The 144,179-nt window shown below is 40.7% G+C and overlaps 3 protein-coding genes across 7 annotated transcripts; all 3 read left to right on the top strand.

Moving 5' to 3' along the window:
- Positions 1–51,325: 51,325 nt before the first annotated feature.
- MARK1 (microtubule affinity regulating kinase 1) lies at positions 51,326–108,562 on the top strand. Of its 5 annotated transcripts, none has more exons than XM_058019720.1 (18): positions 51,326–51,469; positions 73,847–74,050; positions 74,604–74,657; positions 80,926–80,974; positions 82,087–82,152; positions 83,119–83,189; positions 84,174–84,230; positions 87,939–88,175; positions 88,265–88,384; positions 92,349–92,448; positions 93,067–93,179; positions 94,417–94,570; positions 95,616–95,809; positions 98,418–98,518; positions 100,610–100,768; positions 101,592–101,843; positions 104,344–104,388; positions 106,469–108,562. In XM_058019720.1, the coding sequence occupies exons 1-18, from the start codon at positions 51,419–51,421 to the stop codon at positions 106,821–106,823; spliced, it is 2,382 nt and encodes a 793-aa protein (XP_057875703.1). In that variant the 5' UTR covers positions 51,326–51,418; the 3' UTR covers positions 106,824–108,562. The 5 variants fall into 5 exon arrangements, with proteins under 5 accessions (XP_057875703.1, XP_057875702.1, XP_057875705.1 ...); XM_058019719.1 differs by having other exon boundaries at positions 101,589–101,843; XM_058019722.1 differs by lacking the exon at positions 104,344–104,388.
- A 2,801-nt stretch (positions 108,563–111,363) lies between these two features.
- On the top strand, positions 111,364–115,449 carry C3H1orf115 (chromosome 3 C1orf115 homolog). Its single transcript, XM_058020682.1, has 2 exons — positions 111,364–111,660; positions 113,909–115,449. The coding sequence occupies exons 1-2, from the start codon at positions 111,364–111,366 to the stop codon at positions 114,026–114,028; spliced, it is 417 nt and encodes a 138-aa protein (XP_057876665.1). The 3' UTR covers positions 114,029–115,449.
- A 9,059-nt stretch (positions 115,450–124,508) lies between these two features.
- Positions 124,509–131,440, top strand: MTARC2 (mitochondrial amidoxime reducing component 2). Its single transcript, XM_058020313.1, has 7 exons — positions 124,509–124,756; positions 124,887–125,060; positions 125,795–125,957; positions 127,365–127,505; positions 128,169–128,230; positions 128,319–128,390; positions 128,904–131,440. The coding sequence occupies exons 1-7, from the start codon at positions 124,509–124,511 to the stop codon at positions 129,031–129,033; spliced, it is 990 nt and encodes a 329-aa protein (XP_057876296.1). The 3' UTR covers positions 129,034–131,440.
- Positions 131,441–144,179: the final 12,739 nt, after the last annotated feature.

Genomic DNA, 144,179 nt, shown 5'->3' with positions numbered 1-144,179 from the left:
AATGAGTTCAGACTGCCATCTGGGGGATTAGGGCTGAGAAGTTCAGCATGAGTAGTGGAACTAATGGGATACCTTCCAGTAGTCAGAGCATTCTTTGCAAAAATCTTATCCACTTAAATTTTTACTTAGTTGTTCAGTTCACAAATTATTTGCAAACCTGACCTCATTTCTGAGCACTCGTTGAATTGTCTGTATGAATAATTTCTGACCTAGGATTTTTCTTCTGCCATCTCTTCAATATGTTTCTGATCTGTGACTAGTTACTTGACATGGCAGTTTTGCTCAGTTTTGATTAGGTGGGTTTTTTTCTCTTGGTTTCTTTTTAAAGAGGAAAGTAAAGTATACTGCATAGTAAAGAGTGGTTAATTAACAAAAATCATGCTATGATAGTTAATATGATCATATAGGTCATATGACCTGTCTGTGATGGTCACCAGAAAAAAAGAGGACCAGTCTCTACCAAATCTCCACCCAGGCATTCATAAGAAATTGGGGAAATGCTTCCCTAAAGTTTGTGTGTACAATATTTGCTTTGTGCAAAACTTTTATGACCAATGTAACAAAAACCATCTGATGTAACAGCTGTTTAGAGAGAGAATTGCCACCCACAAGGGCTTGTAGGGAAATCTACACCAGAGTGCTAAGCAGGAAGGGGGACCAGAGCTGGTGAAGCACAGGGGTGTGCAAGACAGCTGGCCATAGCTGATTTTCTGTGGTCATGATGAAAATGGAATTCTCCATCAACTATCAGCCAAAATGGTGACTCTAGTTAAAGACCTGTAAGAGCTGAATAAAGTTATTTTCTGCAGTAACTTTCACATGAACTAAACAGTACATGAAAATACTTGTGATTGCAGATCCACTCCCCACAGAGGTAAGCAGGCTGTGACACAGTAAGAAGCAGACACTGTACAAATACTTTTATAAGTGCCTTTTCACATTTTTGTCTGAAATAAATGTTCAGCAGTCATTAGACAGGTTTTTTGTACATGCAGGGAGAAATCCCCATTTCATCTGTGCCAGAGAAAGCTGCACAGCCAGGAATTATATTTGTTTTTTGTCCACAGTTTAAGAACTGCACCTCAGCAGGACACCTCAGTGATTTTTTGAGAACCACAAAATTTGTTGTTTGCAAGCCTCGCCGCCCTTTCCAGCTGAGGAAAGTGGTAGAACCTGAAACCTTTTTACAAAACTGCACCTTGTGAACTACTATTCTTTCCTTGGCACATTCAATTTATTATTTCACACATTCAGGAGCAGGAAAAAAAGAGGAGATCACAAGTAAAACTAAGAGAAGCAAATCCTAGAGATAGACACACAAGGTTGTCTGTAATTTGTCTTTCATGTTTCTGCATCAATCTCTAAATTATTTCCTTTTCTTCATGTGGAGGAAAAACCCCATAGAGGGAAACAACTGAATTTCTCACCCTCAGAAGAGGTTTTATTCCTAACAGTTATTCAGATAGCAAGAGGCTTATCCACACATGCAGAGAAAGTTACAAATCTGGAGCTCATAGAAAATCATGAAAGGATTTCATTGAAAGAAAGGAAATATCAAAAATTGAAATTGAAGGGAAGAATTGGGAATTAGATGAAATCTCAAAAATTCATTTCCTTTCTTGAAATGATGGATATTTTAGAAAGGAAAAGGTTTTCCTAGTCCTCTTGGCTCTTTAATCATGGGAGTGATTGTTCATGGCCAGAGCAGAAATGCAATTGGCACCACCTATTATTTTAAATACTGTGGATGCGGTCAGTGAGACTGGACTTGCAAATTGGATTAAGCCTTCAGGCATAAAATTTCTGCTTAAGTGCTTTTTTTATCACCTTCCCACCTAAATGAGGTACTGAATCATTGCAAAATCAGAGTGCCATTTATTAAGGTGTACCTAAAGATCTGTGAATGTGGGTTTTTTCCCCTCAAATGCTAAGCAAATAGTAATTTGTCTTTTAAATCTCCACTTAGAATAATGGAGAATTAATGTCAGTTAAGATATTACTCATCTGTTCATTTCTGCAGGATTTTACTAACTTTTCTTATTTCTATGTATAACTCCAGAGAAGCAGAGAGACCAGTCATGCTCTCATTGTTAGAAGACATAAGGAAAGGGAACATCCATAAATGCCTCTGAGATGATGCACTGCATGCACAAAGCAAGCAGCTGTGTACTGCTGAGCTGGGTGACATGGTTAGGGATCCAGATCTCAGCTATAGCTATGAAAATGGCATGATTTGTGCCTCCTGAGAGGAATAAACAATGTCTAGATAAAGGAGGAGGACAGAGCAGCTGCTAGCTTTAAGCCCTATGTAATTTATTTACCTTCATAGTGCCATGGGCTTGTTAGATTGGCCAGTGTCACAATCACCAAGTGTGCCAGTGGGCTAACACTTAATCCCATTAGCATTAGCTGCTTAGTTTCTAAAACTGGAACTGAAATACTGGATGACAGTCTTGCTCAGCTTCATTATTTTAGCTAGACTTCTCCTTCAGATCTGAAAAACTACACAGCATGAAAAATAAATTCTCAAAAGAAATTAGGTTGGCAGGGAAAGAGTTTCTCTTCACTCTTTCAAACTGTCTGCACAGAACAGCGTGTGTTTACCATGCAGAACCAAGAGTGCAATTAGAGTACTTACATAAATGGCTTTCTAAATTGGCATTTTAAACAAACATTTCAAGGGGATCCTTATGAATACATCTATTATACTAATTTCAAACCATAAAAAAATCTACACCTATTATACTAATTTCAAACCATAAAAAAAATCTAACTCCCTTTTTAAGCTACTGCACTTGTATAGGTTTCAGGAAGAAAACTTTGTTTCCTGTGTTTTTATTTATGGTCTCACCCTTTCAAGAGTCAGAGTATTAGAATCATAAAGTGGAAGCAAATTGAGTGCTTGAGAGAAAAGATGAGAATCATAAAGTGGCAGCTAACACAGCCCCCTCTTCACATGCTCATCTCAGAAATGGTATAAATTCTTTTTATACATTATCCACATGGTTCTAGGGAGAAGACATCCTGAGTTCTGTGGCACAGACATTAGCCTTACTACCTTAGCCTCTCCACTGTTTTTCACAGTTCAGGAAGATAAACATGCCTTTGAATTTTAGTTTGCAGGGTAATTTTTTAACAAATACAACTTCAATTCACTTAGTAGCAGTCAGACTTTGTGTGCAGAAGCCACAGCTACTGAAGGAGAGGATACAAAAAACCAACCCAAAAGACCCTTTGTTCCCTGGAACAGCTGATTTTGGTTTAAAATGTGGTGCTGGGGAGAAGACTCTAAGCTGTGCATCTACTTATCATCCTTCTATGTTCCTGAGGGCTGATTAAAATCAGAGGAGTGAGTGTGACAGGCAAAAGCCATGTACAGGCTGTTGCTAAAGCTGTAGTAAAACAGAAGCACTGCACATTTGTGCAAGTTCAGGGGACAAGAGGGGGTGCAGCTCAGAGCAGGAGCTGGCCCTGTGTTTTCCAGTTCACTACCAAAACCAATTTGTGATTCCTATATTTTGCTGTTAGAGGGCAGCAGATATCCTAAGTTAGGTCTGTGGAGACCATGACCTAGTTCTGCTGGGGCTCTATGGCACCTGCAATGGCCAAGAGATGTTGCCAAGACTCCTTTCAATTTCTGGTTCTGGCTACCTCAGAACGTTCGAGGTTTTTGTTTTTCAGGTTAATATTTTCCGTGTCCTATCTTTCTCAGCTCAGGCTTTTGTCAGAATCTGAACAGTTTTACAATCATCCTTGGGATGGCAATTAGCTGAAAATTTCTCACTCTGCTAATGTCAGCAACAGCCCTACCAAGCATGTCTTCAAATTGTCGCCGCAGGCCCCCAGCTGGGTAATAATCAGCATTGACTCCATGCTTCTCAGAAGGCTGATCAATCACTTTATTCTACTACACTTATTAAGAAACCCATTGCCCTCACAGACAATCATGATACCGGTGGACCCAATTGGTCCTTCAATCTAAACACCATCACCATTGGCCAATTAAGAAACCACCCTCTGGTAAACAAATCTCCATAACACATTCCACATGTGCACAACAACAGGCGCAGCAAGTGAAGATAAGAATTGTTTCTCATTCTTTTCTCTGATCTTCTCACAACCTTTCCCTGGACAATGCCTGGGGAAGTTGTGCATTGCTCTCTGTGGCCAGAGAGCTGCTGCCACATCAAATCACCTCATGTTTCTAACATTTGGAAGTGAGATTTTTAGAAAACTGTAGTGCTGGACTCTAGACCTATTTTAATTTTTAGAAACATACTGTATTCACAGAATCCCTAGGGTTGGAAGGGACTTCTGGAGATCAGCCAGTCCAACCCCCCTGCTGAGGCAGAGGGGCAACTCAGCTGGAGCAGGTGACAGAGGAATGAGTCCAGTTGGGGTCTGAATGTCCTCAGAGAGGGAGACTCCAGGATCTCCTCAGGCAGCCTGCTCCAGCGCTCTGCTACTATCAGTGTAAAGTTCTTCCTCATGCCAAGGTGGAGCTTCTTGTGCTTTAGTTTATGGCCTTATCCTGTCACTGGACATCGCTGAATTCTGTGATAAAATCATGATAAAACTACTTAAGCTTACTGAATATGTGCTTTTAAAGCTTGCAGCTATTCTATTAATACCATGCTTTTACTCTCTTTAGCAGGATACCTCCATGACCTTCTGCTACTTCAGCTCTCATCATACATCTGTTACCTTAGTTGTGGGGGGAAAGCAAAGAAACAATCAAAAATAGCTTAGGTTTCTGGAAGACTTTTAAATTTCAGCTCTTTCAATGGTGCTCATTTAAGAGTTAATTAAAATGTTAATCAAACCTATATGTCTTGACCTAGGATCTTATGACAGCTAAGTCCTGCAGATTCAGTTCTACAGTACAGGAAATTTATCTTCAATTTAATTTTTGTCCATTTGACTACAGTGATTTCCAAAGGAAAACTCTCTGTATGCCTAACTCTGATACCTATAAATATCACTCTAGAAAAAAAGGCATTTAATTGGTTCCTCTGGATTTTTAGTATAAGCAGCAGAAAGTTCAGACCCAAGTCTTCAAAACAAAAACTCTCTGGGGAAGTGTAAGCTCTTCATCTAAAAGTGGCATGCAGAAAAAAGGGAACAGCTTAATTGTTTACTGACTGAACTCAGCAGTCCAAGAAATCTAATAAATGAAGCCAAGAGTCACTGCTCTCATTCCTCAGCAGTGTCATAGGGGCAAATGTGCTTTAAAAAATGATGTGGGGAACAGCACCAAGATCAATCTGGATTTACTTGTTATTATTTTACCTAAATAACCAAACATGAGATACCTGGAAATGCCACAATTAAGATCATAGCCAGGACCTGCAAGTGCATTTCTTCCTATATCTCATGACTGATCCTCTGCCAACCAACTTTTATGTGTGAGGTAAGACAGACTCTACAGAAAACAAATCATCCCAAACACATTCCTGCCATATTCTCCATCTGTCCTGCACATCTCTGGAGAAAGCAGAACATTATTGTATGGGCCATATTGGAATGCATGTAAAGGAGAATGGAAGCTGTGCACAGAGCTTTAATTTTGACTTTTCTGAATTCAGCTGTTTCACTTTTAAAGTACTTGAATTCTACATTATTTTAAAAAGAACATCACCTAGTTGAACCTGCATTGACCCAAAACCTCACAGGTTCTGATTCCTTTTCAATAGACCTCAGAAATGCCCACTGATTTGAGGAGAGGCAGGACCAAGCCTGCATTAAGATAACAGAGTGCGTGAGCTGCTTTGAAGGTGCTTCCCAAAGCTGGTGGGGAAGTCACAGTCCCCGTAGATTCTCCTCTGGTCACAGCAGTACTTTGATGGCAAGACCAGCAGCATCTCCCCTGTCTCTTAGAAAATGGAAGGAGTTTCTGGTATCTCAGCCAAAATCATGCATATAAAAACCAATGTTTATTCCTTTCTGGCTTCTTGTCCTCTAGAAAGTATCACTAAACAGCTTAAGAGAGAGAGAGTGAGAGTTTAAATAAGTCTGAGTTGTATTAAAACCTCAAGGGATTTCTTATTGCACAATAACTTCTTAGTGGTAAACACTCCACATAAAATTGCAGAAAAGTCAAGCTCTAACTTGCTATTTTAATAAATCAACTTTTTTTTTTCTTCCAGACAATGAAGATTAAAGTCCTTTTAGCAGTGCAGAGATTTAAAACTTTAGGTCTCATTAAATTTTGAAAGACGTGCATAAATAAATCTAAGTTGACTGATGAAATAAAATGTCTTGTGTCAGTGTAATTTCTTTAGAAATTCCAATTTGCAGCTAAAGGAGAACATTTCCAATCAGAAGGACTTTTTCTAGACCCCTGTTACTCATTGCTGGATTTATTTAAATAAATAAATTAGCACCTCTTGTGGGATATGGGGCATCTTGCTGATGAAAATTTTATATAAATGGCATATATTGGACTGTTGGACTACTTTTCCTTGTTTTTGTGGAAGAGAAAGAAAATTCAACAATGAACTGATAGAAAACTTTGCTTTATGCAGGCCATGTTTTTAATTTGGATTAAGCAGATGCAAACCTTTGAAAATCTGTGCCCAGCAGCATTAGTTAAGCAAAGAGACTATGGCAAAGGAGTAATCCATTTTAGTACAGGTGGATATTTGATAACCTCATGTGGGCACTTGCAACCCAAGGCCGTAGGGAGTAGTTCCAGCAGTTCAGCTGATCTTGCTGTGCCCCACAGGTTATTCCTACTCAGGGGCTTTCACACAAAAGTGTTGAGGAGAGAGTTTCTGCTGATCTGTATGGCCAGGCCAGTGTAAAAGAACTTAAATAATGTAATGAACTTCTTTATTATTCCATATCTAGCCCTGTAAGTTCAGAATCTTACCTCATCAGATTTTGAGGGTATTTGTGTTGTTTTATTAATGCAAACACTGGCTAGAAATTCAGCATCATCACTAAATATTCAATAGAAATGTGTGTGTTCAAGAGTAATTTCTTTCTCTTCTTTCCTGGTGAGTCTATTTTGAATACAGAATTGTTTCTTCCTGTGATTTTATACTTCGATTGCTATTGCTTTGGAGATATTATTCAAAAGCTTTCTGCTATACCAATAATTAGGGATCTGCCCAAAGAAGAAACCTTCTACAGTTACCACATTTGGAGGTAACTGCTTCTCTTGGAAATCCTGCCCAAACATACCAGCCTGATTAAACATACTGAATATAAACGTTTCCTTACAAATACAGAAAATTAAGAAAGTCAGAGGTTTGCAGGTGCAACGTCCACTCACAAAGCCAATATTTAATAAAATCCTGTCACAAGGGGTGTTACTGAAGTGTAGTCTGCATAGAGGATTGTGCCTTGGGAAAGCTTTCATCTGGACAGTAACTGGGGGCCTTTCTTACAGACTCAGCCTAAGTAAAGGTTATGTTTGGGGTTGAGAGAAAGAGAGAGCCCAGACAGCTGCAGCTGCAGTGGGGCTAGAAAAGAGCACCTAAAGAGAAGCATGGACCATGGAGAGACCTGGGTTGTAAAAGCCTTTTTCCTGGGTAATGACTAGTTGGCATTACCATTGCCATGTGTGGAAGGATAATCCTCAGATTATGGTTATTTTTAGTGGTAGGATTCAGGTTTGGGTTGAGTGTAAGCCTGGAGCTGCAGTTGGAGTAGGTCTGCAAAGGGGCTGCCAAAGGAAAGTATGATCTGTAAAGAGAATGGCCTGGGAGAAGTTTTCTAATGGGGAAAGAAATATGGGGCAAACATTGGCCAGGATGCTGAAATTGTCTGGTCTTCTGTTGAATGAAGATTATGCTCAGGCTCAGTGAATTGTAATCTGGCCCTGCCCTCATTCCTTTTCTGACATTTCTGCAGATGGTTAATAAGACAGCCCATTTAAACTGAATATCATATGGTTAAATATGCCAGTATCCTGAAGAACCAGGCCCCTGTACCAGTTTTATTCTAACCAGTTAAAGGAATTGTTTATTACTTCGCTGAATATCTTATTTTTCTCTTAAGCATTTCTGCCCGACCTGGTAATTTAAGAACTCATTCCTTTTTCCCAGTCTCCTATTTTTCAAGTCCTTTCCTAATCCGCTTCTTTTTTTCCTGATGCACAGGTATTACACCAAGGTCAGTGACAGCAACAACTGAGCTGTATTTTTGGTATGCACATAGTGTTATTAAAGAAATTAGTTCACGACTGCAGAAACAGCTCTGTACTAATAGCAGAAGCAACTTGTTCCATCTGAAAGCAGAAGAGAAAATGTCAATGTGCTGACTGGTTTGTTTTTTGAATTTTGGTTGGTTTGTTTTGGCTTTGTTTAAACTGAAAGAACAGAACAAGAAAGGGGAAGGGGAAGGGGAAGGGGAAGGGGAAGGGAAAGGGAAAGGGAAAGGGAAAGGGAAAGGGAAAGGGAAAGGGAAAGGGAAAGGGAAAGGGAAAGGGAAAGGGAAAGGGAAAGGGAAAGGGAAAGGGAAAGGGAAAGGTTTCTTTGTACCAGTTTCTCTGTGGAGTCTGAGACTGTCCTGGAATCATTCTGCAGAAGGTTCACTAAGACCAGCTTGCAGGTGGGGAATTAACAGTGATGCTTTCTCAAATAAGAGCTTCAACTTGCCATACTGATACAAATACCCTTAGATTTTCATAGTGTATAGAGCTGCATCCAGATGTGAATACCACTGCTGGTACTTACCTTCTGTAAAAATAAAGCTTAAGTGTGAGTAGAGTAGATAGCAACAATTTGTTTTAATGTTTTTTAGCCAGTGGACACACAAACAGAAAGCTTTGGAGACATGTGCAGGTGCCTGTGGACATTTGTAGAACACAGCAGACCTTCAGGAAGCAGAATCATACAAAACAACAGCATGGGTGCTTCATTTTCAGAATGATAGAAATATAAGAATTATATTAAATGAACAGAAAAGAAAGAAACATCCATTGCTTTGTGCCTGATCCTCCTCCAGAGGAAGCCTTACTCCATGCAATCTAAGTTGCCACAGACCTGCTGTTGCAAGCATGGGGGCTGCAGCAGACACAGCGATGATTATTCCCCAGGCAAAACTTTCTGTCAGGTGTTTTAGGCTTGGTTGTGCATCACAGGTAGTACAGAATGAAAGCCTGGAAGATGTAACTGCTCTTGGGGTATGCAGGATCTCTGGTTCAGGAGAAAGAGCTCGTCCTGGCCTGAGGTTGCTCCCTCCAAAGGTGTCCACCTACACCTCTACCACAAAATGTGCTCAAGTAATTTCAGAAAAATGAATGCTGTGAGGATAAAAGAGCAGTTCATCCTGACTTTTAGAAGGCATTTTTATTGTTTGGTTGCCCTGACCTAACTGAATGGAGAAATATAATTTGAGCAGACAGCCAAAATACCCACTAATTGACTTTAACTTCCCCCAGTGTCACCCTTGGAGCCGGCTGTAGCTGGAAATAATTAGTTATAGGAGACTAAAACGAAAACTTTATGGTTTCATTTTGTAACTACTTTTGTCCTACTTGACTACATTTTGGAGCCAAGGGAATGAACCTGTTTGCATTTTGCTGCCAACTCTGGCCTACCAGGAAGAGCCTTCTGTGGCTGCAGATGGGAGGAATGTGATTCAAATGTCAAGTCATTACACCAGATTAAAATGAGAGACACTCAGTTTTACAGACCACCAGCAGAATAAAAGCCTACAGCACACAAATGTAAACCAGTAGATGAAGCACATTCCTTCAACCCAGGGAGCAGAGTGTGAACCCTTGCAAGCAAAGGCTGGAAAACACTTTTCATCTAGAGTCAGAGAAGGAACAGAGACGACAATGCTCTTTTTGCCTCTGTACAAGGCTGTTCCAGGTATTACCCCATAATCCCTCCAGAAATCAAGGACAGTTTTACTTATGATCCTTAGAGGTGACAGGCTGAGATTTTATTTTTACAAATGGAAGATTAAAAGCTTCAATGCAGGCATACTAAGATCACACAGCTGCACTGATTCCCCTTCCCAGGGAGACAGGAGGAGCCCCAACACCACCCACTGCCAGCTCCTACAGAGGAGATTTCCTTTCTCTGTTTCTTTTAGTGGATGAACAAAAGGGAGGAAAGGAAGCCCAGTGCAAATAGATTAACTTAAGGAAACCAGAGAGGTCCTGGCCAAGCAGGGAAGTAAACTTGCACCAGTATTCCATTGAGAACAGTGTCTTCCTTTGGAGTCCAGACCATGTCTTTTGAACTAACTGCAATTTTCTTATCATTTGGGATTTTTAATTGCTCTAAATGTCTAATCCTGCATGTTCTCCACATACTCATGTAGCTCATGTCCCAACTACCTGCAAAGACTGCAAACATATGAGTTTTCTAGAGCTCTCAATGCCTCCCATGCCTCTTAATAATTCAGCTGTTGCCAACAGGCGCTTCAACCACAAGGGAACCTGGAATACAACTGTGCAACCCCCCTAGCTTTGGGGATGTTTTACTGTTTCTGCCACATGAGAGAAAGTCCCTGCTCAAGCAACTCCTGAATGCATGAGAACTTTTTCATTTTGCTAGCCTGTATATGCATTTCTCTTCACGAGGCAAGCTCCTCAGCACAGATATACTGTTTTACACTATCCTGGCTCCAGATCAGGTCACTGTGCAAAGGGAGTGGGCAGCTGGCTCAGCACACTCTGGACTGACAAACACATCTCTACCTTTTTCTAAACATTAATTTTCAGTCCATCTGCCCTTGTTCTGAACCACAAACCTCACCCCTCCTGAAGAGGAGACAGCCCTTATCCTCCTTCCTTCTTACCACCTCTAAAATTGCACTGCCTCCACTCCTAAAGAGGAGGCAAGCCTTGAGTGTTGCTTGTTTATTACCTAAACCACATTGCAATCCCTCCCAAAATCACAGCTTCCCTCTTCCAAAGAGAATTCCCTTTTGACTCTAACATTCTCCACTCCCGGCTTCAAGCCTCCACCTTTCTCTCAGGTGGGTGTAATTTAGGTTTAATACCAGCTTTGTTTGATTTCTCTTGGGTTTAGGTGAGATTTTCTTTGAACTTTGAGTCTCTATTATTCCAAATAAATTAGTAGGCAAGGCATTACTATAAAAAACCCTCCTCCATGAAAAGTAGGTTTTATTTAATTTTCAGTACAAAGATGACAGTTGTGTTGCCTTTCCTCTTCTTTAATTAAGTCTAGAGTCTTCCTGAACTTTATTTAATTATATCATAACAGGACTATAAGATGTGATCTTTTTTTGGTAATTTAGAGTGACCTCTCTTGAAATGAACTTCAATATGTTTTGAAATTCTCTCGTGAAATAAACTTACACAGTCACTTCTATCCAAATCTACTCCATACGGAGAGAAATTCATTGCCTGTTTAATAGAAGTTATGTCTTGGAAACAGAGTTTTCCTCAAACTGGGGAAACTCTTCAGCTCCATGCAGCCTTTCTCAGCCCTGGCAGAAGGGGCTGAAGCAGACAGCTTTGCTTCACCTCTCTTCACTTTTGGAGAAGCACCTTCATTAGCTCTCATATCCTGCACAGAAAACCTCAGGTCTGCTGTCTGCACTTTACCCACAGGATTCTTGTTTTCACAAACTCATGCCAAACCACTGTTTTGCTCTCCAATGCTGCCCATCAAAATAAATCCAGAAGTCCTTCTACAGTGGTGCGCTAGCATCAACAAATTCCTGCAGGAATACTCCTACAGAGGCCCTCCACCACCAACAAACTCCTACAGGAAAAATGGGACAAGAGAATTATCTCATCAGCAAATATCCCCTTGAAGATTACCACAGGAATACTCCATCATCAGCAAGTTCCTACATGGGAACATTTATGATACCACTAAGATTTCCATGAGATACTATCAAGAAATGGTTCTGTAGCACCCAAATACAAGAGTGCCACACTGCTCAGACTGCCAGGAGATGCTGAGAGTCCTCTCCTGTTCTTGGGGAACAGGGTAGGGAGAGCTCAAGCCCCCTTACTGGAGAGGAGAAAGTAACTCTCACCTTCATTACATCACCTCGAGAAGCCACCTGCTAGATCAGGGTGTGAAAACCAAAAGAAAAGCACTTTAAAACAGTTTTTTTCCCAGGTTAAGGAAATGAAACTGGCTGCAGCCTGCCATGGCCAGCCCTGTGAGCCATGCCAATTCCACACTCAGTGAAGGCAGGAGCTGCCCTGTCCCTCAAGGGGTGTCCTGCACAAGTGTGGGCATGCCACACACCGTGGTTACTGATGCTGAAAATTATTTAAGGCGCAGAGGGCTGCAACAGAATAATTTCTGGAGCGAGCTGCTGGTGCTCACAGGGATGTTTCACTTGCCCAGTGGATTAATAGCAGGGGGCAGGATTCAATCTCAGCTGTTAATCCTTTCAATGTCACAGGAAGCAAACCTCTCCATTTTCTATTAAGACTGGTTGTAAGGTTGTGTGGGCCTTTTTCAAATTATACATAATTCCCTCTTTGCAAAGTATCCTGGGACAAGCATTGATCCCAAGAAGAGCCAAGAGGCATCTCTGCCCCACAGGAAAGGTGCATTTCTATTCTCAGAGAAAACATCCTCTTCCCTCAGTGCACAATTGAAGGCTCAGGCAGATGATGGACATGAAACAGCATTACAGAAATTTGTTGTCAAAGCCAATACTATGTTTTTATTGTAATTTATAAAGGTAAATGTCGCTGCTCTGTAGCACTATAAAAAAATTATTTTCAGCAATCCTGCTGAAAAAATCGAGTCTTCATTCATCAGATTTCCTGACAGGCAACAGTGAGAAAAATTTTCTCTTGAAAAACATATTCAAGCACTCAGAGGCATTCAAGCATTTAAAAACATATTCAAGCATTCAGAGGCATTTCTGTCAATGATTAACTACTGAATAATGTACCTTTCTCTAACATTTTTGCAAATAAAACAATTACTTTCTTCTTCACTTAGGTTATCTATCACTATTACATTTTAATTTATAGTTTTAGCTTTTTTTTCTGAGTATGAATTCATTTAACTATCTTGTATAAATTAATAAAGCCACAGTCTGCTCTCTTAGCCCAAAGCAGTTCACTGTTTTGTCCATGGTGAATTTTGATAATTTTTCCATGCACATCAGTGTATTCCATTGCTGTAGTTTGTCGTACTTTATTACTGACAGATTGAAATTCCATTTGACAAATACCAAAACTAAACAACCCACCTATCAACTTACACATTAAGTCAATTTATTGATGTGCATCAAGTTTGACATATTACCTATGATTCACTAAGCCACAGTTAGAAGGACAAATCTGCTATTTATTCTGTAATCCCTTCAGCTGGAGATCAGACATCTGTTTGTTAAGCAATTCTTTACAGAAGCATGGAGAAGCCTTCCTGGCACCCACGTGGTTAAAATATATTCCCAACTAAATTTCCATTTTTATGGTAAAGTAATTTATCAACTTTCTCTGTGACTTAAAATACCTTTCAGTGGTCACTGACTACAAATATGCATCACACATGTCTTATTTCTGAGCTCTGTTTTGCCTGATTTATTATGAAAGGCAAGGAAGGAATTACTGTAGCTACAGGCTTGAATAAAGTACAGCTTTGTTTCCCTTAAACAGCTAGTAAAATGAGAGCTAAACTAAAGAACAACTATATCTGAGATTCAATAGCTATTAACTTTTTTTTGTAAAAAGAAAAGAAAAAGGCTGAGTACATTTACCTTTGGTCAATAGTTGGGTTTATCTCAATTTTTAATTTTTTTTTTTTTTTTTAAGACAAGTGCCAACATTGCTGAGGTGAACCTTGAGAACCTGTGTTTGGTCCCTGCTTGAAAGGCTGTTACAATAAACCATTAGCCTAGACTTAAATGATCAAACCTTCAGATGGCTTTTTAGGTATCTAACCAGTATCTACCAGTGCCACGATGGGAACAGAAGTCACAGTGAGTTCTCAAGCAGGCTCCCTGATCTCCTTGTCCCCAGGCTCTGGGGACAGCATCCTCTGCCCCTCTGGATGTGGTCAGAGAGGGGAGAAGGGCACTGCCAGCAGTAGCTGACTATAAGCTGTTTTAATTCCCTTGGAAACTGCATCCCTGGTGTTTGGAGGAAGAGCACACCAAGGAGTGCATCAACTGACTGTGGGGTCATGGCCAACTGCAGGGACAGTCCCTGAGGTCAGGGGTTAATGTGAGCAGGGAGCTATTATAAAAAAAACTGATCTCCACCATTTCAATTCAAGGCATGATCATGACATTCTGATTAACTAGTAATTACAGAACTGATGAAAGTACTATATCCTTTTGCCTTAGTGGTTTATGGGCTTTGGGGATTTTTTTAATTGGTTGTTTTCTTGTTGGTTTGGGTTTTTTCATTTGTTTGGGGGTTTTTTGTTGGTTCTTAGATTTTGGGTTTTTTTTCCGCTTAAGGTTTCATAAAAATGATTTGCATGAGCTTTAAAATTCAAAACTTAAGCTTTAAAAAGTATGTGGGTACTTATAAAAAAGGCCTTATGCATTAGCATATTTGCAGCAGAGCTATGACCACTACTAAAAAATTGTGGCCAGATCCTCAAGAGGTTTTATGTCTGTGGAGCTACACCCATGTACATTGCTTTTGAGTAGAGACCAAAGAATTCAATGACTTCTGAAATTAATCTGGTAATGATACTGCAACCATATGAAATATAAACAAGCAGCTCCCCTGCCAGGTGCTGTTTAATGTTGGAATGTTTTATCAGTCTCAGCAGAGGCCAAAGAATGAGTGAACTAAAACCTTATTCCTAAGTACCGGCTTGTAAATTCCAGGCTAAGAAGCACTAGAGGAGACAGAGAAACTTCAGCTTGAAAGAAATTATAACATGAGCTTTCAGAGTTCCCTCTCAGTTGGATAAAATCTTATCTGTGAACCAAGCACCTCACAGTGGAACTTAATTCACACACAGACGTGGAGAACACCAGGCAAGTCAGCTGGGTTGTTTTGTTTTTTGAGCCAAGACTAAGAAGCACAATCCAGAAAATTAAAGACTTCCTGGAAATGGCTCTTTCCATTTTTTTTGGCCCGATTTAACTCAGGGATGAAGCTGTGAAGTGTTTTATAAACTTATCTGAGAGCATGATGCAGGTTTCTACACACAATAATGCAGAACATCTTGTATAGCGCTCTACAAACAATGACTTAGATCCTGGTCATGCACCAGCTATGTAAGCAAATGTGGCAGCAGCTCTATTTCAGCAATAGCTGGCACCAAGTTCATCTCAGCTTACAAAGAAAGGAATGTTGGCCAAGCCATCAGAAACAGAATTATTCCCCAGCCTATTTCAAGTCACAGAATCACGGAATAGTTTGGATTGGATGGGACCTTTAAAAGTCATCCTGAAATGAGCAGGCACAGGCTCAAATAGAATAGGTTGCCCAGAGCCCTGTCCAGCCCAACCCTGAATGTGTCCAGGGCATCTACCACCTCTCTGGGCAACTTGTTCCAATGTTTGAGCACTCTCATTACAAAAAAAAAAAAATTCCTCCTCATAGGGAATCTTGATCTCCCCCCCGCCCCAATTTAAAATTCTTACCTCCTGGGCTATGACAACAGGCCCCACTAAAAGTTTGTCCCCAACTTTCTGGAAGCTTCCCTTAGGTACTGGAAGGTGCTCCAAGGTCTCCCCAGGGCCTTCTCTTCTCCAGGCTGAACAACCCCAGCTCTCCTGGCCTGTCTTCACAGGAGAGGTGCTCCAGCCCACTGTACATTTTTTGTAGTTTCCTCTAGAACCACTTCAACAAGTCCATGTCTTAAGATCTTTTTATCAGTGAAGCTGTGTCTGTACTCTTGTTTTATAATGATCAGTCTCTTCAGGTGAGAAAAGCACAAGAGTTAAGAAGTGTCCACAGCAGAAAGGACCACTAGTTTGAATTAATGCTGATGCCACAAGTTGTGCTGGACATTTCGTTGACACAGATCCTTGAAGCTTTTCATTTATTGCCTTTGTATGTTCCCTGACTAAACCTTTCCCCAGCTGGAAGTTTACTTTGAAAATCAGCACTGGCTGGCTGCATGGGGATACACAAACAGGCTGGCATCCCACACGTGGTGGATAACAGGGTTTCTTGTTTTACACTTTTCTGAAAACATCACTCGTGTTGCTTTGCAGTTGTGCATCCTGAGATACTTTCATGGCAAGTCAGCAAAGCTTTTATCCTTCTATGGAAGAACCTTCCAGACTAATGGTGTTTTCCAAGACCCCCTGTTGGTCACAGCAGCCCAGGATAGAGACCTGACAGCACAATGCAATTTTCATGGCAATTCTGATGCTTTTTTGTTTTGAAAGAGAAAAAAAAAATACAAGCAGGAGCTATATAATTTCATCCAATTTTATAAAAACTCAAGAAAATGGCATCTTAGAAAAAAGATTATCTGCCTGCTACGGGTTGCAATGCATTCATTAATGGAGCAATATGGCCTTTATTTTTTTCCATTAATGCATTTCCAAAATGAAATTTGTAGTATTGGGAGGTTTAATGAACCATTTCTGACATTTAGAGTCTATGACTGACAATGCTGCTAAAATTTCCTAAACAAATGTTTAGGAAAAAAGAGAGAATGCTAAAACTTTTAGGTCAGATTATTGGTGAGATTAATGGGCCTACAAACATTTAACGTGACTGCAGATTACACCCTTTAGTATAAAAACCTTTTCATTCATACTCTTATGAACTTGATGGAGTTTGGATTTGGATTCTGAAAAACCACTCTGTATTTTATAATGGAAATCATCCAAATTTGGAGTCTTGAAGTCCAGAGTATTTATGTTCCTATCTGAGCTTGAGGAGCACAGCCTATCATTAATCTGTCATGCTTCTGTGCTCCACAAAATTTGCAAAGTCTCCTTTCCCACAGACAATACCTCCTACAGGCCCTATTTCCAGCTGCTCTCCTGATTTTATGACCAATTGACCCAGGACAACACAGCAGATGTGGGATCTCAGCACCTCAGGACTGAGGTACAGAGAGACCCAGACCACCATTGGGGGGCTCGGGAGTCCTGGAATGTTGCCAGAAGTGTCTGGTGACAGGACTTTGATCCTACACAGGAGATGACACCTGTATGAGGACTGGGAGGATTTCACTGTGGTGAATGGTGAAGGGATAAGTTAATTAAGGAGTAGAACACAGGGTTTAGGATTTCTGTACAGGGGGGTCTAAAGAAGTAAGATGGAGGAATTGGGGTGTGTCCTGTCCTTCTTCTTCTTCTTCTTGGCCTCCATCTTCTGTGGTGATGGTGGCACTTTGGGATTGGTCTTTACTAGAAGTGCACCGGGTAATAAGAATAGAAGGTATTGGGGAAAAATTATAAATATTGTACACATAACTCTGGGTATAAGGATAAGTGACCGCCCCAGGGGCTCGGGAGTGTGCCCATGGCTGACTGCTGTGCAGACCTCTGTCGGGCTGAAAGAAAATCTTTTAGATAAACAATTAATAAACACTGAGACCGAAACAAGATCAGAAGTCTCTCCTCGTCCTTTGAAGCGCCGGGCTGCCCAAGGTCACTCTGGGCCTTTCCAGGCCTCCTAAACAGCCGAGAAACCGACAAGCAGACATAGATTTTTAGTAACCAGCATCCCTCCTTCCATTTTTTTTTCTTTAATGGTGGAGATGAGTGGTTTCAGAGGGAAATAGAATAAGTGGTCCAGTTCCACTTTCACCTCCACTTTGGAATATGGCACTCATCTCTTCCCCTGCTGAAGACAAGTTTTACATGTCTTCACTGTCATAGGGCCTTTCCCCCAAACTCCATGTCATCCACTAAGGTGTATGAGGAAGGCAGAAAGGGTGTGACCTTCTGTTTATAGTCAGCAGTGCTCCCAGGACAGTGCTATTGATGTTACAGAGGGAAGATTAAAACCCAGTGGTCAGTATTCAATGCAAATATTGACTGTATTTTCTATATAGGAAGTTACAATGGTTTGTATTTATGAATAAAACTGTATATGAGAACCTCAGAATGTTTTATTAAGATAAGAACACATTATTTTCTCAAACTGAAAGACAGAAAAGTGAGGACAGAAAATTCAACAAAATCATAAAAAATTGAATAGTGTCCACTGTCACACCTAAATTCTTGGTTTCTGATTGTCTGTCCATTCCTTTCACAATTTACATACATTGCATAGTATCAAATGAGAATTACTTAGTGATTAATATTCCATTTTAAACAACCCAGTCAACAGAAAACTCAGAAACTCCCAAACTAGTAATTCCAGATCTATTTTCAAATACAACCATTGAAATATTTTGCCATAGCTACTTATTACTGATTTATGACTATTTGATAATTTTTCACTAATTAATGCAACTTTTTTTTTTGTTTTAAAAGATCTATTATGTAAATGCAGTATCAGTTAGACTTACTGCAACCAGAAATACTGGTAAGAATACAAATGTTCCTAAAATGGCATTATAAATACATAGTTTCTTTTCCCAGGCATTCTGCAGTGCATGTGTTGCAGGGTGTGAAGTTGGTGTTCCTCCCTTTACCCCTCGGTGGGGATGGCAGAATGCCTTATTTGCTTTCTTATTGTTATTCCAAAAGACAATGGAAACATGGTAGATTGCTACATAAATAAAACTAAATTTCTAATCTTAAGAATTAGATGTTTTCTTAAGTACATTCAAGTTTGGAACATTACTTGGATTACTTGGAGCAGATTCTTAATGGGAGTGAGAAGCTTGGTGTTTGCATAATGTCCTCTGTACCAACTGTCTGGCTTCTTGAAAATGTGGTGGAATATTCATACTCCCCACACTCTGGGAGTGATAGAGTTATTGTAGCCTTCTGACTAGTGTAAATTACAACATGAGATCTGCATTCAAAGCCATTCACAGTGTTCTCACACTGTCTGTCACTGCTGGAATATCTGCTTGGTTCAGGATTCCCTGGCTCTATAGGAGCCTAAGGTGGACTCAGTGAAAATTTAACTCTCAGTGTGATGCTTTGATCATCTCACCAGTCTCTCCACTTCGTCATCCTTCCAATTACCTAACCAAAGCCAATGGGAGGGAGAAAATCTAGGATTTAGCATGCTAAGGAATTTATCATGACACTTGTTACAAAGCTATTGTTATGATACTTCCTAAATAGACAAAATAGTCAGGAACTAATGCTGACACACTTCCTGCCTCATTCTTGGGATGTTTAGAAATATGGGGAAGCCACGTCTCCTTGTCATTTCCATGGGAATGACCAAGCCAGCCACCATCCTGCCTGCCCAGGTCTGTGGCACCAGGCAAGGGAGTGCTGCGAGATGCAGAAGAGACTTTGTGCTTTTGGCTGGATTTTCTGTTGCACTCAAACATGCAAATTGCTTATACCTAAGCAAAACAGGTAAAACCCCTGTACTTACGACTCGTTGCCTGGCTTGATGCTTCCTTGGCTGCTTGTCCTCGTGCAATTGTTTGTGTCCCTGTGAGTTTGCTCATGGACCATTACGTACCACAATGTACCATTCTCAGGGAGCACGCTCTGCGAAAAAGCATGCTGAGAATGAGATTTGGGTTTGAAAGGGAACATTCACAGAACTTTGGGGATGGCTTATTAGACCCAGTTCCTAACTATGTGCAACCACCACTGAGGTTGTATAAATTCTGGAGTGTGTGCTCTAAAGGAATAAGGGTAATACTTCATGCTGCTGGGTATTGTTGTAACACCAGATAATGTGCACCATCACAACACTGACTTAAAACTTGTCTTAGCACAGTGTAATATATGACTTGGAGCAGTCATTGAAAACTCTTTGTGAATTCTGTGGCAAAGGCTAATGTAAATAAAGGAAGATCAAAGTAAACTTTGAAGCAGGCATGGAACCTGACATAGCTTAGCAAGACCTACTGTACTTAGGCATAACCCAACAAACTGGAAATATTTCATTTTCAATTTCCTATCCAAGACAGAAGCCTTTATGGGTTTTTTAAAATCATTATTTTTATTGTCCATTTTGGTTTTCACTGCCATTAAGTACAAGCTGTGCTGGCAACTTCTTTACAAGTTTTCCATAAACATATAGACTATATTTTCTTTTTATAAACACTGTTGAGAGTGCCTTATCATACAGCAGAACAGTGCAGTTTACCAGCTTCTCTACAGAATGCTGTCATTTCTGCCACCAAACCATGGTGCAGCAAAGAGCTGACTGAAGGCCCAAGAGAAGGTGGTGGGATGTAAATGAGTCAGCACACTCATCCCCTTTCATCCCTCCCTATTTCCATCTTTGTGTAGCACCTCTCTTGCAAGCTACAGTACTGCAAGCAGCTCTGCCAAGTCCCATTCTCCAGACCTGTCAGATATTCTCAGAAGGGGCTTATCTCGTGTTTCCAATCATATATGTCAACTCAGGCTCTTGAGGGAAGTAACACCTTTGAATCTGACCCACACAGGTCTTCATAATTCTCAGCGTCCAGTGCTGGAGGCTCCACAGGACAATCTTACTGCCACTATGGCTATTCAATTTGGCTTGGGCTTTTTTCCTGCCTTTCAATCCACAGGGGAAGGTGAATGAGCATCCAGTGCAAGTGCCTACCATCCTTACACACAGTCCCACACCCGAAGGCACATTCCAGCCAGAGGGAATTCTCACCAACCCGTGCAGTGCAGCCGCTCCACCACTGGGCTATAGCAATGAGCTGGAGCGAAGGCAGAGTCAGCGCGGGGAGCTGCTGGAGGCAATTCTGAGCAGGCAACTCCAAACACTAACCCGGGTTTCTCCAGGGCCCTCCTGTATCGCATCCGACAGCGTAATGGGCACCTTTCATTGCTGCATGATAGACAAAATACAAGTGACTTTGATTTATTACTTATCAGGCTGTTAAAAATGACTTCTGATAATTTTCTCCTTTGCGCAGAGTTCTGGCTCCACTCTCCACCTCCTCTGACAGTGTGGAAGTGGCAGAGATGTCCTGCTCTGTCCAGTCCTGCAGTCCTTGAAGGACGTGGTGCTGGGGGAGTGGCACGGCTGCCCTGGACTGAGCAAGATGATAAAAAGCAGTCTGGCAGCCCCTTGCCTCCAGCTCTCCTGTCTGTGCTCCCAGCTGAAAGCAGAAGCCACAAGGTAACAGAAAACTCTTTTATGTTTCCAACACCTCACTCAGCTACAGCCAGCAACACACCTGGAAATGGAGACCCCAATTTGAATAGTTCCTGAGCATAACATGAGCACAACCACCACAAAAAAAAATGCTCTGGGTCTAAGTGATTCCCAGTAGATCAGCTATGGCCTACACACTGACATTTCCAAACAGACCTAGTCCCTTGGGGAGATTAAAGTAAATCCCACAGTATTTCATTCTAGCTATAATCCTAAATAACAACAAATCTGGATCTGCTGTATAATATTAAATAACTCCCCCTTACTTTTTGTCTTCCCTGTGTCAAAGAACATCATAAGCTTTGACAGTCAAGTGCTCAGAAATAAGGAAATACTAGAATGTCAGCTGTTCTGTTCCTACAGAAGAGTGGCCAGCCCCTAACACACTGTACCACTAGCTGGATTAATTGCATTACATGCTCTCTTCTAGAGAAAGAAATACACCCAGCTGAGCAATCTCAGGGCTTGCACTCAAAATGCTGATTGCTGGGTCAGTGCTTTCATTATTAGGAGTTCATGGTGGGAACACAAACCACGAGAGCAGAGAGCTCTCGTGGTTTGTACAGCTCAGCAGAACACATAAACTGTTCAGTTGGAATGTATTTTATTAACATTGAGCATCCACTTCATGCACAGATAGTTCTGACATTGTAGGCATTTAAGTAACAATAAAGCCCCTGTTATCTAGTGTGGGGTGTTTTTTTTTGGTTTTAAAATGTTTTTCAAAGGCATCTCCCTTTGCAATGTGAGGTGTTTCTGTATCATCTCTCTGCCTTAAGGGATGTGGTCTGATTGGAATATCACTGCTCGTAGGAAACCAGGCTCTGGGGATGCAGCTGTGTTGCCAGAAAGTCTGCACACTATAGACAGAGCTTTCGTGCATTGCCAGTAAGCTGTGGCTGTGACTTTGTCCCCAGGGGGTCCCAGGAGGTTTTGAACTGTAGGTGTATCTCTGTGCTGCCAAAAGAATGTGGTTGCGAATGTCCTTTTCTATAGGGATGAAAAGTTGTGGGTTGCTGATATATCAGTATGTGCTATAATAAAGCCTCTGCACAGAAGGTGTATACCTGTTTTCTGCTAGAGGTCTTCAGGCAATTCCAGAGCTGTTTGTCTCCACAGAATTTGGGACATTCGCTGCTCTATTTGCCCTGGCATATCCACATGGTAATAGAGTTGTAGGTGTGATAAAGCATTTGTGCCAAATTACTCACTGTATCAGCATATGCACCATCTCTCTGAGGAGCTCAAGATGATTTGAAATTCCTAATTAAGCTTCCCACACTGGAGACAATGAAGGATTATTGTGCTCATTTTACAGACGTTGTTGCCATGTTCACTGGAAGGCCTGTGCGCTGCCTGCCAGGGGTGCACGTAAAATCCACTGCGCCCACTCTGGGTACCCAATTTGTCCTTTACCGTGACACTGAAATTGATAGCTGTCAAAACTAGCACAAGGAACACACCTTGGAGCTCAGGGCAAAGGGAGCTTAGCTGGCCTGTATACAGCAAACAGAGAAAATACTTAGTGCATTCATTTTCTTGCCTTCAGGAAGAGCAACTTTTGCCTCAAGGACAAACCCCAAGAGACTGCCCAGACTCTCACAGAGCCTGGGCAGTCTCAACACTCCTAAATATCAACTTCAGCTTGACTTTGTAGCACAATATAGCAGTCTGTACTTAGGCATGTCCACAAAGGAAAGAATTATCCAGCAGGATACAGTGTTCAAACATATAGCAATTTTCCCATCTGAATCTTTATATCCGTGCCTGCTGTGTGTTTCCCCTTGAACAGTTAATCATCAATAGGGACGAGTCTAGACAACACTTTCTTTCCCAACTAAAAATAAACAAAAGATTCTGAATCGAGACAGACGTATAACAGACTAAAATTTTCAGAAGATTGCAAGGATTCCACTTATTGTTCAGTCACTACAGTTCTACCTTATTTTATCCTCAGCATGAGAAGAAATACTGATTGTCACATTCAGTAGTGACACAAAGCTGGCTATATTTTTCTCTGAATACTCAAACAATAGATATATATAAATGTGTTCACTCAGGAAAGGCATCTGATCATATATCCAGATGAAAAAACAGGCCCCAAATACTCATCTGGATTCAGGAATAAACTCAGCACCTCAGGCTCATCGCTAATGGAAAGAATGACACACACAGACATGACTTCATGGTCTTAAGGCCGTGAAAATGTACATCCAAAATGTATATTGTAGCAATATACATTTTATCACTTTTGGAAGCTGCTAAAATTGAAAGAGCCAAATGATTGAAGCAGTGTAGACTATCTTCAGGGAAAAGGTGTTTTGTGCCAGTAAGTAAAAGACATTAGCTTTGGCTCATGAATCTGCATTTTCTTTTGGCCATACATTCAAATTTGACTCATGCAGACCCTACAAAAACAAGAGAAGCAGAGGATGTCACTTGCTTCCTTAGATTCAAACCCCACATTTTACAAACTATATTAAAGCTTATAGAAAACAGGGGTTTCTACCTGGCTTTGTTCCCTTGTAATAGAGAAAAATGGCCCTGGAATTGTGTGAATATGGCAAGAAGTTTTTGCAAAAATATTTTGCAATTTGAATGTTTAACTGAACCTGCTCCAGGCACAGCTACTGATCCTGTACCTGCACTGAACTTGACAAGCTGGAGAAGCCCAGGAGGCAAGCTGTGAAGGAAAAGTGAGCAATGGCTTTTGCACCACTCGAAGCTGAGCAGGGCCTCTCCTCAGTTTCCACCACCAAAGGTCGAGATTAACCCTGTGTCCCACTGATTTGCTTTTCTTTGAATGTGTTTCTGCCCATTTTGTATTTCCACTTTGTAAGGACTCCAGTAAAATAATTGCCTGGTCATGGTGTGTGGTAATAATAGTGTTGTAAGGATTTGTCAAAGGTTTGGTTTTTGAAACTGCTCCCCTGACAATTTACATTGCAAAGGTATTTCCAAGAGCTGCCTTCCTCCTGTCAGAGAGCAGAGCAGCACCTCGTGAGCTGTGTGTGAAGGCAGCTTGAGATGGCAGGTGCAAACATCCCAGTGAGCTGTGCACACTCCTGATCTAGCACAGACATGGTTCAGCCCAGTGCAGGGGACCTCCAGCTACTTCAACAAGCTTGGCTATTTCCACCTCCCTGGCCCTAGTTGGGAAAGCTGGCACCGGTCCCAAGGCTATCCCAGCTCTCTCCTGAGGCTGCTGTGGGTGACCTGCTGCTTGGGCTGACAGCCAGGATAACTGGTGAGTGCCAGATTGCAATGCTTTTCCCTCAGGCAACAACCAGTCAACCCAGAGTAAAACAGGTGAGAAGCTTGGGGCTGGGCTGGGGATGATTGGGGTATTGGGTTGGTTTTTTTTTGTTTTTTTGGGGTTTTTTTGACTCATAGAATAGGCTAGAATCTCTAAAAAGGGACAAGGACATGTTATGAAGCAGGAGAGTCTGCAGCTTGTAGGGTATGCCCAGGAAAACCCTATTCCAGGTCACCCAAGGGATGTGGTAAGGAATAATGTGGGAGAGGATGGGGGAGGAAATATCTTGGAGGATCCTGTGTGTCTTTCAGATAGAGAATGCCACCATGTGATGGCCAGAGAAGCTTGGTCTTAGTCCTGCTACCCAGACCTGCTGCCCCATCTGCTCCAGCAGTTTCCAAGCACTGCCAGTGCCACATTGGTTTTCACAGCTGCCTTGGTGGTAGGTGAATCCCTCTCTTAGGAATATTTGCTATCAGCTACAATGTGATGTGCTGCCAATGCCTTTCCTTTCAGCAGGAGTCGGCAAATGGCAAACTTTCAATAATTTCTATTATAGCAACACTGAAGAGAAATTCACAGAAGAAAAATGAGGTATTTTCTGTGCTGATCACTTGCTTCCTGCCAGAGTTCAAAGCTGCCAGATTTTTATTCTCAGCATGAAAACAATTACTGAAAGAATGAGGGTGACACAATTAACAAACATGAAACAATTAATAAACATGAAACAATTACTGAAGCTGTTAGAACTTCTCAAAAGAGGTGGCAGGAATCTTTCACTATGTGAAGTGCCAGTGAAAGGCATCACAGTGCATTGGCTAGCTCTATAAACTGGCAGGTGTATTCAGCCCTGGATTACACAGACTTACAGAAGGTGATAAAGGAAATTCAACCCTAGATAAAACAAAATAAAGATGCAAATCTCTCAAAACCAAACTCGCTTTTGTGAGAAAAACCACCTATCACAACAGTAATCTCAGTCTTCCTCTCCTCCCCCTGTCCCATGGAGGTGTCTGTGGCAAGACCTGGGGAGCTGCTCTGTTTCTGTGACACCCTCTTGCCTACAGATAAAGCTCACGGCTGACAACGCATCAGAATTTTATTTGCAATTTTCCATTGCATCACACCAGGCAACTACAAACACAATACCCAATGTTAGCTGAGCTGGTGTGACATGGGTTTTGTTCTAACTCAAAAGTGTGTCTAAACCTGTACCATCAACACTTTTTGTCGGGTATGAGACATGCAATGATTAATGGAGAGAGACTTCACCGAGCAAAGCAGGGCCATTCCACGCCCTCATCCACGTATTACCAATTCCCACCTATAGAAAACATGTCTGGGCAAGACTCCACTGTATTTGCTAGGTGAGATGTTTTCTCAGGAAAATAATGAGATTATTCATCCAGAGATTCGGGAGCTTGATTTAACCTTCCCTTTGAAGGAGCAGACTCCTTAATGACACAGCGCTCTCCTGGCAATACCACACAGCTGTATTTCCCATGCTGGACTTAGACCTGACTTGGGCATATGGTTTGTGCTAACTGTGTCATAACTCCTAAGAACTGTGTAAATTGGAGTCCTGGGCTTCTTTTATTTTTTTTTTCCTTAAATTGAATAATTAGGCATAATCACTGCTGCAGATGCTTCTTACCAGGGAATAAGCCATATGCTGTGGAAATGCTTCGGTATTACAGTTGTTTTTTATTGGTCTATTTGTTTCACTTTTTCAGTTTTACTGAAGTAGTTCAAGCATTTTCATATGGACAAAAGTTTTAGGATTTGATGGCTAGTTCAATGAAGCTACTATTTCACATTTATAAATTCTGGTTTAGACATTTGTAAACATTTATTTCCTGGATGCCATCAGTTATCTCAGCCCAAACTCTAGCAGGGAGATATTTTTATAGTGAGAATGTAGCTTTTTTCACTATATGTTTTTATTATGACAATTCTCTGTGTGCCCTTGCCCAACTCCTCACTTGGGGGCATTTCTGTGTAAGTGGTTGAAGTCCAAGCACAAAAAGCAGGGCAGTATGCTTTTAGTTGGAATTTTACAGAAACAAGCACATATTTGTTAGGTATTTTCCCCTCCTTAATTGTCTATAATTTGTAATTTTGTTTAGCTTTGTGTTTTTTTTGAGAATTGTTACTAGAGAACAGCAAATAAATAAAATGCACTGTGGTTTGAAGCAGATTGACTGCCAACTAGATTTTTTAAAAAGGCTGTAATAAATCAGTGAGTCATCTGACATTCACAGGAAAAATGTGGGATGTGCAGTAGGAAGGGAAAGTATAGAATGGAAAGGGTTGCTGCCCTGTTCTCCTGCTGTGCCTGTGTTACTGACTGCTGGACATTGGATCCTAACCAGCACAGCCATATCAGAAAGAACCTGCCTCACAAGCACTTCACAGGAACAAGGGCAAGAGTTGAGCTCATGCCTTGCATCGAGGGAATCGCCAGAAAGAAAAGGTCAAGAAAGAAAAAAAAATACAAATTATCTCTGGATATTTTTAAGCATGGGATAGGTTGATAGAGAGCAGAAAACCTTTCAGAAAGCCAAATGAAAGTCATTAGTGTCTGGGACTGTGGGGAGATTGTAGGGCAGGAAGAAAAAATGTATTTTGTATTAATTACACTGTAGACTTTTTCCCTTGGGTTCTCTCCCAGTTGGAGTATTAATGCTTTGTAGTTAATTAGCTCTTCCTTCCTTCAAAACGATTTTGTGATATTAATTAATATAGTATTGTGAACCAATTAATCCTGCCAATTGGCTTGAGGTATTGCACAAGTGGTTAAAAACAAACAGCAACTAAAACACACACATTATTAATTAAAGTTTTTTTTAACTTGAATTGAACTGCTCAGCCCTATAACACAGAGATTCCAGGATCTCTGCATGTAGGAAATTTTAGGCAGACACACTAAAGGCCCTATAGAAATGCAGGTTCCAAGTGTGAGATGCTATCCCAGGTAAAACCGTAAGTCCTAACCCAAGAGGATTTTTCAATTCATACTTAGCTGTGAAGGTGTGAACAGTCTAACAGAAATTTAAAAATTTTTAAAGAATTTGAAAGAACTAAGTGGTGCACTAAAACCCCAGTGGAGCTGGTCCCCATTGTCAGGATTCATTTCAGGGAGAGTTTCACAGAGGTGGGGAGCTGCAGCATGAAGACCAGTTACAGCAGCAATTGCCAAAATACTTTGACATTTTTGAAGCCAAGCTGCAGAGGACATTGTAAATCTCTTTGGAGAAGATGTGAGAGACAGTCAAGGAGGAGGAAGGGTTGCTTTTGAGACGAGCAGTAATTTAATGTCTTGTAAAGGGTCATCAGTGAAATACAGTGAGTACTGAGACTGAGTTTAGACAGCACTTGTTCTGAGCTATACTCATGGTATAACACATTGACACCTCTCATGAGCTGCTATTTCATTCCCCAGAATTCCACATTTCTTTAAAAGAAATAGAGAAAGGTTGGAAAAAAAGTGGATACAAATAAAAATGCATATAGGCAGGGTGGAGATCAGAGCGAAGCTTGGAACTCAGCCACAGGGAGGTCAGAGGAGTTAAATCATCATGAATATCAACATTTTAACTGCTGGTTTGCTTGTGTAGGGGCTGGATGCATGGACTGGGCACACCCTGCAATCACACCCCCAGCTGATGAGGAACAAAAGATCTCCAGCAGCTTTTGACCAGGCGCACACAGTGGCAAAGCTCTCCTTTTTATAACAAAATCCTGGAGAGAGGGGTAGCTAGAGCCATGGCATCAGCACATTTTCATCACACAAAAGAGGTGGGACAGGGTCACAAATCTACCCTCTCACTGCAATTTGTCATCTCGTAGAAATGTGCTTTGGGGTTTTTTTCCTTACTGTAAAGATGAGACCATTCCTTCAAGACCTGCCAAAGTTCCCAGATCAGATGTATTCAATATATGATGCAGAAGCATAATTCTCCCTTCCTAGGTCTTCCTTCCTCCCAGGTGAGCATAAGCCAGGAAAAAATTGTGGGAATTACTTGGATGGGTCAGTTCCAAGTGGAATTTTATTTGGAAGAAAAGCACGACTCACACAGAATACCAGCAGCATTATTTCTTTATTATTAGACAATAAATGATAATGCGTTGCATCCCAGCTTTAACAGAGAAGCTTCACAGTCATATCATAAACAGGAACATTAGGAGTTTTATCATCTTGTTCCAGGTAATCATCTTGTTCCATATAATTATTTAGCTTTTGCTTCTTGGATGAAGCAATCTTTGAAAATCTGCTCATATTTAATTAGGCACATTCCCTACTGACTGCCACAGGCATCTCCTGTGCAGGTGTAGTCTTGAAGCTGTAAATTCATTTTCAGGAGTGATTCCAGGAAGGAGCTGCTCAGGGTGGAATCTGCAGCAGAAACCTTCTTGTGCATTCGAACTTACCATGTAAGAGAAGAAGACAACCTGCTCTGAGGCTCACTTCTGAGCAAGGAACAAACTGAGCAATCAGACTCAGTCAGGGGTAGGTTTTCTTATTATTGTTTTCTGCTTAGTGCTTGGAAACCTTGCTCTTAGCTTCCTTGAAGTTACCTGGAGTTTGGATGTACTCAGAATCATGCAAAAGTAGGTTCTAATTAACTGATCCAAAGGCAGGACATCGAATGGCTGGGATGGGCTTTGTGTTCCCACTGACTGAGGGATAAATATTGTGATTGCGCATGCACATTCCTACCCTGCCCTCAGCCTGTGATCCCAAGCTCCACATGATCCCAAGCTTTAATGCCAATGAAAAGCACTAAAGCTGACAGCAGTGTATGGCCACTCCCAGCACTTCAGTCTGCTTCACGACTGGCTGGGGATTTCTCTTTAGGCAAAAAAATAATGGCAGCTCTGATTGTTGTGGAAAGAAGAAGCTGGGAAAATAAATGAAAGGGGAGAAAAAAATGAGGCTTCAGTATATTCCACAGTAAACCAATCAGTGTCTGAGCACCTCTGTTACTCTACAGGGCACAATCAAAACAGGTTGACTGTGCCATAACCTCGTGACTAGCAACAGCAAATAATGAAAGTTTCTATCCTTCTTTCCTTTGCAAACCACAACTGTGTCGACCTGTCTGGGACACAACAATTGTACAAGCTTAGAACATCTCCACTAGAAAGCAAAAAAAGATATGTGCTGAGATCTACCAGCTTTGAGGATCCAGCAGCCTCCTGCATTCAGTGAAATGAGGGACTGGAGAGAAAAAAGTAATAAAGATACTCTCTTGAGGCTGGACCCCTTGAAGAAGTCCTGATGGCAATGGAAGTGTCCCCACATGGGACACCATCTTGAGGAATTTCCAATTTGTTGCCCTAATACAACTGCACATAGTCTGGAGCACCCATACCTACATTTTAGGAAAAGTTCAGTGTTTAACTCTCCTGCCTGATCTTGACATGATGTCTGACTCAGAGAAAGTAATAACCATCTGCTGAGAAATTGAAATAATTTTTTAAAAGGAAGGCTGGGACTTTCAAAAGAGCGGATGGGGTGTTTGCATCAGACCAGAAACTTCAGAGAAACAAAACAAACAAAAAAATACACTTTTTTACTGCTCAGTGTATCTGTTAAGTTTTTTAAAATAGATCTCTCTAGTCTGATCTTAGAGTTTCACATGATGTTTAGGAAATCAGTTTCTGCCTTCTCTCTCCTGGTGCAGCTTCTATAGGAGCACAAATTTCCCCTGACATTGGCCCATCCGTTTCCCTTTACAGTGTTACACAATGTCCTTTGGGTAGTGGCAAATTCAGCTCTAATCTTTTCATCTCCAGAAGCTGATTTTCTTTAGGTGCTGTAAGAAGAGACTTTGGGGATCCTCTGGAAGGGACAGACTGGTAAGTCCAATTCTGCACTGTGTTCACAGTTAGAACAAATAGCCTGAGGTAAAGGGAATCCTCCTCTGCTTCAGAAGGTTTATTCCCCTGGCCCCAGGCCATAGTAATAAAGAAGTCCTTTGAAATTATTCCCCAGTCCATGATAACCTTTGTAAATCCCACATCAGGAGAGGATTTGGCAGAGTTATAGCTGCTGATGTTGCCATTATTTTTTCTTTGTCCATCATCCAAAGCATATATGCGTTGCAGAAGACACTGAGTTTTGTCTTGAGTGCCTGTGCCTGGACAGGGAAAAGCTAAGGCTCTCTGTCTCCTCTATGCTCTCTTTTCTCCATGCTGCTGTGCTGGGCTCTGGTAAGGTAAAAGCCAGCCTTCATGTGATAGTGTCATAATCATTATTAGTCTTGGATGATATCCCGATGTGACATCAAACTCACTAGAACATACAATAAGTGATTATGAGGATTAAAATGAACTTAAGCTTTTGCTTGCTGTCAATATGTATTGCCTACCTAATAGCATCTGTAACTAAGGAGTCTCTGTCAGTCAGAGCCCATTTTTCATTTTCATGGAAGGAATTTCACAGAGGCAAGTCCATCAGTTTTAGAATAGGTGCTCTTGGTTTGATGAGTACAAAAAAAGAATGAGAATCAATCTCCTACTCTTAGTATTTTAACCTTCTGCTTGGCTACCCACCATCATTCCATATCCCTGCTGTAAAGACATGGATGCTGGTGTGATTTCTGGATATTTTTAAACAGGACCCTACAGAAGAGATTTTTTTGGGGGGAATTGATAGCTCTGTGCCCGCAGTCAGCGCTACTGAGGGCTCATCATGCCCTACTCTGCTTTTTCCATGTGTTGTCTTTGATGGGCACCTGAGAGTCTCCAAGCACTTCCAAAGCCTCAAAGCGGCCTGGTGTGATGGGCCAGCATCCCAGTTCACAGGGGATTACATATTCACTCTGCCAATGTTTAAGCTTCTGGCTTGGCACATAGGAGCCTTAGGCTCCTTATAGAGTCAGTTAAATCCCCTGCCACCTAAATTAGGTATTCTGAATTATCACAAGAGATTAAAAACCTGACTTTCAAGCATGGCTTCTAATTTGGGAATATGCCATTCCTGGTTGCTCTGGGAGCACCTTGACCTTGATTAACACATGGCAAAAACTGCAGGTCCCACTGACTTCTCATTGAGCTAGAGGCATTAAAGGCCAGACCTCCAACCGGACAAGCAAAACCAAACACAACAAAAATCAAAAGCCAGTTTGGAAAGCAAGCTTTATAGCTCTGTGCCAAAGGAGGACTGGAATAACTTTCAGGGGATTGCTTCCCTACATTTTGAGTCCAAACGGAATACCTTAACCACAGTACTATCCTTTACTCTTAATTATAGAAGTTACAGAAAAGTCTAAAAGCTACAGGTCAAGCCAAAGTGTTTCTTTTGGGTTTTTAAAGGAAAATAATTTATGAGAAGGTACTGGCTCTTTCAAGAGGGGAAAAATAATTTACTGGGAGGTGGAGACTATGTTTTACTCATTATCTGCTTTGTTTACTCAGAACACAAGGAAAACAGGGCTCAGAGAATAAAATGCCACATAACTGCAGTCATCAATAGTACTGGACCCATAGGCCATGGGTCTGAGCCCATAGGCTCAGAAATGAGCCCTAACTAAAATGCAGATGAAGCACCATAAAAAGTGAGAAACAAAAGGCTGTTATATGCTCAAACAAAGTTAAGAGAAATGGTCCTTCTTTGTTGTTGTTCTGCTCTGTCTGTGTTACTTGATTCCCAGACTATGCTGCATAAAAGAAAAACAAAACCAGTGGGGAAATCTGAAGCTGCAGCCAGAATTACTCGATAGTGTAGAAACAAAAGTCTTTTCAAAAGACTTCTACAAATCCTCAGTAAGTCCCTATATCTTAGGCAATCCGCAGCTGACTGACTGAATGATAAAAATGCAAACTTTCATATTTGGGGTCAAAGATAAAGACGTCTCCAAATGAGCCTCAAGTTTGCTTGTGAGTCAGGTCCAATTTTCTTAATCTGTGCTTCCCGACCAAGCAGGAAATTACAGAGGTTTCATACAAATCTATGAACAGAAGATTTCACAAGCCCCAAATCAGCAGGTTTCTTCTCTCTATTTTTAAGGGTATCTGTCTTGAAAGAAATACTTTTAGACGAAGTTGTTCTTTCCCTCTCTCTCTTGCCCTCTCTATGATGTTGAACGTCATCCTAAGCAGACTAAACCTCTAAAAAATATTGCCTTTGCTTTCCTTTCACCTCCTATCATCTGGATTGTCAGTTCTAAGTCTTCACTATTTTTGCATGAGCATCTGCTGGCATCCTGTAAGATGTGTGTCAATAAGTCTCAGGAGCTGGTTGAAATCACCAGGAGGTGGTGAAGTGAAGGGAAAGACACTTAGTGCTGGATAGCTTTGGAACAGAGATTTCCTTCTTCCAGCACATTAATCAATTTAAAATGCAAACATCCAAGTGCTTTCTAGGAGAATATATGGATGGAAACACAGAGCTATCATTTCCTGACTCCTTGTAAGCCACCACTGGTGAGTGAATGATGTCATGTCATCAAAGGATGCAGGGTAAACCCAGACACCTTCTTTATGCTGGGGCTACATCTGGGCCTGGATTGGGGCAAAATGTTAGAAAGCACATTTTGGGCATACACAAATCAGAAACTATCTTTTAAAGTTTGGTTTTTGTTTCTATGGCAGGTCATTTTCAGCTGTTATTCCGTGAGCAGCACAGTAACCTGTCCTGCATACTCACCTTTAGGCAAATTTGGACTTTCTGAAGAAAGCTGTGCTTTTTGTGTCTGTCAACACTTGTTGGCGCAACTTTTTAATTAAAAACTGACAAGACCAAGAAGACTGACTGTGCAGTTGTCAGTGATTGATTTACAAGAAGTTTCTTGAAAGATCCCTTTATGAGCAGAGGTTCTTTGTTATTCAAACCAAAGAGGAGCATGCAGGCCATGGACATGTTCTTGGAATCTGAGAAGGCTTTTGTCATGACTGAGTGAGAGTATTCATTTGAAGTTCTTAGGAAATTTGGCACGAGAGGTCCCATTTAAAATCAATCCATTTTTTCAGCCTTGGGGGCACAAAGTGAGACATAGAGGAGAAATCTGACATCATCCAGTTGTCTGACAAATCAGATGACTGGTAGAGTTGTTGTTCTAACAAAACATTGGGATGGGCAAATGATTCACCACACTATCCAGGGAATGATCTGTATGGACTCTCTGGAATGTGAAGTCAGCCAGTGTCATATTTGAAAGACTAATATGTTGCTCACCTCTATCAGTAACTGCTTATATTTGTCTTAATTTCTTAGCTTGCATCCTGCAATGGTGCTAAGGAGCAAAGCTTAATTGTGTAATGATGTCTGAAATCAATTTTTAGACATAAAATGAAAATCAGTAGAATAGCAAGCAGATGTAGCATGCAAGGTTTCTAAGGTTACTGTCAGGAGCAACTTAGCAAAAGAAAGGCACTTAAAACCACATTCTCCATATCTCTGCTTCCTACAGCTCTTGCTGCAGCTTAAGGGCTCAAACACAGGCCATGGTCCCTGCCACGTCATGCCATGCAGTTCTGTGCTGTGTGTTGGCAAGCTGAGCTTAGTGCTGGGACTTGCCAAGGTTCCCGGGCTAGGCTTAGATTAGGAGCCAGAAGGTTCGGGGTCAGCACGTCATATGAGGCTAGTTTTGGGGTCTATGAAGAGCCCAGGCTGGTACATTATGCGTGAACTTGCTACTACTCAAAATTTTAGAGAGGAGTAGATACCTGCACTGTGTGCTTTTTCTGAGAGAGGAAGTTTCACTGGCGCTCATACAGACCTTTGCAGTCTCCCCCAGAAGAAGCCCCAGAATGCAGACACCTTTAGAGAACACTTTCAAGACAAATATGGAATAAGAAACACACCACACTGGCTCCCCTACCAAAGCAAAGCTGTAGAGTTCCAGGTGAATTAATTAGCAAAGGACTAGCTGGACCACCTTATTGCAGGTATTGCAGGGAGAGGCTCTGAATGTTCCACGGTGGTTGTGTTTTTGCAAAGTGCCCAAGGCTGCAGCACAGGCACTGAAGACAACCAAACAAACAGCATAAACCCCTCTGCAAGCTCCTTTGATCCTGTGTATGAATTAGGATTCAGTCAGGAGATTTATGAGAGCAGCCAGTGCTGCACAAACCAGCAGGGCTGAAAATTGCACAAGAACCCAGCACGGAGAGGAATACTGAAGAACTCACTGGGCCACTGTTGTGACAAAGTCCTTTCTCTTGCACAGGACTCTGACAAAGCTCTTTCTGATGCCTGAGGCTGTAATACCCTCCTGTGCAAACAGAACTGGATACAGTGGGACTGCCAACCTCCCAGCAGATGTGCTCTATTTATATGTGACACCACAGCCCCCCACCACCCCCCAGCTAATTTCCTCCTGTCTTGCCATGCTTCAGAGCATCTCATGATTGCTACATGAAGACTGACAGCAAGCAGAAGCAATTTGGATTACACTCTGCTGCCTCACCTAGACTCCAGAGCATGAACTGGAATGGGGCAGTGTTGAGGGAGCAGTTTTGCTTCATTTAGCATGGGGACTGATTTTAAGAAAGTATAACTTGAAACACTTTCCTCTTTTCTAAAATCTGTTTTAGGCTTTCTGATTCCACAACTCCCCTGAAGCAGTAAGTAGTGCACACAGACAGAATGACCAACATGAACTTCAAAAAGAAAAAGGAGCAAGAGAGGGATCTGTTCCAGCAACTTCTGGACCTAATCCAAGAGAAGGCCCTAAAGCATTTCCCGGAGAATCCTCAGAGGACTGAAATGGAGCTCATTGCCCTGGAAAGAGCCCTGACACAGGCATTGCAGGGAGGAATGTCATGAACTTCCTTTGTGATTGGCTCTAATAACTGCACCCCGGAGAAGTGCACTCTGGAGAAGATACACATTCGGGGGTGATTTGGAGGGGCATCCCACAGCACGCAGTGTGCAACCCCACCACCAGAAGATGGGTGAGAACAAAGGCATTACTTTCACTGATCATTCTCAAGCTGTGGTGTGTGCTTTGCAGATCCCTAGCACTTTTCCAGTGGAGGTCCTGATTCGTATCCAGTTACCTTCCAGTCTCCTTGCTTTGTTGCTTACCTGCCTCATTACCGAAAGGTCAGTTCACGAGGGGCTTGCTATTCAGGAAACAATGTGATCCCTCTGGTTTTGCATTTATTTTCTGTTATTGCTTATCACAAAATAAACTTATTCTGATGCCACCCAGCTGCCAATTTCATTGGAGTACCATCTGTTGAAAGCACAATATCCTTCCATGCTGTTAACTCCAAGTGTGAGTAAATGCAAAGATATATTCTTGGTTACAGGACATTCCTTCCCCCCAACTATTTTCTGGTCTCCAAATGGGAGCATAATGCCTCCCTGATCCTGTGTCCCTGACCACACAAGGCAGCCTGCCAGTGTATCCTCTTTGGCTTACACATGTCCAGAGGATCTCTTGACCCCCTGATCCCCACAGGCCTCCAGCATCTTTCTCATACACTCACAAATGTGCAAAAGCCATCAGACACTTAGCATGAAAAACTGACAATGCTAAGAACCATCAGCTTTTACACAGGGCATTGCTACAGACTTCCGCTATTCTGGAGAATATTCACAGCACTCTGCATACCCATAGTTCAGAATTAGACCACTGTTTTCTTCTGTACAATTAACATGATGAAAGGTTTTGGAAAGCAGAGAAGCATCAGGCAAGGTGTTTTTTCCTATTATGGTATGAAGCTCTGAACTGACATATGTCAAAATCCACTCAGAGTAACCATTCTCACTGGTGATGTCCTTGCATGAAGGGCATGAAAGGAATTTCGGTTTGCATAAATTACCTCTGCACCAAAGCAGGAACCTGTGACTCAGGCCATGTGATTTAATTTTGTGTGGTCATCATATTTTTTATGCTATTGTAAGTAAGCAAAGCATTAATGTGTCAGCTGGTGCAGATACCTGAGAAAGCCCATTTGTCGGAAGGGACCTTTTCTAAATTGTTTGAAATGCAGTGCAACTAATAAACCCCTTGGCATTGCTGTGTCCTATTAAGTGATACAGCAGCATGACAAAAATCACAAATGCCTGTGGCACAGCAACCTCCACAGATGAACAGTCATTGCAAAACTGGATCTGGAGAGACGCTCTATGTGTGAACCTGATGCTGATGCAGACAGGAGTGGAACCTCTGGCAACAGAGGCTGGTGGTCCCAGGGTGCTCCCTGATGCACCCACCACTGCACCCAAAGTGCTGCTGCACTGATTAGAGCTGTCTCAGATTAATGCTCTGCTGAAGTACTCACCCAGTTTCCTCATCATCATCAATACCCAAGAAGAAGCAGGGATGTTGATTTCCAAGTGCTCTGTACTTTGTGGTGGCCATCCCAAGGTGTACTGCCAGAGAAACCACCAGGTGCAAAATGAAGGGGCAGAGCATCACAAGAGGGGCTGTCTTCCCAAAATACCACACGACCCTATCAGACAAGGTCATAGCTACATCAACACAGCAGTCAACAAGGAGGGTACCACAAACCAGCATGGCTTGGTGTATTTAATGCCACACAATTTGATGATGTTCTGGAAAACAAAGCAACAAAGGACAATATCTATGTGTGAACTCACAGCTGTCATAGAAAATAATACAATGTTAGTTCTGCAGAGGGGATCTCTCTGCTTTATGTGCTTCCAGAGGGGATTCTGAGCCAGCCAGCAGCTCTCCTGCAAATCCTCCTCCCATCAGAAAGAGCTGTGTGAATGCACAGGCAACATGCATTAGAACACAGCCCATGGAAACAGCTCAGAAGCCATTTGGCTGAGGTCCAGCCTTGAGTCAGCTGAACATCTGCAGGGACGCTGGGCTCCTCACTGCAGGCATTGTCTCTGGGCTGACAGCAGCACAGCTGTGAGAAAGCACACTGAGGAGCCTTGGCAGAACCCTTCACTCAGTGCAAAATATTGGTGTAACATGCTATGTTTGGAGTAACTATAGGAGCTATTATTAAAATCCTATAAATGTGATGATGTTCTCCCAGTGCCGGAGGCTCACAGAGCCATCAGCTTATCAGATATGAATGCAAGAGACCAGATCATACTCAAGAAATTTTTCATGTTTTCCCAGTATAAGCTGCCTTAAAAAAGAAAAAAAAAAGAAAAAAAAAAAAAAAAAAGAAAAAAAAAGAGAGAGAGAAAGAAAATGAAAAGGAAATTCCTGAATAAAGGCAAGAAATTCATACCATATATGGCTAGGAATATTTGAGGAAGATGTCCTGATTATAGAGAAAAAAAAAAGTAGAATATTATAGCTAAACAGATGATTATTGCAAATTTGTTCTGACAAACACTTTTGGCATGTCTTGTCTGATGGTGTCCAGTACTTCTCAGGCACTAAAAAGAACTGATGTAGAGACAATTAAAATAAATGGAATCTGTTTTGTGACCCCATTGGGAACTGGAATTTAAGTGCCAGAGAGCTATCAGCATTTTATGCTTATTTACTTCCTAGGGGTCTTTCTGCCTCTTAGATTTGAAGATCATACCCCTTGGCTGGATCATAGAACTGCAGAAAGGCAGGCAGGGAAACATTTATAAATATGTAGTGAGGGAAATTGATAGATCCAGTAAACTAAAAGCACGACAAGCATGCACATGAATAAATATGATAAAATTACTGTATGGTCTGAACCAGAGCTGTTGTTAGATGTTTTTTTCTGTAGTTGACCTCTAAAAAAGAAGGGATGACAATCTTGCCCCGCTAAAACCAGTGAGATTTGTGCCATTGACTTCAAGACAGCTAGGATTTTACCCCATTTAATGAGCTATGGAAACCAAGCCAAAAGAATCCCAAGTGTTCCTTGAACTCTGATGAACTGGAAATCCAGTTTCAAACTGCACAGCCCGTGTTCAGCTCTGTATGTAACAGATGCAAAGCAGAGGCTGTCATCTTCAGAATTACATCTGCAGCGGAGCTAGTCCCACAGACAATTTTGTGAAAAAAGAAAACCAAACCCCCCAAAAATCTGTTTTTCATGTTGGTCTATCTACTGCAGCTGTGTTCCAGTCAATGTGCCTCTCCAGTCCAGGATTTTTCCTCCTTTCTCTTGAAGTAAAGCATTTGGTGCATGAAAAGCTATTGCTAAAATTTTGCCTGTTAATGTCCCAAACTAAACAGGTGGATTATTACTAACAAAATGGAAAATATTCTTTATGACGCTATTTAGAAGATAACCAGGTTCATTATCACTTTATGGCATATGGTAATTATTTATGGCATATGGGAGTTCCCCATAGAAAATGTTCCCATATCCAAGTCCCTGCTCAACAGAAGAAAGATTCCTCTGTTGGTGATTTGGTAACACAGAACAACTTGAGGTTTAAAGATCACATTTACAATAGGCCATGTGTGGCTTTATCTGCCAGGGTAGTAGCTCATTGTACATGAAGAAAAGGGTGCATTGCCTCATTGGCAATATACAATAAATTATTGACAGAAAGAGTATGTGCCCAGTGGCTGCAAATTCCTTTCTAGAGGGATCCTGGAAGGACCTTAGTTTCTAGAGGCAAATCCCCAAGTGCAATAATGAATAGGCTGTTTTCACTGTCATCTCCCTGTCCTATCATGAATGTGTCCTCTCATGGCCACATTTGTTGGATATTGATCTCAGTGGACTTAGAACTCAAAGAGGGGAGAGTGGCACAGTGACAGTGTCATGAGGAAAGGAGAAAAATATGCTGCAATCAGAAACTAATATTGGATTTGGGGACTTGCCTTGCTCTATTTCCTCTCCCTGCCTCCTGTACGAGAGAGTTTTTATGTCTCCCCTGAGCAGACATTAGCAGCATAGAGAATATCTGCCTCAGAGAATCCGATGTGTGGAAAAATAAGCCAGAGCTGGCCCTGAGGGTTTTTGAGGTGATGTTGTGAGGTGGCTGCCCACTGCACAGACTTGTCCATCTTTCTAAGTGACTAACTGCAGAACTGACAGCACAAGGAACAGTCTGAAATCAGGGATGCATCCTGGATGCATTTCCTGATTGACAATGTTGATAAATGCAGGCAGCCAGGGAGGAGAAGACTTGCAGAAGGCTCCTCACCTGGTTTGCTGAGTGAAGTTAGGAAACCTTGTTATAGTCAGGTAGTCAGGCCTCAACAGCAACATCCTGAAAACCCGAAAAGTAACGTCTCCATTATATACACAATATATTCTAAGACAGCTGTCCACACATTGTTGGCCATTAGGAGCATGAGATTATGAATATCCTTTCCTACATGTACAAGATCAGAGACAGCAACTTCCACCTAAATGCCACTCCTGTAGGTTTATAGCAGCTGGATGTTTCTGTTTAGCCTTTCTCTATATTTTATTAAAATCACTGTGGTAAAAGAGCCCAGTGAAATTTATATTCTGTACTATACAGCTTGAAAAATATTTTGCAAGCAGGAAAATACAAGTGAGATTTTAATGGAAGCAAAAAGCTGTATCCTGGATACAGTATGGTCCATTTACCTGTATCAAGGAGAAATGTCACACTGCAATGTGTGTGTTACCATGAGATAACACATGCCTTCTGGGAATTAGGAAATATTTCACCTTGCTTGAGCCTTCATCAGAGCGGCAGGAATGATCTCATAGTAATAAGTAACCCAAAATGTCTAATTCTTGCAAGAAAATGGTAAAGAGAAAACAAACAATTACTTCATTGTTATGAAAGATCATATTCCTTCCCACTGACAAAAAAGTTAGTGATTGAAGATGCCTTGGAAATGCATCTGAACTATCTATATGCATCTACCTAATGAACCTATGGGTCTGCAGTTTATTATGCATATAGGTATAATATATGTAGGGAAAGACACCATTTTCGGATGTACATAGAATTTGAAAAAGACCTTTATGCCTATACTTAATAAATTCTTCACATATGTTTAACTTTACACCTGTCTAATGTGATGATACTCCTTAATTGGAATTTAGACTTGCTTTGAACATGTGGCACTATTACACCTTTCTAAATGATCTAATGGCTAATGCTACAGGATGAAGATGGAGCTTTTAATACAAGGATTTATGTACAGCTTCATAACTCAGTTTTAGAAACATCTCACTATATTCAATTTTGAAAATAACTGTGTGCATATCTAAAAGTATTATTTTTATAGCAATTAGTTTTCAATAGACTTTTGAAAGAAGCAGCTGCAGTTTAGAGAAGAATACCTTTTGTCCCTAAAATTTATTGTTTTATAGGTATTGAAGCTTCACTTAATTACAGTTAACTGCAAGATTATGACACATTATAAAGCACTTCTCTGTATACTTAACTTTTGAGGTTACTGCAGATTTACACACCTGAAATCTGCCACAGACAGGCAGGCACATGGCTGTTTCTTTATTTTCATCATCTCTGGGCAAAACTCTACCACTCTCAGCCTTGGGTTCTTCAGGAATTTGCCAAAACCTCTGCCCCTCAAAAAAAAGAAAAAAAAAATAAAAAGAAGAAAAGAAAAAGGTAAGGGAGGATGTTAATATTTGACTTTAGGATTAGAAGGGGTTTATGTTAATTATTGATATGTCTCCTGTAATGTATATGACATGTCCCTGGAGACTGATGAGATAGCTACAGAATATTAGTGACCTTTCCCTAGACTAACGTTAAGCAAAATATTAACAACAAAGATTGCATTCCTTTAGCCTTATTATTGAGGAGACATCAAAGAACAAAATTTGTAGCTCCACAAACACGGGCCTCAAGACACATTCCTCATACCAAGGTGAGGTATGAGGCCCTGCTCATTCATTTGCAGAATCTACTGTTCAGTGCTCATTATTATTTGATACATGACCAATACCAACATATTGCAGCCAATGGCTCGTTCATGAACTATGCATTAGGACAACTGCTAAGACCAGCTGCCTGAAGCTTGGCCTGGTTTGCTAGATGGCAATGTTTCTGACCCCTGTCTGTGCAGCTCTCTAACCCATAGGAGGATTTCAGCATGGTTAATTCATGCAGTTTATGAACTAGATGAACACTTCACAAATATTTGCAAAACTTTCTTGCTACCTAGATATGATTGCAAGGGAAATTCTGTTTATCAGCATTGTCAGAAGAAGCAAAACTCCATTTTAATTTAATTTGGAGGACCCAAAAATGTGAGAAAAGGGAGAGAAGCATGAGTTAACTCGTAAAAAATATGGCTCCACATAAAGAAATTAGCCAGGGTAACAGACTACATGTGAGATTACTTTTTGGGGATCTGTACCTACTGTGGACTTTCTGGATAGACTAATTTATTCTTTCCATGCTTCTATAGCCATTGGTATGAAGGGCACAAGATTACCCAAGAATCCCAAGATAGATGGGTAAAAGTGAATTTTGTAGTTATACTGAACAAGTCTGAAGGGACGAAGATTGGTAAGATCTGTGAAATAGAAATGAAGATAGGAAGAGTAATAATTTGGTTTTTTCCCCTCTCCCAAAAACAACAGCTCTCTCCTTTCCACTGAGAAGCAGCAGTCCCACCTTCTCTCCTGCATCTCACAGGCTGCTGGGAATAGAGGGGAAGAAGATTGACATAGTGGTACGGACATGCTGCAGGAAAATCAAGAGCAAGGGTGAAGAGAAGGATGGGATGGGATGGGATGGGATGGGATGGGATGGGATGGGATGGGATGGGATGGGATGGGATGGGATGGGATGGGATGGGATGGGATGGGATGGGATGGGATGGGATAGGCTTGGAGAGCTACTGCTAGGTGGTGGTGCCAGCAGCTGTGCCATCAGGAGGTAGGGCTCAGGTACTCAGGCTAGGGCAGCCCATGCTGGCTGTACCATTCATGAAGACTGCCACCCTCCCAGGGATGCCAGCTGCTGAGACCCTACTTCAAAGCTTTCCAATTGCAGGGGATATGAGGACTGTAATGAGAAAGATGCTCAGGTGCCATGATAAAACAAGTTTTATAATTAACAGAGATAGAAATATCACAGAATCATAGAATGGTTTGGGTTGGAAGGGACTTCAAAGATCATGTCATTCCAACCCCCTACAGTGGGCAGGGACACTTTCCACTAGACCAGGTTGCCCAGGGCCCCATCCAACCTCACCTTGCCAGTACCCCATGAACCTCACAGTCAAGAATTTCTTCCTAATATCTCATCTAAACCTACTCTCTGTCAGTTTGAAGCTATTCCCTCTTGTCCTATCACTACACACTCTTGTGAAAAGTCCTTCTTCAACTTTCTTATAGGCCCCTTTAGGTACTGGAAGGTGCTGTAAGGTGTCCTTCTCTTCTCCAAGCTGAACAACCTCAATTCCCAGCCTTTTTGTCTTGTCAAGGAATTCCTATTTCCATTGGTGGCATTGATTTAGATCTGTCTTAAGTGTCCCAATCTGTATATTTCTGTAGTCATTCATTGGTGGTTTTCTTATTGCTGTCACAATAAATTACTCTACACTGAGTATGTGATTGTTAAATATTAGTTAATTTTGTTGTATCATCTTCCCTAAATTGAACAATATTTTATTAGTTCTGTCTCTTGATATTCCATTCTCACCCTGCTATTTACTATGCTCATTTATTGCTTAATTTGAATTTTAGTCTGCTCTGTCATTTGTCCTCCACATTTCAGCATGCTATGTACTGGTAATAATAATAACCAAGATCCATATTCTGAGCTTATTAATGGAAGAATAAATTTGAAACTTCTGTGTAGGCTTCACCAGAGGTCTAGAGAGCTTACAAGCACCATGATCTTTACACTGAAATTGCACATATATGCATTGTTTTTGGTGCAGATCATATTGTAACATCAAGGCTTTTGTATGAAGCCTTAAATTCATTAACCTCGTGATTTCTCTGAGAGTTCTAAAACAAATGAGTCTTACAAAGAGTGAGTAGCACTTGTAATTAGTAACAAAATTACAACAAGAGTGGAATCTATCACCATGCACTATTTTAATATAATTACTAAGCATTAACATTTGCTTTGGCCCACAAGATGAGTCACTGTCTGCATGAATGATGATGGGGACCAGCTTGTCTGCTGGTACATACTGGGATAGCCCCAGCAGGGTCACCAGAGAGGAGCTGTCTTACAGCCCTGGGGATTGTGGCTCTGGCAGCTCCACCACGAGCCTCACTGGGAGTCAGATCCAGTCTCTAGCACATTTTCTATAGGAGGTAAATAAAATTAATAGCTAACTAGGAATGAAAATGAGGGAAAGAAAAAATACTTGCGCAAATAAGTGGTTCCCTCTCAGTGATTCAAGTTTACTGCACATGCTACATCGAAACAAATCTTTGCAATTATATTTTTCTTGGGGGAAGGGAGGTGGTTTTTTTTTCTGAACTCCTACACCCTGGTTAAAAGCTTAAAGCAGGCTGAGTTGTGCAAGGCTGCATTGAGACTGATTAGACAGGAAAGTGCACTGTGACACTCCCATCCGTGTGAAAGAAGAACGAAGCAGCTCCTAAAGTCCGTCCTTGCTGGAGCTTGATCTTTCTCCCATTTGTTCATGTCAGCAGTCCTGACACAGGAGCAGGAGGTGCATCCAGTTCTTACTCAGCAACAACTGCTATGGAAATCAGAGGGAAGGGTGTGGGCCCAGCTGTTTTTTATCCATCAGGATTTGAACTACTGCAAGTTCTGTTCTAGTAAAAGCTCAATAAAAAGCTGTCCAGAAGATCTTAAGATTTGTTCCAGTGCATTTATATACACTTCTTCAGGGTAAATAGTGGGAATACAGGAGCAGTGCCAAAAGTAAGGCTTGAGACATAAATCTAAACTGAAGAATTTATATACACACACACACACACACACACATACACACACACACATATATATAATTAGTTTTGCAACGGAAATAAACTTTGTCGTTGCCAAAGACAGACTTGCAAACCATACTGGAAAGTGTTCTTTGATCCTAGTGAGGTCTTCTGTCTAATACTTCATTGCAAACACATCGGACCCACACAAAAAATGAATCTGTTCTAAGCAAACCATTAGCTTACTGAACTTGTTGCCAGATATTTTACTTAGATTTTTAGTAGTCCTAAAAGATGCTGGACTTTGGTGTTTCAGCTACATTCCTTAATTCACTTTACATCACTATCAACAACACTGAGTTATGAATATCCCAGAATAAAGTCTGGCATTTTCTTCCATCCCTGTAAGCACTGGCACCATCATAGAGCATTTTTGCTAACTTTAAACTAAGCTGATGAGTTACAGAGGGGAACAACTTTCCATGTAACAGCAGAGGGGCAGATAGGAATGACTGGCCATGATTAACTCCTGACAGATTTGAACAGTGACCTAGATACCAGAAGCAGCCCAGCACCTAACAACATGAAATAGAAACAAAATCCATAACCTTTATTAAATATAGTGTTGCATTTCATCCCACTGCAGAGACATCATTACCATGCTGTGGGCAAAGATGAAAATAGGAAGCCTGATACTATGCATTTATATAATGCATAATAATGCTTAGCAGACATAGAGCACTGTTCATTCTCAAAACACAATAATTTAAACCTCAATAAAACTGAAGTAGAGCAGTGTGTTTCTTCTTTTTACTTTTTTAATCATTATTTTTCCCCTAAAACCTATTGAATAAGTGCATCATATCAAGGAACATCATATCTATGGCTGAATTCTGATCAAATCACTTTGGTGAAACTACTAATTATCTTTGAAGCCAATGGAAAACTTCCAGCAATATAACCAAAATCAGAATCTGGATCCTATTTGTACATGCCATAAAGCTTGGATAGCTTGGTACATCTAAAAATAACCCCTTTGGTTTATTTTTATCTCAATTTGGAAATCAGGTTCACATTGTTTCATACTTCTCTGGCTAACCTAAAAATTAGAATCTGACAACGTGCTTATTTTCTGGTTTGCTGCGTTCTCCTATCTGTTTCCAGACACCCTCCTTTCCCAGCTGGAAAGCAAGATGATGTGGTTTTTCAAGGGGATGGTTCTGGTGGCAGACTAAGGCCCTGTATAGCCAGTTACCCCACCTAAGGAGTGGCCAGGTAATTCAGAGTAAGGTTCCCTTCCCTCTCCCTGCACCTGACTTTGGGGTGCTGCTTTTGTGCAGAGATTGATTCAATTAAAAGTGAACCCCTGTCATTCTCATCTGGTTATTTTACTTCTTTCTTGGGATCTTTAAAGAAGATTTCTAGAATCTGTCCTCTTTTAAATCCATGGCTGAAGCTATTGCAGTCAAAGTTACTGCCAGCTCTGTCTCAGCAGCCGTTACAGGAGGCCCAGATGGCCTTCCTATGCTCCTGATAACCTTGGAGAAGGTGAGGTGGATCTCAGCTTAGCCTTCAGTCCACTGTAAGACATGGTCAGGACAACTCCTGGCAGTCAGCAGCTGTTGACCATTTTGTTCCATATGCAAATTCTGGGAGGGAAAAAATTTACTTTCACTTGTGGAAGTAATGAATTCATTTGAACAGGCCATTGTGGTTGAACTGTTAAGAAGTTCAGGAATGCCTGTGTCAGTTCTTTCCTTCCAACATTTTATTCTATCCTGTCATTTGGGGGGGGTGGAGGAGGAGCTAGGGGAAAAAAGTACCACACAACCCAAATCATTTAAAGCCTCTAAAGTGGTATAGTGACTCAATAAAAAATGAAACCTAGCACACTCAACAAGGTATTTTAACCAAATAAGGTATTACAAAAATAAGTAAAAAAATACTCACACAGAGACATATGCAGACACACTAAATGCTGTATCAGGGGTTTAGCTCAAATATTTTTCTTCTTGGTCGCCTTAAAATGGTCAGAGGAAAGACTTCAGACTGACCCCATGCTCCCTGGGGATTACATAGAGTCTTTGCCACAGAGACCTTCCTTTTACAGAATCATTGGATCAACTCATAACAAATCCTGCAGCTGTCCCTGGATCAAAAGCTGTTCTTCCTTGGATCAGAATATGCAATACTGCTGCAGGATAGCTCTGCACCTTTCTGCATCAAGGAGTTCTTGCTGTGCTACTGTAGAATACATCTTTGGAAAAATTAGATCCTGACAGGGATAGCAGCTCCATTTAGTACAGAGTTTCTGTTTCCACAGAAACCACACCACTGAAGTCTGCAGAGGGCAGATGTGGAGTGAGAACATCTGTGACCACTTAGGTTAATTGCCTTTCCCAACTCTTCCCCCACTTCTGGTCTCTGGTGGCCCTCTGAAGATCAATGGCAGATCACCAGGCGTCTTGTTGCAGGCTTTCTGCCATCCTGCCCCATCTCCTGGGGTTATCCAAAGCTGGGTTTAAAACTGTATCCAGAGGGTCCCTGAGGGCTACTTCTAGTGTGTCTGCTGTCTCCTTTGTCTCTGGTTTTCTCTCTGCTGCTGGACAGACCATTTAGACCCTCTCCTCAGATCTACAGCTTACCAACAGTTCAGGAAGCTTCCCAGCTCAAATGTAGAGATGCATTGTTTTATTTGATAGCTCTGATACAACTATGATAGGAATTATGAAGATTTAAATAGTTATTTTACTCTTTAACATGCTTTCATAACAAATAAATATTTTCAGATAAAAGGAATGCCAAGATATTGCATACTCTTTACAGATACTTCCAACATACTACATGGTTTTCATTATTACTCTCTGATAGTCTTTTCTAAGAATGTTAATGTTTCCCAAAAATGCAAAAAAGATGTTGTCAGTGCCGATGCATGAAAATTATTCAAGCATTACCTCCTCTGCCAAGATACTAATCTAAATTCAAGCTACAAAAAAAAAAAAAAAGGAAAGAAAAACTATGAAACTTTTTTTAAAAGTAAGTTTGAAACCACTACTAAAAGCCACAACAGACAAAAAATGCTGCAGCAAAAGAAAACAAGAGGTGAAATTCAGAGTTGTCATTGCCCCAGGTTCCACTGTGGTTATACCTCAATGCTATGGTGGCTTGCTAGTTTCCTTTTGAAACTCTTCAGATGTGGGAAGAAGTTGGCTGTACGGCTGAAGAGACTGGGGGCATCAAAAGAAAGGTGAGATATGAAAGCTGAAGGAAACAATCAGAACTAGCTATTTTTAGCTATGGTTATTAAGAGACAGGACAGAGATCTTTAACATAGTGGGACCTTCTGGTTTTTTAGGCCATCAGAGACATACCCGGGGACAGAGCAATTGCCTTTACAAGCTTCTTCAGACCACCAGCAACCCACATGTTTAAGAGGTAAATTCTCTTCTCGGGAGTAGATTTTCTGATACCATTTTAGAGGCCCTGGGGATGTGCAAGAAATTTCTGCAACAACAAAGCTGTGCTGTGATTTTATTGTCCTTCTCCCAGATGTCCAGGCTAATCAGTGACAAATGCTGCTTTTATTTACTGCTTTCATATAAAGTTCTTACACGCTTATTCTTAGGGCAGTTCTTTGGAATGGCATTGAAACAATAAAAACTTCAGTTGCCCAGAAAAAGTGAAGACATAAAGTTAACTACTAAATTTCAGTACAACTTACCTTGAGACAAATTCTGGTCTGTTAAATGTATTTAACATTTTGGGGAGGTTTTTTGCACATACATGATAAGAGTATTCCCAAAAGGTATGGCTTGCTATTAACAAAAAAACCCAAAAACAACCTCATTTGTTTGCAGGTTTAAAGTATTAGGACAAATTATAAGTTACTTAACTTTCCACTAAGATTGTAGTTCCTAATGATTCTTACAGCAAAATCAGAATCTTGAATGTAACTATTAACATATTTACAAAGTCCACATATATTCAGAGTACATATCATTTTTTTCCAGTGTCCGTTATGAAAGTTAACAATCTATGGAGCCCTATACCTGTAGTTTGTAATGACCTCAGGATTCCTTAATGCTATTGCATCCTTACTGCATGCAGCTAGAAGTACTTTACTCTTTCAGATTTGCCAGGTCTTTCATTTAGTTTTCCACACTACAGCAGATGTCCTGGTGTAATGAAAGGCAATAAAGAACATGATTTTCCTCTGTTATATTCACATCTCAGTGGTCACCTGTTCCCATGGTATTTCTGAACCTCTCACCCTTTTGCTGTTGAGAACTGAATTTGAAAATTGTGGGAAAAGATTTCATTCAAGCCAATGCCTGAAATCATTACTACAGTAGTGGATGGGATTTGGGTCCAGGTAAGGTGGTGGAATATCCATGTTTTCAGTGCCAAAATTGAAGTCACTCACTAAATATACATCATTCCTGCTGGGCACTAAGCAGGACTCAATGCTACTTGAAGCAGCAATAACTTTTGGCATATTTTAGTTGCAGGTCTCAGACAGTTTGAAGCCTTCTCCTTCTGGGCTATTTTTGTGCTCAGCCTTTCTCCTGCTTTGTCTCTTTAGAGAGTGACTGAGTTATGACAGGACCATCTCTGTGGTCACCGTCTCTTCAGTCATTGTCCCTGCATTTTCCCATCTGGGGGAAACATGAAGCCTAAAGTAATAACACAACAAAATTAAACAGTGCTATTAAATGAATGACTGACCTTGGTAACATGAAAGAAGATGACAACAGTGACAACCATGGGCAAAACAACTGCAAAGCAGATCTTCAGATAACAAGAATTACTACATCATTACACTTTTAATTTCTGATTAAATTTTCCTATGAAATACTGACCAAAGCTTATTCAAATTTTAAGGCAGGAAGTCTCTCTAAGCTTTGCCTTAGTTAGTGGTGCCATTAAACACATTTACAAGACATTGGAGCTTACACTTCTTTCTTCCCTGACCACAGGTGCATACCCAAATCCATACCAGGATGGGTTTGCATCAGTGGGAGTTTTGACCAAGTAAGGATTGCAGAGTCAGTCCCCACACAGAGCCCTAGACATAGTCTTGTTCGTACTTGGGATAAAAGTGAGTGCATTTTGATGAGCTAAGCAACTAAACTGGGTTAATATCCAGTTTGTCAACAAACCTGTTTGGGCATGCTGGCTAGACCATGGCTGCTTACCTCGAATTAACCCAATCTTGGATTATTTTGTTCCCAGTAAAATGAAGGACCCTAAAATTTCCTTTGCAGTTGGTAGTTCCAGCTATGTGAGGAGACAGAGATAGCTAGGAATTCACAGAAGCCCTCGCCAGGGTTTGGGAGGCTTTGGTCCGAGGATGAGCTGGGAACATCTATAATTTCCAGACTGACAAATCATGCATGCTCAGACCAACACAATGCTGAATGTGCAAAGAACGAGTCCAGTTACACTGCTCCTACAACATGGAGCAGTTCTCTGCCTGTACCTGCATCAGCTGTTTTCCCAAATATGTGGAAATCTCCACTGTGGACTGACCAATGCTGAGGAGCTGGGGGTACCTCTTGAATGACACCATAATATAGCCAGAATTAAACATACGCTACTAGTATGTTGACCTATACATAGAGATGCATATATATGTGTTATTTATAAGTCATGTACAACAGTCAGTGCTCTTTCATGAGCAAATAAAGAGCTTCCTGAAGATAGATACACAACTCATGAAGTGCCTTCCCAAGTATTTTCCTAAGGAAGGTTTTCCAGAACAAGGATTGTGTTTACAGAATTTATGATGATGTTTACAGCCTCGGCTACACAAATTTGTCAAAATATTGCAATGGAACTTCAGACCCACTATTTTGCTTCTGGTGCAGGGGAAGTTGGGGGATTTCTTGCTTCTTGCCTTTTTTTTTTTTTTTTTTTTTTTTTTTTTTTTTTTTGCAGATTGTTTTTAGAATTTGGTGAAGGGTTTGGCTGGTTTTCCGGCAAAAGCTGCTGTTGTGTAAACATTTGTAACTTCTCAAAGACAAAAATGCGTGTATGGTTCTAGTTTTAAGCACATGAGGTCATTGGTTAAGTGTTCAAGGACTGTGAGCTGGTCAGACATGAGCGGAAGGATGCACTGCACGGTCTTGTTGATCCCATTTCAGCTTCAAGTAGGTAAAGGAGGCTGGCAGGCTGGCTGAAGTGCACAAATAACAGGGTTTTACAAGCCTCCAGAGAAAGCATGAATTGCAGACTTGAAGCTGTGCTAGAGGCAGAAGGGCTGCCCCACTGCCCTTCCTCATAATGCTGGTTACCAGAGAGAAAGGAGAGCCAAGGAGGAACAGCTGCTAGCAACCCATTAGCCAATATCAGCGGCCCCAGGTCTCGAAGGTCTCTGTCCCACAGTCCACCCGCAGGGTGTCCGGGGCTCCCCAGGCACCGACTCGGCGAGCCGCGTTGCCGTCTCTCGGAGGCCCCTCCATCCTGCCAGGCCGAGGGACACGCCCGGTGCCGCGGCGGGCCCTGGCTCCGAGCACGCCCTCCCCTCGGCGGGGCATCACACCTGCCCCACAGCAGCACAGGCCTCACCGAGTCGGAAGGGACCCACAAGGACCATCGAGTCCCACTCCTGGCTCTGCACACGGCAGTCCTAAGAACCACACCATGTGCCTAAAAGTGATGTCCTAAAGCTTTGTAACGCTCTCAGGCTGGTGCTGTGACCACTTCCCTGGGGAGCTCATTCCAGTGCCCGTTTCCTGATATCCAACATACACCTTCCCTAGCTGAGCTTCAGGCCATTCTCTCGGGTCCTGTCACTGGTCACCACAGAGAAGAGATTAGTCCTGCCTCTTGCTGACTATGAGATCCCACTTCACTTCAGCCCAGGGCGCGCTCCCGCCCGGCCCCCACCCAGGCTGGGCCCGTCACGGATCGGCAGCCACCCCGGCGCTGGAGCCACAGCACCGCCCGCCCGCGCTTGCCGCGCCCGCCCGTACCGCCCGGCGCTTCCTGCGGCGGGGCCGGCGGGGCGGGGGCGGGCAGGGGGAGGAGGCGGAGGAGGGGAGAAGCGGGGATGGGAGCGAGGCGGAGTTGGTACCGCCGCCGGATGCTGTGAGGAGGCGCCGCGGCCCCCCTGCGCTGCTAGTCGCTCACCTGAGCGGGCAGGAGGGCGGGGAAGGAGGAGGAGCCGGCGGCCGAGCTGCGCGGAGCCCGGCGGCGGCGAGGAGGGCGGAGGGGCAGCCAGGCGGTCGGGCGAGGCGATGGCGCCGGGTGCGTAGCGGGCAGGAGGCCCCGCGTCCCGCCGTGTGCGCCCGGCTGCCGGCGGGGGTGGCCGGCGGGCTTTGCCGAGGCCTAGGAGCGGCCTCTCCCCTCGGAGCGCCGGGCGCGGCTCCGCCGCGGCCCGCACGATGTCCACCCGCACGCCGCTGCCCACCGTCAATGAGCGGGACACGGAGAACGTGAGTGTCGCGCCGGGACCTTCTCCCTCTCTGGCTTCCTTCGCCTCTCCCCGGTACCCGGTGGCGGCCCGGCCCTTCGTGCCGCCCAGGCCGAGTGCCCCAGGGGCGGGCGGGCCGCGGCCGTGCCGAGCGCCGGGCCAGCGCCGCCGCCTGCCCGCGCCCCAGGTTCCTCCATGCGGCGCTGCCGGGGCGGGTCCGGCCCGCTGCGCTCCACGTCGCCCCAGCCCGCCCGCGGCGCCGGGCCTCCCGCGGGGACCCCTCCAGCAGCCCCTTCCAGCCCTGCTGGGCCGGGCCGGGCCGGGTTGGGCCGGGCTGCGCTGCCCTTATATGTCCTCGGCTGTCGGCGCACACGGGCTGCTGCGGGCCCCCGCCGGCGAGAGGCCTGTAGCCCCTGCGGGCGGCAGCCGGGGTGCCCCGCCTTAGGGCGGCCCCCACACACGGCACCTCCGCGCCTGCCTTGGGATTGCCACTTGTGGGCTGTCTGACAGCCTGGCCCTTGGCCTTGCCTTTCCTTTTGGGGTTCAGCGGTACTTGCTCTTTGTTCGGTTTGCACCTCCAAGACGGTCCCTGGTGTTGTTGTATTCCTTCCTCTGCTTTGCTTTGTGTTGCCTCTGAGGGGAGGCTGTGGTCGTGTCCTTGGTTCTTCCCGAGTTCATTGTATCTTCCTTTGTGCTCAGTTTAAATATTTTTGCGGTCCTCTCTGCTCCGCCCGGACTCGATGGAGTGGTGTTCTCTGCTGTAGTGGTCTTTCATAGAAAATAATCAGAATTGGCCATGACGGACGGTGTACCTGAGGAATGCTGGACCATGTCTGGTCCAGTCCATCAGTGGTGACTTCATGGGTGGTAGTGTGGGAGTTGTGAAATTTTCCTCATGGGCGAGGGGACCAGTGTTAAAAGCACTATTGTTTGAAATATGTATACTTAATTACCTTTTGGGGGGGTGGCAGAAAGGAGGGGGAAAAGGAGTCATAGGAAGTATAACACATGCAGTCATACCCACCTTCGATTTGTGTGGAAGGTGATTGGTAAGAAACGAAGGAAGATGGCCTAGTGGGGTGAAATGGGTTGAAGAAGGTGTTTGTTTGTAGTGCATCAATCTATTCTATAGATATTTTGGCTAGTAGCGGGAGCTCCTAAGGTTTCTTACAGTACCAGCCCAAGCAGTAGTGCCTCCTGAATAGGTTACTGACTGATACGAAATGAAAAATGAATGTAAGAAGATGATTTGGAAGACAAAGGTAACAGAAAGAGATAATATAGCTAGAGAAGTGAAACCCAAGTGTAGTGAATTATTATAATGAGCTTTTAGTATCAGTCAATCCGTGGAAGTTTAATTGATAGAGCAATATCAGACTTATTACTAGTAAAGCAAATAGATGTGTTTGGTCTCTCCTTACTCTTCATGGACTGATGGGTTCTGTGTTATTCTAAGAACAAAAGCAAGTCCTTGGGATGAAAATTTTGATTTAATTAAATGATAAAGTCCAGGTTTGTGTGATACATGTTACTTCTGAGTCTCTATTTCAAATGTATAAAGGACTATAGATGACAGGAAAGGATAAGAAGTATTTATGCATATATCCAGTAGTACAGTCCATAAGACTTGCAAGATTTACACAAGACAAATGGAAATATTTTCAAATATCATCATCTTTTATGGAATGAAAACTTCAAAGTGTTGGTCATTAATTTAGCAAATATTATGCTACTCGTGAGTGCTCAGTTTTGAAACCTAAGGAATACTAAGTGTTAGGTTTTTATTGTAATTTCGGAGAGTACATTGGGCATCTGAAGCACCTAGGTTTGTACAGAGTATCAAAATACTTAAAGTTGCACATTTGCTTCTGCAAACCTTGGTGTAAGTATGAAACCTTATACTAAGGAGTATAATGTTCTAGCCAGATAAACGCCAAAGATCCGTGCAGGTGTAAGCTCCCCAGTCTGCACAGAGTCACTCCAGTGCTGTCATTAGTGGGCGTCCGCAGGATTTTGGAGCAGAGACCTTGAGCTCTGCCTGTTGGACAGCCAGTGGTGTCTCTTACGTCAGACCTTTGGCTAAAGTGGCAAATGTAGGATGGAGGAGGAGTAGGTGGTCTGTTGCTGACTTCCTGATCAGCAACATTCCTTGATTTAAAATGGATTCTGTGAGGGTGAGGTGAGACTCTTAAATTACTTTTAATGTGCTTCCTTCTGCTGATGAACTCTAATGGACTGGGGAACTGTTTATGCTGGTGGCTCATGATGGACAAAGTCAAGCTAGCAAGCTCTGAGTTACTGAGGTGGTGAGAAGTTGTAACTAAAAGGAGAAGTAATTGGGAAGAGTGAGGAATTAAGGAGCTGGTAAAACATCCATCTTTGTAGTGCATATTTCCAGTTCTCTGGTATGTATATTAGCAAAGCTCTCCTGAACAGCCCATGGTGATCTTCAGGAGAGGCTCTTTTCTTCCACCTGGTGCTCGTGGCCATCTCAAAGTGTTGCTCCATTGTGTGACTCCCAAGGGGCAGACTGGGGTTCTGTGTGCGGGGAGAGCTGATTGATGTTTCTGAGTGCAGCCCTATGTGTGTGTCCAGCTGTGCTCTGCACATGGGGTGAGGTTGTTGCATGAAATCATGGGCAGCTACCCTGCCACCACCACCCCCTCTCTCTTGGCAGCTGCTTTAGGTACTTTGAAAGAGAAAACAAATAAAATTTTAATGTGTGCTTTTCTCAGTGAGTGAGCAAGCATTTGTGTTATCATTTGAAAAAAGAAATTATAATACTGGATATAGCACCTATACATTGCTTGAGGAATTACAGGAGTTCCTGGTAGGATGGCTGAAAAACTTGCTTGTTTCCATAATGCTTTTTGCCTCTTGTCCCAGAGTGCCCTTTGAAAATATTTTAGAAGGGATAAGATCAGGCAGCATATTACTTTATCAAGTCTTATCAGAAAGCTGGAGTGAAAAGAACAGGAACCGGCAGCAAGGGACTGGCAACAGGTGGAGGGAGCCAGGGCCTGGGAAGCATCAGTGTGTATGTAACTGATAGGCCTGCCCTGTGGAGCTTTGCACTCCTTTTCTTTGCCTCTTTTGCTATTCCTGACATCTCCCAGTGCTATGCTTAGTTTCCCTAGCATATGTCCGTAAATACTTTTCACTGGAATTGTTATTTCTCGTTCATGAAAGCTGTGTTTAAGGAAGCAAAGTAGATTATGATTATCAAACACTTATTCTTACTAACAGTTTATTTGGAATCTTAGGGAAAATATTGGGTGGAGGGAGTACTGTATTTTCATGTGTATTACTGGATTTATTTTTTCAAGTGAGGGGTAAGCAGTATGCAAAATAATAATTTTCCCTATGATTTGATTTTGTACATGTAACTATTTACAGCCTCCTCTTGATACATTTTTTGTAGACTGTGGCAGGTAGTGTATCACTGCATTCAAGCAATTGCACTTGGAGTTAGTTTGGGTGAACTGAGATTCCCATCTCTGCTGTTGATGGAAAAAGAGAAGCACAGGAATCAAAAGTTTTGAGCTAGAGTATCTCTTCTGTTTTCATTGAGTTGGTATTAATTGAGGAAAGGGGGCTTTTATAGTTTTCCCTTCGTAATATGTTGCCTTGTATTGTGTCATTTAATTGAGGAACAGTTTTCCTGAATCAAGGCAAAAGAGAGAAAATACAAAGGTAATATGTTCTCTTAGATGTTTTTGGAAAGCTGTTTAAGAAAAGACTCGGAGATTCAACAGTTGGCTCTATACTACTTGCTGTATATTACTTTAAGTTAGTAAGAATGCTGAAAGCAGTTTGCTTTTTCTGTCATAAGGACCTCTTAATCTGACATAAGAATACTTGTTTTCCTTGTATAGTAAGTGTAGTTTAATCTTTTGGAGGTATTACTGCTATGTGTGAAGGTATTGCTGTTTACTTGTGCTGTGGTTTCACCTCTCTAGCTAAGTTTTAAGGTATTATTTTGTTTGGTTTTTTTTCAAATACCTCAAAGTTGTTTAATTCTGCTGGAGCAATCTGGCATGTTTACAGTGGAAGAAGAAATGAATAAGGCAGGACTGCTGGATGATAACTCTGGCCGGAGTCATGGTGCAGTGTGGGAATTGTGGTTTGTTTTACCTAGGCAGTGCTGTGTGAGAATGAGATGTCATGGCAGGGGAAGTTTTAAGAAGGATAAGCCAGTGACATATGACCATGTGATTTGCTTCATTATCATACAAATAATTATAACTTTGACACATTCACACCCGTTTGTGGGTTAGCTACCGGACAGTGACATCTCAGATGCCAGCTCAAGTGGTGTGGTTAAGGATGCCCTTCTGACAGGGGAGCCTACGAGACAGCTGCATTTTAAAGAGGAAAGAAGTTGAAGAGGGCAAGAGATAAGAGGATAGAATGAAATGGTCGAGTTGGGATGATAATGATTATACCATGTTTAATTTTTTTCTGGTGTTTTTTTTTCCTTTCTGGATTTGCTTTTCACAATAAGAACACATGGTTTTGATTTGGACAGAGGGGGCGTGGGAGAAAGTATCTGACAAGAATTCTTTCCTCCAGTGCCTTAAGCAGAAGAATGGCCTAATTTCCAAGCCTTATGGGTTCAAGAGTACAGCTGTATCTTTCTTATCCACAGGAGATGGACTTGAGCAAAGTGAAGAATGCCTGAGTTTTTTCCTTGAGAGTTTATTTTCCTTGATCATAAATACACCATTAGGTTCTATGTTTGTGGAAACGGTAAGAAGGGAGTATGTCCTCCTAATCTTGTTTTGAAGGTTCTTGTGTTTTCTCTTTGCAGATGTTCTCTTGTTGTTGTTATTTTGCTTCACATATGGGCTGAGCTCCTGTGTTGTGGGGGGAAAACATATGCTGAGCTAGAGCCTATGCATGGAGAGAGCAAGGTTTGTTTGGAAGTTAACCTTCTGTGTGGATCAGAGAGAATAATGAGACAGGCAATATGTGTGGTTACTTTCATTTTCTTCATGTAAAGAGGAAAATTTTGGTACAAAGCACTGAAAATGTTCATGATTCAGTGTTCTTTCTAAGCATCGTGAATGAGTATACAGTGTTAAGGTTCAGAGAGAGTTAATGCAGTTTGCTTGTAGTACTTGTTTCATTTCATACTTCATGGGGTTTTGAGGTTCATAGGTAAACATAAAGTTGGATTGTTTGTGGTTGATGTTCTGAAAACTGTACTTACATGGTCAGTGGACTTAAACACTGAACTAGAACAAGGAGAATATGTTCTAGGAAACCTGACCAGTGGGGTCTTTTCCATTGTATATTTCTGATCCTATGGACTTACTGTTTATATTAAGAGAGATTTAAATGGTTTTTTTATATCTGCATTTTAAATGTTTCAATCATCATTTAACACAGGAGATTTTTTCCCCATGATACCTGATTACATTTGCAAACTAATGTTTCTGCTATAAGTGTGTTAAGTTTCTACCGTCACAATTGCTGTTGCTCAGCAGAGCAATGTCCTGCCAGCTTTCAATTGTTATCAGTAGTTTAAACACAGAAAAGATAGTGACTAAATTTTTAAGTGCAGATACTGTGATTTCTCTAAAATTATATTCTCAATTAGTGGTTTGTAGTTGTACTTATAGAGCTTTTCTTGTTCTCAGAATTTAGATAGACCAGACTGTACTATCTAACTGATGCTTGAGAGAACTTTAAACAGTGTTCCAGTACAGCAGATTCATTAAGAAACTATCCAGTAAGGAGATGATTTTACAGTTAATATGGAGCTAAAAAACCATAGTGTGTCTGAAGCCCAAAGACAGGCTTCTTACAGATTGGCCTACTCATGGCTTGAGAGCTTGAGCAAACTTTTCATATATTGCAAATCAGAGAGAAAGCTTTTTATCACTTCTTTTCAGATTATCTTTTAGTAACTTCAGCCTGTCCTTTATTTTAAAATACATGTTTACAGTCTGTGCTGCCCTCCAGGTTAAACATACTACTTATAAGCTGCTGCCGACAGTGACAAGTTTCAAATTCAGCTTATTTATGTTGTGGTCATGACACCATCTATTTTTTTTTGTTGTTGGAAACACAATGCTTGCTTTTTGTGGTCGGGTTTGTTGTTGTGTTTTTTTAATCTTTCTGGAATTTCAGAATAGGCAAAAAATTTTTGTTAGGATTTCACAATTTTTTTCTGGCTCTTAGTTCTTGAATGTTTACTGTGCTCTAGACAGTGGTAAATTAGGAAGAAATGTTTTCCACAGTTGACTGTTTGTGAAAACAGCCATGAAAACAGGAAAGTTTCATCAAAATATTCACATTGTTCAGTGTCATGAATATAATGCATCTCAATCTGAGTTTTAATAAGAAGCTCTTTCTCCACATCAGCTAGCAAGCCTGGTTAATTGTCAGCATTTCTCTGCTTCTTTCACATTGTCAATTAGCTTTTCTTTGGTGTGTTCTCCATGCTCAGTGCTAAACCGAGCTTTAAATTGGGCCAGTTGTATTTCACATAAGAATGAATCATCTTTGTTTTTCTGTGAATAACTTAGTAAAATAGCAAAATCAAAGACTTGTTGAGGTCTCAGGGTCACTTTGAGACTTCATAGCTGTATGTGATGATTCAGCTTAGATTGCTTTGGTGAGCATCCTAGTGAATCTAAGGTTAAAAATTCCAAGATGATAAGATGGCCCTTGTTTTTAAAGTACATTTCCCTGTGACTGTTTCAACTTTTATTTCCTAAGTAGTGACCAATCATGCTGTAGCTATTGCAGGAAAATAGTTGAAGGCAAGAGCATTTGAAACCACACTCTGTGCTTGTCATAATCCTGCTTCTTTTTGATCTGGAATGGCAGTTGAAAAAAAAGTTTGTTTGGTTGGTTTTGGTGGTGGAGTTTGGTTTGTTGAGTTTTTTTGGGTTGTTTTTTTTTTTTTTTAACATAAGCATTTTTTTTTCAGGGATTTCTTTTTTTGTATGCTTTCAAAGAAAACAGCAACTTCTGCTGAGAGACATATATTCACAGCTGTAGGAGGGTGCTTGCACAGTTAAATTCAGCTGGGCTGCAGTTAATCTTAAAAGTAATGAGCCAGACATGCTCATGGAACACTTCCACAGCCTAGTGTCTAATGATTGATCAGTAGTTGTATTTATGTGAAACCCAAAAGCACAGGTTTTTTGGGCATCTCTGTCAAGTGAAAGATCATTGGTATGCTACAATTCTCCATCAGATCAGGACAGCTGATGAACAGTCACTTCTCATTGCTTAAATCCTTGTGGAAAGCAGGCTGTTGCTGGAGTGAATGTGTTTGTGGGTTTTCAAGCTCTTCTGTTTTGCTGTTGCATATGGTTTCAGGAAAAAGTAATTTTCCTTTTTTTATCTTGCTGTTCCTATGCTTGTGGGACACCTTAGGTATAGGCTGTGATGTGAGAATGAGAAGTGGTCTGCACTCCACTTGTTTGGTTGGAAGGCATGTACTGTACCATTAAGATGACTTTTGTAGAGAATCCTTCATGGCTGTTCAAGATTTAAGTGTTCAGTACCAGTGGCTTCTGTCCATTTGTGTGTAAAAGTTAGCAATGTTTTATATAAGTGTGTGCTTGTTACAGAGACCTAAATATAAAATACAGCAACACAATGTGTTGTGAAGATAAGAGTTCTTTTTCTTCACATTTGCCTTCTTCAGAAAGAGGACTGTTACAGTAAGCTTTAGCCAGAGTAATTGTTTATATGTCCAAGATTTATACCCAACCTAAAAGAGCATTGAATGGCCACACACTGATATGTGTATCACAGCCATAATGATTTCTGAGGTAAGAGTTGTTGCACATAATGGAGTTTTACTGAGGTCACAGTGAATCAGGTTTGTGACTTCAGAGCAGCCTCTGCCTTGTTCACTGTGGCCCTACTGAAGTGCTAGGAAGAGGCAGAATAATTATCCTGGTTTTTGTTTAAACACCTCTAGAATTCACAAAAGTAGCAGAGTTTTAATCAAAGTAGAGAATGGTGTCTGAACTTAATGTGTGTTTCAAGTGATCAGTCATAAGGAGTTTTGTCCAACTGAGTTGCAGAATGGTATTTTAAACACGTACAGTTGTGATATGTTGACTAATAAGACAGAACTTTACTTCACCTCTGATGAAAGCACTTGTGTAGAACATCAGTGTTCATGTAGCTGAACATATAGAGTTACTGGATAGCCCATGGCAGTCTTTTGCAAAAGCAGATAATGATAATATTACTGGTGACAAAGTCTAATTGCTTTTGTATTATAAAGTAAAGTAGTGCATGATAACTTTTAAAATCTTAAGCAGGCACAGAATTAGGCAAGGTTGTTAGAGAGAAGTGATATCTTTCATTAGACAGATGTGGCTGAAGAAAATAGATAAGGTTTGGATAGTAGCAGGGCTTGCTGGCAAGGCTCTTGCCTAAGGTGAGACTTGTGGTAAAACCTGTAGTGCCTGTGCTGTGCTTCTGCAGGAGGCCCACACCTCACTCGTGGTGCAGTAAAACACACACCTCCTTGCAAGCAGAGACTCAGCCTTTGTCACTGGGGAAGAGTGCTATGTAAATCTCTCCTGGAGTCCTGCCTTCCCCACTGTTGGTTCTTATCTTTTTCAGCTTAACTCAATGCTCAAGAAGAAAGTAATAGAAAATTAAAGTAAAACATCTTTTACTTGTCTTCAAGCAGCCCTTTTTTTTTCTGAAGGGAGAAGGCCGTTTATTTTTAATCTTAAGATTGTCACATAAATAATTTCTCTTATTTAGTCCCTCAAAAATGTGACCAATTTAATTTTAAACCTGGTGCTCATCTATAACTTGCCATCACATCAGCTTTGTCCTTACACATCCAAAATTTGTCTTTGCAAGATTCGAACTGACTCTGTTGATTAATTTGCTGGCCATTAAATTTAATTTGCTGGCCATTAAATCCCTGCAATTTGCTATAATCTCACACTCTGGCTCCCCCCACCCCCCTTGTTTTCTCCCCCATTTTGCTTACTAACGTGCTTTGTGCTGGAACTTGGCATACTCATTGCCAGCTTCCTTATGCTTCTCACTCTTTCTGGGACCTTTTCCAGTTTTGCTCATTTAATGACATAAGCAAACCCAATACAAAGCTTTATAAAAGCCATGTAGTTGTAGTGCCTGCTTATCCTTCAAGTAATACCCTTCTGTAGGAATCTCAAGGAGCATTTTAATGTGGGAATAATTTGAATTGTAAAGCTAAAGGCAATGAGAACATTTTTTGCTGTTGGTGGACTGGGAAGACCTGTTTCTGTGTTGGGGGCTCTTTCAAATATTAGCAAAAATGATTATTACAACTTGAAATATTCATCAGTTAGACTATATTTTCCTCATTCCACCTTTCCTTCCCTCCACCCTGCTAAAGTTACTGGGCTGGGCTTTCTTCTCTCAGGTAACAGCAGAGAGTAACCAAAGCTTCATAGTGATTACTTACACAGGACATACAATTTTATCATGTTCTCCTAGAGATTCTCTCCCTACACTCAGATACGTGAGGAATTTTTAATGGGTGAGAGTTGAGGAGCTGGAGAAGGGGAGGGTAGGGTGTACTGCAGGCTGTGTAGCAGCAGTGTAAATTACTTGTGCTTAAACAGTAAATATCTGAAATTCCTTTTGAGAGTGCATGCTTGGCTTCAGTCATATGTATCTTTCTACTTAGATGTTTGTCTTCACTTAAAAGAAGTAGAGGCATAGCTCAGAAATTCAGAGAATCTTATGTGTTAAGAGGAGTCTTGTTTTTGCCATGGAAATTACCTTAGTCTATAAAATTCTACATTGAGCTCTTAGAGAGGATATGGTCGTTTTCCACAAATGGATTACATGTGTAATGTATTTACTCATATCTTGTTCCAGATAATATTATTGATTGGAGGTAATAGAATTCTTTAAAGCATTTGGGGTTTTATTTAGTAATTTTTTTCCAACAGTAATCTGATTTTCTTCCCCCTGCTATTGTAGTAGGGACAGTCTACTGGTTAAAAAAAATCAAAGAATGTCTTTACTTGTTGGAGGACTAAAATAGTATTTTTTCTTCAAGATCAGACTCCCAAAGGAATAGCATTTTTAATCATTCAATGCAATGAAATGGATATGGAAAATATTAATAATACTGTTCTGAGTAGTCTTTAGCAGACATATGTATGGGTAATAGCTTTTCAAACTTGTTTTTCTTCATTTGATATTAAACGAAAAAGACTGGCTGCTTTTTAGACTTCTTTCTTCCAGTGATAGTCATAAGATGCACATGAACAAAGAAAATTTATGAAAGCCTTTTACAGTGTAACTCTTGCTCCATCTGCTGCAGAGTCCAGTGAAATCTTATCCTCAAACCTGGTATGAGCAATGAGGGTTGAGCTAATATAGATGCTAGAATTAGTCAGTGGAAGACATTATTGTTATCAGAGAATGTATGCCTCCAGCAGTGTTTGTAGTCAGGCTAAGGGAAATCTAATCCCACAGCCTATGCAAAGTAGACTGATAAAATTGCATTTAAGGGTCCTTTTCAGGAAAGATATTTGTGCTCATCCAGTGATTGAAGTATGCTGAGGTATAGCGCTCATATAAAAGTCAAGTTCAGTGTTTCCTAAATAGTACAATTGCTGCTGCTATTATTACTGTTGTTATTATTAGTTTTTTGTGTGACCTTTTGCAAAACTTTGTATTTTGGTATTGTGTACAAACCTTTTCTTTGTTACTCATTAAATTAATTTCCTAGTGGTGTGTAACATTAAGTTTCCCTAGAATTATTTTCAAGTGAGAGGCGTCAAGCCTTCTGGAGTGATGTAGAACAGACAAAGTGGACTCTTGTATCCATCTGTTTGTTTTCATTACATTCAGGAAATAATTTCTAACCTGAAGAAGCTGAATTAAATACAGCACTTGAGTGTTGGATTGGAATTACAATCAAGTGAAGTGTTAATGGTGCATCAGCCATTTTCCTAATATTGTCTTGATTTAATTGAAGATTAAACTCAGCAAGTCATGGACAGAGGAACAGAAGAAAGCAGACTGAGGACTGTCAAGTTTATGGCCTGGGGTTATACACACACACACACATATATGTTGGAATTAAGTATACCTCCAGATGTCTTCCTGCTGTTTCTCCAAAACTATACCTGATTTCAAGTCACCTGTTGTGTCATAGGATGGCAATAGAAAATGAAAAGAGAAAAATATTGTTGAAAAGAGAAAAATATTATCTTAACACAATAGTTGTCATCCCCAGAGGCTAGGAGCATTCTAGTTGGTTTGGTAAATTTAAAGAAAAAATAGAGTTCCCAGCGAGCCTGTGATAATTCAGGGATTGCAGTGCTCCATAAAGGGATATGTGATCATCTTTTCTCCCATGCTGTGGCTTTCCTCATCTTCTAAGAGGCGAGGAGCATTCTGGCAGTGTGGGTGGGAAAAGGATCTTTGGCACATTGATGGTGGAAGAGAGAACAAAACATTGCTGGTGGCTCATCCTAAGACCTGAAAAAATTCAGTTGTGTCCATTTCAAATCTGCTTAGAGATGATTTTCCTTTAAGGTTTGGGGACAAATTCCCAGTTTCCACTAGGGAGGTCTGTATAATCCCTGCCACCTGTGACATTGCCCTCAGGTCCCCATGACTTCCTCTGCTTTTATGACTTTCCCTTCCATGGGACTGAATCAAATTAGTTCCTGTTTTAATATGAGACAGCATCTGATTTGGTGAGGCACTTCAGCTGGGAATTCCTAGGCGTGCTGCTCTTGTATTATTCAAACTGGTTTGATGTCCACCTCAGGACAGAATTGAGAGCTGCCCCTGCTAATGGTGGGCTTGGAGGCTGCTGTTGCTGCTCCTGGTAATTTGATGTCTCACCATTTAGATGAAGGAGTCTGAAAGGCCCAGTTTTTACAGCCTGCAGGCTGCGCTCCTGTGTAAAGCCCATAGCTGGGGATCTGGGGTTCCTCACCCACAGATTGTCAAGGACTCTAGAGAAGGTCATACATCTTTTTTCTTACTGTTGGATTGGCTGCTTATTTTAATGACTCTATTCATTTTGAAGACATACTAGATTTGTTCAAACCTCTAATCACAGATTATCTGACTTGTTTTATTAAGATTTACCTATATATGTGTGTGCATTATTTCTTCCACATTTTCCTACCTTGTTATTTTAGTGGTCTGGGTAAATGCAGTATCTGCTGGTTTTAGTATTTTCTTTGCATCCTGTGATTTTTTTTTTCTTTTACTTCCTTAGCCAAATTATGTTACATGGTCTGTTAAATTTGTTTTGTTCATTCCTTTTCTTGTGCTTGGTTTTTAGATCTCAGTTACACTCACGTGTGATTTCTGTCCATGGTTTGAATTCAGCACATTGACATCTATGTGCTGTATGTGTGTGCTTCTCAGTATTCATTAGCTACTGTATCACTGCGTCTTTCAGTGTAAAACAGCTAAAGAAGTGTGTTCTTTTTTTCTAGTTCTTTTACATACTTTGCAAAATCTTTGAGGAATATTGCTGCTGTTTGCTTTTCTCCATATATCAATTTAGCTTCCTAGTTGCATGTATTTCTGGAATGCTACATTGCAGTTTGTGATCATGAATAATTGAAGCCCAAAGGTTAAAACAGGGTGGTTGCACGACTTTAGGAACAAGGGGCACTGTGGATATTGTCATCTGAGCTCTGTGAGAAATACACTCTTTGATCATAAGACAGGTCCAAGGGCCAGATGCTGTTTGGACAGCTTAAAGTTAAGCATAAATCTGTGCAAGGCTGTAAATATATTTGCTAAATTGAAATGTGGTATAGCATTATCTAGATAAAGGTAAATAATTACTACCACTCAACTGAGAACATTTTATTTGATCTGTTAATTAACACTTGAATGAAAAAGAGAGAGCACTCAGCAAAAGACACTCTTCATTTTGCTGTTTGTTTTGAGTTCACCATGTCTGAGCCAGTTGACTTGGATACATTGTCTTGTCTTAATCTTGCTCTGCTGTAAAACATAGTTGGTCTTCTGAAAGCATAAACTAAGTTGAATGGTGTCCTTATAACTTTATCTGTATCTCCCACCATCAGGTCATGCTCTGCTAGCCTGTTCTCAGGAGACAAAACTCTTGTAACTGAATGCTGCTTGAGTGCAGGCTTGCTGTGCAGGTGCTTCCTCCTCTTAGGAAGGTGTTCTGGTTTTCCTGTGAGAAGGTATGTGTTACTCCTCAGAGTCAGCCTTGTGTTTATGAAAAAAAAAGTCTGCAGAATGCTGGGTCTGATGAGATTCTGGCTTATATATGAAACTATGTCTCCTTGATAGATGAGGTCCATTGGATCCTCTGCAGCTCAGTCTTCTGAGGCAAGACTTGTTACTGACACCAGAAGTCCTTGGCTGCAGGGTGGTGGACCAGCACATATTATCAAGCCTTGGAGATGGAGCAACTAAACTGGTCTGCTCTAGTGCAAGAAGCCATGAAAGTGCTCTTCAGTCAGGAATGATTCCCTGCCTTCCCTTGAAGGCTCTGTGGAAGGGCTTGAGATAAGCCTTGTTAATCCGCTGTAGATCCATGCTTTCTGTTCCCCTCTTCTGTCTAGGCAACAAGTTGATCTTGAGAATTACTTCTGTTTACATTTATTTTGAATGTACGGTATTGTGTGAAGGGAATTGTTAAGATCCCTGAAAGGACAATGTCAAGAGAAAATGGGAAAATCATGCTGAACATTGGGTAATGGCATTTGAAACAGAGCTTGATGTGATCCTCAAACATTCCACGTAGAAGCCCCCATTGCCAGCTCCATGCTGCTAGCAGCCCTGCTCCCAAACCTTGGAGGCTGCGGCATTATAGGAGTCACAGGCCTGGTAAACCCAACATCAAACAATCTCCACCAGCCTTTCATTACTTCAGCCCTGTGAGGAGCACTGATAACCAGCGCTGTCTGCCTACACCAAATCATCCTGCACTGCCTGGGATGGTTTCTTTTCTAGGACATGTGTGCATCAATTAGTGTGTACTGCTATCAGGTTGGATATTTTAATTGGGCATCTCTTCACTTTTGAGAAGCTGGCTTTACTTCAGAAAGTTAGTAAGACCTTGAGGTAAGATAGTCTTCAAAATGAGATGATGATCTGTCTTGATGAATTTGTCATTGGATCTACTGGATGAATCCAGTAGTGGGTATATGAAGACTTTAGAAATAGTGTCCAGCTTGCTGGAGGAGGAACTTTTTTGTGTAGTAAAATGCTGGGATGCTGCTTTGCCACTCATGTCATCCCTAAAGGGGAGCTTCTTGAGCTTACATTGTGTGCTTTTCTGAGGGTAAACGACAGCAGTAAGCAAGCCTTGTTTATGGGATTGTTTTTGTTGGTTTGAGGCTTTTTGTGTTTTGGGGGATTTTTGTTGTGCTGATTTTGGCTCTTTTCTGAGTCCTTGTGTGTTTTAACTTCGTTGTAGAATTGGAATAAGTATGTCCTAGCTAAAGTTTCACTACTGGTGTCAATTTGCCTTTGGATTATCAAGAAAAGTAGTGTGATCAATTTTCTTTTCCATGTTCCTGTCCTGATAGCACAGTTCCACAACGGTTTAACATAGAGCCGATGTGATCCTGTCTTCCCAGTGCTGGGTGGTGCCTTTTGTCCTTGTGCCTGTGCTGCTGCTGGGGCGGTGTCAGGGCGTGCCTGTGCTCAGCTGGAGGTGACCCTGGCAACAGAATTGCGAGGGTTTCTCTGTCTCGGCTGCCTGTTCTGTCCTGTGTCCCGCTGCCCCAGCAGTAGTGAGGTTGTAGGTGCGTGTGTGGGCATGGCAGCAGTGTTGGATCAGGTTCAGCAGCCATCGTGCCACATGGGGACTCATCCAGAGTTGTTGTAGGTATGCAGTGGATAAGGGAAAAATGCCCATTTCATAAACTTTGAGAGGAAGAATGAGTTGCAGTTCAGAGCTTGGTCCCAATTAGCTGTTGTATCCTTTCCTTCTGTAGGAAAACCTTAGCTGACCCAGAAGAGCGCTTGTTTGATCCTGAGTGTCAGACATGCTTCACACTCTAATCTGGTCTCTCTTTTGTGAGTAAACCTTGCCTCCTGCTGCTGTTTTCCTCGTCTGGAGGCAAGCCTCAGGTTTCAGGATTGCAGTCTCTAGACTGTAGAAACAGCCCTTTCTTCTCAGTTTTGAAGCTGGATATTAAAGCATTTTCTGCTTCTTGAGCCCTGCAAATGTTTGAGGAGCTCCAAGTGCTTGACATGATCCTGAACTGTAGGTTGTTTCATGTCTCGCTTCTTTTGCCTTTCATCAGGGCGATTGAAAAATGACCTGGCTGCATCATTTCTAAGTGCAGTGAAAACTCCTGCCAGTTTCCTTTGCCGGAAGTTTCGCTTTCTGGGTGTGTTCCTGTTCTTGTTTGGTTGGGTCAATTAACAACCAGCATTTGCACTTAGTTTTCGTTTCACAGGGGATTTTTCAGTAAACTGTGGGTGCTGTGGCATTCAGAATCAGTAGCGCCCTGCAGCTGCCTGTGCCTCCAAGTGCTGGCAGGATGTCCTGGGGGAGATGGGAATACTCACTGGGAACTCTCTGCTGGCAGGTTTGAAGATCTCATGAAATAAGTCAAAAAAGACTGGCATGATGAACTGTTCACCTCCTGAGGAAAGGGTAATGGCTGGCAAGAAATGTTGAAAGAACTCTTGTCTGTGAAGGACTGTGTTTAGATGTGTCCAGAAGGATGCAGGAATAGTTTTGTTCCTTCCTTCCTGTAAGTGCTTTCCTTCAAAAAACCAGTTCTGTGTTAGATTTCATGGGTGAGGGACATTTAACATTTTATTTTAACAAGATAGGAAATGTTTTATTCTCTTGCTTGATAGGGCACATAGTAATTTTTAGTACTGTACCAAATAACAAAAATGAGTAAACAAGAGGATTTTACAAAAACTTTAGAGTTTTCCTCCCCCTCATGTTGGTTCCACCTGTGGTTTTGCTGCAGCAGCTTTTAGCTGGCTTGTCTCAGTTTTCATGGGGCTACAGGGAGGGTTTCATTTTGTCCTGGCAATTAATGGAGATGATATGGGCTGGCTGTCCTGAATTAGCCCTGGAAAATCTTGTTTGTGTGTTTGGGATGAGTCAGGAAGGAAAGTGCCAGGTTGAAATAGCTGTGCCAATTCTGAGTGAAATAGAACAAAGGCAGGAAGGTCCTGTTCTGCTGCACCTGCATGCCTGGCCAGGCTGAGGGCTTCAGGCCTAGGGAGAGAAGGAAACATGTGAGCTGAGTTCAGGTTACAAGACCTGATTTCATGCTATGGAAGTATTTGTTTTTCTGAAATGCTTTCATCTTGGGGATGCCCAGCACATTTCTAAGGGTTTTTATCTATCAAATAAAAAGGATCTGTAAATTCATGTGATAATGAATTCCACCCTTCTATATGATGTTCCTGCAGCGTTTTTTAAAAAAAGGGAATGAGCATACTGTATCATGCACAAGATTAATACAGGTTGGTGTAACCACATGAAAATGAGAATTATTCCAAAGATCCTTTAGTATGAACTTCTGAAACTCCTATTAGCTGTGTCTAGTTCTGCGCTGGTAGATCATGGGATGTTTTCTTTCCTAGATTCCTTCAAGTATGGAGCTGTAAACATTGCATCCTTTGTAGCTTGAGGTGAAAAAACCAATTCTGTCTCAAAGTTGGCAAACTTATCTCTGTATGTCTCACATAGATTCACATATGTTGAGCACTTAAAAGACAAACAACAAAACGCCCAAAAAAACCACCAACAAAACTTCCATGGGGTTTAGTTACCATAGTATCAAGCACAGATTAAGATTTACTCAATGCTCAGCATAAATTCACCTGTCACCTGTGCACATGTCTGCTTTTGGGAAGGGAACACTATTTGTCTATTGGCTTTGGGGGATTTTATTTCACCTTGTGGTAGAAATGTTTTCCTGCTACCATTGAAGTTGGTTTTGTGAGATACACAATAGTAGAACTGGGAAGAAAAAGGAAGAGATGCGAAAATAAAATGAGGAAGTTATTTTGTTTATTTTGTCTCTTGGTGCTGTATAGTTTGGAGTTATTAAAGTTTTATACAATGTTTTTCAGAGTTGCAGCATCAATTAATGAAATGTTTGTGTATGATTGACTCAGGCCAGCTTTCTATAATTTTTTTTATCTTATAGCTGATAGGCTCAAGAAGATCATGCCTGGCATTTTAATGTATTTATATAAGTGATCTAAAGAGACAGATGTACATGCACATGTTTGATTGTTTTCTTCTTGCACTTTTGGAAAGTGTGCAGGAGCAGGCACAGGAGATGGGCGCATTTTGCATTTTATCACCGTTTTGTCTGATTCTTTTGTCTGCCATACTGATCTTGGTATCTGATATACAAACTGTAACTACTTCTTTCCTCACTCTGCCATTGTTGCTTTGGTTTTTCTGAGCTTAGTCCTGCATATTATCCCCCTCTTTCAGTGGGGAAGGTTGGTTGCTTTGCATTTTGGTTATTTTTTTTTTTAATAGGAGAGCTTTTATCATGCATTCACAATCTAGTATGCATTTAATTGCTGTTAAGAAACTTTAAAAATCATGTGTACATACATTCAATCTTTCAAATTGGCCGTTCCAAAGCACTTCTCCACATGTCTGAGGAGAAAAATTAGATAGTGCTCTATTAGAGCAGACGTGCTTTAGGAATTGTAGTATGGTGTGATAGATATGTGTGGCAGGAGTAAGGTGTGGTTTTGTGCAGATGTGAGGCTTACCTGGAAGGGGAGGGAATCTCCATCTTCTTCTGCCCCATCAGGTACTATAATTGTGTGCAGTTTGCATCATACCTGTACCACCTGCTTGCTCTTGATACATGATGCAGAACAAGCTCATCTGAACATCCTGATGGTTTCTACTTTGGTTCACCAAGAGCTTTCAAAAAATTGGACTCTTTCAGTTCAGTTTGATGCTTCAGCAGAAATCTTTTTTGAGGTGGCTTGCTATAAGCTCCTACGTCCTAAGGACTAGTGACAGAGGGCAACATGACAGCAGCTGGACATCCAGGACAGTATTTCACATCTTTGTTCCTTTTCCTTTCCTGGCATTGTATTTTAAGAAAAATTTAATTTTAATGTGTTTGTTTCTGGAGACTTTGTTTAATACTGACATAAACTGAATATATCAGGAGTCCTGTTATGTTGTACTAGTAAAGGAATGTTTTCCCCTACAATATACATATATTAAGAGCAAAACTGTTGCAGATCAGAGCTATTTAGAAGACTATCTTCTCAACCCTTCAGATACTCTCTGTCTGGGCTAGTTATTTGGAAAAATTTGCATATTTGAAAAATATGACAGCTGTTAAAAATGCTCGTGTGTATGGCACATGCTTGGAAATGTTAGGAGTAATGAATATAAAAATTGGCTGCAAGATACTCATGTCCCGGACAGGAGAGAAAAACTGAGTGAGAAAAGTGTGATAATTTGACTTTTGTATGTAGAACTGTATGTGAGACTTTGCTTGCATGGGCTAGTTCTACCAAGGAATTTGCTTTGTGATAAATCAAGATGGGGAAAATTCAGGACTGAGAGGCTTGTTTAATCAAGTGAGGTGTGTTTGTAGGCAGATGGATGTGTGGAAATTACCCTCTTACTATGAAGGACTATAGAGGCCTTCAGTGTTTTTGATTGAGAAAGACTTTGTGAATTGGTGACTGGAATGGTTTGGGGGAATTTTTAAGACCAAGTTGTGGGAGCACTTAATATAGGTGATGTTGTAAGTTTGATTACAGTGTATAATCCCCAAGAATACCACTCCAGTGGCTAGTAAGTGGCTAAAGGATGCTGAATATGTAAAGTAGTGAAACCTACACATTGTACCTACTTGGTAGGGTTAGTTCTTCTGCACTTTCTTAATGATGATGTGGCCATCGGGTCATCTTGCTTTGGCAAAGTTACCATGGGTAAACAAAGAAAATTACAGCTTTGAGAAGCAATGGGTCAGATTAACTCTCTTGTGGTCTTACTGCCCTTGGCTTTCTGTGAGGACCCTGGCTGAATATGCCAGAAGCAGACCTAGTATGGAGCAGTAAGTGTTAATCGAGCTCTCTTCAGTTGCAATTTAAAATTGAATGTTAGAAATACTTTTTTGGGATTCCTGAAAAGGTGCATTTTGTTTTGCATGAGTTTTCTTGTTTTAAAGTACCTGACTAATGTGCAAAATACCTAAATACTCTAATAAACTGTTTCAGCTCTAAGCTTGTTACTACCTCACCCTATTTATTTTTGTTTAAAATTGCATTTTATTTTAAGAAACATCTAATTTTGTGTTTATTTCTAGAGACTTGATTTTACACTACCATAAATTATGAATATATTGAGTCATGTTTATGGTGTACTAGTAAGGCAGTGTTTCCCACTACATTTTATATACATACATATATATATATGTGTGTGTGTGTATATATATATATAGAATCAGGGTATCTAGTGAAGTAACAGAATCTCTAATTGAAATCCTGTGTGGAAAATGCAGCTTGTTGACTGGAATTGTTTTTGGATGACAGTGAACTTGCAAGGAGAGTATTGGTTTTTACAGTCCCCTTGTTTCCAGCACCTGAAAAATTTCTCAGAATTCAGAAATTGGTCTACTGAAATGGCTTTTTAAATAGGCACATAGTAGCTGATCCATAATGAATGAATGTATTGTAACGGACCAGAAGAATCTGAAAACTATGTAGCCTACCCTTCTAGACAGTGTGGATGTTGCATACTTCTGTGAAATGCAGCTTTAGTATATTTTGGAAATAATCTCTGAGATACTGTTACTTGACCTTGATTTTAATTTTTTTTGGCGTCTTAATCTTTTGTTTCAATTTCACTGAATGTTGATTTCTAGAAGTTAAGTTTCTACTTTAAATTCCTCTTTACCTTCCAACAATAGTGAGCTGTTGCTGTGCAGAAAAGAGGCCTGTTACAATAATGATTTGTATTCTTGAATTTCATTTAGTGCTGTTCAAATTCAGAAATTGTATATATTTAGTTATGTGTGGCTCACAAACCAGGAAATTTGACCTTTATGCATGATTTCTGTCATCCTTGGGCATAGCTGGAGAGAATGGTTGGTTGACTCTGAAGAGAATCTGTTTGAGAAGGAATAATTAGGAACCATCCAGAGTGGCTTAGTTTTCTGTCACAAAAAGACCAAAATCCAGAATCATCATGACCATGAACCTTGTTACTCTTTTTTCCTCTTCAGGTTTGGTACTCTTATACTGTCATTTTGGTTAAATAATGCTTTCCCTGTTCAGTCTGCATTGAAATGATCTATTCTGTGAAGGCATCTTCTTGTTTGCCTGTGGCTTTGGTTAAGTCTATCCAACTGTTTCTTGAAGAGATCCCTTCAGGTATCTGCTGGGAGTAGTCTAATCCTGTGAAGCATATGAATGGCAATTGATGTTAGCGTTGCTAATGCTTCTGGTAGGCATTGTATTTCCTGTAGTGAAGATCTAATTTGGTGAGTAAAGAGGCTTAAAGACTTCTAAAACTTGTTTGTGTAGCACAGTGCTGTAGCCCGGGCTGGGATTCTGAGTACAGCTGAAGTATTTGTCGTTAGCACCACACACATACTGATTTTGCAGGGTGTATTTTTAGGGGAGACTTTTTTAGGGCTGTGGTTTATCACATGTGGGGCTGGTGTCCAGTGCTGAAAGAATGTTTCAAAGCCTTTTTTGCCTGGACCTGCCCTTCTGATCTTCTTCTTCAAAATGCACAAAAAGTACTTTAATGATGTGCTTCTAAAGAATAAATACTATTATTAGTGTGTTATTTCACAGCTGAATGAATTTGTCTGATATACAGAATCTAAACATGCCTGGCTTGCTTGGTTCTCCAGTAATTTGGAAAACAGTTTAGCAGTGGGAGTACAGTAGTATTTTGCAGAAGGACTCATGCGAAGAAAAGACAAACAAAATTATATTTAGGGCTGTTCTCTTGGCTATAGTGAATAATTAATAATGCTGGAGGTGATGTAAGCAGGGTTGTGCTACATTTGGGAAGAACATTCTGGTTGTGGTATTCTCCTTGTTTTTTCCGGTTGCGTTGCAGCTGTTTGCTACTTTTCCCATTTCCACTGCTGCTTATGTCCTGAAATAATCTTGCCTGGTTCAGTGGGACTGCCTGTCACCCTGAGTGTTTACAGGAGGGGATTGACTAATGCAGACTGAAGCTGGAAGTACTTCTTTAAATTCTGGTTGTAAATGAAAATAATTCCTTAAGGAATGATGGATGAGATCAGCACAGCCCAGCAGTAGGTTGGGTATTGGGAGAAGCAGTAAAACTTCAGCTACCCTCAGACTACTTTCAGCTTAAGGTCCTGGATCTAGGAACAGGCTTGTTAGTGCTCTGTACAAAGATGCCCACTTTTTAATTGAGGCAATCAGTGATGGGAAAATATTCAGGTAATATTCAGGTGTCTGTTGATGCTTTATGCTTAGCTGGGAGTAATCATGCCTTTCTGCTACAGAACTAAAAAACTGCTCTAGGAAGACATTCTTTCTACCTCCAGTATTTACCAGCTTTCAAAGTCTGTAACTTAAAAAATTAGAAGCTAAATTTTACCTGTTAAACATTTTTACCCATCTGCTACTCTTAGAAAGTATTTGAAATACTGAAACACTTAGCACTCCTTTGACATTTTTCATTACTTTGGTTTCTCCTTGGAGCAATTCCAAGCCCCATCTGTAACTTGCTCCTTATATACTTGGAAGTTAGAGTACAGAAGCAGATTTCAGTGACTAACATTTAATGTGGGATGATGTGTTGGCATGCATTAAAAATAACTTCCTTTTAGTTCTTCAGACTTTTGAGGTTTAAAATATTTTATGCAATCTCACGGAGTTTTAAAAAATGGTTATTTTTAAATAAAGATGTAGATAGTTTGATACTTGAACAAGAACTTAAAAAGATGCAAACATGTTTGGGGAATGAAGTTTACTTGAAAAAAAAAGTAATTTCATTTGACTGAAGAAAGTTAACAAAAAAAGAGTGAAACCTTGTTTCCAAATATGCCGAGGTACGAATATATTTTGCATAGTGTATTTTTGAAAGACTAAATTTGATTATAATTAGACAGATTTATCTGCAACATAGAGCTATACTGTGTGGTTTGGCATGTTTAAAGAGTCTTCAATGGATTGTAGATTACTGCCTAGGTATATCTAGTTTTGCTTTTAGAGCTGGTAAAATCTTTCTGCAGACTTTTTTATGAGACATGTATTGAACTCTGCCCAAAGGCAGCATTTTCTCCTTAGACTGCCATCCAGAGTTATCAATTATATTGTAGAAGTTAAATAAATTACTCCCCTTTACATCTTTTTATACTTGTGGTCTATTCTGTTTCAATTGTCTAAAATTCAAGTAGCTAAATTCCCAACTATTTTGTCTGCCTTGCAGCACACCTCTGTGGATGGATACACTGAACCACACATTCAGCCTATCAAGTCAAGTAGCAGACAAAACATCCCCCGATGCAGGAACTCCATAACATCCACAAATGAGGAGCATCCTCACATTGGAAATTATCGCTTACTGAAAACAATAGGAAAAGGAAATTTTGCCAAAGTGAAGCTGGCAAGGCATGTGCTTACTGGGAGAGAGGTAAGCCTTGAAAAAGACCGACAGTCTGATTTGTTTTCTTTGGCTATCTTTATAATAAGTGTTTCTTCTAGAGGATGTTTCAGCATATAGAAGTTACCTGACATGCCTGAGTTACCACCTACCCACCCACCCCCTTTTTAAAATGTACCTTCTTGGTGGAAGGATCAAAATGTTTGTTCTGCATCAAACGGTATTTTGGGGCTGGGAAGGTGTCTGTTCATCCCCAAGCATTTCTAAAACTGAAGGCAGATTTCATTGATATTAGTGATCTGTTAATAGGTAAATCTGATGTTTAGAGGGCCTGGACAAGGTAATGTTGTTCAGTCCAAATACAGACAGATGTATAAAACTAATTCCTTGGTGGCAAAGTTCCAAGCTCCTGCTGGTAAATCTTAATAGGTTTGATAATTTTGCTTGATGAAATGTGTAGAAGTGGACACACATGCATGTTTTAGAGGTGCATCTATGCTCTTGTTCACAGAGGTGCAGCATGTTTTTGTTCAAAACTTCTTCTAAGTTTAGTAATACATAGCTGTTTGGTTTTTTTCCCCAGGTTGCTGTGAAAATAATAGATAAAACCCAGCTAAATCCTACTAGCCTGCAAAAGGTAAGAATAGACCATAACATCTGAAATTCTGTAAACAGTTGAGCCATGATCCTTTATTTACTTGACAGAAATATTTGATCCCCTTATCTTGCTAAACAACATTTTTGTGTGTGACCTTGGGAGAGCGTAGTCTCTCTGCTATAATGTGCACATTCATTTGTCTGGGGGCAGTGGCTCCATGTGGTGCCTATCTGAGCTTTGTTGTTTTGCTCTTCCTTCCTCCTCTAGCTTTCCTCTTTGCCAACAGTAACATTTCTTTCCAATTAGGTATACAAACTGTTTGTCTACATGCTAAACCAAGATTTAATGCTGTAAAGGGGGGTATTCTTGGATTTTTTCTTTAATGTACTAATTGGTTTTTTTGTGGACTTAAGAGTACCAACTTCTGTTGCTTTAATGGGCTTTTCTATGTTTGTCTTCATAGTCTTTCAACTTTAATGAAATATTTGCTGAACTCAGGGGACCTGTGGCAATTACTTTTTGTGCACAGAATTGACAAAATGAGTGAATATAATCAAAACAGTGTTGTTTATGCCTGTAGATAGAAATTCAGAAGTCTTTCACAGTCATTGTGATCAAGGTTTTATCAAAACCCTGGGGATTCTAGTTTGCTTTGGATTTTTACTACTTAACTCTGTGTATGTTTTGTTGTGGCTAAAGCACAGAAATGTTGTATTGTCCTACTGGAGGATGCCCATTATAAAATTTTGGGGTATTTTTTGTTTACAAATACTAGACTGCTGTTTGTTGCTGTAGAAATGGGAGAAGGCCAGGGCTTATTGCTGTTCTTTTATCTCTGGCTGCTGCTACAATTTATTTTATTGTGTAACTTTGGTTATGGGGAGTTGTAAACAGTTTTCCTTTAATTTCTTTCTTTCTTTTGTCTCTTTTATACTTTATTTGCTTTAATGTCTCCTTTGTAGTACTTGAGTGTGAGTTCCTCTGGATTTTTTTTAAATTCAACCTGCTGTGCAGTCCATGCAGAGGCTTTGCTATTAAGTCCTATATCCTTTATTAAACAAATCTCTTTGTTAATATTTGAGCTATAGAAGAGAGACCCACAGGGGCAGTGTGTGACAGAGCACATTGTGGAAATCCTGTGCTGCTCACATAGCTTATTTCCTAGCTAGCTTGCTGTTCACACTTTAGGGCTGGGTTTGTTTCATAGTTGAGCAATGAGAAGCTAAAATATGTTAAAACTTTCTGGAAAACTAAGTGAGAAAAACTCAGCTTTGGGAGAATAGTTTTAATGTTAAGTTGTATTTCATACAAAAATACTCAATAATAATTCAATAATCTATTCCAAGTATAAATAAGACTTCCATAGCATACAAAAGATGCTGTCATGCTGCACAGATAGTACATAAAGTACTCATGCAACAGGACATAGGTGCTGTTATTTGGTTTTTTTTAGTGGGAAGCTGGCAACAAGACAAACAGTGTTAGGTACTCTTAGAAGCTGCTTGTAGTAGAACTAAGGATAGACATTTAAATTTAGTGATCTAACTGGAATTTCACTCTTCAGTAACTTGTAAATATGTTGATGCATCTTCTGCTCACACTGAAAAACTGGGTTATTTGTTGGGATCATGTTTTCATTTGTAAAATACTGATTATGGTTTTCAGAAAAAATAATTTTTGTTTTGAAGTGTTATATGTCTTTGGCTGTGACTGAGTGAATGAATACTGGTTGCCCGAAAAAGTAAACTTAAACACAATTTTTCACAGTCACTGAAGCAATTGTAAATACAAGGCAAATAAGGATGAGAGGGTGGTTCATTAGCATGGTTAAGATAATTTCTGTTAGTGTTTTAGTGGGTCATTTGTGGATTGTTAGTCAAATAATAAAATTTCTTGTTCTGTTCTATGAAATCAGTCACTCTTTTCTTTCTTTCTGCGCTGAGCCATTACATTTTGTTTGTCATTCTCTTTGTACAATTTAGTATGTCTGCAATGTGAAGTTTTATAATTTTGTCATCAGGCTTCTGCTGTACAAAGAGCTGAGTGGTTGGTTTTTTTCTTCAGGAGGCAGTGCTGGGAGTGGGAAGGAGTGATAGTAGTATTGTGTTGATAGGAACATACTTATCTAATGAAGGTCTGTAGAGGATACTGGAGTATGTTACTGGCACAAAAATACCACTCCTGAGTTTGAACCCATCTAAATTCTCATGATTGAGAGGATGGTCTCTAGAACGTCAAAGCTGATAAGTTTTGCATTTCAGCAAAACTTTCAGATCTTCAATCACCACTGATTATTATTAATCAAACAAGACAAATTTCTGGTTATTTTGGGTGTAGGGTCATTTACAAAACCATCCCCTTTCCATTCACCAAAGTCTGAAGGATACAGGGTGCAAGTCAGGTTTGCTACAGTACTTGCTACTGACCTAATTAAGTGAAATGAGTCATCATGTCTTCACATGCACCATTCTGTTTTGTAAAGAGAAATATTTGAGCACATACTTCACTTGCTGGAAGTGTTATACAAGCTGGGTCTGTAGTTAGTCACAGGTGTAAAAGCAAAGAGTGTTTCGTTTCTTCCTAGCTGCTCACCAGTGATTTCATGCCCTGTTGTATGCGCAGGGTATTCACGACAGAGTTATTTTAGTTTGTGTCATGGCCCAACATTTGATGGCTTGAGTTAGCTGACGTTGTGAATTTTTAATTTTGCTTTCTTGTCCATGCAATGTGATAGCTTATGTTAATGTCTTAATTTACACTGTATTTCTTGCTCCAGGACCTCTATGTTTTTAAACAGAAATCCTATGTTGAATTAAGGGTCCTGCCTTTCTACTTTGTTTTCAGTTTGTTCAGTATATGCTTACCACAGTACTTAGTGAGCATCTGTTTAGAGCAGAGCTGGCTTTATTGACTTGCGATCTTGATAGTAACTTACTGTACTGACTTAGCTCTTTCCACTGTCACTGTTGTAATTTGTTTCCATATGTAAGTATTTGGGTTTTGTCATAACACAAGTTTGTATCAAAATAGCTGGTCTGTTTTTCATGTCTGCTACATTGAAAATTTTGTCTTCTACTGGCTTCACCAGGGGTGTTTCTGAAACGGCATTCTGTTGCTCTTCTGCAAACTGCTAGTAGAGCAGAAGGTGCCCTTTTTTTTCCATTAATAGGTTTAATTAGGAAATGGTTATTTCAGATATAACCCTTCTAGGGGTCAGCAAGCTTTTATTCTTTAAACATGTTTGGAGCCTCTAATTTAAGTTCCTTCTGTTGCTGAGAAAAGCAGAACAGAAGTAATGTGGAAGATTTGGAACAATTTCAATGTGTTACCTATTGAGAGTCGCGCTCCTTTTGCCACATCCTTTCTCAGTAACAGTTTAGAAAGTTGAGAAGCTTTCAAGCATGTTTCTCAAAGAAGGCAGAGCCTTGGTTAACTGAATATTTTCAGTTTGTAGTAACTTTACAAAGTAAATCTTGAACATAGGTATCAATCTGACAGCAAGTAGAAATGTTTTTAATGGTGTGGCAGGTCTTTGCTTTCTGCAGTTTGTGGCTTGAAAAATTAAGCTGGAAATATGGGAAACAATTTTTCAAGTGTTGTTGCTTTTTCCTAACTATAAATTTTAGAAACCGAGTACAGTGCTGGCTATGTCTTTTTATAAGTGAAGCTTTTGAGGCTGAAGCACCTTTCCAACAAGGAGATGCTTGTTCAAGAGCTTTTTTTGAATGGTAGCGTTTTTTAAGAATGAAGAGTGGTCCTATGAATATGTTGTGCGGTGATGAGAGATGAGTCAGGGAGATAAGTCACTTACACCTTCTGAGAGAGGAGGACACTGCTGCTCAGGAAAATACAGGTGTGTCTGAATTCTGAAAAAGCTATTTTTCATCAGTAAAATAGATCATAATCCTGCAGCAGATTGCCTTGTCTTCAGAGAAGAAACATCACTGTTCTGTCCCGATTTTTGCAAGTTTAACCAACTTGGCTTTGTAGGAAATAATTGTGCTCTTTTTGCTTAAATACCTCTATATGCCAAGAGGTATATCCTGAGCGTTATTGAGGGGTGTAGTGGCTATTGTTCAGAGATGTTTGTATTTGTAAATACATGGTTATTGGCATTGTAGGTGTTAATGACCAGTGTGCTTCTGCATGGGGAAAGTGTGGGGGAGGAGATTAATGTCAAAGTAATGCTTCATGGAATGCAGAGTTGCAATATAAAATCATGTCCTTGAATACTGTTAAGGCTTTTATTCAGAAATATTTGTGGAACAAAATTTCTTTTCGCTGTAAAATCAATTTGAATCTTGAACCAATTAGAGTCTTAAACCAATTAGTAAACTTCTAAATCCTCTGAGAATATTGAATAAAATAATGCGTGTCATTTTTTTTTCAATTCCCATGTACTTTACATTCAATATAAAAATGTGAAGGTTGAAATTATTTTCCATAGAAGTCTCGTTTTAATCCAGTTTATGAAGGCTCGCTGCTGTACCTCTTTTACCAGCATTAAATTATGATATATACCTCATAGACCAGTCTTAAGTTATGAAATGTCTTTCCAGTCTTTAGGAGAGAAACTGATTTTCCACATCCCTGCTTAGAAGCTCTACTGATGCTGTACCATCCCTTGGATTAGATTTGTTAGCTTCTGACTAGTTTATTTTGATTTAGCTGAGAAATTTATTCTTGTGCGACAAGTTCCAGTACTTAAAAAAACAACAAATTCACAGTGAACATCCTGGTGTGGTGTTTTTCCTTAACAATGGCTGATTTTATGAGGAAAACAAATTTGCTGAAGTTAATTCTGGTGCATGATATTACATACCCTTGTTTTATGTTTTGGATGTAAGCAAACCATGTCTGTTCATATTTGCTCAGAGAAATGCTTTTGTAGTCTTTGCTTCCCTCTGAAATTGTCTTAATGGCTGTTATAAGGCAAATGCATAGTAACTAGCGTGAAATACTCGAATAATGCAAGTATACATCTGTAATGTTATTACTTGTGCTGTAGCAAAAGTACATGATCAAAAGCTGAGAGTCAATAGGATGTTGCTCTGTAGTCTTAACTTGTAGAATAAATGCAGAATTTTAGAAACATAAAATACGCTGAAGTGCTACTCTTTAGGGAGCTGTTCAGTCTCTGCCTTGCATCACTGAACCCTTTTGCAGTGGTTGCATCTGATCAAATGGGACTCATTTTGAAAATGGAGAGAGTGAGATGTCTCTGCAGCATGAGAGAAGCAAAACAGCAGCAACACACTTAATGTGTTGAGCCCAGTTTCTCTCTAAGGAGGACTATAAAATGTTTCCAAAATGTCTAAGCATTACACTGAAGAGTGAGCATTTCTTAATTTATTTCAGCATCCTGAGTTAGCCCAATAAGGGACCAAAGAGTGTGCAGCACATTAAATAGGGGCTATGCTGTTGAATTAAACAGTGCAAACCTATCAGTACTGCCAACTTCAAGTACATGGCACCAAACTACATAGGCATTTTTTATTTCTTTTATTTGCCTTCTTTCTTTTGAACTCCTTGGTTAATCTTGATGCACCTCTAATTAATAAAGCCATGAATGGTAGAAATTTAAGACCAATAACCTCTTGTTTCTGTTTTAAAAAAATGGTTTGAAGTGTATAAACTAAGGGCTTTAAGTTTGTCCAGTTGTTTATAATTATGTGTTTCAGTGTCATACAGCAGACTTTCAGCAATGATAAATCTTCAGGACTTGCGGGGGGGGAGAGAGGGGGCATCACTGCTGCTTGTGACCAGTGTAAAATTTGGTAGTTGTGAGGAAAGCAAACTTGCCTGCTTCACCTCTGTGGATCAGCAGGACTTGGAGGATGTCAGAATTCCTGGTAGCTTATTCCATGTGAACATCTGTATGTGACTTCTATCTAGAGCTGCACCTTGTACTTGCACCTATGGTTTCGATGTGTTCAGGGTAGTTGGCTGAGCTTGCCAGTCGCCAAAGAAATCAGAGAAAGAGAGTGTGACTACTTGTGTGAATAATCTGTGGGGTTTGGTCAATGTGGAACTTCAGAAAGAGCTGTGCAACTTAGTGTGTCTTTTTGCATAATGCTTAAAAATTAGCTTTGCTTTGATATGTAGATATTTGAGGTCGTTATATTTATTTTAATGCATAAGATGTAGATTATATTTTCTGGAGTTCACTGCACTATATTTGTCTGTGTTTTATGTTAATGCTACTTTCTATGGCCTTTTCTGACTTCTTGCCATTTAAAATTGCATATCTTGTGTAATTTTTCCCTAATAAGCACATTCTAAGGAAATTGTCCTGCTTCCTTGACAGTTGTTTCGAGAAGTACGAATAATGAAGATTCTGAATCATCCCAATATTGGTAGGAGCCCTGCATTTCTGCTGCCTTTTTTTCTATTATACTTGTTTACATTTTACTCTATTTGGCTGTATTTGAATGTACTTCTGTTAAACTTTTTCTGGAGCTAATACGGACAGTAAGCATCTAGTAAATGCTTCATTGTCTCCCTTCTTTTATTGACTCTGCTTGCATCAAGAATTTTGCTCAGAGAGGTAAACTGCTCAGTCCAGGAAAGCCTTACACAGAGTAGATGTGAGCTCTCCAATCTATCAAGTACCCCAATTCCCCTCTTCTATTGAAATTATTATTGAGACCCAAAAGCATGAGTTTCTTAGGTGAGAGTAGCAGAACTCCATTAGTTCAGTCTAGGAAAGACTCCTGCTGACTGATATTTCCAGAAAATTAGAATTACCAAGTATGTAATTTTCCCTTTCTGCTTTAGTTCTTTCACCTACCCCACAGCTTCAGGGCCCTACTTTGTGATGACAATTCTTCTGGCTGAGGAGGGCTGGACAGTCTTGTTCCAGAGACAGTTAATGGTCTTGAATTGGCCAGAGGGCTTGTTGCATACAAGGTATGGATGAGGTGTACAAGTTATTACATGCTAGGCACTCCCTTCTCATCCCTTAAATTGTTTGTTGCTTTTCAGCATTCATAGCTTCTGCCGTTTTTTCTTTTCTTGGGGGTGGTGGTGGGGGTGTGTTTGTTTTAAATGAGTGGTTATATTGCAATCTGAGGAAAGTCAAACTTAACATTTCTGGTATCCACTTGGTTTTTAGTTGGTCAGAATTTTGGATTTCTGAGTGTGAGCAGTTTGTTAGCAAAACAGGGGAGGTTTGTATGATCTTAAATGAAGTCTGTGTCAAGTGAAACTAATTTCAGCATGAACTCGTTTGTACGCATAAACTTCTGAGAAAATTGTGAATTAATATGCTTTATTATCAACTGTGATTTAGAAATTAATTTTTGGTCTTTTTCCCTCTCAAAAGAATGCTTACCTAAAGGATATAAAGTTTCTGTATGATTTAGTGTTATCACTGGCCATAAATTATACTCATTCCATGAGTATAATTATTTGTTTGTGCTGTGCTTTTACTCCTGGCTGCAATCTCTCTCATTCATTTTTCTTGCAGTAAAATTATTTGAAGTTATTGAGACTGAAAAGACGTTGTATTTGGTAATGGAATATGCCAGTGGGGGTAAGTAGATTCTGAAATGTGCGTTAAGGATAAACTGAAATGCAAGTTGCATGCCTAGAAACGCTTTAAGGATTTAATGGGTTATTTCAATCTGGCCTTCAAAGCAGTCCCAGCAGAGCTCTCAGGGCAGGATTTCTTGATTCTGTTAAGCAACCTCTTAGGTTTGTGCTCAAGGGTAGTTCTCATTCTGAGGCTCTTGCTGCAGTATCAGGAGATAATCTGGCACAGATTCTGGCAAAAACTCTCCACTCGTATTTATCAGCTATATTTAGGCAAGCACTGGTGCCTCATTTTATCTTGCAAATGTGTGCCAGAGCTCTTGAAGAGGCAGATCCGGGGATGGGAATCAGTAACACAGGAAGGGGAACCAGCAGGCTCAGAGTGAGAGGGGTAATGAGTGCCTGCTTGAGAAGCTGCTTAGCATCTGAATGGGAAATGTTTGAATGTAGGAAGAGAATCCAGCACAGTGCCAGTGACCAGCTAAGAAAGGCTGCTGTGAGACAGTGCAAAGATGAGGATCTGAAAGGCATTTGAGCAGCTTTATTAGTAAAAGAATGAGAGGGAATAAACAGAAATCATATAAATAGCATTAAGTGATGCCACTAGAGATGTTCAAAACAAATCTGGTGCATAAGTTGCCTAATTCCCAATGTGTCTTACTCATGATGTGACTGTTTTTCATGATTGATTGTTTGTTTCACAGTGATTAAGTAAATTTATGTTAAAAATTGAAGAAGTCCTAGTATGAAGGGTTCCTTCTTACTACTTAGTTTTTACTTCTTAGTTATTATTTGTCTGAATGAAATCCAATACAAAAAGTCAGAATGATTTTTTCTTGGTTGCGTCTATTTGCTTTCCCCTCAAGAAGGGGAGCACCATGGAGTGTGTGTTATTTTCAAGCATGTTTTGATTATGTGTGATAGTAAAAAAAAATTAATACTGATGTTTTGTCCTTGTCATGCTCAGGAGAAGTGTTTGACTACCTAGTTGCACATGGAAGAATGAAAGAGAAAGAGGCTCGTTCAAAATTCAGGCAGGTATGAAATTAGTGTGTCCATTCTTTTTTGTTGTTTCTTTTTATGTTGCTTTCAGATAGACATGAGTGTGAGCAAACTTCTTTTACTTAACAAAAAATTTTTTTATAATGTTTATTAAAGCTGCAGTGGAAAAAAATCCCAGAAGAGAAAAATATCTGCCTCTTATATACTGTCTAAAGATAGTAAAATTGTTTTACATTTTCTTTTAGTCAGTTTTCCTAAGAGTCACTTTTTTTTTGTGACTCATTTGAGGTTTAAATCCTTTTCTGAATATTTTAGAATTTTACAGCTGTTCTATCTAGAGATGTTGATACGATGACAGGTACTGCTGTGTAATGTGACTGTTTCGTATGAAGGCTATTCTGTAATAGGCTTTTATATTCTTATTACAGACTTTCTCATCTTAATCCTTTTCTTACTCTGGTTTTAGTGATTGTTTTGGAAAAGCTTTAATCAGATAAATATATCAAGTTTGGTGTTTTTCAGAATTAAGTTACATAATTAACATTTAAAGAAACTGCTCTTAACTTTCTATTTCTGACTTGGGTTTTGTTGTATATGTGAAAGACATGAAAATGTCAAATGAATTGTTCTGCTAGGGATGAATTGCAAAGATACACAGTTGATATTTTAGAAGATAAATTCTGAGCTGATGTATCTGGCTACTGTCTTGAAGGGTGGATTAATTTCCTTTCAATAGTTATTGCCATTGGGTGATTTGCATTTTAAAAATATTGTTCTCCAGTTATCTTGAATAGTATGTATAAAACTTTTTAGTATGAAAATGAGCTGCTTATAGGGACTTTCTGGTTTTACTATCTAAGCCTTAATGAAAGAAACTTAGATGATTATTTTTTAAGATAAACACTTTATTCATTTCTTACGTTCTAATGAATCATATCAGGAAGCAAAATTACTAAATTATATGCAAAAACGTAAGTGAAGTTGAAATAAAATATTTCACTGATCATCTTGGTGTTTCAGATTGTATCTGCTGTACAGTATTGTCATCAAAAATGCATAGTTCATCGTGATCTTAAGGTAGGTTGTTACTTCTTTTATTTTTGCTGCCTATTATACAGACTTAATTTCATTCTATGTATTAGTCCTTGCCACTGCCTATGAATGCCTCAAACATGTGAATGAAGGAACTCTATCACTTGTATTTCATTCTCAATTTCCTGAAGCGCAAAAATAATGTAGCTTGCCTCTTGGAACAGGGAAGAGACAAGAATAGAACATGTGTTACTTTCATTCCAGTTTTGGCTTTAAGAAAAAGACATACTCTCCAGAGAATTATACCTGCTGTGATGCTGGTATCTACACAGTGAAGCTGCAGAAGATCAATTGATACCAGCCATCACTACTTATTTAAAATATTTCCAGTTAAGTTGTATTGCAAGGATATATAAAACACTCTTTCCTCAGTGATTTATAAGAAATACATTAAGTTCTTAATCTCTTTGAGCTTCTGGTGTGTATTCTAGTGTTTAATTTGGACAGGAAAATCAATTAAAGGTAAACAGAAATTAGTTGTGGGGGGTTTTTTTATATATGTTTTTATTTATGTATCTGTGTAAGCCACCAGATCATATGAAGAGTTAAGCAAATTCAGGTACAACCTAAGCCTTGCCTGAAGTTGTCTTCATGTCAAGTTTAGGTATCATGAGACTTGGACATCATCCTCACCCACTTAAAAGCTGTTTTGTGCTATTGCTTTGATGTCTTTGAAAATTTACAAAGAAAACACTGGTGTTGATTCTTTCTTACTAATGTATCTGGATACTTGTGAAAAGCTGAGGTTGAAAAATTCCTAAGGGTTTTTCTTCACCAGTATCTTTTGTCTTATTTTATAATGCACTGCAGCACACTTTCAACCTCATTTCTACAAATCTGTTCCCTGATACCTGCAAATCTCCCAGCTCCTGCATGTGCACATGAGGATGGATAACAAATACATCCATTTCTGCTGAGTTGTCCCTGCCCCAGGAGTGTTGGCATCTGATGGTGGGGGTGCCTGCCCAGCACTCTGAAGTCGGAGTGCAAGGAAGAAAAAAAGAATTGGATCTTGCCGAAATCTTGATTAAAAAAAATTCCTCTGTATCTTGCCTGATGGTTTGGAGCCTGTCAATGTTTTGTCAAGCTCCCTGGAGATTACTGCAGCCACTTCCATTGAGCTTTGCAGAAGGGACCTCTTGGGCAGCCAGGACAAGCCCTTCCCTAGTTCTCTAGGTTGGCTGGGAGTAGGGAGCCAGCCATTTCCTTGTGCTTATCTAGCTCTGGCTCCCTCAGCCCAGCTGTGTGACTGAATCTTGCCTCATTAACCCCTGCAGTTACTCAGCATCCCATGTCTTGCTCTTTCTCCCAGAGCCCCTTAGAGCCTCCACCTCTCTTCCATTTCTTAGTTCCATAGCACACACAGCTCACAGGCCGTGCTCTCAAGCCTATGCTAAACAGCTTTACAGTATTCACACAGGAACTACCTGCAACAAGGAGTCTGCTGCTGATCTCTTTCCTATTTGCAAGGCAGCCAGGCAGGCTCCAAAATAACTTTTATTATATTTTTTTCTCTGTCTTCTCTTGGCTGGACTTACGCTAGACTCATTTGAAAAGTTCAGAGTAAAGTGTGATTGAGAGCCAGTCAGCCTAGCTGATGAAAAATATATTTTCCAGAGGAAAAAAGGCTAAATGTGTGGCTTTGAGGTGTTTCTGCTTCATCTCTTCTTTCCAAGTGATATGACATCTCTGTCTCATTTAAAACTCTTCTCATGGAGCTGCGGAGAAGTAAAAGCAACTTTAAAGTGGTGTCTGCCTTCTCATCTGCTTCTGTTGACTCTCTAGGATATTAGCACGTTGAGCAATTGATATTGCAGCACAACAAGACAGAGATCTTGCACCACTTTGGATATTTTTGATAAGACTTTTTGGTTTTAATAACTGGGTAAACTCTATTATTTACAAGTTTTTTCAGACTAAACTGGAGAGATGTGGAAGAAAATGTGTGAGTTTGTCCAGGCTATTCTGGTTGAAAAATTGTCTCCTTTTTACTTTGTAATTATAAACAATTTGTTTTGAGAGGGCTGTAACCAATTCCAGTTTTGCTCATTCTATGATGTACAGAACTTACCTTTTCAGGTCCTAGTTTTTGCTCTGAACATGTAATCAAAAAGAGCATCGTCTTTCTATTTGGCATATTAAAAAGATCTTTTGGTGTTTTTGTTTGAAGTAAGGAACCTGTAAGCGTGGGGCACTTGGGTAGCAGAGTACTGTTGAACTAGGAGGACAATTGTAATCACAGAGCAGCTGCACTGACAGTACTGTTTTCACCACAAGGAAAATGAAGTCTTTGTGAAGTAGCGTAGAAAGCTGTCAGCTCTGGAAAACAGCTCTGTGAGTCTGTCTGCTGGAACCAGCTGGGATTACATGTCATGAATTGGAAAAATAAAATATTTTCCAGGATAGAGTTTGTAAAAATGGGCTGTATTTTACTCCTGATAAAGGCTAAATTCTGTTGTGCAGCTATTGGCTTGATATACTGGTAGTTAATAGTCTGCTGTTCTGTTCACAGAGTGTAAGTGAAATTATTAGAAATAAGCTCAAACAAACCCAGACAAAATCATGTTTACCCTTTAAATCAAATCCGCTGACAATTAGATTGCTGCTTCTCTGATTGTGAGCCAAAACATTTTTGTATTTTCTGGGCTCAGTTCTGAGCACAGCATCTGATGAGAGATGTCTCTTTGCTGTGTAGCTATTGTTTGGCAATAAGGTGAACCCTCTAGTCTTGTTAACATCTGGCCTCCTGTTGAAAAAGTATGATTTGTGCTCTGCTTGGTGCTGTCTTGTGTTGCTGGCACACAGATCAGGAGCTGACACCCACTTAGATAAATAAACATTACCCGGTTCTGCTGCACTCCTTGCACAGCAGTCTTGCATTTTGAAATCAGTATATTCCCCCAATAATGTATTAGTATTTCTGTAACTTCACCCTTTTAGTCTTTTTACCTACCTGTGATGCTAAATATAAGATACTGTTTACTAACTCTGCAGGTACCTGTACACTTGCATCTATGTATGTATGGTGCATTGCATTCACGATTGCTGCACAGGCATTAATCTTAGATGTATGGAATATGTTCTGTGTGAAAAGAATTAAATACTTGAGTCCTGACACCCTGGTGTGGCTGTTGCTGAAGCAAGCACTAATAATAAGAGGGAGAGGATTTTTTTGTACAGAATGCTAAAGTACAGCGTGTAGCTTGAAGTGTTTCATCTTACAAGCAGAAGGTATCTTTTTCTCAAGTCTTAAATTCCTTCTAACATTTACTCTGCCATAATGGTAGATGATGTCTAGGACTCGGTTTACTCTCCTTGGCATCAGAAATTGGCATGAACCTGTCAAAAGCTTCAGCTGCTATTCTGAGATGTCTAGATACTTCACTGTAAAGCTGAACTAAGTTATTTCTTCCAGAAAATAAAATGTTCATAGTTGATTGACCAGCTGACCTTTAATTTTGTTTAGCTGCTTTTAATAGTTATATTTTCTTGAGTAAACATTCCTGATTTTCAGTCTTTGTAACATGTATGGGGCATTAGTTTCTTTTATTCTGCAAGAAAGAGGCAGATGGTGAACTGTTTTAGAAAAAACATTTTTGTATTTATTGATAAATTATATATTGCACTATATATATATATATTTACTTAATCTGATATAAAAATTGTCCTCTTCCTCTTTTATTTTCCTCTTAGGCAGAAAACCTTCTACTTGATTCAGATATGAACATTAAAATTGCAGACTTTGGGTTTAGTAACGAGTTCACAGTTGGTAATAAACTGGACACGTTTTGTGGCAGCCCGCCTTACGCCGCTCCTGAACTTTTCCAAGGAAAGAAATACGATGGCCCTGAAGTGGATGTGTGGAGCCTTGGGGTGATTTTGTACACACTAGTGAGCGGATCACTGCCATTTGATGGTCAGAATCTAAAGGTACAGTTACAGTATGAATGCTTGGCTTGTGCTGGCTTTAAATTTTCTGTGTCATTAGGAGCTCATCTTTAAAAACTCTGATTTTACAGGAACTGAGGGAGCGCGTGCTGAGGGGGAAGTACCGCATTCCATTCTATATGTCCACAGACTGTGAAAATCTACTGAAGAAGCTACTAGTACTGAATCCAATAAAACGAGGCAGCTTGGAAGTAAGTAATTTTGTCTTGGAAAAAGGGGACTCAAATTAAGAATAAAATACATACAGCAGTTGCTTGAGAATTCTTAATTTTTCAGGAGAGAGACTTTTTTCTTGTTTTAAGGGCCCAAAAGTCTTGTTAAAACAAAAGAGGCAATGTTCCAGAAACAGTGCAGCTTGAAAATAGAAAGTGTTAATCAATGAAAACCTAACCTTAATTGCAGCTGATTAACAACTTAAATAAGAGCATTTCAAAGTGCGAACTGTTCCCACTTGTTTCAGTCAGATAATGGAGCTAGTTCAAAATCTGTGGAAAGCAGGACAAGATTGTAAATATCTTCCATAAATATATATATATATATATATAAAAACAAGACTAGCAACCAGCAGCAGGCAATACCATTAGCTTTTTCATGACTTCTTAAAAAGGATAGGTGGAAGAAGAATTAATTATGGAAAAGAGTGTGGAGTTTGTTTTAGTGCTGTAATACATGTAAACACTACAAATTCTGTGAATGGTAAGCTAATGATGGCTAGTTATTTCTGTTTGAGCCTTTCTTCTCCCTCTTCTGGTAGTTTTCTTTCTGAGTAGCTGGAAATTTTATATATACAATAATTCCTGCTGTGTCCCTCGGGTAAAATCTGTTTTGAGGATTCCTAATGAGTTATGATTGTAGTAAATTAGGTTTTCTTTTCATGTGATTCGGAAAAGATCTGTGCACAAATTGTAAGTTGTGTAAAAGCTTCCGTGTTTTTTAAGGGGCTGTTTTGTTCAAGATTGATGTCTTGGATAATACTTGATGCATGGGTGATATTTAACAAATAATAGGTGTAGAGTTCACTTCAAAAGCTGTCTGGTTCTATTGTATGAATTCTTAACCAGAGAGGGATTTTTAAAATAACATCCACTTACCATAGAGATGAAAGTAGAGCAGAAGATAAATAGAATACTTTTAAAATAGTATTGGCATGAGTTAATCACTAGTGACTTTTGTTTCATCTTTCTACACTTGTGCAGCAATGGATGTGTTCCAGAGAATAAATCCCATTTAAGCAGCTTTTTGTTTGTAGTGGCATGACTTACACTTCCTGGCATGGAGGCTACCTGTGCAAGGAAGAATGCACTCACTGAGCTCTGTCTGCATGCAACTCATTCTGAGCTGATGCTGGTTTATGGCTTTTTATAAATAGTTTTAAGTTGAATAAAATCTCTATTGAAGAGACTAGTGAATGATGGCGTCTGCTTTACTGATATGTGCTCATTATGTTCTGTGATTACTATCTAAAGAACATAATGGTAAGAGTGTAGTCACTTCAAAGATCACAGTTTACATATGTCATATTTAGGTTTTAGGGAAATAGTTTTTTCTTTTATTGGATTTTCCTCTGGATTTTCAGCAGTTTCTCTTCAAATCTATTTTCACTTTCATTCTAGGTATTGTAGTGTTACCCAGTTTTTGTAAAATTCCTTCCTGGCCCTGGAGAAAGGTGTTGGATAGCAGCCTCACTGAAGGGATAAGGCAGTCAGATTGAGTGGAATAGAGAAAGTAAATGTTATGAGTCCCAAAATACTGATATCAGGCATTGATCAGTATGCTAACCTGAGGGGTAGAGAGGCATTACAACCTTTTTTTGTCAAAGGAATATTCCTGAAATCACATTTGCTGAATTAAAAATTGTGGCATGTGGTTTGGAAAGAAATTTCTGTCTGAACACTTCTAAAAATACATGTTTAGAAAGAAAGTATAAATGCTTTGGAAGCTTCTACAAGTGGAAAAATAATGTCATCTTAGGTGGGGGGGATTTTTTTTGTGCTTTGCCTTCTGAATGTTTGCTCAGTCCGAGCCGTACAGCTTCTCAATTCCTATGCATGATTTTAGCAGACCATCCAAAAGGATGTTTGTCAGTGACATCAGCATCAAAGCTGAGATCCACAGAGGACCAGCACCATATGGGTTAGGTATAGCACTTGTCCTCTGGTAAGGACCAGGCAAATCTTTATTAAAATGCTTCCTCTTGACTTTTTCATGGTTGCAGCTGAGAAGAAACATTTTCAAAACAAGAGAATGTTGTTATAAACCAGTAAATCTTCCCAGGAAGAGATGGGAAAAATATACTGTCAGAAAGTACTTCTTAACTGTCAGATTTTCAACAAATTCCTCTTTCCCTCTGCCCCAGTCATGAATTCTTTTGCATAGTGTTGCTCTGAAATTTCTCCAGAGCAGATTTATGCTTACAGAGTATAATAAAGCAAAATAATTTTGACACAGACGGGACTTGAGCCCGACCAGATTTTTATTAGGCAGTTTTCCTGAAAATTGAGAGAAAACTCATCAATAATATCTAATTGGTTGAAATTTAGTTTGGATTGATGTTCAAGAAGTACAGTTTGAGTCAGATTTCTAAATACCCTCACCAAGGCTGCTCATTAATCAGCTGACTGAAAGCCCAGCAGAACTTACACAAATGTAGTATTGATCCTGGAATTGGATTGTTTGTGTCGCTTCAAAATGCTTAATTGTAAGAGCCTGTTGAAGAGTTGTACAATAACTCAGTGTGCCTCTGAGATCATGTATTTAAAAGGCAGAAGCCAGCAGAAATGGTAGATGGAAACAGAAAGCAGATTACGTTGAACTCTAGATCCACCTACTGAGGAGACATGAAAAACTGTTAGTGGGAATTTCCAGGCTTGCTGGTTCATTCAAGAAGGATAAAGAAAAGGGAGGTAGAATTTGAGCAGTGGTTTCTATTATCCACTTCATCGTGCTTAAACTTCAGATTTAACAGTATCTTTACAAAATTATGATTGCAGAGAGTGCATAGTACGCTTTGGGGAGTCTCTTCTGTTCCTGCAAGACTACAAATACATAACCCAAGTCTGTTGTCAAGTAGACTTATGCTCTGTATGTTAGAAATACAGTATAGCAGTATGTGTTCACCATCCCTCCCTCTTTATTCCCTCAAAAGCCAAAAAATCAGTTCCATTATAGAAAAAATCTTTAGGTGTTATTGTCAGCAAAATGTTAATTGGCACAAAGTTCTGTATTGTTCTTGTAAGGGTACAAATTACAGGGTCTGTAATTTGACAGCAGCACTACATACGAAGAATTTGGTTATATCAATGGAAAATTGAGTCTTCGGCTCTTTGTGAGAAATAACTTAATTTAGTGTTTGTGAGGCAGATTTGGAGCCTGTGGGAAACTTGACTTGCTGGCATTTGTTTTGTTCTTGTGTCCATGTAGTGAGCAGTATTAGCATCTGCCCCTGAAGAGACACGCGTGCCAGTTGCTGTAGGAGGAAAAATTATTTTAGCTGTTTGAAGATGAATATGCTCTTAAAGGAGAAATAGTGATGGTTAGGGATTCTGGGCAATCAATCTTGAAGGCCTACAAACAGATCCAGGCCACAACAGAATGAAATTTTCCAAAGAAGGCAGGAGAAACTTTTGAAGTAAATAACTGCATGTTATAGAGTTAAGAGGCATTTGTCCCTCCAGCCAAACATATTTAGGTCAAGTGCAGTGAACAGATCCATAGGAAAAAATGACCAGTTGGCATTGTGATCTTGAAACTAATGACTGTAGGAAGCATCAGCACTTTCCTGAATTATACCTTAGTTTTTAAACACTTCCTTTGCTATTATTCAAAGGAGCTCTTTATCATGATAGAGCTGGTATTGCATTAGCATCTTAGGATGTTAACCAAGAAGAGCACATGGAAGCAAAGGAACAAAATGAAGGATTCTGTTAGTCAGGGTGATTGTGTAGGGAATGGTAAATAGGAGGAATGAATTTATGGGAGCATAAGGATGTGAAAGATAAAAGAAAAATAAGACATGAGGAGAAAAGGTATGAGGGAAAGAGCAAGCAGCATTCAGATTATTGTGAACTTTAAATTGCTTTTCATCAGATTAGCTAGCACAAGTGTAATGGGGTATGGTAAAGAGCATGTTGGCCTAAAGCTCTTTTATTTTCTTAGCAAATCATGAAGGATCGGTGGATGAATGTTGGCCATGAAGAAGAAGAACTAAAGCCATATACTGAGCCTGAACCAGATTTCAATGACACCAAAAGAATAGGTAAGACTTTCAGAAGAAGGGTGTTACATTTGGTGCACACAGGCAGTTTTATCTTGGAAGGCAAACTAAGCTCTTACGAACTTGACCTACAATCTCATCGTACAAGTAAAATGCATTCTTTTTATTTAAATGAGAAATTCCATTACAATGCCTCCTTATGACTACTTTTGTGACTTCACTGAGCTGATATGAATCTTGAAATTTAGTTTGAAGCACAGCAAAAGACAAATAAGACTACAGAATTTAATGGACTGAAAGAGGCAGATTTTCTTATGGAGGCAACACTTCTTGCCCACCATGGTTAGAGAAAGTAACTGTTTTGGCCCAGTAGCTATTCATAGTTTCTCTTTGCCAGTGCTTTATTTGTTGTTGAATAACATTGAATGTTTTATAAATTAGTTCAGAGTTGTATAATGTAGTTGGGAGTTTTCAAGACAAAAATAAGAAGGAGAGGAGTTAGTAGCATTTTCTATTTTTGCACAGCAAGAAAACCTCACTGGGTTGATTTGAATCTTAGTTACTTGTAAATTTAAGGCTGTTTTTCTGTTTTCACTGTTCTTAAGTTGTCAGTAAACCCAAACACATTTTGCTGATATATCTGGCTCTTTTTACTTTTAGACATTATGGTCACAATGGGCTTTTCAAGAGAAGAAATCCATGAATCGTTAGTAAACCAAAAGTATGATGAAGTCATGGCCACTTACCTGCTTCTAGGTAGAAAACCACCTGAAGTAAGTGCTGTTTACATTTTCTGGTTTGGCCTTTATATGTTGCTGGGTTGAATGCTGGTTTTTTTTTTTAATTATTTTGTAACTTTTTTTTTATTGTGATTGATAACTTATGAATGTCTTTCCCTTTTCATATCCTCTTGTATATCTTGGTAGTTCCGATATGAAGAAATAAATTAAATCCTCCAGTATGTTCATGTTTGCTTGTAAATGTGTTGAATTGTTTTTTTAGAAACCTGGCTGTTAATCTGAAGTGTCATGACTTTTAATTGCTGAGTTTTCTTCTTGTCGTGTATGTTTTCAGTTAAAATCTGAAATAGTTAATAGCAATTATTTTTCTGGCTACCCAGATGTGACATCCTTTATTTCTCAGAAATATGCTCATCCTTTCTCACTCATATACTGTTTTATAATATATTGAATTATTCAGTAAGTTATTGCATTGTAGTAGTTAATAGATTTGTGGCAGAAAATCTTGTGATTGTTTTGGAACTGGAATGATCTGTACATCTTTTAGACCACATGGATTTTTCAAGAAATCAAAGACCGAGGCTTTCTTTTTGAAGGAATTTTTTCCCCTGCTGCTTTGTTGGCCTTCCTTCAATTCCAAGAAAGTGTGGATCTGATATGTGCATCCTTGAGTGCATTTTCTCACATTTCTGAGCCAGAATTCCCTTCTGATGGCAGAGCATGGAGGGAATTGGTCTAAAATAATTTTGGCTCAAATTGCTTGGAAGAGGGTATTTGTCTTTTCCTCTGCATTTACATAGAACTTAGGCTTCTTAAAGATGAACAAATCAGTGGCTGAGATACAGACTTTATAAAGATGTTTTGAAAGCCATAGGATCCTTTAGTCAGTACTTGCTTTTTTAGTCCTTCTGACTCAGTCCAGTGCATTTTAAAATTGTTCTGGAGCTATGAATGCTCTTAGGATTAAAAATAAAATTTAAAAAGTCAGGGAAAACTACTCTATGGCTTTGGTTTTAAAATAGCACCGTTTTTGTTTCTGTCATGATCCTTCTAATTTTGTTTTGAGCATTCATTAACTATGTAGGTTTAGCTGTGTGTTTTTAAAGCACATTAAACAGAGATGAAATGATAAACTTGAAGAATATTCAATTCTGGATACAATGTTAAAGTTTTAAAGTGCCTTTGATTGGAACTTTTTGCTTTATAATGCTATAGAAGTACCAGTAGTGTTGAATTTTGTTTATGCTTTGAAAACCTGTTTTCCTTGTAGTTTGAAGCAGGTGATTCCTTGTCCAGCAGCAACTTGGGTCAGAGGTCTCGCCCCAGCAGTGACCTCAACAACAGCTCGGTGCAGTCCCCCGCTCACCTGAAGGTCCAGCGGAGCATCTCCACCAACCAGAAACAGCGTCGCTTCAGCGACCACGGTGCGGATGGCGTTCCAACAAGTGAATTACAGACACAGCTCAGTGGGAATGGGCAGGGTTTGTAAGCCTGGCAGGGCCCAACTCTGTGCATTTGTTGTGCAGCTGATTGGGATGTGTGTCTGTATGAAGGTTTCCGCGGTAAATCTGGATCCGCGCACCTCACAGATTTAATTCTTTGGACTTGTTACTTGGTTGACTCACTAAATGAGACACTGAGGGTGTTTTGTGCTTAGGAACTAATGGCAATTATTGCTCTGGATAACCCCAAGGGCAGCACACCAATTATTTTATCATTACATTTGGCTATGAGGCTGAATTGTTTGCTTCCAAGCAACAACAAATTTATTAAGTATTCAGGGAACATTTTCCGGTGAAAATTATTCTATCAAAAGAGAATACTTATTTGAAACATTAAATGAAAGATTATTTTTTTCCTTAGTTGTCAAATTGCTATAAACATTTCTAAAATGTTTTGCCCTTTTCTCTGCCTAATTTACATTACTGTTTCCTGCATTTTGTTAGCTTTTATGATTTTATTTCAAAGGAATGTAAAAGTCTGCTGATGGAGGTGTTTTCCCAAAACATTTTAAAGAATGATGAGGGGAAAATAAGTGTTATTTTTCAAGTATAGACATGCTTGTAAACAAAGTAGGCCTAGGGTTTTCAGGGGAAAATAATATTTCATAGTATTTCGAAGAAAAGGTATACAGAAAAAAGTACTAAAAAATTTGAAAAATATATTTTAATTCCTTTTTTCATAATCCTGTAAAAATGGCATGGATTTAAAATTACAATTTAAATGCTCTTCTAGGTTTTACATATTGATGTGAAATAGGAAGTAATTCTGAACTGCAAATTGGAATTGAAGAGAGAGTAGGTAAAAAGAGCACAGCTCTATTTAGTAGGTTGGTCTGTGTGCTGAGTTTGCCGTCTGAGTTGTTCAAATGCTTTTTTTGGACTCAGGGAATTATATTTAGGCTACTTTGGCCAAGAAAAATGCAGTGATTATTTTTAGGTATTTATTAATTCTATTTTTATTTGGCAGTTGGCCCCTCAATTCCTCCTGCTGTGTCATACACAAAAAGGTCTCAGGCAAACAGTGTGGAAAGTGAGCAGAAAGAGGACTGGGACAAGGATGTCTCACGCAAACACGGCAGCACTACAGTAGGATCCAAAGGAGAGATGGCTGCAAGTCCACTTGTGGGTCCAGAAAGAAAGAAGTCAAGTGCAGTTACCAGTGTGAGTTGGGTGTGCTTTTGGCTTGTTATATTTATTTTTCCCTATTTAAACAAAATGTGCAGCACAAGATTACTATAGACATAATGGGTACTGAATAAGCCACTAAGTCTATTTCTGGTAACTTTTACTGGCAGACAGAAATAGGCTACAGTAGACGCCTTTTAAAATAAACCTTTCCCTTCCCCCTCAACTTTACTTTTTCTAACACTAACATAACAGTAAACATGAGAATGTCTGCACTTGGGCAAACTTCAGTTTCTGTCAATAAAAATCCTGGATATTTAAGGAAAGAGCATGAGAATGGAGCCAATATGGGGTACTCTTTTTCTGGTTTCTAATGTTTGTCTGTCTACAGAGGAAGTCAAGGGACTTCTGATTCAGGGATTTCATCTGATTAATCCTACATAATACCTCTCTTGAACTTTCTCTGTAAATTTGGTTGTTCTCTAAAACCACCTAATTTTGAGCTTCAGAAATGGAGCGAGATGAGTTGGAACAACCCACTTGTTCCCTGGTGCATGTGCCTGCTAATGTGATTTACAACCTGGTTGTTGTATTAAGGAACTGAACTAAGAAATGAATCATTTCTTAATGCTTCTGTTACAATATTCTCAGTTCTGTAAACTGCTATCTTATTACTGCCTCAAACACCTTTGTTACAAATTGGAGAGTCTGTCTCTTCTACTGTGAAAGCATCTACTTTGCCTTTTGGTAATTCATGTGCAGTAGGATTGATGTTTAGGGTTCACAGTGAAAAAATTTAAACACTGCATGGTGTTTAAACAGCTACTTAGGAGCAGGAGTTCATGTGAGGAGAAAAAAATATGCATGAATCATGATTTAAGATTCAAGTATACTTTGTGCTGTTAAGGAGACATGGTCTATTAAATACAAAAACTCTTGCCATCTTTTAGTACACTTGACTGGCAGCAGGAATTCTCATTGTCCTTTGGGATTTGGTGTGCTTCCATCTTGGATATTCTGGAAAGATGATGTGCATTTCTATTAGGATTTTCTGAAAGCAAAAGAAATGCTGAAGTTCATTTAACTCCTAATGTTCTGCAGGCTGTGTCTGCTATACATCTGCACATGCTTTAATTTTTTTTTATTTTATTTTAAATAGGGTTGTTGTCTCCCCACCCCTGCAAAAATCTTTGAAATTATGGTTGTGTGGATTGCATGCAGGAACTTTGAGTCTTCTAAGATTAGATTTCATATCTGAGCTTTTCCAAAATGTCATGCCCCAAAGCTGATTAGAGTCATGTGTGGTACAAGCTGATATGTCACAAGCATTTCTCTGCTTAGTGAGAACTAATTAAATGGAGTATCTTTGCTGTGAAGAATGAGAAATTGATTTACTTGCTAATGGCAACTTCAATATTTGTGCATTTTTAGCTCTGTTACTATACTGGGGACTTTGAAAGGCTTTGTGATGGGCATGATTAGGGAATATTGGTGTCTGATATTACAACAGTAGTTCAAGGTTGAACAGCTTACGCAGATAGTGAGTACTTTGTTTAAAACTCAAACATATAAAGTGGAAAAAAAGCTAATTTAATGTGGATAGTTTAAACATACTTTTGTGTAACTTTGAGGGTAACGTGATGTTACCTTCAGAAAGGCAGAATTTCTTGAAAACATATTTATGACCATCAGTCATATTTGTGTGACTCAGGGGAGTTGACTTTCAGAAACAGTTATTGCAGTTGTTAATCTTCCTTACATTTGGCTGTAAAACAGTTTATTAAGTGATCTTTGTGGGTTCATATTAATGCTGAAAAACTGCAGGTGAGAGAGACCTAAACATAGTAAATCTTGCAGAGTTTGTGATGTCCTACAGTACCTGAGTCTGGGGTATTTGAAATCATTTGCCAGCAGGTATCAGAATGTAATGTTGGCACAGCACAACCTCCCCCACCCCAAATTCAGTATGTAGTGTATTGAAAATGAGAATTGTATGTCATGTACTAAAGCTAAGCCTTCAGTAGCTAACCTGTGCTTGGTCGGGATGGAAGAGTATGTTTGTGCTTATTTTAGGAAGTCTGTCCAAATTGAAATTAGCAACAGAAAGAAATACCATCAGTATTTTTGCAACAAGAAGTGTTTGTCATGTTATTTGCATCATAATTTCTGGGTTGACTGATATAGATTGATAGTATTTTCATTTTCCTCTTGAAAGCTCTTTTGATGGGGGCAACAAACCAGAGTGGTTGTTGGAAAATTATGCTGTGCAGGAAAACCTTTCAGTCAGCCATAGGTGTGTTCTCTAGGATCCCAGTTTATTTGATCCCAGGGACAAACAATACAGGAATACAGTATGTGGGAATTGCATAATAATACTTAGTGTGTGTCAGCAAAATTACACTTCCTTGTGTTCTGTCAGTGTATTCTCAGTGGTGAAGTAATGAGATGGTGAATGAGCTATTGGAAAAAACAACTGATGATATAAGTGATTTGTGTTGACAGATTGACTTAGTACATTTGAATGCATTAACAATATACATAAGTAGCTGAAACATTGTTTTGATTTGCTTCTTCCAATGCTTAGATTTTTGTCCAATATATATACAGTAGAAAGTATTTAACTTTAATCTTAATCCTCTTCTAGAATAATGTGTTTTCTGGCAGTGGAATGACAAGGAGGAACACTTATGTTTGTGAACGTTCTTCAGATCGCTATTCTGCAATACAGAATGGGAAGGACAACAGGTATTGTTCACCTTTTCTTGTTTATTAGTTTGGGTACAAGAACTGAATCACAATGTGAAATACATAAAGTCCAAGTGAATGTTTTTATCTTCCACTGCTGCTTCTTTGATTGCAATGAATTTTTAAGCTAAATGTGTCAGTCAGCCTTTGCTTCTTTTTATGGACACATTAATTACTGAGGGTTGTCTTCCAACACAGGAGGAAGTAATTGTGCTAACAACTAATTGCTCAGTGGGCAGTTGTGCTGTGGAGAGCTTCAGATGGATCACTCTGACAGTGTAGCCTGATCCTTTTTAATTTCTCCCCTAACCACTCAAAAAGCTGAAGTGGTTAAAATTTGTCGATTGCTTTCAATAGAAGTTTTTGGCCTAAATAGTATTTTCATAGTGATGGTAACCAGTTTGTGTCTGTTTGTGGGATGACTATGAAGCTGAGTTTTGTTGAGTAGTATTGTGTTTAACACTGCCAGTTAGTCTTTTTTTGAAAATCTTTTGTTCATCCTTAGTGTTATTTAACCCTTGTACTTGACTGAAAAATAAAATACTGGCTTTAATGGAGTGTAATAACAACTGGATTTTTAAAATTGAGACTCAAATAACAGCTCTTACTCTGATGCTTTTCAAGCTATTCTAATAAAACAGTTACTGTAAAATGAATAAAAAACTCATAGCATGAAGTAGCGTAATCTAGTAAACTAGTTTTCTTTTGTTTTCCATTATAATATTTGAATTTTTTAATGATGCATAAAATTTTGGAAATAAGAAGTACAGGGTTGTTCATTTACAGTAAAATTGTGAGCTGTGGAACATGTGAAAGACAACTATTTAATCAACACTTCAAATTAGTTTTCTGCTTTTTAATGTACTTCCTTAAGGCATTTTAATTTGAAATTATTGGACGGGTGCTTTCAAAAGTGTTTTCCCAAACACTTTTGGTTTTTTGTATATAGTTTCAAGTATTTGAACAAAGGTAGTAAAAATCCTTCTCTGGAAAAAAAACCAAACAGATAACAGATATTTCTTAGATAGACCATTATAATATGTATTACAATACTTTTCTGATCTGACAAAGATATTTTTCTTTCAAGAGAAGGGACTTTTCCCAAAGTTTTTCATTTTACAGTTGATTTTTTTATATAGTATTGAAAGATCCCTAATCCTTGTTCCTTTCATGCGTGCAGTGAATATTGTGCTCAGTTCTTGGAGCATATTCTGAAAAATTAGGAAGAATTTTCTTTTGAGTGATATTATTTGCCCTTCCTACAAGATGTTATTTTGCAGTTGAATTTGGATTTGGTGCAGCTGAATGTCTTGTGTCATCGAATTATTCATCTGAAGTCTGTACCTCTTTGCTATTGATATTTAGCTGTGGGACTCCAGTTGCTAATACATTATTAATGCAATTTCACTTATGCTTGTAGAGGCAAAGCTGTGTTTTGCCTTAATTCGTTTGACTTTTGTTTTAAAAATTAATGGCACAATACTTTCGCCACTACTTTCATCTTTCTTGCCACTTAAGGAAGGAAAAATGAAAGTACTGATAGAAGGAACTGTACACTGAAAGGGTTGACCCAGCCCAGCAGCGTCTGGAGGACGCTGTCCAGAGGTAGACAATTTGGTCCTTTAAAAACCAGTCACTTCCAAGTGATAATGTGACAGCAGTTCCAGTTGTTTCATGTTTTAGATGTTTGTTTTAACTACAAGTAAGAGTATTCACAAAAGGAAAATCTGTTTAATCAATCTTTGTCAATTTCTTTTTCAGTATTTTTTAATTATGTCCTGGTATTCATTGCAGTCTTTCTTCATTACTTTGAATAATGTGTGTGTAAGCTTTAATTGTGGGAGCAAAGAAAAGGCCTAACTTAATGTATATGGAGAATTCATTTATGGATTAACATAATTTTTTTGAGTTTTGTATTCTTTACTTTAGCTGACTCAGGCAGCCTGGTTACCCAGTCTTCTGTTTAATTAAGCAGTACTGCTGAGTTCTAAAAGAATAAATTAGTTCTTTTCTCTCTTTTTTGTAAGGGGTTTTACACTAACCTTTCTTTTCCCATTTGTCCATCCCTGCTGCCTTGCTACCATGGAAAAGCCTGACAGAAATGTCTGCAAGCAGCACATCCTCTGCAGGCTCTGCAGTGGCCTCTGTCTCTACACGCCCTCGGCATCAAAAGTCTATGTCCGCCTCTGGTCACCCTATCAAAGTCACACTGCCAACCATCAAAGATGGTACTGAAGCTTACCGACCAAGGTAACAGATTGGTGGGCATTTCTTTTTTGCTGTGCACTTCAGAAGTGCTCTTGTTCAGTTTGTGACAGACATCAAAGTGTTTGTAATCCAGTCAAAACTGCCACATTGTGTTCTGGTTTTAAACAGGAGCTTGCTCGAGTATTGTGGGTATTACATGATGGTTTAAACCTGATGTTGTGCATGGCACAGGTTTGTATACAGTTAAAGAAATTCCTTGACTGCCTCCCTCCAGAGACTTCTGAAAAACTTAACTAGTTAAAAATTTGACTACTTTAGATGGGATTATACAATACAGGCCACCATAAATTGAAATGAAATACTGGAATGTAGACCTTTCTGATTTGTAGATTGCTAAACTCGTTGTTGTCTAAAAGCACCATGGTATAGTTGTTCTTTCTATTAACTGCCTGAATAGTTTTAGACACTTATTTCTGTCAGGTTATGATTTAAGAAATACCATGAAGTTTTTTGGGAGTGCATTAAGGGTATTAATGAACACATTTTTCCAGAAGAATGCTGGGGGCACCTTCAGATCTTGCTACACACTTTTTAAACTTTTTTCCTTTTGTCTTATTATCTGTGTATACTTTTTTTAAGTATATATACACAGTATATCTCAGCTCTCATACCTGAGATAGAAATAAGAGCTATTTTCATTGTAAAATCAAACCAAGGATGAATCCTAAGAGCAAATGAGTAGCACATTCAGTTATTTAAAAGAATCAAGAGCAGGATTTCTTTCCCGTCTTTGTGAAACAGTTGTCATGTAGGAGGGCTTTTAGCCTGGTCTTTCTCGTTATTTATGCTTCTGTTTTCCCAGCAGTGCAACTCAGAGAGTGCCTGCTGCCTCCCCATCTGCTCATAGCATCAGCACCAGCACTCCAGACCGGAGCCGCTTTCCGCGGGGCAGCTCCAGCCGCAGCACGTTCCACGGGGAGCAGCTGCGGGAGCGGCGCAACGCCACCTACAACGGCCCGCCTGCCTCGCCCTCCCACGAGACCGGCGCCTTCGCGCACGCCAGGAGAGGGACGTCCACGGGCATCATCAGCAAGATCACCTCCAAGTTCGTTCGCAGGTTAGTACCTCGAGTTTCAGGAGAAAAAAGAATCACAAAAGCCCAGCCTGTAAGCAGGACTTTAATACAAAGTCTTTGACAATTTCCAGTTTAACTCTGAAATAAATATAAATTTAGTTAGAGTGCTGCTTTGTTTGTGTGTTCCTTCCAGAATCTGCCTTGTTTCACTTCTGTGTATATATTGTAACCATTGTTTGACCAGCTCTTCTTCTTTACCTTAAAGGAACAAGAGAAGGCTGGTTAAAAGGGGCTTTTACCCCTGTTTCACAGCTGTGATACAATTAAAGTAAAATCAAAATCATTTAAATATTAAAAAGAGTGACTTCAAAATAAGTCATTATTTTACTTTTTTACTTTTAATTTTACTTTATTTATATTTTTAATTGGATGCAGTTTGTTGCAAGGATGATATTTACAATCACTTAATTGCTGTGCATAAAAGGAGTAGGTGTTCACAAGTTATTTCAGGTAATTCTAAAATCTGTGAACAAATGAGAAGTTAGAAGCAGGCAGAAATCTGGAGGTGCAGAAACAATAGTATTTCAGTGTCATACAGCCTGTTTTATTATGTCAGCAGCTTCTTCAAATTCAGTAAGTTCAGTTTCTGAAAGAAGAAAACCCACACATCCTAGATCTGCATTCATTCCTGTGATGATGCGATCAGTAATAATCCTGTGAGGAGAGGTGCTGGGAAAGGTTTACAAATACATTGTTCAAGATCAAATGACTGTTGACTTAGCAATCAAGAGCTTTCCCAAAAGGGGACGTAATTTTCATTTTGCCTCTTTCTACCAGTGATTTATCTATGAATTTCACCTGGTGAGCTGATAGTGCATCAGTGTGTGTCTAAGTAATACCTCCTGTGAAGACCTAAAAAGAAAAAAAGTGTATGAATTATTTTCTTTTTCCAGAAACCTGAACATACAGGATCGTGATCTTCCATTATTGGTATCTCCAGCACTTATATAGTTGTAAGGAGAGAATTGTTCTCTGATTTTAAAGAGCAAAAAATTATTACAGTGAAGCTAGTCAACTGTTGTCAATGTAGATGTCTCAATAGGAAGAAAGGTATTTTCTGTTGAGTAACTAATCAACTTCAAAAGTACAGACTGCTTTTTTGTGTTGTAGCTCCTTGTTTTTTGCAAGGAATGGTATCTTGACTTTGTTTTTAAGAGTTAGATCAAAGAAATAATGTTTACATTGTCTTAAAATAGTAAAATTATATTTTAAGTGATGTGTTTAGAATTAAGATACCCTAAATTTATGTATTTTAAATTTATTTTTGTTATAGAAGATTTTAGACAATTTCCTAGAGTGCTTTTATAATGTTAAAAATATATTTTGTCATGGCCTTGCAGGATGTCTGTTTGTTTTGTTACTGGTGATGGTAGGGGTGTTTTTGTTGTTTTTTTTTAATTTTTTATTTTTAATTTGGGTTGTTTAAGACTTAGTGGCTGGGATTACCTGGGTGGAGGTCCAGGGGGTTATTTTTTTGCTGTTCTTGGAGTTGAATCACATAACTTCTGTATTGTTCAGGAAATAATGGTTTAAAACATATTTTTACTAGAACGTGTCATGAAAAACTTTTTTTACTAACTTTTGACAAGGGTAAATGCCTATTCTGGTAAGTATATAAAATAAATGCCTGATGAGAATGCTTAGTAAATAGGGTATTGAAGTATTTTGAATCAATGGTTTATGTCAAATGATACTTCCTTGATCTTAGTTACTAAAGTATTAGTGTTTTGAAAGTATTACATTAATCAGGTAATTGAAATTAGGAGCTAAATATTGGTACAGCAGCACTAGGAACATACTTACGTGGCTTACACAATCTGGGAATTTATTTCAAGTTGCTTCACACTAAAAAGATGTAATATAAAACAGTTCCTTGCAAAGCACAGCTCTAATGCAAAAAGTTAAAGATAACATTTAATCCCAAATTCTTCGGTCATCTCATTGAAGTCAGTGTAACAGCTGATTTGCCTAAAGTTAAGCAGATGTTGAAGTAACCTTCCTGAACTGGGCTTCAAACGTTTGGTCTCTCAAACTCTTAGGCACATCTTATTAATTGCTTGAGTGTGCTTAAGCGTGGGCTTGTCTCAAAGTGCTTTCAGGGATACAAAAGGCCTGACCCGCAAGGGTGCAGAGTGGAGCCCCCTGGACCACCTTGACCAACTGCTCCTCGGTGCTTGCTGGAGTTACATGTGGCCATTGCTCTGTCTGCTGTAGGTTCAGAACAACATGTTAATTTTGACATCAATTGGGGAAAAAAAATTAAACAATTACATGTCAGAGCCAGAAAAAAACCTAAGGTGTCATAAAGGGAAACTAAAATTACAGCTGTGGAAAAAATTCTTTTAAATAGTATTAGGCTTAACATTATTATACTGATTCTTTGTTTTCGTCAGTAGCTATTTAACATTGTTCTAGGTGTAGGTTTTCTTAACTTTTATTTTTCACCTTTATCATTGAATCTCAACCTTAACTTTGTTTTGAGGGATCCAAGTGAAGGCGAAGCCAGTGGCAGAACTGACACCTCAAGGTGAGGAGTCACTATTAATACTTTGCTCCTAGGTCTTTCAAATCAAGTGATTTCTTAAAGCCTTTTAAATCAGGATGTAAAAGAGAATAGTGCTTAAGTATTCTGTATTTCAAAAATGTTTTCTCTTTGGGGGGAGGGGGTCTTGTTGAGGTCCTTTTTATCCCTCATTTCTGCTTTCTTGCGAAGTATTTAATACAAAAATTTACGTAAGCGTATTCCTTTGAACAGTAAAACCCCCCTGTAGGAGTTAACCAATCCTTTAGGCACTTAAAATCATGATTTGACTTACAAATATTTAATGTGTTTACTTTTGGTTTCAGTGGACAGTATAAATACTTTGTGTGCCTGTGTGTATATATGCATCTATTAAATTTTTATTATAGTTACATACTGTGCTCATTACTAAAGCTGCTGCTTGCCATAAGTAAACACCTTATTAGTCCCTGAGAAATGAACGTTGCTTGCTCTAAGAGATAAAGCAAGTGACATTCAGACAGAAGGGTTGGTGACTGCCAAATATTGAATTTCTGTGGCAACCACTGTACACAAATGTATAGATGCTTTGTTAACAATAAAACATTCTTCATATGCTCATTTTCCAGTATATCTGCTATTTTGCCATGTTTCTGCTTTTGGTGTGCTTAAGCACAGTACATACCTCTTTATTTTTCTGCTTTGTAATGAACAGGCATTGTAGTTTGCATTCATTCTAAACTGGTCACATGCAGAAAGTATTGATTTCGTTTTCAAAACAGAAAGCCTCTATTAAAAATAAATAGTACTTTCTTACCCAGATACACTGTATATAATGCACAATGCATTTATCTAAGTTAGCCCTTTTCAATTCAGAGTGTCTTAGCTGTCAAATTCTTGGTTATGGAAAGGGAAAAGAGACTGAGTGTTCAAATTAAGTGTAAAGTTGCTTTCAGCTCTTGCTTTCATTCTCTAGCTTTCTCTGCTTTTTGTCATCCTACAGTGTCTGTTTTGGGCTAAAAAGTCATTTGAGATCTTATCCCTGCTCTATCTCTTAATATCAGTGTGGTTCTCTGGGGGTCACACAAAGTTGAATTAAAAATGCTTATTTTGACTCCTCTCTGAATAATGATGACAGTGTATAGACTTGAAATGAGAGCAGCACCTTTCCCCAGTGATGGATGGGGAGGCCTCAGCATCAGGAGCACCCTGGGGCAAGAGCAGATAACAGCTGACTGTGGAATTACTTTAAAATAATTAGTGCTGGTTCTCAAAATGTTTTCTGCAGTGGAACAAGTAATCTATTTGATAAGGTAGCATCAGACTAAGAGCATTAATTGGAAATTGCTCCCTTGCAATTTTGTCCTTTATCAAATAAAATAGTTTGTCTGTATTTGTAAAATACACATTGCTGTTTCTTACTCGTAAAAGCTGCTGGCCATGTTCTCAAATGGTGACCAACAGGCTGTTCACAACCAAATTACAGTCCAAAATCTGCCTCATCAGTTAAAATAAAACATGTTATTATAAGGTCTTTTGACACAGAGAGAGGTCAAAAATCTAAACAAATGCAAAAGAGTTTGGGGGCGGGGGGGGGGAGGCAGAATAGAAGGGAGGGAATTAACTAAAGACTTGTGAATTGCAGGGTGGGATTTCTTCCTCTGCTGCTTTTACCGTATGATTTCTGCTTCAGGATTGTGTCCCTCAACTTCAGTTTCGTTGGTGTATGGCATGCTCCAGATCATTAAATCAGCAGAACTTCAGTCATGCTTTTACATAGATTCCACTTTCTTTGGAGCAGTATGGAGTAACGTGTGTCTGCTGCAGTTCCCATTGCATATGTTGTCATCAGAACATTGTAGAGCAGGGGTTTCCAAACTTGCTTTGCTGCGTGCCACTACAGTGGCACAGTGCTGTGCTGAGCACATGCACACAACATGTGGGGCAGGGCTGTTCCAGCAGTGTTCATCCACTCTCTGAATTAGCCTTCCCTGACTCGTGGCATCTCAATGGCAGTTTAGAAACCCCTGTTCAAGAACTGTATTTCTCTTCTCTCTCTCAGCTACACTGCTCTGGTTTTGACTTTGCTCTGTGTCACTTGTTCCAGGAGTGTTTCTGGGGAGCCTAAGGACAGAGAGAAGGAGGATAGCAAAGATTCGAAGCCACGCTCCTTGCGCTTCACGTGGAGTATGAAGACCACAAGTTCTATGGACCCGAACGATATGATGAGAGAGATTCGGAAAGTGTTAGATGCCAATAACTGTGATTATGAACAAAAAGAGAGGTTTTTGCTCTTCTGTGTCCATGGTGATGCACGACAAGACAGCCTTGTTCAGTGGGAGATGGAAGTCTGCAAACTGCCACGATTGTCGCTCAATGGAGTTCGCTTCAAAAGAATATCTGGGACTTCTATTGCATTTAAGAACATTGCATCCAAGATAGCAAACGAGCTTAAGCTGTAAAGAGAACCTAAATTCTTTGGGATCAGGGAAGATTCATACATGATCTACACTTTGAATGTACTGGTTTCGCCTAATGTGATTGGCCTGTGAAACTCCCCATGTAGAAATTGCCCTTATTGCAATAAGGTTATACATAGTTATTCAGAATTGTAAAGTTAAATCCAGTATGACCTATATTAAATAACTGTAGCAAAGAAGTTATGTTCACATGTACAGGTAAGTATATAGAGCATTCTGTTCATTTTATGTTCATAGAGTTGTATAATAAAAAGATGACTGCTTAAATTCAGATCTTGTATAGTTGTCTAGATTTCTGCACAGAAATGTATGTTTGATGCTTTGAGTTGGAAAAGTTCTTCCCTATCATTTACATTTTTGGTGGGTTTTATAAGTCTTACCTCTACCATGCGTTTTTTAAAAAACTTGTGTCCTGAGTCAAATGCACAAACTAGTTTTCACAACTGTAGCATGACCATTTTTAATTATTTAAAAATAGTTCATGAGTTGAACCAAAAGTCAATGAGTAATTGGCTTTTGTTCTACATGAGACTGTTCCTGCTTATCTTTGGCTCTTATCTTTGTTATTGGATAGTGTTTAGTTGAAGAAAAGAGACAAATATGTTTACAGTGTTGGCACTTACAGTTTAGAAACTTTGTTCTGCCTTTGGCCAGCTTGGAGCTGTGGGAGAACAGAAACCAGGCATAAGTGATTTCTGTCTGCAAATTCCAGTGCTTATTCCCATGGCCCATTAACAAATGTAGCACCAAAATAAAGTACCGGAATAATTTCATTTTAATATCTTGGTATAAAGTATCACTTATTTGCTGCCTTGAGAATAATACAAATTCCATTTTATGGAACTCTATTAAGATTGGGACTGTTTAATAGCACAAGATAATCTGAAGTGTTGACCAACTGTGTAAGTTAGTAACACCACCTCAGGAATTAGCTTGGCTTTTGGAACATGTGCCCCCAAAGAATACATGCAATTCCACATAATATTTTACAGCTAAACATACATTGTTTATAATGATAAATTGTTGATTTATGCTTTTGTGGTTGTACAGTTTGTTCCCATGTAACCTGTTTGTGTTTAATATTTTACCAGATTTCTTGTATTTATTCCACATCATTATGCCTGTAATGTGCAGCTTTGTAATTAGGCACTTGCCTACAGAAAAGAAAAAAAAACAGCCCCACATTTTTTTTCCTTCATAATTAATGATTATAAACTATGTAAAACCACTAGTACTGGTACATTTTAATACTTGTTCTTTTGTACTGAATTAACCATAGAGGTTGGTTGTGCAATGTTATTTAATGTCGTAATTACTGTAATATCAACATATGGGCCCCATCTGCACACTCTTGTGAAGAATAGAAAGTTCATTAAGAAATCGTCACTTTAAAAAATAAAAATTAAAAAAAAAAGCTGTGGTAAACTCTGTAACCCTAAGTTAGAAAGCTGTAAGTGTAGTAAATGTGCCATTCTCTAATGGCTTCTTGACCAAGATGGACTTTACATACTGTACTGTGATGTAGCTTTCCTATGTAACAGTTATGTTCGGAAATGGACGTGTATTGTTGCCTTAGAAAAAGGGTGGTGTTTGGAAAGAAAGAACTGTAGCCCCTTTTCTTTTTTTTTCATCTGATGTTCATTGAACCAAATCTGATGCAAGTCATCTTGATTCACTGGTGCACTCTATTAAAACTTACTTGAACAGTTCTCATACTAAAATACTTGTTGTTTGCCCTTTATAAAAGCAAAGTCATTACTGCAGGTAGCAAAACAGTTTCAAGGTGCAGAAGCTCCATCTTCAGCATGGTGTGAATTCTGAATTAGCATTGCACAGATTCAGTGGTCCTGCACTGTTCAGAAACTATTGATGCTTTAGCATTGCTGAGAAATGGATGTCCGGGAGCTTTTACAGGAATTCACCAAAAATTGATCTGGGGAGGAGGAGGTTGTGTGTCTACTCAATTTACCCATAAAGGTCTATAAATGTTTGATTATTCTTAAAAATACACAACTGGAATGTAACCGTGATGCTAATCTAAGGTCACATGTGAACTTGGTCATGAAACAAAACCCTTTGCCTTTTCAGAAGGTTCAGTGGAAAAAAATATAGGTCATGCTGTGAGACAGTAGATTAAGTACTTAGGAGAGCTTCCCGCTTTACAGGCGCTGTTTTTCCATGACTAATTTTGCCCTAGATTGCCACTGGTTTTCTCTGCTCCGTGTAACCAGAGATGTAGCAATGTTCCATAAAAGACACATAGCTTTTCCAGAGGACAGAGCTGACAAATTTTAATTCAGCTTTCCCATGAAACATGGCGCTGCCAATTTAATGTTTATATTTCAAAGCAGCTTGCAAATGATGTTCTGTCCAGTGGCTGCCAGCAGTGTGAAAGTGCCCTGATTCCTAAACACTGTGCCCTCTTTTTGCCTTGCTGGAAGACAAGCTGTGACCCACCTCATGCTCTCCATAGCAAATACACCTGGGACTTCCTCAAGGACACAGTCTGAGTGTAAAAGGTGTAGGTCCACGTAAGTGCAGCATTTGGCTTTCCAAATCTGCTGCCCCAGCAGGAGTAAGACAGGAAGATCAAAGAAAGCAGTTCTGAGAAAGGTCTCATGTTTTATTGGCAAGCAGCGTCTTCTTAGTCTGGGATCAGTGAGGTGGTGCCTACCCAACCTCAGTGTCTGGTTCTGGGCTCCCTCAACAGCTGCCTTATGCTGGACCTGTTTACTATCAGTTACTCCTTAGGTAAGAGTGGAATAAGCTGCATTTCAGATCCAAATGTTCCCAACTTCCATGTGGGAGGGGACTGGTGTGGCATTTTATCAGCACAGCTTTAACTTTAGAAATACAAAAGTTTTTAAATGCCACATCAAACTTCCCAGCTTGAGGCAAGGATACGGGTGCCTCAAATCTCCAGGGACCTCATGAATTCAATTGTAATTTGTTGGCAGCATCTCTGGGAGTTATTTGGGATGGGTGGAGGGTGAGCAGTGAGGTTACTACATGGTTCAGCTAGTCAGGGTTGGGAGGTTTTTTGCATTTCTTGCTTTGAGGTATATCAACATTTCCAAAACTAGTGCATTTCTTTTCACACAGTCCAGTTTAAAAATATTAAACTGTATATAAATCAGTGAAAATACAATAAACAGTCATTCCTGGTCCACTGAATGAATGGCATTGCTGGGAACCAAGTGGGGTTATTATGCCATATGGTAGTGGATGATGCTAAAACTCTATGAACTGTTTAGACATGAGGTTTTGGTATCTGGTGTCATACACCTGAGGGTACCTTCGACCTGTTCATCTCAGAACATGTTATGATTCCCCTGCCACCGTGCAAATGGAGATACTAAATCTCAGCTGAGAGATGTATTCTGTGAGGCTTTTGATAGTTGAGTTCTGGAAAGGGAAGCAAGCTTGCAAGATACAAACCAAGACCGTGGGGGAAAGGTCTGCCTCTCTTGGGAAGATAGGGAAAAATTATCTACCTCAGAGCTTGTCATTTATTGGGATAGAGCTCTTCTCCTGTAGTGACAGTCCTGAGACTTAGCTCACACCTTCCACCCTTCAGGGACACGCCCACCCTGTTCTTTACATAGCTCTTTCTGGAGCTGTGAAGGCGGTGAATCACCATCCTTGGGGCAGGTAAGAATGTGAAGTGCAGGATTTACTTTCTGAATGTTACACACACGTCTTGGGGAGATGCGGATTCAAGGCTTTGTTTCTTAGACTTTTCTTACTAAAGAGGAAAGGTTTAGTCTGTCCCCTTGTTGCATCTGCCTGTCCAAACTTTCATATGCATATCAAATCTTGATAAATACACCAACTGGTTTAATAAATTGTATCTATCCTCCCTGTAAAATTTTGTGTTTCTTGATGTGCCCTAGCAGAGGAACACCGCTTAGCAGAGGCAGCTGTTACACTGCAGCACCCCAGCCGCGGAGGTGGGGCTATCACAGCCTCCCCCAGCATCTGGGCAAAGGCACTGAGAAACTTCATCACTTTCGCCTTGCCCAGGGGCATTCGAACGCAGCCCAGGACGCAGAAGAGGCTGTTCATCCGTGGCTTTAGTAGGAACACCTATAACTGAGGGATGTCCAAGAAGCTTGGCCTTTTTCTCTGACGAGGGAAGAGCGTTACCTGCCGTGGGCCGGGGCCGTGCGTGCGGTGCCACGGCAGGATCTTCCGAGGGTCTCGCCGGCCCTCGCAGAGCCGCGGCCGAAGCAGCTCGGGGGCTGTGCCGCCCCGACAGCGCTCGCCTGTCCCCGCTGAGCTGACGAACTCCAGTCGCGGGCTCAGCAGCGGCTCCCGGCTCCCCGCACCGGAGCGGCGGAAGGGCCGGGGTCCGCAGCCGGGGCTCCGCCAGCCCACGCCCGCCTGCCCCGGGCCGGGGCGCCTCTTCCCGCGGCCGGCCCGCCCCGGGGAGAGGGCAGCGGCCGCCTCCGGCCACACCTGTGGCGCAGCGGCGGAGGAAGCGGCCGAAGTCGGCGCAGACGGGTCGGCGCCCGAAGGCACCATGACGGTGGGTGCGCGGCTGGGCGCCAAGGTGAGGGGCAGATTCTCCCGCCGCGGGGCCGGCGACGACCAGGTGTCCATCCTGTCCGGCGAGGAGGAGGAGGCGGCGGCGGGGGCCGGGAACAGCGCGGGGGCCCCGCGGCCGGCAGCGCTGCAGCAGGAGGAGGAGGAGGAGGAGGAGGGCGCCGGTTGCAGGAAGGTGCGCTTCGCCGTCCTGCCCGGCCCCTACGAGCCGCTGCGCCCGCCGCGGGCTCCCGGCAAGCGGCCCTACGGGAAGCGCCTGAAGAAGTACGGAAAGGTGAGGACACAGCGCGCCCTGGACGGGGACCCTCGGCACGGGGACCCCGGCACGGGGCCTGCGGTACCGGCAGTTCCACGGGGCTCTCGGAATGCCCCTTGTCCCGCAGGCGGTTCGGAGCCAGCGCCTGCTCTGGACCTGCTCGGGAAGGAGCTGGGGCGGGGGGGCGGACGCCGACCGTCGCCTGGATCAAAGAGCACAAAATCTGTCTGTTCGAAGTGAAAATGACACTAAGCTGATCCATGTGACGGGGACGGGTGCTGTCTCGCTTGGTTCTGCGTTCCTCGGCGTCATAATTTTAAAACTATTTCTTAAAACTTCCAGTTAATTGGCCTGCATTTTTTGCCTTCTACTGAAGTGCCCGAAAGAAATGGTCAAAAGCCCTGCAGGACATTCCTTGGCCAAGGTGACCCTTTGAAATCACTGCTGTGATTTACAGGGGAAAAAAAAGCAGTTTGTTCTTCATCTGTAACAACAATTTTGGATCAAAATTGTTCTTTTGCTTTCCTGTGTGGGAAATCACAAGTCCTACAGTCTGGTGGTTTGGTTTTTCTCCCACCGGATGATGGGTGCCTTTGGTTACAAAACTGCCATGTGGAAGAATTCTATTGTTTTCTCTTGTTCATGTCGCTTAAGTACACCTCAGGTATGTCTTGGATGTTCGTAGCAAAAAATAGTTTCTGTGTTATCAGGAGAAACCTGTCTGTTGTCAGGAATCCTTTCCTGCTGCTGACATTACAGATGTCAGCATGAGATATGATTTTCTACTGCATTCTATTAAAAACCCCATTATTTTTGGTAAAGATATGCTTGCTATGTCTGACATGTAGAAAATGCTATTAAGCCTGGCAAAGTTACATTTGAAATTCAGTTTACAGATGTCAACATTGTCAGGAACTGCCTCTCAAATCCTACTGTTTCATAAAGAAATTACCAGAATATTTTTCTTTCATGAATAATTTGATTGAGTTTCCAGCGCTGTGTTTTCCAGGTCCCATGCAGTAGGAAGCTGTCTCAAGCCTGTAGGCCTGATCTGTACAGTGCAGTCTTGTGAGAATGGTTGCAGCAGGTCATGACTTTGCTGGTGGCGCTGTTGCTGTTGGCTTTTAATGGTGTTTAGAGCACAGGCCAGTTCTTGGGCACTGTGTTGATCAGATGACATTCCCACAGGGAAGGGTTGCCAGTTTGGCTCTGGCACAAAGAACAACCCAACAAAGAACAGGTGAGGTCTGGGTGAGTGAAGGGCAGGAAGGGGGAAAGAAGACTCCAGCGTGACATAGTGAGGCAGGGGCAGATGTGGGAAGGGAAGGCCCTGCATCTCCTCCTCCAGCCTCAGGATCTGCCCCCAGGCTCCAGCCACCTTTTTATTTTGGCATCTTAACTCATTTTGAGTAAGACTCCATGGGAGTAAAACCAGCAAAGTTTAACCTGTTTTTGCATCATGACAGCTGAAGGTTTTTATGTGCTAGAACCTCTGTAATCCAGCTTTAAGAAATCATAAGAATATAATAGATATTGACTGGATTTCACTGATTTAAAAATACTTACTCAGATTTGGTTTTTTCCATGTTATAAGAGGTCATTTTAATCTAGTCCTACGCAACCATAAGGAGTTACTAACAATTAATTCTGATCTTCCTCCAAATCTGACTACATTGTATTAATTCCCCAGCTGAGAGCAGCCACGTGAGCAAAAACTATCAAAAATGAAATTAAAATTAGATTAAGGTTTTCAGTTAAATAATCCATGGCAAGTTTATCTCTAGTGCAGTATGTAGGTGACTTCCTGAATGTGTACTGATGTGGACCAAAACTTTCTTATTTTGACAAAAAGCAGTGACATTTCCTTAAAAATATTCTCAGTGATTACTGCCCTCTTGTTTACCTCCAGTAATAAGGCACATTATGAACTTCTAGGATTGCTAACATAGTTAGAACATGTAATGTGGGAATTATGTACTTCTAGAAACTAGGGTGAATTTAAACTAATTTTATTCTTGAACAGAATCACATGTAAAAGCCTGGCTTCCTGTGGAGGCTGCATCCGTTCAGTTTAACTATACCCTGTGGGTGTGTAGGCCTATGTAAAAATAGATGGTAAAATGTTTTTCCACCCTTCAACCCTTGTTAGCTATGGGAGGATTTCATTTTCTGGGGCTGTGACACTGGCTGTTGGAATGATTTTATGTGAAGGTATTTTCTTTCACCTTGTCTTTTTTTTATCCCTTTTTCTCATCTCTCTCCCCAGAATGTCGGGAAGGTTCTGCAGAAGGGTTGTCACTACTTGGTGGTTGGCCTGCAAGGATTAGCAGCAGCCTATTCTGCTCCCTTTGGAGTGTCAGCACACGTGGCATCCTTCGTCCGCTAGCGCAGCTCCCTGTGCCCCACGGGAGAGGACACAAGGCCATTGCTGCCTTCTCAGGATTAAATTTGAGACTTGGATCTGAAAAACCTCTTGGACCAACACCCCTGAGCCCCTGCACCAGGCCCTTCCCAAGACTGAGTGCTCTTCTCTGAAAAAAATTCTGGTGCTCTGTAAAATCAGATCAAGTCAAAGAAGTATAAGGATGAGAAAATAATCTTTGAATAATTGAACTGAAGTTTGTTTTCAGGCTTGAGTTGGTTTTCCAGAGCTTCCTGCTGTGTGGAAGGGAGCCAAGGATGGATGGAAAAGCAAGTAGATGAGGGAGAGAGAAATGAAGGACAACAGAGGATGGCAGAGCTGCTGGAGAGGTGGAGATGAGTTTGAATAGTGAGAGAAATTGTCAGAGCAGTGGAGGGAACAGATAGCAGAGAATTAGGAAAAGATAGTCTTTGGTTTTCTGAGATTCTGAGTTTGTTGTGGTTTTTCACCTGAGAGGGTTAAGATTATGAGTGTACTTAAAAATATACTTGGACATAAATGGAATGTGGCCTGAGACACGGAGACCTTTGCTGCACCATGGTTGTGCATTTCAAACCCTGGACATAACAAGCCTTTAAATAATCATGAGAAAGATGTAAAACTACAGAAAGAAAACAAGGTGTGTATTTGTGATTTTGGGGCATTAAAGGCTCACTGTGATTAACATTTTAAACTTTTCCTCTGCTACTATGAAATCTGCATGTATTTTTTTACTGGGAGTGGAGTTTATATGTGATATACTTGATTCTGGAAGCTGAGCATTTTACACCTAATTCTGTGGTGTTCACCAGGGCAAAAACAAATGTTTGCCAGCTGCATCTGAGAAAAAAAATATACATACAGCATTTGGTATAAGAATGGACAGGTGTGATGTATGAGAATGGGGCCAAATAACCTGCCAGCTCCATCATAATTTCTGCACCTGGAAGCTGTAAGCAGAGGATGTCAATACCAGATAGCTCAGCTCAGTGCTGCAGATGCAGCAGCTTCCATGTCACACCTCCAGGGACATAAACTATACATTGATGACACAGGAACAAGGTGGTTTATGTGCCTTAAAAATTTTGTGGTTGTTTTTTTTTGGTTTTTGGTTTTTTCTGTCAGTCTTTTGTGGTGGTCGTAACTGACTGCCCTGCTAGCACTTTCTCTGTCTATTATGTATCTTTCTAGTTTTGATGGTGTTTTTGTAATCAAGGAGTTGACTTAACTGGAAAAAAATGCTGTTCACTTGCTTTCTTTGCCTTTTCAGAACAAAGGAGTTTGTATGTCTTGGCAAACCACACTGTATTTCTTTTAAATGTAGCAAATGAATCAGATGGAGGGGGGAGGGGGCGGGGTGTTATGCTCTTTTCTAACTGGACTGTAAATAAAAGCCATGAGATCCATGTCTGCTTTTACCTACACTCCTAAGTAAGCTCACAAAAGAGGAGTTTCTCAGCAGCAACCCAGCCAGCGAGGGGAAGCTGCAGTGTAAACTTCCCCACGTTGCTTTGCCTGTGGCCTCAGGGCCCTGGTAGGACATGATTGTAGCCCAGACCGTGTGGAAATGCTCAGGAACAGCAAGGTGTGGAGATGAGGCTGCAGAGGATCTAAGGCTGCAGAAGCTGGGGTAGGAACAGCCACAAGAGGATTTTGCTCATTGATTTCATACCTTCAGTTGTTTCTCTTGAGCTTTTTTGTGGGAACAGACTGTAGGAATCACATATCCTCTGAACAGAGAGACATACCTGTGCCAGGATTTTCCTGGGAAGCTGTGAGAAGCTGTGGGAAACTTAGAGAAAAGAATTAAAACAATTATTATCTCTCTTTCTGTAACCATTGTTTATAGATACAATTCTCCAGAGTGTGCTATTCATAATTCGCCAATGGTGTGAGAGGTTTTTACTTTGAGACCAATCAAGTCTCACCTTAGCAAGCCACATTACAAAAGGACCTGCTACTTTCATTAAGCTGGCCTTCAGCCTTCTGATTCCCCTTCTGAAGGATGGAGTCCTTCATTCCGTCTCTGCCTCGACAGCGTCAGACAGACCTGTCCCTCTTGTCTGCCCCACCAGCATGCCATAGGGCTGTTATACTGCAATAAGAACAAGGCTGTCCTAACACCCACATGCCACACCAGCCTGCAGAGTTTAAGATTAACTTTACATTTTGTTACACCCCTCCATGTTTTACAGTGCTCTTACAGCATAAATCATTAGACCTTTTTTCAAACTACTTAAGCCATGTAGGAAGAGATTTGTGTCTCCATTTTTCTGTGTGGAGTGAGTGTCCCATCTATTTGTCTCTTTGCCCCCTGACTAGTAAGGCTGCTCCCTCATTGCAACACACAGAGTCCAGCCCGTTCAGACTTTCCACAAAGGTAAACATGAACCTTAGCTCCTGAACTGCTCAGCACAGTGGACTTTTGCCTGCTGACATCCAGTCTCTGCTCACCTGGTGGAACTTTAAGGGAATAACCTGGTTGCTATCCATACAGAACCTGAATGACATGTCCATGGTTCTTCTGTGTGAGCCTGAGAAAAGAAAAGCCTCAGGCATATTGGTGAGTCAGCTTTGGCTGGCCAATGTTTCTAAAATAGACCAAAAACTAAGAAAGAGGACAAAGAAAGGAAAATAAGTGAGTAACCTGTGCTGCTGCAATAAACCAGCTAATGATTCACTTTCCTCCCTCGAACTGATGGTTCTCATTGAGGTTACCAATCAGTGCTCTTTATCAGTTCTCCTTGAGCAGTAATTCACTCCTCAGCTCCTGAAGGGAATTTGTGAGGCCAAGCCTTGGCCTCAGGGTTTGCTACTCTCTTCATTAGGCCAGCTCACGAAGCAGTGTCTAGAAAATCTGAATCCAGAGGGTGAGGTTCATTTTTCAGCTGGGTGGATGGCAGAGGCTGTACTGCCTGTCAGTCATGGCAGCATCTCTGTTGGGCCAGGTTTGGCTTGGCTATGGTGCAAACCGGTGGAACAGGGCAGGTCCTGCAGCTCTGTGGCTGAATGTTGTCTCAGTGACATGAGAGATGAGGAAATGTTTCTTGGCCCCCTCAACATCAACTGGCAGGTCAGCTGCTCGGCCAGCAAAATAGGCTGCCTCCACCTGAAGTAGAGCTGCCATGCTGAAAGTCTGCATGTGAGATGAAGGAGAGCAAGACGATGGTGATGGGGAGGAGGCTGGGATTGGTGAGGAACCTGGGTTCCCAGCCCTGGCAGGTGCCAAGCCATGAGGGCAGCGTGGGACTGAATCTTGGCTTTGTCACAGGGGTTGTGTATTCTTGGCAAAGTGGTCCTTGGAGAAGCCACCCCAGCAGGGACAGCTTTCAACCCACAGATGCACACAGGCTCTCTTATTAAAGCAGGCTTGTCTGCAGCTGAACTCCTGGTGCCTCTGAGGAACAAAATAGATGTTTGACTTGCTCATAAACAATGTGAGATGTGGTGGATACCATGGTGAGTACATGGGGAAGATTTGATTTGATGTTTGAGCTGGACAAAATATGTTCCTCCCTTCAGCCCCTTGCATGAAACCTCTACCCATGGCTTCATTTGCCAGGTTTGTCTCCAGTGGTGTGCTGCTGTCCTATCTGGTTCTCTTCAGATTCCCTTTCACTGTGCTTTATGAAAAATGGCAGGATAAATAGGTTTGGGAAGGTGAATACATGCAAGAGTGGCAAGAAATACGTAGTGAACTTGTCCATGCTTTTCTCAGCAACAAACTCCACTAACCAGACAGCCTGGCAAGTCACTTTTACTTTAAATTCCTGCCTATTCCTGGTGAGTGCCCAATGAGTCACAGGAGCAGAAAAAAAGCATATTTCTGCTGGTTTTGCCAGAGTATTTAATTACTCCTCTGGCTTACTGTAGGCTCTGAGGAAATAGCAGAGGACTCAGGGCTATTGTCCTTTGTCCTGTAACATTTGCAGCAAGGAAGCACTCTTGCACAGCATGCTGTGGAAGTGCAGTGACTGAGGAGAGCATTACAGCACTTTGAGATCTTTGCCCCTCCCAGGTCAAGGATCACTTCAGGGATTAATGTCCTTTCTGATCTCTGCCTGTCTGTAAGACCGGGAAAGGGGAAGGTTTTGTTTTGGGGTGCAGTAAAACCAATTGTCTCTCTTTCTCTATCCTAAGTGCCTTGTTAGTTGAACACTAGCCTCTTCTGAGACAAAACTGATCCTAAAATATGCACAAAGTTGCTGCAGTTACCTGTACAGAGTGTGCTTTGGAAATCCTTGTTTCTTCAAGGAAAAGTAGAGACCCTGAAGAACTTGTAGATTAATGGAGATAATTAAATTAAGAGAAGATAAAGGAATAAAATCCTTCCCTTTTTTCTCCTTTTAGAAAGCAGTATTAGGGTGCCAGGCCTGTTTTGGGGTGAAGTCTAGACCGGGCTCAGAGAGGGCAGTGCACTTTTCTGAATCCTGCAACGTGCACGAAGAGAGATGCAGAGCTCTGGACTTGTTCACCTGGAGGAGGGAAGACTTAGGAGAAACTTGACAACAGCTTTTCAATACATAAGAAAGGGTTTCCAACATGATGGAGCCAGGCTCCTTACTGAAGTCTGCAGCCAGACAGCAAGAGGTCATGGTCATAAATCCAAACTGTGCAGTTGTCAGCCAGAAACAAGTCAGGGAAAGCAGTAATATGATCATTAACCATGAGAAGAGGTTACTTCAGGAGCCTGAAGTCTGTCTGTGGAGTGTCTCAAGACACGACTGTACAAAGTGGGAAGCAACCCAGTGCGAATGCAGCATTCACCCAGCTGTGAGCGGGATGCTGGAGGAGAGACCTCCTGGGCTTCTTCCAGTCTGGATGAGGTTGTGAGTGGGATTCTGCCATGGTTACCAAAAAGCTTTTAATTTACCTACTGTATGGAAATGTCTGAGCTCCTCACCCTCGCTAGAAGCACTGACGCGAGGAATAAAGCTTTGCTCCTGGTAACAAGAAGCGGCTGGCGAGGGTGGCAGCGCTGCCTGAGGAGCAGCTCAGCTTCCACCACTACTTCCCCTTCCCTGTGTTCTGCTGGCTGAAAGCCTGTTGTCCTTTACTGCCATCTCCTGGGAAAAAACCCACGGATTTCCAGCCTCGTCAGCCTGGCCCGTTGTTCTGCCTCAGGGATTTCCTGCCTTTCCCTAGGCTGGCCTCCCTGTTTGTCCAGAGCCATCCTCAGGATGTGGGGTCTCAGCAGTGTAACCTCCACCTCTGTACACCAGTGTTTCTTACCCAGTGGAATCCTGAGCCTTCTCTGTCCAAGTGTTTCAAATGTAAAGCCATAGGAACATTGTTCTTGTCTCGGGGTTTTTTTTCCCTTCAACACTTAAAAATGTATTGTACTTTGCCCCGAAGTTCTTGCTGCTTCTCAAAAAGATTCCTTAAGGAAGATTCACTGAAGGCGAGGGAATGAGCCACAGCCACTTATTGTTTCTAAATCTCATCTTTTTCTGAGATGAGGAATTTTGAAGTGCAGGTTGGCAGACTGGAATGAGACATCCCCCTCCCCCCAGGAGTGCCTTGGACCCCAGCTCCAGCAAACCACAAGTAGTTGCCTCCTCATGCTTTCTGTATTCCTGTTTCTGCTTCCTGTAAAGGACTCCTTGCTCCTTCCTTTCCTGGGACACTGAACTAGCATCAGATTGTTTTTTCAGCTGTGCCTGAATTAGGGTGGGGACTTTCCTGTCCTTGGTGAATCCCATCCTGCCCCGTGATGGCTGATAAACCAGAGCTGCAGAAGTGTTAATGTTTGTGCTGCAGAACAAATACCTTGCTCCCCTCAAATTCTCTCCTTTGGTCCTTACCTGTGCTCCCAGGTGACACACAGCTCTACCCTGACTCCTCAGACACCTGTAGCTGCTGATGGATGTTATATTCAGATGGAAAATAGCATTTACAGAACACTGGGAGAACTCATAATGTCAACAGCCTCTGTTAATACTGGGCCAAACATTTGCCAGGAAAAACTATCTCTGTGCTGTCCTGATGCATTTAGAGAGACTGTAGTTTGGCTTTTGACTGGAAGAAAAAGAGAATTTTCAATTCATCTTCCTATATGTCTGGAGTTACAGCTGATAGCTACCAAAGTAGCTGATCAACCCACCCAGGTTTTAGGTATAAATAATTCTCCGCAGAGGAAAACCTCATCAAAATGAGAGATCCTTTTATTTCTTTGCTCTGGCTCCATTAAAAGGCATCTATTTTTAATGACTCTACTTATAACTCTACCATCACCAATTACTCACCTGAGATTTTTCCACACATGAATTTCAATGAGCTCATTTCTAGTGCATGATTCACTGAACTTTGATATCCTGCAAGATTTTAAGAGGAAACAGCAATGCTTTTATCCTCCCCTCCTCTCTGTGAAGGTATTTTTGAAATTATTGTCTGTTCTAAGTTTGGAAAAAGGATATAAAGGATATAATTTGTGTGTGTGTGAGTATAATGTGATTTTTATCATATCGTGTTGAAATCAGCATACTTTGAGACATTATCCCCTCATCCCTGCCTTTTGCTGATTTATCAGAGAGTCACTGAAAAAACAATTGCCATAGCCCTGATGTGTGCATTTAATTCCTTTACTGAGACAAGCCCAGGCTACATTTAGCTCTATCCTAACACAATGACATCTAATTGAGGCCAGTATTTTGCTGTCTTTGTCACTGTTTTTTCCATAAGGTCCATCAAAACCTCTCCCCTCAATGTGGTAATATATACCTTTTGCAAAGTACAGCACTGTGTACATAATGAAGACCTAGAAGATCCACAGCTGCTGGTCTTTTTTGTAGTGGAAACAAATAAAATTGTTCCACTCTTTCTTCACCATTTATCTTAGTCCTCTGATTGAGCTGCTGCTACAAGAGTGTCTAGGTTTGTCTCTAGAATTATCTCGAATTGCCCACTACATCTGAAGGCATATATGCCTTTTACATTCTCCATAAAATTTTTTCTACCTGAATATTTGTCCTCTGCTACTGAGTTAACACCATGCTTTTTAAAGATATGTCAGCATCATCACTTTCATGACTGAGGGAGCCCAGCCCCAGTTTGCTGCAAGATTGACACTGTGAATTTTTCATATGATCAGACACATTTTAAGGAAACCTGAAACAAGATCCTGGTGCAGAGAATTTCAACACAACTGTCCTGAACTTCGATGATGTTATCAGCGATTGAAAACATGGTCATTTGCTTTTAAGGGCAGGAATACTGTGCCTGCTCTGGCTACAACAAACACAGCTCTGTCACACAAGAGGCTCTGTTTGGATTGCAACAAAACCAGTACCTATTTTGTCTGAGTGGCTCTATTCACACTGCTTAACAGGGCAAGGAGCTGACGGCTCCTAGGTAAGAACCAGTGTGCCTGGGATGGAGGATGAAACAAACCTGCTGGCCAGACTGTTTGGAGATACCTGGTGCATGAGGGAAGAGGGCTTTCCTCAAAGCCTGCAGACTCAGACCTGAAACATTTAGCCACAATTAGCTGTCCACAGCTATTTCTGATTTTATGATCTGTGTTTCAAAGCAGAAGAGAGATTATACAGATGCTGCTGCCTTCTGTTATTTCCTTAAGCTCCTTCTCACCATACTCTTCAAAAAGAGTTAGGGCTGAATGTAACAGAAGGGCTGGTCTAAATAAAATCTCTCTGAGCTCCTTAGGTCAGTAGATCTAGGGAATGAAAGCTTAAAGTCCTTCTTGGATTTTGAAATATTTTTTTCTCTAAATTAACACCGGAATGTTAGCCAAAGTGAGTTATTTCTGAATTCAGTTAACAAGTCCTTTGAACTAAAAGAACTGCTTATTTACATTGCTGTACTGCCCATAATGTGCAGCTAGGAAAGAGCTGTAGCTTCTCACAACCATCAAGGTCTGTACTTCTCCAAATTCTCATGCTGGTAGAGTATATACATGCTTCACACCTATTTTCTCTGGCACCCAGATGAAGCAAGCAAGCAATAAATCACCCATTTTTTTCAGAAAAAATTCTCTCAAAATTCTGCTAAATTCTCTTATTTTGATGCCTCACACACAGAAGTTCAGAGAGCAAAATCATTCTGCACTTTGTAGTTTGCGCAGTGGAGAATACTGTGCTCAAGAAACCACAGGAGTTAGTTCTTAATTTTTGCCTTAAGCTTGTGAAAATAAGCATTAATGTTTGTCAGGAGTGGCCAGCATAAATAGTAGTTTGTTTGTTTTTTTCATTTATTTCATGTGATGCATTGCTTTCCTAGTTAAATTCTAAAACCAGTTTTTGTTTTTCTCTCTTTAGTATTTTGTTAGTATGTTTTGGTTCCTGCTTGCAAGCACTGCTTATCAGACATTAGACAGTTGCTGCAGTTTTGTTGAACATTTGCTAACACATAAGATGCCTGGTTCCCCTTATAGCATTTTTCTGCTCATGTGGGTGCAGATGCAGATTAAAGACCTCTGTGTGAATTCAATTAAATTCAACAAAATATAGACTTCGTGTTAAGTCAGAAGATTAATGGTTACCAAAGAGTGCAAGGGCTCTCAGCCCGCTCAGCAGGGTTGGTTCCCCTCTTGTGTCTGTGGAGGAGTCAGAAAAGCAATCACAAGTAATTATTTTTGACTCAGTGGGTCAATGATTTGAAGATGGTGGGGCAGGTCTGGTTTTACCAGACCAAGCAGTTTAACACCTATGATTTACCTGGAGCAATGTGGGGATCCCAGGCATGTGGAGGACAGGGTGTCCCAGTAAAGTAGCATAAGATGGGCTTTCAAGTGACATGGAAGGTGAGCAGTCAGCAGGCTTTCTCTGCACATCCTCCACACAATCCAACAGCAGCACAAGGCTCTGCTGATCAATACTTAATTTCCAGAACTGAGCTTGTTCAGGGGGCAAACTCAAAATAAACACAAGTTCTGTTTATCTTTAATGTTTTGGTGTACTTGTAGAAGGAGAAAGGTCCCAAAACACATGACTGGAATCAGGGCATGGTTTGAACAGCAAAGTGGTGAACAACAGGGCAAAGGCTCTCTTGTCTTTTTGTCGTTGTCCCTCCTTCTTGTCTTTTCACAAAGCTAATGTGACCAGGGACCTTTATCCCAACATTAATAAGAAACATGTGAATAACAAGGTGCAACTACCCAAAATGGCTGGGAGACCACAAAAGTAATTCAGAGCATCCTGATGAGGAATGTACACATTCCTTCTGTACCACCCCTACTCAGGTGGACTGCTGGTGTCCCAGCGCTGCTGCCTGCCCAGCACCCCTCATCTGAAAGAAGCAGGCAAAGTCATCTGCAACAAAACCAGAGAAGGTTTAATTCCCTTCTCTGTGCTCAGGCAGCTGTCTGTCTCTTTGCACTATTTGTGTCATGATTTCCTGCCCACAGTCATATCCTGGTCCTTTTAATAAAGGACTCCTCTGTCGACTCCCTTCTTGCCCATGAGGAAAATCAGATTTCGGGGGGTCACACCAATAGGGAGAGATCTGCTGTCACTGACTTTGCTTCTGACATCCATCACATTGTCTTCATCCACCAGCAGGTTTTCACAAATCCCAACATACTTCTTACAATCTGTGGTGATTCCCACTCACAGGAACATTTTCTGATCCTGGTCATGATCAAGTGATTCTTGAGGTCAGTGTGAGGAACTCTCCTGGCTTGATTGCTCACACGTACCCATTATCAAAAAGGTTCATAACAGCCTCACCTTCAACATCCCTCTCCACCAGGATGCTGCTGATGGCATATTTCCATTGTGGCTGGGCTGTCTGGATCTCCCCAGAAATGCCCAACACTGAGCTTCCCCATCTTCTGTATTCTGGGACGTTGCTCTCAGCAGACTTATCATAAAAAACTCAGTTTGTGAGTTTGGCCATCAGATCCCAAAGCTCTTGCTTTGCCTGTGAGAACAGACCTGCGGCAACAGTGCCATTTGTTGCCCCAGCCCGTATTTGATGTCATATTTGCCTTGCAGCTGGGTATCCCACAAAGCAACTTCCCTGAGACCCTGCCAACGAGCAGCAAGCTCTCGGAAGGCTCTCAGGAGTTTGGTACCAGGCAGCTGCGGCGTGCAGATGTCCCAAGGCGGCCGCATAGCACTGGACACCCCATTTGCTGCCCTCCACGCCTTCATCCACCTGTTCCCCTCTTCCCCGAGACAAAGCCAACGCGAATTTGATGCACTTGTGCATTCCCACACAGACCACGCTTCCTGTAGCGCTGCTTTCACTAAAAGCCCGCGCATCAGACGGACACATCATTCCCCGGTACTTTGCCAAGCCGGACGCTCAGCCGTGTATTTTCCCGCTGCACCGCCCCCTTTCACGCACCGAAGGTCGCGGCTCCGCGCTGCGCCCGGCCTGCAGCAGCGCCGGGGCGGGTGGCAGGCCCCGAAGGCCGGCCGGGGCGGCGTGAGGGGCGGTGTGAGGGGGCCGGGCTGTGCCGCTCCCGCCCACGGCCGCTCCGGGCGCGCAGCGGGGCCCAGTCGCCATGAGCGGCCTGTGGAGCGCGGCGGGCCCGGCGCGGCAGGGCTGGCTCTGGGGGGCGGCGGCGCTGCTGACCCTGGGCGCCCTGCTCGGGGCCTGGCGCTGGGCCGGCCCGCGCCGCCGCCGCCGCCTGCAGCGGGTCGGGACGGTGCTCCGGCTCTTCGTGTACCCGGTGAAGTCGTGCCGGGGGGTGTCGGTGCGGCGGGCGCAGGTGACGCCGATGGGGCTGCGCAGCGGAGAGATGCGGGACAGGTAGGCCGGCCGGGGCCTGGAGCCTCGCGTGGCTCCGCGGCTGTCGGGTGTTTGTTTCCCTGAGGGCCTGGGAAGGAGCACCTGCCCGGCATTCACGCTGTTGGGCGCCTTTGTGCCCCGTCCCCCGCAGGTTCTGGCTCGTGATCAGGGAGGACGGGCACATGGTGACAGCTCGCCAGGAGCCGCGCCTCGTCCTTATCTCTGCCACCTGTGAAAACGGGCACTTGGTCTTGGAGGCCGGGGACATGGAGAAGATAAGCGTGCCTGTAAAGCTCTCCAAGAAAAATCCCGTCCACAACTGCAGGTACTGAAGGAGGATTTTTCTTTCCCCCTTCCCTCTCTCTCAGTGCTGTCTTTTGCATGTGCTTTTCTTTTCAGGTTTTTGCTAGGAAAATATTCCTTGCATAAACTTGTTTGTATTCTACTGGCAGTGGCTTTTTGACCCCCATGGACTTTGTTTCCAGTAGAAATCTTTAACCTCCTTTAAGATACTGAGCTATTTTGTATGTGAAGTCTGAGCTGAAGAGTCTCACTCATCTCTGGCTAAAGTTTGACAGCACTAAAATCTGAAGGAAGGTTTCCTTAACAGTTAGGAACACTTAATTAATAACATATGTGTACATATCAGTTGTGGTAAGTAATCGCATAATTTCAAACTGTCGTTCATTTTCTGAAATTAGTTACCTCTCAGTTATTTCTCAGTAGAAATCATTTGGTGCAGCAGTCTCATGCAAATGCAAGTGCAGGCCCCTTTTCCCTCAAAGTAGGGGGAGCAGGTAGGTTACTGTCACTGATGGGGCAGTCAGCTCTGGGCACATTTACACTGTTTCAGAGCTCACTCTTTCACCAGCTGGTATTGTCTGGTCATGTGCATGTTCTTTAGCTTTCAAAACACAGTGGCCACAAGGAGGTTGCCCTTTGGGAATTATTCATTTTCTTTATATTGCACTATTAAAACATGGTTTTTACCTTTGAATAAGAAGCTTCACTGAACCATGATGTTTCCAGCTAACTTGCTGATGTGTTGTGACTCTCCAGGGTGTTTGGACAGGATATCCAAGGCAGAGACTGTGGTGATGAAGTTGCTCAATGGCTCACCACCTTCCTGAACTCCGAGCCCTGTCGACTGGTGCACTTTGAGCCCTCCATGGTGCCAAGAAAGTCAAAAGACACAATAGCTCTTTTCCGAAACACAGATGAGGTAAATAAACACTCTTTCTCAGAAGTATGTCCTTTTAACCATTTCCACCCACCCACCAGAAACTGCCCATTTTATCTTTGGTGATTGAACCCAGTTTAGCAAGGTGTGTAGTTGTGTAATAAAACCATGTGAGTGTTCTTTTCAGTAGAGGTGACTTCCTTAATTTTTACTTCAAATTGGTTTTAAACTATTGACCATTCACAGCTAAAGAGTCTGAAACTGATACTTGAAGAGGAACTATTACATTGCAGAATACAATACCCTTTTGTGTCTCAGTGAATAGAAAAAAGTTACATCTTTAATGATGTTTTGATGGTGCAATCTGTGTTGCATAGAAAGATTACGCTCCCTATCTCTTGTTAAGTCTGGGAGTATACTGATACAAGTTGTGTTACTTTGTATTTTGTTCAAAGGCATGATGTTTAAACAGGCTGGTTACAGTTGTGGCCCTATGAATTAAAATTAAAAGGAAGTTTCAGAGGTTTTGCCTCTTTCTGTGGAAGAGGCTTGAAGGTATGTTATTAAAGAAATGTCATGGAAAGGTATGAAAAGGAGATGCTGTGCTCAGACATCCTTATATCATTTTAGCCACTGCTGCCCTTCTTTTTTTCTTGACAATTCTCTCAGGTGAAGATACTTTGAATTGTATCAAATGTAAGGTTTTTAAACAAATTAAACTTGTGAGTACCTTGCTTTAGCGATGTTATTATTTGTAGGGCATGCTTGTTGCTGCTCAAAGAGAGGAAGGTATATTCAATTATAGACCTCTGTAGATATGCATTTGTTATGTAAGGGCACTGAGACCAATACAGACACAATGTTTCAGCAATAGAGACGTCAGATTAGGAGGGCTGATGTTCCGTAATCATAGCAAGAAAGAAAAGGCAGAATTTTTGGATAGGTATTTCGATGCTCACCATCTTGTGGTTGAAAGGCACTTACAAAAATGAAGCAAGACTAATGTAAGAGAAAGGCAGGAGAGTTATATACTAAAATTGTTACCAAAATGTCTTTTTTTTTAATGCCCCCACCTCTGTGGAACTCCACTTCTTGGAGATTTAGAGGTTTTTAAATACTGTTCATTTACCTTATTTGCTTATATGGCCCTCCCACTGCCCAGGCATCCTAGACTGATTAATGGACAGCTGTAATTGAGTATGGGCTGTTCTGGATGTAGAACTCCCTCTGGTGTTGTGATAAGGCAGTTTGAGCACACAAAAATTGCCATGGTGACTGAAATAGGGAAGAGCCTGTTGTTTTCCTTGTTAACCTACTTTCAGGAAAATCAAAACTTGAACAGAGCAGCCTAAAAGGCCACTGGTTCCAATATCTGTCTTTTGCTGTGCACTGACTTTCCTCCCATACTCTTACAGCAACCTTAGGATTTGGTGGTGTTTGTTTCTGTAGGTCGCGTATCCTGACTGCAGTCCAGTCTTGATCATCTCCGAAGCTTCGATGGATGATCTAAATACCAGGCTGGAAAAGAAAGCTAAGATACAGAACTTCAGGCCAAATATTTTTGTAACAGACTGCAGTGCTTTTGAGGAGGTAAAATAACTGTCTTAAATGTCTTTTTGAAGGCTTGCTTTTGTTTCTTTGTAACTCAGTTGCTTTGTGTGCCAACAAGGGTGAGGAAAGCTCATATGTGATTTTTACAACTGAGTTCCAGAGAGATAAAGCTTCAGCTCACATCAGTGAATGTGAAACATTTTGGAGGTCACAGATCTATGAATGATTATTTCTCAAAATGAAAAAGCTCCTAAAGCCGGAATAGATTTTTATCTCCCAGGAGGATTTGCAATAGAAAGCTTGTGTAGATGATAAGCAAAAACTTACTTCCCCTAAAAATTTCCTTTCTGCAAAACTGTAGATTTACCAGAGGCCACAGACCAGATTATCACCCATACAGCAAGAACAGCAAGAACAAATTGCTTTAGGCTCGGTGCTTCAGACAAGCGTATGTTGGAGAACAGGATTCATTACTTGTGTGTCTCCCTTTTCAGATAGAATCATTAGTGTGTCCTGAATTGGATAAATGCAATGACAGTAGGGTTTTCTTTATAGTACTGTAGTGTAACTATACATATTTTGAAGGTGCTAGTAAAGGTGTCATCTGGAATGGTGCACCTTTTTGTGAATGACTATGCCACTTCTGGAAAAGTAATTGCATGTGCTTGTGTCTAATATGTGCCTAATGTTTACTTCCCTCAGGACACCTGGGAGGATATTCTTATTGGTGATGTGGAAATGAAAGGGACCGTGTGTTGTGGCAGGTAAACATTGGAGACTTTTATTTTACATAGGAACAAAGAGGTTTATGATAAGAAACCCTGACTGCTTTGGCACTGTTTGTCATTGCAGGTGTATTTTAACAACTGTTAATCCAGACACTGGAGTCATTGACAGGAAGGAGCCCTTGGAAACATTGAAAAGGTTATAAAAATACCACTGTTTCTTGGACTGTGGGAGAGGATTTAGGCTAGACCCTCACAAATGTGAGACTAGTGTTTTAAAGGTGGTTTGAAGTGTGTGTGGGACATAATAATGCAGTGTGAAGGTCTGTGTATATTGGCTTCCAGTCTACTTCTTGCAATTCTGTGTGGTAAGAAAATTCAGGATGTTCCCTTCTTTCTTGCAAACTCCATATTCCCTATCTCTGTTATATCTGCTACAGTGAAAGCTTGGGGTAGCAGGTATTTAAGGTATCTAAAGATCTAACTTTGCTTCTTTGACTTTTCTTTATAAAAATATTTTTGTATATATTAAACATGAAGGTGTGAATACAGTCAGGCTTTTTCTCCTCCATATGACCTGCCTGAGTCTTTTTAGCCTAAAATGATGAGCAAGGCAAGGCATCATTATTTGCATGTCCTCTCTTTCATCACGGATATTTTGATGTGTAGTTTTTGTTAGCACTTATTCTAAAGAAGGGCTTTCTCTTTGCAGTTACCGCTTATGTGACCCATCTGAGAAACACATTTACAAAACCAGCCCTCTCTTTGGGAAATACTTTGCTGTTGACAAAACTGGAACAATTCAAATTGGAGACCCTGTGTACAAGATGGTCTGGGAATGAAGGAGTCTTTGATCAGAAGATGCTTTTTCACTTTGATATGCAGATTTTTTTTTTCCATGTACACAGTGGCCAGCATAACTTTTTCTTCTTCCTTGCAATATTTTTTGTGCTTTTTAAGGTGCAGGAGGTTCTTTGACACTGTGAAGTGCCAGTCATTTCAGATCACGTAATCTTCTGGCATACCTGTAGTAACCACATCTTTAGATCTTTAGTTTTCCTGGAGGCTGTGGTAGAAGAAACTGATCCATAACAGGCTTCACAGCACTACTGCATATCACACCTCCTAAAATTTTGTGTCAACCATAATATTGGAATCCAAATTTGTGTGCAAGAGTTTGCATCACATGTTAGATACATTTAGTGCCTATGAAGAACCACAAAAACAGTCATGCCAAGCACAAACTGTATTTGTCTTTACAGATAGAGCTGCCTTTACAAGTGATCATGGAGTGCAGATGGCAGGGCTCTGCTTCCCTCATTTGGTCCTAATCATCTTGCCCTATGTCCAGAGGTAGTTTTTAGCAGTGTTTCTTTCCTTGCAGTTGTTTCCTGAAGATTGCTGCTGTCTCTTGAGATTGGAGCAATATCAGAAAGATTGTGAGCTGACTAAATAGTCAGGTGTAGAGGTGGAGGTGCCAGGTAATGATGTGTAAGGCTGTGGGCTTGTTTAGTTTGTGACCTCGGCTTGACAGTTTGAACTGTCAATTTTTTATCCTGTGAGCAATACAGTGACACTGAGGCTGTAGAGTAGTGATGCATTTGCTAACATAACAGTAGAATTTCCAGTTTGACTAAAAGAACTGGATGTTCACTGTGTCAGAGACTTCATGGGCATTGGAGGGGAAGAAAAGCCTAAGGGAATGATCTGATGTTGAGCCTGCCCTGTTCAAGCTGCTGTCCAGGCCAATGCTGTAGGGCTCATGCACAGCTCCTCTCTGGCTCAGTGAATCCCTTTATGTAGACAGTTAGGCTGCTGAGCAGACGTTTGGGAAGCTGCAGTTTGAGCATGTTAACATCCTTACTGGTTCTGCATTTAAATCTCTGGTTGTCCTCCAGTCCAGCTCCAATACAACCAAAATGTCAGCTGTTTGTAGGAAGCTGACAATTATATTTTCTGCTGCATAAAACAAATAAGGGAGAAAACTAGTTGGATTACATCAATGTTATCTTTAAATTGTAACATTCTTTAAATGTTACATGATTTTTTTTTTAAAGTAGCCTCCAGGCCAAAAGCCAGCCATCTTTCAAATGCTTGTCTGCTTGTTTCTTGTTTATGGATTACTAAATTTGAAAAGTGTTGCTCTAGCCTAAAAGAAGAAGCAAATTAATTGTGAAGAAGGACTAATATGATCCTATCTGATGTTTAGATTCTTCATTTTCTGTTGTAAGTATGAAAAGGGAATTTCAGTGCATGTTCACAACTCAGACCTGTAAAATGAAGAGCCATTGAGCTTTGAGAAAGTGCAGGTGGATGTATGTGGTAAGGCTGAAGCAGTCATGTTGAGGATGTAGTTTTCTATTATTTGTGAACTCAGAGTTGTTCTGAATGCCATTTTGTTGGCAGGGGTGCTCTGTAAGTATTAAGTTTTCCTGGGACAGACAAGTGCCCAGTTTAAAGTGCATGTTGCATATTTGTGTATTGTTATGCCTGATGCAGCAGCCAGTGGGAAGAAATGAAAGAAAAATCTTTTAAAAAGAAAAAGAATTCCGAGGTTCACTCTTAAAAAGCACATGTTGGAAGTTCTTAGTGTTAGAAGCTGAAAGCTTGTGGAATTCCTAATGGTATCATTAAGCACAGGCAGCATGCTGGCCTGCCAAAGCAATTAGTTAAGAGTGTGTCTCTTCGTTAAGTCACAGAAGCAGAAGGAAAAAGAGCTGAATTTTTTTTTGCTTCTGGCCAAACATATTTTTTCCACTGTTGTTCTAGTGGCACATCTTTTACATAACACAAATCATGGTGTAGATCCCATTGCCCCTCGTTAGGCTGCTGTTGATTGGGCTGATTTGGAAATGGGGCTGTCTTTGGAAGAAGAAACTGCCATCTGCATCACTGTTTGGGAGAGGCCATAGATCTAAACTCCTGATTTACTCCTGTTAAGCCTCTTAGCAGAATATGGCTGGAATCCTAAAACTGGTCTGCATGGGGGGGGTGACACTCAAATCAATTATATGGCCATTTTGTAAGGCTGAGAGCATGAGTTAGAACATTGCACTGTAAATATCCTCGTATGGCTGTTGATTTGCTGTAACTGTAGGAATTGTGTTTGATTTTCTTTAAGTAATTTAGAAAATTGACTGAAAATGTGTCAATCATGAGCCACTGTTTTTTAAATTGTGTACTTAATTGTTAATTTTTTAACTCTAGAAGAAGAAAACAAAAGTATAAACTTCTAATGAATTCAGCTTTCTTAAGGCGTAACATTTGTTTGTGAATATTTTTTGTTTTCTGCTTCAGCATTTAATTTTGGCTATTGTTAGCAGGATCTCATAGTTAATACTGACAATTGTCTTTTTTAATCCTACCTCTGAATTCAGAAATATGTGCAGTTAACCAGAGGATATGTGTAAGAGAGCAGAACCATTAGATATAAATAGTCATCATCTCAGTTTTGCATCCCTTATGATCCTAGATAAGTGTGCTGGTTTTGCATTAATTGATATTTGGTAAGGAGGGAAGAAAAAAAAGAAGATGTTTATAGACTTGACTTTTTTTTTCTAGGGACGTATTAAAATAGGGGAAAATGTTTAAAAGTATGAGAGTTTACTCAAGTCAATCCATGTCATATCTCAGAGTGTAATACCAAAAACTTTTTATTACAGCATTTATTGTACCAATAGTTCTTGCAGAGGACTATGTACAAGAATGACAGTTGTTAAAAGCAGAAATTTCTAGGTTGCTTAAGATCTGTGGTGGGTACATTTTCATTCAAGAAAACCTGAGAAAGATCTGCTTCTGCTTTCTGAGGAGAAAAACAGCCTTCCAAAGGCATCACTCTGCTGCTCTGTAAGAAGACAAGAGATTTACAAATCTTGCCTCTACAAATGGCAAAAATTTCAAAAAGGGCTGCCACAGGGTGTTCATTTCTGGTCTATCCTAGCACCTTAAATTGCCTTTTTGTCTTTTAAGATCCATCAGAAATTCCCTGTGCTAGGTAGATGCAGGGCTGAGGACTACACATACAAAGTCTTTTTTTGGGGCAGAAGATTCTAAAAAGTGATGCAGGCATAAAGCCTACATGTGTATCAGCCTTCAGCTGGAAGAGAAATATTATATTTTACATAATCTTCATTGCGTTAATGTTAACAATCTCAACTTAGAATGTCACTGTTACTAGTAATTCTTTGCATTTTAACTGAAGAAATTGGTAAATTCGGTAAGGGTTTCACACACTGGGCATTTTCTGTAAGAAATCTGCTTACTCATCATGACCAGAGAACAGGAATGGTTGGATGGGGAAAGGAAATAAGCAAGGCTTAGATGTGTAGAGGGTGTATGTTAGGGCTGGGGCTGCTCAAGGTGGGACTGTCAACAAAGGCAAGGTGCTGGGTGCTTCCATGTTCTCCAGGTGTTTGTGTGCAGATGGACTGAGAATGAGCCCTGGTTGTGGAATAGCATCAATACCCAGTATTCAACAATCACCTGGCCTGAGGAATGCCATTCTCCCCAGAGGGCCACAGCTCATCACATCGGCTTCTGGAAATCACAGAGAGGGTCAGGCTGGAAGGGAGCACAGTGAGTCATCGGGTCACCCCAGAGCACAGGGCACAGGATTGTGTCCAGATGGTTCATGAATATCCTCAGGGAAGGAGACTTCACAGCCTCACTGGGCAATCTGTTGCAGTGCATGGTCACCTGCACACTAAAGAAGTTCTTCATATTCAGGGGGAACTTCTGTGCATCAGTTGCTGCCTATTGCCTCTTGTCCTATTGCTTGGCACCACCAAGAAGAGCCTGGATCCTTCTTCTTGATACCCACTTTTGGGTACTTATAGACACTGAAAAAATCAAACCACAAGTAATTGTAGCCTGAGCTAAACATCAGGTAGAGACATGGAGCAGCTGGTGGTACATCACAGTCAAGAGTTTGGGTGGGAACCTCTCATTTTTGCCCTTTGTCCTTTGATTGTTATGTGTGAGACACCTAGGCTGGTTGAAATTCCTCTGTCCTCCAGGAGCAGTATTGTAGAGAATTGTATCTTCTCTAGGGCACAAAATTGTTCTGACAGCTTATCACTGCTTGTTTAACAGCTGAGTGTTCTCACTTTCTGTATTCACTAGATAATAAGCACAGTGAAACAATTATTGTGCTTCACTGATGTGCTAACCCTCACAGCCTCTTTACTGTTGAGTTCCAAAAACCAGCTTCATTCACTGTTAATTGAGGCTTGTCTTCAAGAAATTATGTAGGATGACAATTCCTCAGTCATAGCAGCCACAATTACTTATAGTAAGTCATGGACAGTTATTTTTAGCAGACCTACCTAAATCCCTTTGACATAAGTTAAAAGTGGCAGCTAAATCTGTCAATTTTTTCAAGATTTCACACATAGACATGTGAGACTAAAAAAAATTAAAACAGATGGGTAAGAATGCAGTCTTCTCTGTCTGCAGAAAGCAAAGAAATAGACATTAAGTTTAGACTTGGAAAATACTTGCTTGATTTCTTCACATAGCATGGGCCACTGGGTCAACTTCCTGATTCCTTTGAAAACTTGATATTTTTGGTAAAAGATCAAAAGTCGCAGTGATAGTTGGACTGCAAGAATATTGTGGTAGAGATAAAGAGTACCAGCAATGTCCTGGATTCTTTCAAACGTAGAGACGTCACTCCCTGAAAGCTCCGTTGCACTGTGTTTACAGTTGTGCAGTTTGGTGGTCCCTATTCACTCTCCATTTCTTGAATTTATTTAACATAAAGCAGAATATTGTCTTTGTTGTTACCTCAAGGAACAGGTAACATGAAGTTTAATTTCCTGCAGTTGTCCCTTATTTCTGTTTAATACAGCCATCCAATGATAGTTTTCCACATCCTGGGCTGTGTAACTTTTAGCAGAATTAAATCTCCCAATTCATGTTCCTGTGCTCAGAAATGTGAGTCACAAACATCCTAATTAGGGGGTGCAGGTTACTGTGTAATTAATCCTTGAAGAGAACCAGCAAGACAATTGGATCCATCACTCTAAACTTAGTTGCAAAAAGTCTGCAAAAATAAATCGATGTTTTTTATGGAATTCTGAAAGTATCTTCTCAGCTCTGGAAGTGGTTTTAAGGAAAGGTTGAGTTTACTTGACATGGAAAGGCACACACTGGAGTCCTTCAAAAGCCGATTAAAATAAGAGGAGCTCTTGGGCACTGGATCTGAAGGAGCAGAAGGTCTGAGCTGCACCTTGCTTGCAGACAACCCAGTGTATTGCTGCTCTCTAGTTGAAGAAACTGTGCTGAGCTGTGCTACTGCAACACCTGTCCAAGTGGTCAGCTGGGGTCTCCATCAGAGAGACTCTTCGTCTTAAGCAGAGTGGCACTGTTGGCTGTGCACTCTTAGAGGACCTGTTCTGGGAGCAACTGTGCTCCAGGAAGCTGCTGGGCCTTATCAGCACCTGGGAGGATGCTGAGAGCAGATAAAATTTAAACAGCTTGCTGGGAGTTCTGTTGCACTGCTGATAACCTGGCTGAGTTTATCACCTGGGCTCAGGTTGGTCTTGTGGAATCTCTCTTGGAAAGTAGCGACAGGAGTGCTGGCATCAGTGATGTGCAGCCATGAAGGGGTAAGTGACATACATACTTATTTGAAGATTGCCAAGAGCAAAATCTATCTGATTTCTTTAGTTTGAACATGCAGCTGGAGCTGAGGGAAGTCGGGCAGTGCAGCGGACAATGGAAAGATGCTAAAATTAAAAAAAAAATAGTGTGCTTTTCCCTTTTTTAAATCTGTACAAAACACAGAATGATTTGGGTTAGAAGGGACTTAAAAGATGATCTAGTTCCAACCCCCTTCCATGGGCAGGGACACCTTCCACTAGACCAGGTTACTCAAATCCACATCCAACCTGGTCTTGAACACTTCCCGGCATGGGACATCCACAGCTCTGAGCATCCTGTGCCAGTGCCTCACCACCTTCAGAGTAAGTATTGTACTTACCAGCTGTAGAGAAGCTGGAGCTATGGACAGCATGGCTAGGTAGTCTCCTTGCATGGGAAGCAGAAGAGATTAGCTCCTGCACCTATGGAGTTTCGGGTGTGTCTGAAGCCTTAGTTAACTTTGCCTGACCACAAAAGTCACTGCATTTAAGGCTTTTTTTTTAAATCTTCTTTTCAAAAGAAAATTATCACCTTATTTGCACAGATATGTTAAAATATTAATTTAATTTAAAACAAACACAAAAATACTCCCTCCCCCCCATAAAGAACCTCCAAACCCTGAAAGTAAAAATTCTATCTTTTTTCTGCTGTTTTTTATGAAAAAGATTCCTGATAACACAGCTTCAACCAGTGGAGAAGTCACATTGCTGATCAAAAAGGGAGTTCTTCATTTAATGCATATAGTCATTATGAAGTCCTCTGCCAGCATCTCTTTAGTAAAAATGCATTTTCCTAAAAAGCCCTGTCAGGTTTAGCATCCTTACAAGAACCTTGGAACACCAATGCTTGTCTTGTGTTCTGCTGACCTTCCATCAACCCTAAAATAGCTGTTCCTACTCCACTGAACTTTCTATGTACAGAAAGACATTTGAAGAAAATAAACTATATTTAAAGCTATTAGTCAGTATCACAGATAGTTCCTGCCCTCCCCCATCCCCCTGGGATTGTTTGCCCTTTTAAATGGAGTATGTTTGGATAGAGTACGTGTGCCTTGCATGCCTGTTCTGAAGGGGCCTCCCACAGATGCTATTTAACATATCCTCTGTTAATTAAAGGGGAGGCCAGTGTATTTTATCTGTTCATCTAGGTGGAGCTGTCAAAGTGGATTTGGAGCTGGATTTAAAGACCATTTAAAATTTGTAAATTTGGTGGATATATGCCTGCAGGTGAGTCTGAAAGCAACCACACTTTTACCAACTTCATTTATCCCTTTTAAAAAATAAAATTTGATTGTCCATTATTTAAAATAGACTTCATATAATGCTTTTGGCTTTATTTAGGGTTTATATTTATTTGTGGAAAGTCAATGTTCAGACTGCATGTTCTCCCAAAAACTGCAAAATCTTGAAATTCACCACAAAAAAAACATGCAACCCAAATGTGGTTTTGAAAAAAGCAATCCAATTCCTTCTGTCTTCTCTCACTTTTTTATTGGGTAATTCAATATGGATGTTTTTCTTTCCATCTTAAACCCATGAAGTAGTCAGCAGTTTGTGGAGTATGTATCTATGTGTATATATGCATGCATATTTATTTATTGTTGAATGTCTAAGAAATCAACCTTGGTTTCAAAATGGTTGGTTTTCATTTATACTCAAATACTTTGTTTTGTCACATTCCCCAAGGTTGCCCCAAACGAATGTCTGAAGTCATCTCAGAGTTAGCAACATAATCAATTCTAACCAGTTTGTTTCCATTCCTGATTGCTTACTTTTTCCCATGAGAAAATCTTTTTGGGATAGCATGTTTAACTTGTGGAAGGGAATGGAAGTTCCATTCCTGCAAAATATGAAGGTTCCCTGACTTGCTATTCTTGTTTCATACTCACCACAACCTATTATAGATGCTTGCATGGATTTTTCTGTTTTCTTTCCTGGCAGGTTTCCACTATAAAAATGGAGGCATTACTTTTGGTACATCCTCTGGACTAAAAGTCTCCTGGCATCAGTGAAATAAAGTCGGAAGGTACACAGTGTCCCAGCTCTAGATGAAGTTGTGATAATTGGCTTTTGAAGATTTAAAAGTTGATTGATTTGTTGTTGGGGTTTTGGGGGTTTTTTTTGTCTTTTTTCTTTCCATTATTTTTCTTGGCTTAGTTTTCTTACTCCTTTCCTCATCTGTGTTTAATGACTGGTTAATGACCTGGTGTAAGGCACCTTAAAGGAAGTTTCTTCTAAGTGTTCAGCCTCAGTGCTTCCTGTTCCACTTTTAATCCCTCAGTGTCATACATGTCTTAGTGCCTTTGTGCATCTCTTAGTGCCTTTGAGTGCTCAGTCTCCTTTTCTGCAAGTTGAGCATCTTTCCTAGACCTTTCAGTGACTCTTAGTCCAATTGACCCTGTGGCCATTCAGGGTGTAGTGCAGCCAGATGGGAAGGGGATATTGGGTTTTCACTGGGACTCTGCTCACCTTAATGTGTGGTGAGGTCAGGGAAAGGAAAGGGAGAACAACTATCAAAATTCCATTAAAATGGAAAATAGTTTGGGCTTTTTGTTTGCCAAAGCCCAGTGAAAAATGGGTTCCTACTAGATAAGGGCAAGTTCTACTGGGAGCATAGAAACCTCATGGTTCCTCCTGGAGTTCTGTTTTACCCCAGTATGTCAGGCAGGTTTTTGGAGAGTGTATGGTCATAAATGGGGTCCCTTCTTGAAAATGCCAACCCCTGGTGCCTGGTGGTCTGTACTGTATCAAAGGGCTGTGCACCTTGGAGGTGTCCCAATGGCACTTGGGGGGATACTGTGCACAGAGGTGACAAGCTGACCCAGCAGCCTCCCACTGCTCCAATGTGTGCACATCTCTACACCCTGGTAAAAGAGGCCTCCACATGCTGGATGGTGCCACGTGGCGTACCCAGTGGAACTGGAGAGCAGCTTTGTGTGTGCCAATGACCAGCTGCAGCCTGCTTTAGCTTTTGCTGTGACCCTTCTGTTGAGGGCTGGCTGCTGGCCTTCTCTGGAAAATAATGTTACTTATTTTGGTTTTGAAGCTCCTGTAAATCTGTCACCGTCTTTTGCACTGTACTGGGACATGTGGGGTTTTCCAGTTAGTTGTGCCTGTACTGTCACAGAAACTTTGGATTAATGCATCACCTGCATGCAAAATATCTACCTTTTGAAGATGATATACTGAGAAATAAAGAAAGATGCAAAATCAATTTGAGATATAGGATGCCCCAGGCTGATTTGGTTAGAGTGAATTTATTTATGTCTAATCCCATTGGTTTTAGAAGTTCTGCGTTCAGTCTTCACCCCATAAGGAAATTAAAAGTCTTGGCACTCATCAGAGCCAAGAAATAAGTAACTGACCAAGATTCTCTCTTCAGACCTGTCCCAAGTGAAATTTTGTGCCTAATTTTGTTTTGTTTGTCTCATTTGCATATGTGACTGGAACCAGTCCCTGCTGGTTGTATGGCTGAATAGCAGGGAGCCTTACACAAATTGCATGGAATAAGCTCATGTCAGGCAGGGGCACAAGGGTGACATGAAGGTTTGACATACATCAGCTTCTTGAAAACACTGTGTATGCTGTCAGTCACTAAGAAGGAATAACTATGCTAAACAAAACCTTTCAAGCTGTTCTTCTCTGCTTTAAGATGCTCTGGCAAATTCTGCAACAGGGTCTGAACAAGTTGTCACCTGGAAAAGAAATCTCTGGGAAGCTTTTGAGGTGGCATTGTGGTTTAGGAATGATACTCCTCAATTCAATGCCCTCATCCCAAACCACACACTGCTGTCTCTCCCCATTTTCCCTTTAGTTTTGGCCAAAATTAGGTATTTTTAACAACATTATTTTAACGTCCTTTTGATGGATCAGAACAAATGGAAGAAAGCACTCTTCATGTATTACAAAAATGTACAAGAGGTACATTTCCACTACCTTTTGGAAGAGCACTGGGGATATCCCTCATCTGAGCACTGGACTGCTATGATTCAGCCCAAGGAACCTGCTTCACATTGATGCTCAACACTGCTGCACCAGCTCTGTGCAAAGGAGGTGACACCCGTGGGTGGTGGAGGGCACCAAGAATCTCCAAACCCTCTTTCACAAGTTTGTGAAAACATGATTGAATATTGCTTCTGCAGCCAACAGGAGCAGGAAACCACTTCTGAATTAGAGCCAGAAGTCACTTATAAAATACTTCTTTGGCCACCTGGTGCAGGGCTTGCAGCACCTCAGGTATGTTAATTCACCTGGTTCCTTACAAACCCCAAGGGAGATGGATAATCATCCTCTCTTTCTTGGAGAAAGCAGAGTGAAACATGAGAGGTAAAATGCTTTGATAATGACAGTCAGACCCTGGCAGCATTTTGCAGTTAGAAAGTGCTGGCTCCTGGAGGGCTGCCAGCCATTTCTCAGAGACAGGCAGAGCCTGTGTGTGCTGTGCAGGGCATGTGCAGTGAGCTGGCAGCATCCAGGAGCCTTTGGTGTGCCAGCAGGCAGGCTGCACATTAGCTGGGTCTGGAAGCCCGCGGTGGTGCAGGCCAAGGAACTTTGAACCAGCTAGCATAATGAATCCATAATGGAGGTAACACATGAATTCTGCTTGAGGGCTATCTCTGCTTGCTGCTCCACTGTGCTGTGAGGAGCTTGGGTTGGTGCTTACAGGGGTGATTATTTGTCTTGTCCTTTGCTTTTTGGGTACAGAGCCTTTAGTTCCTCTTCCCTTGCAGTACAGGGGGTAGTTGTCTCCCTTTCTGAAGCAAAGCCTGGTGATAACCATGTGTTACCACAACAGATAGTCAGTGTTGATCCACAGTCGCAGTGGTGGCAAAACTGCATTTCATTCCTATGAGGGGAAGGGCAAAAGGCTCACTGAGGATTTAATGTTGCCCCCTGGAACAGAAACCAGAATGGCTTCTCTGCAGGGCATCCTGTCTCGCTAGCTTTACTGCTGCCCAAACAGTCTGCCCTCATAAACAGATGGGATTTAAGAGTCATGAATGTATGGTAGCCCTCAGTTTGTGTATAGCTGAGCAGCTGGCTTGTCCAGGTTAGGCATTAGGAAAACCTTTCTGGGTGATAAAGGGAGAATGATAAAATCATTTATGTTTGAAAAAAATCTCTGAGATTGAGTCCAACCTGTGACCAAACACCACCTTGTCAAGTAGACTATGGTATCAAGCGCCACATCCAGTTATTTCTTGAATGTCTCTAGGGACAGTGACTCCACCACTTCCCTGGATAATTCATTCCAGTGTTTAACAACCCTTTCTGTGAAGAAGTCCTTCCTAATGTCCAACCTGAACCTCCCCTGGCACAGCTTGAGGCCATTTCCTCGTGTCTTGTCACTTATTACCTGGGAGAAGAGACCAGCCCCCACTTGGCTACAACCTCCTTTCAGGAAGTTGTAGAGAGCAATGAGGTCACCCCTGACCCTCCTTCTCAAGAGAAAGAGAAGGTGGACAAGGCTGTGCAGACATCAGGAGAGGCTTTGCTGATGAAGATTTTTAGGAACAAGTTGGACAAACCTTGTGTAATAGAGTAGTGATTTCTGCCTTAGAGCAGGGATTTAAATTGAATGGTTAATCTCAGTCTTTTCCACCCCCTTGTTGTGTTTTGGTGGTGGATTTTTGGTTGGTTGAGGTTTTTTTGGGTATGGGTTTTGGGGTTTTTTTTGTTTTGTTTTGTTTGGTTTTTTTTTTTGGTTTTTTTTTTTTTTGTATTGCTATTTTACTTTGTAAATTCTTTCTAGAAGTGTAAGTACAGAAAAGTGTTCTGATCATTTTAGCCCTTAGGTTCAGGCACTTGCATAATAGATATGGTATTTTAAATAATTTACAAGAAATGTTAATTCCTGCCTGTTGTGCAGTAGATAACTTTGGATAGAAAAAAATAGGCAGGCTAAAGAAATTTAGATTGTTTTTGAATTCTCCCTGCACCTTCTGGGAAAAACAACAACAAAAAAGTAAACAAAATCTAGATTGTATGCAATCTGTGGGCACATTGACAAGCTGAATTGGCCTCACATGTCCAGTGAGGACAATTCTCTTCAGTTATTATTTATACTTGTCAAAGCTCACAGTGCAATATGGTGTATTTTTACCCTCAATTTCCACTGAAAAGTGCTTTTAGGGTGGCTTATTTTGTCCTTTTTTTGATTACTGACATGTTCCACATTTCAGTAGCTCTTGTTTGAATACACATAGCCTTAATCACTGGCTTTTTAAAATTTATCTCCTTTAAACTGTGAAAGTTAAGGGTTTGTAAGCCCTAAAAATCCATGTATCCAGTATCTCCAAAGCCTAGAGCTGAAACTGAAAAATCATTTCTCCTGAGTAAGGTGAGTAGGATTTGACTTGAGATCTCAGTGTGCTACAGATGATCTTTGTCTTTTCCTTCCTTTTTTTTTTTTTTTTTGTCTGAGCTGATGAGCCTGATAAATTTACCACACAGGAGCATCCCTGTTTGTGTTACTATGTTATTTATATAGAAAAATGCAGCACTGGAAACAGCACTTGTGCTGTGAGACCTGTTCCACCTGAAGTCTGCATCCAAGAAGTCCTGATTATAGTCTGGTGCCATGTACCTACTCACTAAGATGGCTGTGAGATTGAGAACTCTGTCTATAAAGGGCCTCAATGCAACTAAACCGAACTTTCTACTTTTGATCATCTAAAAAAACTCATAAGCTTCTTCCAGATAAAAGAATTCATCATGACCTCTAGTCTGTCTTAGGGCTGTGCATGAACTTTAGGCTCCCATAGTCACAACAAACTGTAGGTTTCCAGGGAAGGGAATCATTAATTTGAAAGACTGACATCCGTTGCATCCCGAAGGACAGATCCAGCTGAGGATCCTTCACTCATGCCTGAAGGAGCTTTGCATTTGGCAGCACAGTGTCCTAAATCTGTGCTAGCTCTACAGTTGTCAGCAAACCGTTCTCCTATTCCTGTCCTTTTCCAGATGTTTAAGAAGTAAAGCTGTATTTTACTCTTACTGTCAGCTGTTTGAGAATGCTGCTGCTTTTTAAATAAATACAAAAGTTAGGATATTAAATCATAGATAAAGTATAAATACTCTTTAAACCCACATTTGAATAGAGTTTCTGTTGCTCACCTGTCAGGGCTCTGTTGCTATTACTGGAGCTCAGATCACCCCTGGCTGAATGTTTCAGGGAATTTTGCTCCCCTTGCTGTTTAGGTGATTTGGTAATACTGGAAAATGCAATTCTTTTGGCTGCAATCTTAAGAAAGCTTCTTTCTCTCTCACTCACTCCCATACCCCTTCTGAGTTGTGTTTTGCATCTTGTTGACCTCTGGAAAAATATTACTCATGCAGAGGTTCTGTGACTGGCCAAACTTTATTTATTCTTTCCTCTCATGCCACCAAGTGATATATTAATGTTTGATCCTCAGGTTTTCTTACAATGTATGCTTCCTCTGTCTAATAGAGCATCAGTCCTGAAATTATTGTCAATTATATTTTAGACCATATGTTTTATCTGGTTGGCAGAGTAAGGAAACAGAAGGAACGTGACAGGGAAGGCAGTTTTTGTTTACTGTACTTTCTTTAATAGACCAATGTAACTAGAACGCTGTTAGATTAGATGAGAGGGATGGAATGGTTTTGCTTTCTTCTCTGTGCAATTATAGCTTGGACAGTGACCTGAAAAACTTTTATCAAGCAGAAGGAATGCTGTAAAACAGCTGTTGCAAATCACCTAGCCATGAGCACCATTATCTGTATTGGGATAGTCTTCATTCATTTGCTTTCCTCACCACCTGTCTGCTCTCCCTTTGCTACTCTGTCCTTGTGAATTTACTTTGTCTTTACTCAGCAGTGTTCATGAGGTGGTTTCTTGCCCTGGCTCTCTTTCCTAATAACACTCATTATTTGCTTTCTTAACCTATTAGAATTGTATAGAAATAATATTGTCCTGTCATTTTTACCATTGAAAATTAATTAATATATGGCATCAGTTTTCCAAAGAACTTCATAAAATGGTATACTATTTGAAAACAGGACTGTAACTCAGATATTCAAATTCTCATTTTTCATAGTCTCACTTTTTATACTTTTTAGACTTTGTAATGACAGCTTCATTCTTTGATCTGAATAAGCAGCTCAGACCTTGTGCAAATGAATAGTGTTTCCAATAAGTGTTTGTATTTATAATGTACTTCATGTATAAGAGCTCCAACCAACTGAAATGCTGAAAAGTTTGTTTAAATGAGATTTTTTTTTATGGTGTCTAGTTATACATGATTTAAGGTTATGGACTTTCATTTCAGCCAGCTCCTGGTCTTTATATTGTATGTGTCCTGTATAACTCCATCCTCCAATTCATGTGTGCAGCCACAAAAAAAAATCCAGACAAAGCAAAACAATTCTGAGACAGGAGTAACACACTTAAAAGAAAAGATGATTAAAGGTATGGCTATCAAAGGCAACAATTACCAGATTCCTTCTATGCAGGTTTTTGTATTAGATAGTTAAGTATCTTGAAAAGTCTGTGATAATAGAGATAGTTGTATTGGAAGAATGGTAGTGCACATTGTATCTATCTCTTTTCTTACTGTAGCTGCATGATGGGAACTAGGATTTCCCTAAATTCTCCTGAATTTCCTCTTTGCAGTGTCTAATGCAGAAAAGCCAATTCTCTCATTTGCTCTATGTTTTGGTAATGGTTATCTCTTCATTTATCTGTTAGTGAAAGTAGACAGGGAGTATTTTATGTGCAGGCACCTATAGCTCACAGGACTGGCATAGTCATTTAGAGGAGAGTGGTGGGGTGAAATGGATGAGACTTTTGTTTAGACAGGGATTCTGTTCCTAGCTCTGCCTAACGTGACCCTGCTCAACTTTCCTGAGCCTTCTGTATTTTATCTCTGACATGGGTGGACTGATACTTGCTTTCCTCATAAAGCTGGAAGATGGAACTGTGCTTGGTAATTATCTATCTGAAGTGTCAGCATCATTAGGCATGATCAGGGGAAGAAGTAAAAACAGGACTCTTGGGTCTCCTCCAAGCTTTCTCTGGTTGGCAAGGCACTCCAGCTATCCCAGCTGTTCTTCCTGTAAGCGCCAGTTTTACTCAGCTGTTCTTATAAATGATGGAGGAGGGACAGTGGGTTTAAGAAAAATGCATGGGATGGGTAGGCAAAATCTCTAGAAATGCTAAAAAAAAGTATGAAAAGTGACACCCTTCTTTCTTCTGCAAGTGGATCTCACAGCAGTGCCACGCCACCTCTTAAATCCATCCATCTCTTCTTGCCAAAATCTGAATTATTTCTACAAACCCCAGAAATATTACAGGCTTTTTAAAGAATCATGGGATCATTTAGCTT

The sequence above is a fragment of the Melospiza georgiana genome, chromosome 3 (genome assembly GCF_028018845.1).
Source record: "Melospiza georgiana isolate bMelGeo1 chromosome 3, bMelGeo1.pri, whole genome shotgun sequence".
Classification (NCBI taxonomy): Eukaryota; Metazoa; Chordata; class Aves; order Passeriformes; family Passerellidae; genus Melospiza; species Melospiza georgiana.
Note: the sequence above shows the minus strand (reverse complement) of the source record. Positions and strands in the feature narration are given on the sequence as shown.

Bases quoted from the DNA above. Each gene is read 5' to 3' on its own strand.
- C3H1orf115 (XM_058020682.1), top strand. From the start codon at position 111,364: ATGACGGTGGGTGCGCGGCTGGGCGCCAAGGTGAGGGGCAGATTCTCC. The intron at 111,661-113,908 runs GTGAGGACACAG...CTCTCTCCCCAG, and splicing joins GCCTGAAGAAGTACGGAAAG to AATGTCGGGAAGGTTCTGCA.
- MTARC2 (XM_058020313.1), top strand. From the start codon at position 124,509: ATGAGCGGCCTGTGGAGCGCGGCGGGCCCGGCGCGGCAGGGCTGGCTC. The intron at 125,061-125,794 runs GTACTGAAGGAG...GTGACTCTCCAG, and splicing joins AATCCCGTCCACAACTGCAG to GGTGTTTGGACAGGATATCC. The intron at 127,506-128,168 runs GTAAAATAACTG...TACTTCCCTCAG, and splicing joins ACTGCAGTGCTTTTGAGGAG to GACACCTGGGAGGATATTCT.
- MARK1 (XM_058019719.1), top strand. From the start codon at position 51,419: ATGTCCACCCGCACGCCGCTGCCCACCGTCAATGAGCGGGACACGGAG. The intron at 94,571-95,615 runs GTGCGGATGGCG...TTTATTTGGCAG, and splicing joins GCGTCGCTTCAGCGACCACG to TTGGCCCCTCAATTCCTCCT. The intron at 104,389-106,468 runs GTGAGGAGTCAC...CACTTGTTCCAG, and splicing joins GGCAGAACTGACACCTCAAG to GAGTGTTTCTGGGGAGCCTA.